General features: G+C 35.6%; 6 protein-coding genes and 1 long non-coding RNA gene across 14 annotated transcripts in view; 5 read left to right on the forward strand and 2 right to left on the reverse strand.

Annotated features, from left to right (window-relative positions):
- Positions 1-2,438: 2,438 nt before the first annotated feature.
- LOC124175837 (lipase member H-like) lies at positions 2,439-13,367 on the forward strand. Of its 5 annotated transcripts, none has more exons than XR_006869250.1 (7): positions 2,439-2,579; positions 7,783-7,928; positions 8,400-8,657; positions 8,750-8,980; positions 9,172-9,331; positions 11,303-11,566; positions 11,672-13,367. XR_006869250.1 is itself a non-coding variant. In XM_046556427.1 (6 exons), exons 1-6 carry the CDS (start codon positions 2,493-2,495, stop codon positions 11,385-11,387), a joined length of 963 nt encoding a protein of 320 aa, XP_046412383.1. In that variant the 5' UTR covers positions 2,443-2,492; the 3' UTR covers positions 11,388-11,625. The 5 variants fall into 5 exon arrangements, 3 of the variants coding, with proteins under 3 accessions (XP_046412383.1, XP_046412385.1, XP_046412384.1); XR_006869249.1 differs by having other exon boundaries at positions 2,443-2,575; XM_046556427.1 differs by lacking the exon at positions 11,672-13,367 and having other exon boundaries at positions 2,443-2,575; positions 11,303-11,625.
- An 830-nt stretch (positions 13,368-14,197) lies between these two features.
- On the reverse strand, positions 14,198-97,525 carry LOC124175818 (F-actin-uncapping protein LRRC16A). Of its 2 annotated transcripts, XM_046556384.1 has the most exons (25): positions 97,320-97,525; positions 96,581-96,678; positions 93,225-93,275; positions 83,574-83,767; positions 82,584-82,761; positions 73,133-73,371; positions 72,023-72,117; positions 71,584-71,625; positions 70,888-71,075; positions 65,179-65,256; positions 64,508-64,841; positions 58,986-59,254; positions 53,015-53,142; positions 52,544-52,862; positions 52,356-52,469; positions 49,609-49,814; positions 40,191-40,278; positions 38,637-38,840; positions 35,475-35,495; positions 33,968-34,109; positions 32,626-32,875; positions 28,875-29,776; positions 28,016-28,255; positions 21,871-21,935; positions 14,198-15,344 (listed from the first exon to the last, which is right to left on the reverse strand). In XM_046556384.1, the coding sequence occupies exons 1-25, from the start codon at positions 97,354-97,356 to the stop codon at positions 15,231-15,233; spliced, it is 4,596 nt and encodes a 1,531-aa protein (XP_046412340.1). In that variant the 5' UTR covers positions 97,357-97,525; the 3' UTR covers positions 14,198-15,230. The 2 variants fall into 2 exon arrangements, with proteins under 2 accessions (XP_046412340.1, XP_046412341.1); XM_046556385.1 differs by lacking the exon at positions 21,871-21,935.
- Positions 97,526-107,098: 9,573 nt separating this feature from the next.
- Positions 107,099-121,416, forward strand: LOC124175840 (ubiquinone biosynthesis protein COQ9, mitochondrial). The gene is made up of 5 exons (XM_046556431.1): positions 107,099-107,392; positions 115,316-115,510; positions 117,390-117,733; positions 118,548-118,763; positions 120,306-121,416. The coding sequence occupies exons 1-5, from the start codon at positions 107,332-107,334 to the stop codon at positions 120,339-120,341; spliced, it is 852 nt and encodes a 283-aa protein (XP_046412387.1). The 5' UTR covers positions 107,099-107,331; the 3' UTR covers positions 120,342-121,416.
- On the forward strand, positions 107,399-110,516 carry LOC124175827 (glomulin). The gene has a single exon (XM_046556406.1). It carries the CDS (start codon positions 107,784-107,786, stop codon positions 109,608-109,610), a length of 1,827 nt encoding a protein of 608 aa, XP_046412362.1. The 5' UTR covers positions 107,399-107,783; the 3' UTR covers positions 109,611-110,516.
- A 4,390-nt stretch (positions 121,417-125,806) lies between the features above and the next one.
- Positions 125,807-127,458, forward strand: LOC124175850. The gene is made up of 2 exons (XR_006869254.1): positions 125,807-126,489; positions 126,521-127,458. It is a non-coding gene; the product is annotated as an uncharacterized LOC124175850 (long non-coding RNA).
- Positions 127,459-128,697: 1,239 nt separating this feature from the next.
- On the reverse strand, positions 128,698-138,217 carry LOC124175835 (suppressor of cytokine signaling 4-like). 3 transcript variants are annotated; one of them, XM_046556422.1, is made up of 4 exons: positions 138,049-138,217; positions 137,657-137,914; positions 137,116-137,576; positions 128,698-129,653 (listed from the first exon to the last, which is right to left on the reverse strand). In XM_046556422.1, exons 1-4 carry the CDS (start codon positions 138,070-138,072, stop codon positions 129,290-129,292), a joined length of 1,107 nt encoding a protein of 368 aa, XP_046412378.1. In that variant the 5' UTR covers positions 138,073-138,217; the 3' UTR covers positions 128,698-129,289. The 3 variants fall into 3 exon arrangements, with proteins under 3 accessions (XP_046412378.1, XP_046412376.1, XP_046412379.1); XM_046556420.1 differs by having other exon boundaries at positions 137,657-138,217; XM_046556423.1 differs by lacking the exon at positions 128,698-129,653 and adding an exon at positions 133,498-134,117 and having other exon boundaries at positions 137,657-138,217.
- A 1,118-nt stretch (positions 138,218-139,335) lies between these two features.
- The window catches only part of LOC124175822 (G patch domain-containing protein 1 homolog), a 7,530-nt gene continuing 2,686 nt past the window's right edge, over positions 139,336-144,179 (forward strand). The window contains exons 1-4 of the mRNA XM_046556390.1: positions 139,336-139,559; positions 139,879-140,257; positions 142,321-142,554; positions 143,812-144,179. The exon at positions 143,812-144,179 is cut by the window's right edge and continues 2,686 nt beyond it. Coding sequence (XP_046412346.1) covers positions 139,496-139,559; positions 139,879-140,257; positions 142,321-142,554; positions 143,812-144,179 — 1,045 coding nt within the window. The 5' untranslated portion in view covers positions 139,336-139,495. The remainder of the gene's footprint in view (positions 139,560-139,878; positions 140,258-142,320; positions 142,555-143,811) is intronic.

Below are 144,179 nucleotides of genomic sequence, written 5' to 3' on the forward strand. Positions count from 1 at the left end.
CGTATATCCGTATATGGGTCATTCCATGTCAATTCAACGACGTTGCGATGGTGACCCTCTTAGATTTTTATGATTTTTTAATATATTTTTATACATATAGAAAGAAGTCCTCAGCTAAATTTTTAGCTCTTTATCTCTTCCCATTCCGGAGTTGCCGATTTTTGAAGAATTAACGAAAAAAATTCATGTTTCTAACAACAATTGAAATAACCTAATTAAATACAAAAATTTTTAAGTATTTTTTGATGCTCTTTCTGAAAAAAATACAAAAATTGAAAAAAAAAATTTCTTGATGCTTTTTTGACCATTTTTGGCCATTTTTAATCGAAAAATTGGATTTTCGTTCAACAGGACACTTTTGATTTTATGCAAAAAAATTTACCACATTCTACGTTATAAAACAAAATTTTTGAGCCATAATAGAAGATGGGCTTTCAATAACTTCTAGTGAAAATAATTTAAAAACAAATTTTTTTTCGGTAATTTTGATTTATTTTCCGAAAAAAAATTTGGTTAACCTAATTGAATACAAAAATTTGTGAAAAGTGAAAATAATTTAAAAACTAATTTTTTTCGGAAAATAAATCAAAATTACTGAAAAAAAAAATTGTTTTCAAATTATTTTCACTAGAAGTTATTGAAATCCCACCTTCTATTATGGCTCAAAAATTTTGTTTTTTAACGTAGAATTTGGTAAATTTTTTTGGATAAAATCAAAAGTGTTCCATAGAACGAAAATCCAATTTTTCGATTAAAAATAGCCAAAAATGGCCAAAAAAGCATCAAGAAATAATTTTTTTTCAACTTTCATATTTTTTTTTCCGAAAGAGCATCGAAAAATACTTGAAAATTTTTGTATTTAATTAGTTTATTTCCATTGTTGTTAGAAACATGAGTTTTTTTCATTAATTTCTTCAAAAATCGACAACTCCGGAATGGGAAGAGATAAAGAGCTAAAAATTTAGCTGAGAACTTCTTTCTATATGTATAAAAACATATTAAAGAATCATAACAATCTAAGAGGATTCAATCTCCGTCACAACGTTGTTGAATTGACATGGAATGACCCATATATACTATGTATATCAGTATATATACTATATATAGTAATATATACACTATATATATATACTATAATATATGCTATATATACACTCTGTATATATACTATATATGCTATGTATATCCGTGACATATGCGTGCATATTAATTATATTATATACAGAATGTAACTCGTTCGACTTTTAGAATCGCGATATCTCAGAAATGATAATTTTTAGGAAAAAAAGTAACAGATAATTTTTTTGGATAATTTTATGATCTACAATTTTGGTCTGAACTACTTTTTTGATAAAATTAACCGTTAACGAGAAAAATCGAAAAAACCGAAGATTTTTGACCTTTGACCTTGAATAACTTTTTTAGCACACATGGGATCGATGGGGACTTTTTTCTTTTTCTTTATAATGGTAAACACAAGATCTCTACCAAAATTCAGCTCTGTCGGAATTTTTGTAATTTGATCACTATTTTTATGACTAAATTGACCGGACTATAGACCAATTGCTCAACTTATCACTTGGACTGGAATGCGCTGACACTGTAAATGGAAAAACTCAAAACTTGACATTATAATCACGCACGCTTGTGCGTTGTGATGTACTTGTTGTAGTGGTTCGATTAAGACTTTGATTTTTATCAAGATCAGCTCGGAAGTTATAATTATTTTCAGTGAACTTATTAAATATGGATTGACTGTGATATGCATTGTATATTTTGCGGCAATTTTTTAACGGTTCGTTTTACAATGAGATGCAAAGTTGGAATTCTTTTTAAGCGGTCAAGCAGACCGTCGTGACGGTATCAAGTCGGAGTCTGTGGCAGCAGAACGAATTCGAAAGTAATTGTCATCTTCACTACACCACGCCAATAATTTTAGAATGTTCAACCTATTACTACTGAATTTTTTGAAAGAAAATGCCGCTTCAGTTCAGTCTACGCTTACTAGATCTTTCCTTGACCTAATATTGAGAAACCATGCAGCAACCGGTGCCGAGGTCACTTTTCTAAATGTGGTGGTTAATTATACGGTATGTAATCAGAATAGGAGCCACTACTAATACATCAAGAGCATTATTGGCTTGTAACCGAACGTTCTGACGCAATTGTAATTATTCCTAATTTGTGACCCAAATGTATTATGTCGATAATTAACCGATTTATTGCAACGAAGTTACGGGCCTCCAATTCAAGTCACGCTGCACGTGTATGCATTCGAGAACGTGCGCAACGCTGACATTAACGATATCTACCCAAGGCCAGACACAAACAGCATTATTGTATTAGTGTTTGGACGATAAGTTTAACATTGCAAATCTGTATTTAAAAACGTTCGTTGATAAATATGGGAAACCGGTCGAATGCAGAGACAGTCAATGCGCGGTTGTTTTAACAGGTAATTCGCGCTCCTAATTTTCTCTGAGCAGTAAATTATGCTTGGTGATTTATTGTGTTTACTGTTTGGTTGTTCAACTGTTTTGGGCACCAGTGTCTTGTTCTACCGGTGCTATGAAAAGTGAGTATACAGGGTAAGTTTATTTATAATATAATAAGTCAAAGTCAAACTACGAATGATCCACGTGTCCTGCAAACGATTGAGGGAACACGCCATTCAGAAATTGCCACTTCGATTACGGGGTTCACCGTGCAAGTTATTTTTTATAACCTTAAACGATTACACTCAATATATGAACAATCAAAAGAACGCCAGCAACTCCGCCAACTATAGGTAAAGAATTAGGTGCTGATATTTTGAATGAGTTGCCATTTTCATTTATTATCATATTGTAAAAGCCATAGAATTCTAGATCTCTAGACCTTACTTTTCACGGGTAACACGTTCATCGGGCTTGCTATTGGATACTTACCTCTATATTTGTACAACTTCTTAGCATCGGATCAGAGATATGAATCAATCTATAATTCTTTGTAAAAAAAATCTTATTCGAAAAGATTTGATTCTTAGTAAGAAATACCGAATGAATAGAAATTTAAATCATGCAGGAAGAATTATCAAATATTGCCGATTCCAAAATGAGTGTTTATCGAGAGAGTGGTCAAATAATCAATTTTAATTATCTCTATAAATATTGTCTACTTGAAAATAATAAATGTAGCACAAATTCAACTTTAACTGAATGAACTAAATTGAAATGTATCACCTGCATATTTATGCGTCACGTATACGTCTCGGTATATTCAAGGATGAATACAAAATCAACCCTCAAGAGACGAACTGTCGCGGCTTCCCGATTCAGGAGCATATGTGTATGTCATACCCGTGTGTCTTTAGTGATTTATATCTTGCAATCAAATGATTCGATTTAAACATTTTTTTTTGAATCGATAGTTCAGACGGTGTAGGAAAAGGGAAAAAGGTGTTTGCGGTATGATTATAAAAAATTCATTAACAATTGTCAAAATGTGATGATTTTCTTAAAAACATCACATTTTTGCGTGTTAGTTTTGGGTGGATCGGTTATGAACAAGGTAAAATGAGTGGATTAATGTTTGACACGATGCCGTTCATTTTTGGCGTGTATAGAGAACAGAACGGATACAGCGGAAAAGAAAACGTAATGAACCGATGGTACAATATAGCGTTATACTTCTCGTTGGCGCCAATGTGCTTAAATTTAAAATGACAATGTTTGCCATTCCAACATTGCGAAATTAATGGATCAAAAAATGTTCTTCGATTAAAAAGATACATTTATTTAGCAAGGTAAAGTTAAGAGATTTTGAACTAATAATTCTTGGTTAAGCATAAGAAGTCATTTATTTTTCGGTAATAAAAATACTCTTAAAAGTATAAATATTGTATAATATTAAGAGGATAATTGGATGGTACATTCCAAACAAATTTTAGCAGCATGTTCCTTGCACATTAAACGGAATTACGATGCTTAATATCCAAGAGTTATTTCAGCGTTCTGATAACATAAACACTTAAAAAATACATTAAAACACTTGCTTCGCACAAATCATTTCTTTAGTTGAACTATCAACGTAATGACGTTACAAGAGCACTGGGTAGCGTCTGCCCATAGACTGACTACACTAGGCTCTAATTCAGCTAGTTTTAACATCTCACGATGATTCTGGTGGAGTGTCTGTAGTTGAGATTGTAGACTTTTTTCCCCTACGCGACATTAATTTCCTCAACATTACCATTTATAAGGAACAAACACATAATAATTCATCCCTGGGTATTCCATACACAGTGCTCCACTTGAAGGTTAAAGCTGATGGGTAATGATCGAATGCAAGAGCGTAGGACACTGATCCAATCGACGTTAAGAAAACAAGGGCAAGACTGAGGACAAATAAACAAATATAGGAAAGCAGCAGCCTGATAGAGGTATTCTGAGCTGCGGTAGAGGGATTCAGACTGTGCGAGAGAGATGGAAACAGGTTGTTGACCGTCCGTGGTTTTGAAATCTGCTTCCGTCTCTCGCACACAGCCTGGATCCAAGGTCCCTAGATTACACAGGTCAAGACCCGCGTGTTCCAGTTTTTCCCACTATGACGTGGTAAAAATTTCTATGCGCGTTCGCCCAAAAAATATCAAACTTACATTACCGCACTGACCAGTTTCGACCAATCTTGCTCAATTTTTTGAGGTTAAGCATCAACGAGTTGCGCCCTTAGTGTCCTGACGTTCACGAAATAAATAGAAGCACGTATATATTTTGAGGTTAATCATTGTGACAAGTCAGGAATCAGAACCACACCGAGTGCTTTCCATTTAGAGCACAGTGTGACACAGTGTACAAATTTCTATTGTAAGCGGTCAATCCGGGCAAAGGAACAGACCAGAAATGTTTACACCGTGTCATATTGTGCTCTAAATGGAAAGCATCCATTGTCACACGAAACTTTTGGCGCATTCTCACTCATTTTTTTGCCCACGCGTGTCTTGACCGGTATAATCTAGGGACTTTGCCTGGACCTCTCGATAGCAGCGACACTCGTGGTCACTAGGCGAAACGGCCGGTGCTTCAATAAGAGGACACCCCCACCACTGAAATTTTAAGCGAGTTTCCAGACCTGTATGTAAGACCGTGGTGATCCCGTTACATCACGAACGAATACAGCTACGCCGACTTACCGACGAGTGATCACACGATGCCGGTACATCACGAGTTATTGACGAACGACCGCAGTAATGCCGGTCCACTGGGGCCAACCGTAGTAACGTGATGGCACTAACAGGTAGCAGGGCATTACCACCAATGCTCACCTCTACGGTAGCGCGTGGACCATTTAAGACGGCAGCAAAATGTCACTTTTCCAGCAAACCCGCGGTTGAGCGCCTGATTAGGTTGCAAATTTACTTTTTGGTCAAAGCAATTGCATCTGCAAAACGCATGGCTGGCGGTCAATTTACTCACCGGAGCGTAGCCGGTAAGTTGCGATAATTCATTTGTGTTTTCAAAATTAGAATTCTGTATCCTGAATTTAATTTTAACTTTGCTCATTGAATGCATTACGGTCTGAGGTCACATTGTTGTGACTTTTTGAGTCGAATGAAAAGCCTAACTTATAGGAAGCAGGTCTAAATAGGGTTGTGATAGCTTACTCTCTATAAAATGTAGCAAAGGTAGCAATACCGCGTCTGTGGCAGGGTACTAGATGGGTAGAAACGGCTATGCAGCCCCGCGTCTGCAAATTGGAGTAACGGTAGCGTTATCCGTGTCTGCCAATCAAGGACGACAAAATTAGGGAGTAATTACTTCCTTTCCTTATTCATCCGGAGCTCCAAATATTTCAAAATCACCTTTAATTAATAATCTACTGGACAAAGACACTTCACCGGTACTGGATTTGAAGTGCATTTAACACATCAAAAGCAGTAACCGTTACAATATCTTTGTAGAAAACAATAATATTGACAAATATCTGACGCGCTGCTCAAAACAAAATAGATTGGTTTTACATAATGCCGGAGGACCCAACGATGGTATAGCTAAATAAGTCCAACCATCGCATATGGCACTAGGCCAACTCACTTAAATAAATGGCTGTAGACCGATCTATAGCGGATCACTCCAGAGGGAATTAAAATAAGAAATTGTTAGTAATTATCCCTAAGCATTCTCCCGGAACATGCAATTCAAAAATGCCCACCATCTTGGGGTAATCCGTCAAATTGTTAAAAACCTTAAATAAGATAATGGTATCAAGGTAACTTCTGTATGAAGCAAGGGAACAGATATTTAGATTTCTCACAATACCGGCATAGTCGTGGTTCTTCAAAGTCGGAGGTCTACCCAATAGGTATGTGCAATGACTATGGTCAATTGGAAGTGAGCGGTTCTACGCTGTTAATAGCGACACCTATACTCTGGTCCCTGAATTTTCTTTTTTTTTCTGCAATGGTTTGTATATCGTTAGCACGGCCAAAATTTTGGTTCGCACAAGTACAAAATCCGAAATATTTGAAAAAAAAATTTTGTGAAACTTGGGGGGCCAACTTCACACAGGTATTCCGAAGCCCTTTCGATATCATAAAGTACTTCACAATAGTAGTCTGAGGTGTGCTGCAGACAACGCCATTCGTAGACGTTTCCGAGAAAAAATAAATTGAAAATTACAGTTGTATTAAGTGACGTCGAAGCGCTCGGCTACCACGCTGCCGGCTCGGGTTCGATCTCGGTGTCGGTACTCTTTTTTTCACAATGCAAGTTACTAATTTAAAGGGAAGGTGCTACGGAATAAGTATAATACAAGGCTATAATTCATTATACAACATAATTTATTTTTCGAAAGGTAACGTAAGTGTAAGGCTGTCAATTAGTCATCGCTATCGCTCGCATTTTCGGCGCAGCTGGTACATTTGTGCGGATGATATTTATCTTAAAAACAGGTGAAGGACAAATTTTTTTCGCACCAGGCGCATAATATAAAAGCAACGCTCATGCAATGCATGCGCAATTTTTTCTTAACATCTGTAACGGAAAGCAATAGCCTTGTAACTTGTTCCGTAGCACCTTTCCTTTAAATGCGTAACATGCATTGTAAAAAAAAAAGTACCGACCCCGTGATTGGACCCGGGTCGGTAGCGTGGTGTGGTGGAGTACTTCGACATCAGTTGTTACAATATTAGTGGTATATGAGTTCAGCGATAATTTTCAATAGTTTTTTTTCTCAGAAATGGCTGCGAATGACGTTCTCTGCAGCACACGTTACAATTAGACTACTATTGAGAAGTACTTTATGATATTAAAACGGCTTTGGAATCGGTGATCCAATATTCGCGCCCTCTCCTTGTCAGAGTGATCCAGAAAGTAAAATTTAAATAGCCTACAATTAGAAATATTCAGCTATTTACAACTTATAATTTTTCACAATTTCACTTGAATCGATTAGGAATAGCAACCTAAGAATTACGGTATAAATTTAATTATCAGTTTACTTTATATTTAAGTCATTTGTATTTTTCTTTTGTTATCGTATACATTTACAATGCAATTCAAGCACTTATATAATTTTCATTGGTATTGACTTTATCATATATTAAACATTTAAATCTAACCATTTGTTTGCTCATTTGACGAACTAATTTTGTTAATCAAAATTCACATCACAAAGACGTCTTGAGAATAGGGCGTATGTGCACCGCGTTCCATCTTTCATGAATTTTTGGCTATTTTCAATAATATTTATGAATGAATTATGAATGACATTTTGTGACATAATGATTAAACATTTACTTTTCAGAACAACTGACGAGTACAGTGACATAGAATCAGGGAATGCGACGGACCTGATAAATCTATTGAACAACGAGTCACTCTCCTTAACGTTTTACATTCACGGTTGGAAGGAGAGTTGTCTCAACAAGAGCTCATTGACGATCATGTCAGGTATTTCACCAAAATCCGCTACAACATTTGCAATATAATTACACTGGTTAACAAAATTTTGTAACAAGGAAGGTGCTTACTAATTTTTAAATACCTATCTACTCTCATTATAAAACCATATTTATTTTGATTCGATCAGGTCTAGTTTTTGTGTTACAGCTACTGCCGGTAAAATTGAATGCTTAACGTTTTGACTTACCTTTGTTGATTTAGGGTGTTTTGCTATTAAGTAAATGTACAAAACGATTATAGATGAGCGTTTATTGTATGTAACCTCATTTTTGTTCATAAGAACTGTATTTTTAGAAGAACTAAAAAAAACATTATACAATACAACTATTCGTACCTAAGATATTCTAATATCAATTTTATTATACTTAACCTTGTCCCTAACATAATCGGTTAAAAGTTTTCATGTTACACACAAAAAATGAAATTTCGTTGACCGGTGTTATCTCCGTGTTTCCACAGCTCTACTATCACTCGATACTGGTGGACATATCTGCTGCTTTGACTGGAGCGCAATTTCTAAGCTCGATTACGTGTCAGCTGCGGTCAAAGTGCCGGAAGTCGGAAACATCTTGGGCAGAGATATGGCAAGCATTTCGGATATGGGTTTTACGATAGACCAGCGTTGGTTTATCGGCTTCTCAATGGGAGCACATGTCGCTGGATGTGCGGGGCAACATCTAATTCAAACAAATCACTCACGACCCACACGAATTACTGGTAGCCGCAAAGTTGTTGGATTACTCAAGCGGATACAAAAGTCTGCAGCTTAATTGTAACGTCAGCCATGTGATGAAATCTCCTATTTATAGGCCTGGATCCGGCTCTTCCACTCTTCTATCCGCCATTCAACGTCCATAACTCCTGCCGTTTGAATTCTTCCCAGTCTAATTTGGTCGACGTCGTGCATACGGATGGCGGAGTTTATGGCGTGCCTGATCAAATTGGAACCTGTGATTTCTTCCCCAATTCGGGAGTTCGTTACCAAAAAAGGTGTCCCTGGTTACCAAACACATTTAATATCAATGAAATACTCCCAACATGTGAGTACGATGGTTAAATAAATCTAGATTTTAAGGAAATACATTTTTGTATACCAATATCGTGATAATAGCGGCTTAGAAAAATATTTAAATGTAAAATTGCCATAATTGTAGTTATCAAACACATCACTTTTTATAACATTAACATATTACGAGATTTGATTACTCATAGATGTAGTAAACGTTTCCAGATCGATGTAGCCATGACAGATCTTGGATGTATATGGGAGAGGCGATAAGAAACAAGAGCTCACATTTAGCGGTACAGTGCGACAATGCTGAAGATTTTTACAACAATTCTTGTAGTGGGAATTTGATAGTCGCGCTGGGCTTTTACCTCCACTTTAAATCGTAAGTCATTGCTAAATATTTTTATGGGAAAAACATTTCATTGAAAATAGCGAAAGACGTGGAAATGGAACCACATATCATATATTTTTCACCCCTACAGTACGTATTATTTCAAAAACATTGCAGCAACGTAAAGATTGTGAGATTTGTGATATTTTAGATATATTGCAGCGACCTAACTTTGCAAGCTTCAGAATAATTTAAGAACGTTGTAGCAACGTAATGGCACAAGGTTTGAAATGTTCCGGGAACGTAACTTTACGTAAGTTGAAATATATTCCCGAGTAGCACACTTTTGAAAATGACGACTAACATTTGATTTATTTGTTGCCTTAGGCTAACCTTTATTATCATTATGGAGCAATTGCTTGCATGTATCCTACAAACAAAATCCCAGTTACAACTGGGCATATCGAGTGAAGCCGGATTCAACATTCGATCGATATGGATTCGTCATCTTAGACGCGTAACTTAAGAATCTAGTAGCGAATGAACACTTCCTTTAAGATTATTAAAACTGTCATAATATCGACAGATAGAAAATTTGACTGAGAGTTTTTAGAAAGTTGGTAAAACGGTGACAATTTACTTGAACGATGTGGTAATGATCGCAGGTTGTAAGCCAAAAGCTGAAGTTGTGCAGTGTGGCGACCATATGTCAACGAATATCTTTAAAAACGTCAAGATCAAGATAGCGATTAAACAAAAATTAGACATCGTACAGAACTCGCCATGCCGAATGTAATGACATCAAAAAGATCTGTTGATATCGAAATTTTTACAGTTTTGTTTTACTATTTTTTAATGACGAATAAATTAATAGTTGACTTGTACACCATTGAATGTAAATTGACAGCCGAGCGGACATTTGTGAACGTATGGTTGACATGTAATCAATTATTGGCTTCCAATCGCTCTCTTCATCAGTCTCCGCTTAGTTGACTCCATTTTCCGCCGACACTAAAAAGGGAGTTATCCTAGGTTGATTTCTCCGATTTAATTTTTTTTGTAATATTTTATAGTAGACTAAAAACTAAGCGACACCAATTTTTTTATTTTTTTTCCATTTGCCACTCAACAGTTTGAGGGGTGAAATCACCCTCCAAATTAAGACATGTCAAGGGGCGATTTGACGGTTTCACCCATAAGAACTTTATATTTTTGTACCAATTCAACTGGAAAAGTTTTCTCATAACGAGAAATAAAAAATGAAAATTTTCTCAATTGTTTGGAGGGATAGCGCTAGATTTGGATTATTGATATGGGATCCGCGAATTAGTGAGAAATGGCAATAGTGAGAAAGCGGGATGATGACTGAAATAGATGATGATTAAATAACAATAAAGGATATTTTATTGTTAGTTGAGAAAGATACAAGGCGATACGATCTGCATCGCAAGAGAACAGAACGACAACCGAGGTTTACAAACGCGAGAGAATACACAGATGATACGCAGATATGATTTTGCGGCTGATTAGTTTCGAGGCGTGACACGGCCAAGCGGCTAGATTTGAGGTAGAGAAATAGGTAAGCATTGCACGCGAGTGTGAGTACATGTGTGAGGATGATTTTAAACAGCGAGTGAAATGAGACAATAATGCGCGCGATAGAATACTTTGATTCGAACTGTCGAGTTCGCTACTTTGCCGAAACCTCAATTTAAAAAAGAAACTGCCAAATTGCCCCCAGACATATCTTACCTTGGAAAGTGGATTCATCCCCTTAAATTGTTTAATGGTAGATAAAAAAAAAATAAATGTCGCTTAGTTGTTAGTCTACTATAACATGATACAAAAAAAAAACAAATCGGAGAGATTGACCTGAGATACCTTCCTTGTAAGTCGAATATATGTCGACCGTGTGTTACTTGGGTTGCAAAACTATATTTTACTGCGTGCAAATTTATCATACTATGGTTGTTTGGAAATGGACTGAATGAAGCATTCTGAAATAATCATTATTCTCGCCAGGTGCTCTGGAACGTATTACTATGAGACAAACGGAGAGCCTTTCTATGGCAGGGGTAAAAAGGGCACGTACCCCAACAGCTCTTAATTTTAGTTCATCGTAACGTGGGAAAGAGAATTAAGCAGAAAGTATGATTCAAACCTTGAATAGCATACGTAAGCCGAAGAGAAACGAAGATAGAGACGGTCAAACTATCTAATAAAAACCAAATACACTTGCAAGAACTGGATAAGATAAGTTGATCCTGATTGGATCACAAAACTCGTGTAAGCATATTTACCCCATACTTATTGAAAATATATCATTACTGAATCGTGTGCAATTATTCCTAATGGTGCATTTTCTGTTTTACCTCCGACATACCTGTTTAGAGATAGAGGAAGTTCGGTAATTTTAATCCTACAAGGTTGGCTGAAGGCGAAGGGTTTGAGAACACATGCGGATCGAAATAAAGAGTGAGATTCATTTTAATGATTCGCTTTATTCCGCGTTTAGATCAGTACTGAGGATGCAGCTGATGTGAGAGAATCACGAACAGTACTTAGAACTAAGACAATATTCAGGAAGGTATGGACTAGTGCCTCAGTTACCCAAGATGCAAAGGGCGACTTTGGTCAGCTGAGCTTAGTGAAGTGAAAATTTTTACGGTAAGATGACTTTGAAAGATGCCTTCCCCCTAGCCCCTCACGCTACTTCATAGCGCAATCGTCCAATCTGCCAGCCGTCAATTTCCAATTTCGCCGAATAGTTCATAGTTTTTGTACGCAAAGCTGACAGTTTGGTAGCTGAAACAACTGTGATAGGGAAGGGGACAGTTCGACAGAGTTTCAGCCGTCTGCTACAGATGGCACGGGCATCGCGCCACACACGGAATCTTTTGGGCACGGTCTTATATACAGGTCTGGAAACTCCATTGGAGGGGATATGTCGCTTATTGAAGCAATTTTTGTGTTCACTAGTCGCCACTAGGTTCGTTACGATCTTATTAACAGCGGCGGCGGGGCCGGGGGGGTCCAGACAAGACCGTGGTATTCGCATATAGGTATAGGTAAGAAATGTAGGTTCGAACTCTTCGCAGACGACGAAATGGTTATGTGTAAAGTGATAATATAGATTTCGTAGTACGAACTTTGAACGAAATCTTGAACTTACTGGCAAACTGGTTGAATAGAAACCCACTGAAATCGAGGTAATGGCCTATTTGCACACAGTACATTAGCCCACAGCAACTTAAACCGACGGCTCTTTTACGTGCCATTTGTTTGTGCACGGCCTGTTACCCTGTTAGCACATGACCCTGTTGCACACAAGAATTTTAAAAGATGGCACTATTGCACACAATATTTGTGTACACCAGTTTTGATGTCCGGTGTGCTGTAGTTATCAGCCAACTCCCATAACTCCTACAAAAAATTTGAGAAGGTGACTGTGACAGGGTTCGAAAGAGTTAGGCTTCCACTCTTCCATACATAGATACACTATCTACTGTACCTACGAAACATTCAATCTCCGTACCCCTTATAGTAAATTGCAAAAGGTGACTGTGACATGGTTAAAAAGAGTTAGGCTTTCGTGCACTGCGACTGAAAGATATATTTGACAGCCAAACCACTTATAAAAAAAGTAACACAGTTGACTATGATAGGGTTAGATATATTTTTTCATACAGGATCTTCCTCATATTTTTCACCTCAAAAATTTTCCCGCTTCACCATGGATAGAAGTGTTGTGTGCAAAAGTATCATATGCAATGGTGCCATATGCATAAGTGTCGTAACATCGAAATTTCGGTGTACAAATCCGTCGTGTGTTCACGTGTGTCGCAGTCGTGCACAAACGAATGGTGTGTGAAAATGCCACGAGCTAAAGTTCATGCGGGTTGATGCGCCGTTTGCTAAGTGTACCCTCTCAAAATCAATATAAAAATACAGTTTCAATGTGATGTGAATCTAGGAAAAACGATCTTTATAACAGCTTTGATATTTGCGTAGGAAATGATAAAATCTAAGAAGTTGAAGAAACTAAATATTTAAGCATAATGACGGAACGACACTTTACTTTCAAAAAGCATATTGGCACATCACAAAAAAGTAGAATCAAATTAAAAATTATATACACATAATGTTTCACATTAAAACAATACAAGGATGAAAAAAGACATCAGTTTTTAAACTATTGTCGAATTTATCCCTTCTGTCTGCTGATTTAACTGGAGTGATTTTATAATAGTTGTATTGCTGGAAGATAAATTTGAATAAATATAATCACAAAATCAGTTTACAAGATGTTTGTTAAATAATCATTAATCACATGTAGGTATAATATACATATTTGATTACATAAAACCCCCAATCGTAAAGTCTTACTTAAAACCAAAAGTTTAACAAAAAAGTTAATTTAAAAATGTGTTTATAATCGATTTCTATATGTATATATATACTATATGGCACAATAAATTTAAAAATGGAATGGACTTAGAGATAATTCAATATAAATAATAAACATCCAGATATATTGTATTTCGGATTGATTTTTTTTTCTTTGCTCAATCTGTAAATTTCCATGTTCGTTAAAAGGATTGAAAAAAAAATTTACATATTTACAAATATCTGTATTACGACTTCAAACTAAAATAATAGTCAAGAATTATAGGTAAATTCGATTTTCGTATTATATTATACAATACTATTTAATCGGTGAAATCGTTTAATAGTTTATAAAGATAATGCTGAATACGATTCGAAAAAGTGTATTTGTATAGAGTTAACGACGTTACGTTTCAGCAAATTTCATGAACTATTATGGTATTAAATTTGTCAAACAAGTGGTTCTCCACTACCAACAACGATCAATACTGCCGAGATAAGTGGACATGAATGCGAAAAAAATTATTTTTCTTCAAGAAGGTTGATTGGCCAAAAATCTTTACTATTCACTAATGTTATTACGAGATCGTCGTAGATTAAGTATCGACCAAATTATTATATTCGCAAACCACGAACATCTAAGTAAAAAACTAAAAAATAGGAAGTACTGGAATTATTAAAAAAAATCTTAGATATGTATGCGTCATTTCGAATAGCTTCCAAATGGTTCAAAATCTAGTAGCTTCGTTCAATTTCACTCTACAATGGCTCGTTTTATTCAGAAGACCATTTTCTACAGAAGCAATTTTCTTTTTTTCCAATAGTCGATTCAATATTGTCATTTGTTGAGTTGTGCGCTCAGATCGACTTTGTGTATACATCGGCAGCTTGTGTGCTACGAAGGTATGTTGCGCATGAACAGCAATCATGTACTGGGAATGGAATATCTTAACATTGATCATAATCAATACCTATGCAATATATAATAAAATTGATTATTTAATGATGCCAACATGATTAAAACAAACTGTTTCAATGATTTTATAGAAAATAGTCTTCTGCATAAAATGAACCATCGTAAAGTGAAATTGAAAGAATCTACTAGGATTTCAATGATTTTGAGGTGATTTACGGTGAAGCAGTTTTGATTTTTGTATTTTTCAAGAGATATTTGTAGCTCACAATATAATATTTTGATAAATACTTAATTTACGACCGTCTTGTAATAAAATGGATATTTTTTTTTAACCGATTTTCCGGCAACCAACCACCTTGAAGTATTTTTCTTTCTTTTTCAACTCAAGCTAGTATTAATATCATTTTGGGGTCGGTATTGCATGTGAGCAAATATGTGCGAAATCGGCACATGAGCAGTAATTGTCATGCATAGAAGAACTCTATGAAATAATTACTAGATTTTGTATTCAGCAATTTTCTCAATATCCTATTTAGTATCAAGATAGATAATAAATTACTAATTATGTTCGCGTGTGCTACATTATCTAAATAATACCACTATTCGATTTTCGTTTATTAATTATATTAACTTAAACTATAGTTGTTGCTAAACGTCAACGATGTCGTTGTCATAGTTGAAATCCGAGTCACGTAATAGCGAAATCCGACGCTGCTTGACGGCGGTGCTGTTCTCTTCAACCATTTTCCTCACTTCCCCGTCCTGTGATCAGAATAATTAAATTTAACGTTATTGTTTTTGACTCGCATAGTGAATTGAGAAATCTTTCCCTTTAGTTATCATCTCGGTTGAGTAAATACAATTGAAACTGGTTCATAAAAAATCAGTGAGAGTAAATCGGAATAACAAATCAGAATTTTTCTGAATTAATCCCTCGAAATACATTTGTGACTAATAATACACGCATACAAAAGAAAGTCTGTTGTCCGAGGGACCAGTCAACCATACCTACATGTTGAATCCAGTGTAAAAATTGCCTCATCACCCCCAGATCATGGGTTACATTGTGAATTTCTCTAAACATGGAACAACGTATCCTCGTACAATTATCTCAAAGCGATGTCAAAGGTCAAATTTTATTTACCTTGACGACGTCGAATATCATTTGTTTTGACAATGTTTGGGATAGCTGTGGTGGACTTGGCGGGATCACGGTTTTACATAGAGGTCTGGAAACTCGTAGGGTGGGGAGTGATACAAATAGTGTGACCACCGGTGACAAAGCGTAGTGCTCATTTCCGCCACTATGAGCAGTGCAACCTTGAGGTAAGCCAATCAAGTTAGAATGGGAAGAGCTCGCTTTGAAGGTTATCTGCAAACTAAACTAGTAGCCAAACGGAGAACTGATAGTTCGGGTCGCATTAATTATCACAATCCCCACCACTTAAAAATATAGCCGAGTTCCTGTATGTAAGACCACAGACCAGCTACGATACTCAACCTGGGAGTCGATTATGTAATTTTACCTTTCACATTTCCTAACAATCCAGCATTCTGATTGGTTGACTAAACTTTGCAAATCAATTAGAATACTTGAAAGGTGGGAAGTGTGGAAACTGAAATAACATGTCCCCCCCGAACATCAACCCCGATTGCTTGAATAAGGTACACGCATCGTTCCACATACGGAGAAACTTACAGTATATGGGGGTTTAGGGAAAAAAAAAAAAAAAACTTGTCCGGCAGACAACACACTTTTTCGTGTGGCTTGTAATCTTTCGTTCAAAAATTTGTAGCAAATTTTAACGATTTCTGTCTTATGTAATTCAAAAATTCATCGTTTGAATTCGTTATTGAAATGTAAAATATGTGGATAGTTAAAACTCGAAAGAAATTATATTTTTGTTACTGGTGCGAGTAATGATAGCGAAGTTTCTACGATTTACTCAGAAGGTGGATTTCCGTCAGTTTCTCAATTTGGCGAAAAAAAGTTCTAACAATGTTCAGTAAGTTCTAGAAAGTTTTTAGAAATATCTATGTTACGTGCCGCGTACCGCCACACGTCTTCCCTATCTATTGTGCCTACTTGCTAACTCTCTCAGATTTCTTATGGTAATGTTATTGTTTGTATCCAGCCTCACGCCACTCATTATCGGCCTTACTCAGCTAATTCCATTCGCGTGTGCTCTAGATTCTCGCGTCCATCCTGCACTCTTAAGGGAGCTTTCCAGTGTGAAATTTTCAAAAAATCGATTTTTTTTTTTTTGCTTTATCGAATAGTATACACTTTTCCGAATATTCCCTGAAATTTTCATGCCGAAATTCAGATTATTTCGGTTACTGTACAGCATTTTTTGGAAGAAGGCAAGGGAGCGCTACAGCTGCCGCGTCGGCCGTCTGCCCGTGCGACTGTTATTTCTATTGTCTCGTTCCTACCTGCACGTACATGAACTTGGCTCGCCAATTGTCGAAAATGTGAATTCGGACTATTGCATAATTTGCCGTTAAGTAGCCGTAAATTAGTCGCGCGACTTATTTTTTTGTCGCACTCAATTTTCAAAAAAAAAGCGGATGGCGTGCTAAATTCTTGAAAATCAATCAATCACTGTGTGTGGCAACTAGCCCCAAAGCACGTATTCTGCGGCAAGCAGATAGTAGAAATCGCTACGCAGTGTGCTGTGTGCACCTTCAATGAAGGTTACGACCCAATTTTAAAAATTTTGAAGACGATGGGATGCACGATAGGGCCGAGCGCCGCACATTTCGCCGCTAAGTACAAGAATGCGCGCATCATCCAAGCAAACCGCCAGGCGTCCCTAGATAGCAAAGAGGCGAGGACAGCTCGTCGGACTGAACAATCCATTGAGCACGATCTTTTCGAAGAAGCAGAAGGGATATTGTATGGACCTGGCATCGCTGATTGACCGTAAGTAAACGATTTACCTAAAATTTCCTCACTTGAAACTTTGAACGCGTTTTTCTCGAAACAGCATTTTTCAAAACGGTGTCCAACTTGGAGGGCAGAGTTTTAAAGCTATCGAGTTGAATTTTTTACACAATATTCTTAACGTCATTGTTTATCGTGCTATGGAAGCTTTTTTTTTTTTTTTGACATCTTCCTATTTTTTTGTAAAAAAAACTGCCAAAAAAAATGCTAAAATCGATACTTTTTGTTCAAACCGGCGCCATTTTTGCAAAAAAAAAAAAAAGAAAAAAGCCTCCATAGCACGAAAGCCAATTATATACCGATCAATAATCTTTTTGTGTTTTTTGTTTCAGATCAAAATTGTGACCCCCAACGTGGACACCACATCCAAGTGCATTTTCTGCAACAATTGTTTCATCATTTTTATAGATATTAATTAATAAATAAATCGATCTTTAAAAAATTGTTTTGTATTCTTCAATACCCAATTAATATACAAAAAAAAAAACCAGACCTATTAGATTATTTTTTCTTTAAAAAAAAAAATCGCGAAAAACAGCGATTTTTCGGGCTGTCACACTGGAAAGCTCCCTTAATTTACTCGTATTCCGACTTTCGTCGACTACTCTTCTTACTTTTAAACAAAACGCGACTCAAGACACGCCTGATCTTTTATTGATTTTTAATTACAAACAATAAACCATTCAATATCCTGAAACTAAAACTACATTCGTCGAACAGTATCATTCAATGAGTATCCTGCAAGAGCCCTCACCGAACCCAGAGCATACCAAATTATAACCATCCTTCGTGTGTATCGATACTTTAACCGGGAAAGAACCCAAATAAATTCAAACATTCGTAGCAGATGTAGCTTCTCAGTAAGTAAAAAATTAACTTCGGTAGATTTATGGTACACCAAGATTATTTCTTGGAATTATAGAAAAATTTTTAAAATTCTAGCTCTACTTAAAATATTTTTACGCAACTAAGCTCAGATTTTTTTTAGGTACATTTGACAAAAATCTATTTCAAGTCTTCTCTAAACTTAATTTTATATAACACGGTACCGTTATAAAAAGGGGTAGAAATACTTGAAAACGGATTTATTTAGATTCAATCGTGGAGCTGATGGCTCCGAGCTTAAAAAAAACGTAGAAAATCTGATCAAATTTATGCAGCTTCATCTCCGCGTATATGTTGAGAATCCTCAGTCAGCCAGCAAGATTCTGGGACACGTGGCTGTGGTCACCTAGTACAAAATAATAACGAATCGGAAGAGGTAACCGAAACGTGCTTATAAGGGAACACCAACATCGATGCCAGTCGTGAAGATTATATGGGTTGAGATTAACGGAAAATATGATTTTTACTCGTATGATGGACCGTAACCTTCCACATTTCTTAGAGACGTCATCATTCAAGATAATGAGGAATCAGGTAAATAATAATAATAATAATTTTTGAAAATTGACTTCAGATTCGTAATTAGAATCAGAGATCCCTAAACCCTAAAGAGCAAGTTTTTGTGCAGAATTATATAATGTCTATTTTTGTCCGCCATATTTGATTAATTCTTATGAGTTTCCTATACCTAAACTCATATTTGTAATTAGAAACCCCTAAAACCCCTGAGATAAAATTTGTGGGCAGGATCGTGTAATTTTGATTTTTCGTCCGCCATATTGAATTCGCCATTTTGTAGTCTTTCAAAACTGACGTCAGATTCGTAATCAGCGACCGCAAAAACTCTGGGATCATGGTTTTTGCGCCAAATAACGTTTTTCAATGATTTCATCCACCGTCTTGAATCCGCCATTTTTAATTTTCAAAATTTCCATAATTTTCGAAATTCAAACACTGAATCAAGGTTATATCCAAAGTTGAACCCAAGATACAACAATTAGCTCGAGAAATCAAGCAAGAAACCATTATTTGATTTTTACGTAAAATTTCACCCTTTTCGAGTCGCTATTTTGCAAACAATTGATAAAAAAAAAAAATTCTTAACCAATAGGTTTTTAAAGTACAGATAAAAATTCCACGATTTTTGCAGAAAAGAGTCTGATTTGAGTATTATAAAGGTTCTATATAAATAGTTTTTCAAAATAACTACACCGAAATTTCGCTGTTTTTATTTTTTTAATTGTAAATTTTCCATAAAAAATCTAATTTTCATGGCTTCTAACCTCGATATTCTGAAAGGGTACCCTTGAAATAGTCGGGTACCAATTTTTATTAAAATCCCATTGTCCTAGCGTTGTTGGCAATCGGTCAAACATGACTCTATGAAAAATGTCATTTCGGGCGTTAATGGGTTAAGCTGCGTGCATGTTTTCAGATTCGATCAATTTTTTTACGGCTCGGTGCCACTAACTCCTGGACTAATTTTCAATAGAGAACGAAGTTTCGGAAGAATATGAGTTCGCTCCAGAAGTTCTATAGAAATTTTCTAATTTCACAGACGTTATCTGATCGACCGTAGTAGCGTATCACGTAGCGTCCGCGACTGTGGATCGGGAGGACTCGAGTTAAAATCCCCAGTGTGCAGATGAGGATCTAAGCTCCAGCTCGCAAAAACTGTAAGATGAGTCACATCGTTCAAGCGCCAAATCGGCAAGCTGAGGTTGGAACTTGGACCGGCTACACCTGTGCTAAGAAGGCTACAGATCAGGAGACCAAACTCCTATCCAAGCCCGTAGTTTGAGGTGGGCTAATATATGGCAGCCGCTTGGCGGCGCTGCTAAGCGTAGTATACTTGCGCAATCCGATAGTGCGCATCTCTACATTCATCTGTTTTAAGGTAGGGAGAGAGAATCGAATTATTTTGATTTGATTGCGCAGTATTACATTGTGCCAGTATTCTCATCGACATAGGTATAGTATGGACTACGCTTAGGCCAATAGAATACGGCCAGCTGGTAGAAAGAAATAGCCACTGGTGGCGGTCAATTTCCGTCTCTTTCTAATCAGAAGCGTAGCCATATGATAGAGAGAGAAAGCAATTGACCTACACTTCGTTCCCTCTGTCTAAATCTAGCAGACACTTTTCGAAGGACTTCATGTTGGGATTGCATAGTCCATACTATATGTCCATGAGTATTCTACGGTTAGCAGCGCTGCCACGCGGATGCCATACACCACGGTCTTACATACAGGTCTTGCAGCGAACGTGGTGGGGTGTGGTCAGTTCACGTCCGAAAGAAAAGTACAACTTATGGCCACAAGAGCGGCGCTACGAGTTATTCATAAGCTTACTATTATTATTTGGCGAAACCCTAACCAAACTTTTTGATACTCATACACAGATAACCTTACGTGCAATGTCACTCATTTGTCTATGAATAACTGACAGCGCCACGTAGTGGCCAGTAGTGGAAAAAAAAATTTGGACAATAACGCGGCTACCCCCACCACTCAAATTTCAGTTCGTTGCAAGGCCTGTATGTAAGACCGTACCATACACACGCCTACCCCCACCACCCGAATTCAGTCTCCTGGTCTTTAGTCTTCTTGACCTGCACAAGGTTTTTTATAGATTTCTGTGTCTCTTGTGAGCAACCACATAATAGAAGTTATTAATCCATCCCCTTCCTTGCCCCGCACAATCCTAACGGCTCACAGGGACATAACTGCACTATCGGGCATGGTGGGTGTGGGTGATTATTGTTACTGTTATTACAATAATTCGCAGTTTTCTCGAAATAATACATCATTCTTTTAATCTTTTCAAAACAGTCTAAAACGTAATTCTTGAGAATTTTCGAAAAAAAAAGTTATCAAAAATATCAGCAATAAATGACCCCGATACTCATAGCGATTATACGAACAGGTTGAAAATTTAGACATGTTAAAACGTAAACTGTACACGTGAGGATAGTGATTCTGAAACGGTTAATTTTTTAGACAACTCGGTTACATTGGCAATGCAGATTCGGCCCCACTGATTATTCGGCTTGTGCTGATTAGAAGTCCCGAAAATCGACACAAGCGCTGCAATACTTGTTATGTGAGTGATAGCCTATCAGAAACTGATTTAATCACATGGTTCTGTCACTTTAACCAATGACATACACAGTGAACCACGTGATTCATTAGTTTCATTGAGGCTATTGAAGCGTTGGTGTCGATTTCATGTGCTTCTAATCGATTCAGGTCAAGGACGCTAGTCAGTCAACGAATTAGTATAGAGATCAGTGTTCAGCCCGTAGCGACTGATCGGCCAACGTAACCAACTTGTCCAAATTAGGTGTTTCAGAATTACTATCTCCATGTGTACACTAAATTAGTTTCAGCAAACATTCAGCTGTGTAATATACATGAAAATTAATGTTAATATAAATAAACTGAAACGAAAAATACCTGAACATCTTGTTGGTCAACTGAACGTCGAAGCACTGATCGCCATGCAGCAGGCACTAAATGTTCTAAAAGCATATTTACAAAAAAAAAACTAATGAATATGCGAAGTTTATCATGCAAATATGCGAAATTATATCATAAAAATTACAAAAAATATGGATGTATTCAATTTGTAATATTAGAGTAAAACGAACTATACATATATTCATATTCACGTTTAAAAAATCAATTGTAATAACCAGATTTTACTATCAATTGCGTAATTAAAAAGAATTTTTTCTTATCATTTTACAAACTGAAATGCTAGTCATTTCAATGTATTAGCAAGATGCGTGCAAGCATTTAAAATCTTGAACGATTTTTCAATCTATAGTAGGTATGTTGGAAGAATCTACTGTGTTGCATATCGGTGAGGAATATAAAGAAAATAAACATTGTGCGTAATTGAATAATAATTTTGAGGTACATGGGTTGACCCAACCATTGACTTTTTGCATATTCTTGGTAAATTTTTAGAATATTTCGTATGTTTCAATGTATGAGTTATTACAATTGTGAGTTATGATGTGAATACAATTGTAGACTTACACGGAAATCACGCGAGGTGTCCCCTTCGCATTTGAATAAAACTTTGCAGGATCCGTGGATTAAAATATTAGACACACAACGCATGTAGGTTTACTTTTCTTTTTTTTTTTTGCTGGTCCCATCTCTCAGGGGTAAAATTCAGTTTCAAAAAGATGCAGTAATTTGGTTTTTCGATTATAGCTCATAAATGGTGCAAGGTAAGAAGTTTCTATGGCAAAATCATTGCACATTTTGCGTACTTTACTTCTAATATGAGAACTATGCTTATTTTAAAAAATTGCTGATTATTTATTCAAAAAATTAGTATTTTAAAACATATCTGGGCGTGTTTTCATTCGTTTCGAGTGTTGACTTTGTAGGTATCTAGAGTATGGAGAAGCTGCCATGTTGTAGTTTTCGGTTTTACCGGTATGTGACAATTCAGGGCTGGAAGCTACGATCAAGTTTTTAGCTAGGGTTGCTGCATAAATGTGTAATGCATTTTATGATATTTGCCTAGATATTTCATATCCCTATGGAGAATCGCATTCCAGTTGAATATTTGTAAATAAAAATCCTAAGATGGGAAAGAGCTCTTTCAAAAAGGACAAGTATTTTATTGTTTGAGCATAATTTTTCGAGAGGGTGGGATGAAAATGAAGTGTTGACTGCAAAATTATTTGTTTTTTCGCGTATATGTATTATATATTTGCGATGAAGAAACTTGAAAACATACAGTAATTTAAACGTTACATATGTCCTTCAAAAGTAAATTTTAAAATGCATATCTACCAATGTTTCGGATCGATAAAAACTTCTGTTAGTAAAAAAATGTAAACTCTGAATAATGACAAAACTTTTCGATAATGTTGTGGTAACCTTGGTCAACATAGGGGGGTATCAGGGTGCCGATATTTTTTTATAGTACTAACCAAATACAGCAAAATTAAATACATACTAGGCCTCCGTTATTTTAGTTGTTTTGGAATTTTTTCGATTGCATCCAAAAAATATGTTTATATTACAGAAAATTAATCTCCTGCGATCATGAAATTTTTCGGTTAATACTAACACGTGCCAGGAGGCGATTGAAATTTTGAATGTAAAATACATTAAAATTTTCGAAGTTTTTGAATTATTTCTTTTCTATAAATTAATATGAATTGCAAAAATCAATTTGATACTTGAGAACAATGTTTGTATTTCCAACTAAATATAGGAACAGAATAATGTGGAATGAGCGCACGTATTCCGTAGATAACGACACTCAATGGAACTGTAAAAATTATGGTTTTGTGAAATGAAAGAGTTTTGAGATTCAACGTACTTTTTTTTCTTTTGTTTCTATTTTCAAGAAAAATAATTATTTATTTATTTACAAAATATATGTGGGGCATTCCACGCCAATTCGACCTGGGTTTTACCCTTGACCTCTCAGATTTGACGTGCGATTTTTTCTATGACTCTTCTCACTTTGAAAGGTACTCTGCTTTTTTTTTCTTTTCGACTCAATTTGAATTTTCTACAATTTTTAGAAACGATTTTATAGATCTGTTACGGAGTGGTTGAGGGTGGTCACGATGAGCGGCTATCGATGACCGCATCCACACCCAGCCGTGATGTTATTACGGCCTATTTCAGGTTCGTAACCCGTCGACTACACGCACGTACGAAGAATCAGGGGAAATGGGGGGAAGTTACATTGAGGAGATGAATGTTTGTGTGGACGATTGACTTATTCTTAAAGACATGGAGAGTGCAACGAAACGTAAGGGAGGAATAAGGAAGAGAGTTCTTTTTGGTGTTGTCAGAATGAATGAGGACTTGAGAGCGAGTCTATGGGGAGAAGGAGTGTGAAGTACTGGCTAGCTGCAGTGCTGGGGCAGGGGGAGGGGGAGCATTCTGCAGACGCGTTATGGGAACAGAGACAACGAAGTAATAAGAAGAGGAAACGGGGTATAAGGTAGCAGTAGGAATGTGGGAAAAGAATCTAAGGTCTGGAGGACGTAACAGATCGACCAAAATTAAAAATTTTTTAAGTTCTGAAAAATCCTGCGTCAAAAATCAAAATTTTTAAGCTAGGAGCTGGAGTGGGCCGACTTATTCTTCTTATTGTTTTCAAGCTTTTTTCGAAAAAAACGTTAAAAAAATTGGAAGCGAAAGGTATTTTACTATGGATGGTTGCTGAAACAATTTTATATGTCACCCGGAATTTATGAAAATTTTTTCAGATTTTTCGGAACAATTTTACCCCTTGCAATTTTTTTTTTATCGGCAAAATAAAGAAAATCTCTTACAAAAAATCTAGACTTGCAAGAAAAATATTTACTTCTATATATAAACATACTAGGGGGGGCTTCGTCCCTCTCCGCGCTTCGCGCACCAACCGCCATAGCGGTTCGGGCAAGTTCGGGTCAGTTCGGAATAGGTTTGGTTAAGTTCGGTATGTGTAGTGTGTAGGTTAGGTTCGGGTATTTCCGGATAGATTCGGGCAAGTTCGGGTAACTTCGACTTAGTTTGAGATTCTTGACACGGCAGCGGCGGCGGAGGCGGCGATATCTTTATATCACGGTCTTACATACAGGTCTTGCGACTCAGAGTTTCGACGTGGGCCTCTTAACGTGTCAAGCTGCTAGCGTCGCTGCGATCGAGGGATGCCCGGTGCGACAAAGATGACGATAGTCGCGCTCGCGCGTCACATGGGCGTGGAATCCTAACCCATAAATTTTATTTACATATTATCAAACATTGTAGGTTATGTTGATGCATCCCTCGATCGCAGCTCCATCTGGATTTTTCTTCAACAGAGGAGCCACTCTCTACCATTGGAATTCTATTGAGTCGCAAGACCTGTATGTAAGACCGTGCTTTATATAATATAGAACGATATATAAGTATAGTACGCGAACAATTTAATGATTTTACTGCATACTAAACCCTTTTGTCTAACGTGTACCGTTCATGAACTATAACTGAAAAATCAAAAGAAACAAATTTTTCAATAAATTTCACCCCATACAAATCAATTTCCGCGTAAAAAAAAAATCATATGTGGAATGTTTTGAACTACTTCAGAACTCTGAAATATTTAATCAAAATCGGAGGACACTTCGCACGGTGTCCTTGTAAGTGCTAAAAAGCGTTAGATCAAAAAGCAACATCGTCGGCAGCAAAAAAAAAATTAGAAATTTCTCTTTCACCATACGTTACATCTATTAATTGCGAAATTAATCAGTAAAGATGAATAAACGGAGTTATACAGTAAGTGTTGGAAACAACACAGGTAAAGCTTGAAAAAAAAAATAATGAGGTAAAATAAGCAAAAAACTACATGCATACTTTGACGAGTAAAACTCTATACGTGTAATTCTCGATCAAGTCAAAAGGGTACAAAATTTCGAACTTTAGACGTCACTCAAAGATGATTTTGAGGTCAATTTTTTCCAAGATAATTTCAAACATTTCAGAGCATTTCAGAGAGAGCCCCAGTCTAGGGAGAGATAAATTGTTCTTGATGTGTTTAAAATTTTTTTAATGCGGACCTTCTGAAATTACACAGACTAATGCATACCGAATTTCTAAATGTGTCGGTTATTTTGATTTTCGTCGGTTTTGACTATCACTTTCATTCATGGCGTTGCATTGGGTAAAAAAAAATAACAAATGAATAAATTTAATTAACATAACTTTGGAATTATTTTGGTTACTTTTCAATGTCCCTCAAATTTAGTGCCACCGATTACAATTATACCCGTTATAAAAAAAATAACTGGAAAATACGTGGAAATTCGGTAAGTCATAGTTAATTCTAATTCAGAAGGTCTTGAATAAGAAATTGATAATAAGTCGAAAAAATTTCGTTTCATTATGGATCAGGGTTTCAAATTTTCATCTAATCTATGAAAACGCGAAAAGTTTTCAAAATCGAAGATGGAATATTGTAGGAACCTCGAATTTTGCGTTAGGGGCCGTCCATTAACATTGTGATGATGTGTAGTAATCACTACATGGTCACTGAGTCGTCACTCAGTTAAGAATAAAAGTTTGCTAAATCATGTCAAATCATTACAATTACTTGTAAATTATATGTGATTTTCTGGACCTAAGAAAAGTTGCATTCTCTACATAACCTCAACATGCCGCGTTTGGCGGCTGAAGCTTGGGGTGGCCAGCCTGCAGAAGAAGGCGTCAAAGGTCGCACATGCGTAGCCAATAGATCAACTTGCTAACTGTCACTACTTCCTCTCGGTACACAGAGTAATTTTTTTCAATCGTCCCAAATCGATATCAAGGAACGGGTTGAGAAACGAAGAAAAGTTAAAGGCATGCTTTCTCCGAAATGGCAATAGTAAGTTTTCATAAAGAATGCAATTTCTTTGTTTCTGCGTCAAATGGAATTGGAGTGTTTTTGTTGAGAATTGAATACAAAATCGCGCTGTTAAGCCCTTTTTTAAGTAGTGCGATACGTGAACTTACATATTTGGATATATCACGTCAACGTCGAAATCAATGAAATCACCTCCCATACACATACAAAGTCTTTGGGATTCAAGGGGGTAAAGAATTTGGCCGTATTAAGTTTGTTGCAAGTAGTGCCGTCAACTACACATAAAAGGCAACTTAGTTTTTGTAAAATAGAATGGTATATTTTTTCCACTGAATCTGAAAGTGCATCAAAAAGTATCGGTGTATGTATGGCCTATACTTGGTGTGTTATAGTGAATTCCAGAAAAAAACGGTTACGATGTTTCAATAAATAGGAAATAAAATGAAGAAAATTCTATTTACCCTTTACCTGATCATTGCGATCTTATATAAAATAATCTGATTCTTTTCAGTACTTGAATCCAAGGGTATTCGAGTTTTTCTATCATACCGATGAGTTACTCTTACTTTGTGAGGAACCCTATTCACACCACTTTGTTCGGCTCATATCATCTCAGCCTATCGAGTTTATGTCACATGCATACCAGTACTTATTGAAGCACAATTTGATACACTTTCGGATTCTAGGAGAAAAAATATATCATTCCGTCTAAAGAAAACCAAGTCAACACTCAGCTGTTAACACCTTCACTTGCAACAAAAGTGACATGACCAAATTCTTTTTCTTTTTTGACCCTAAAGATTTGGTGTTCAACGTTTTAGTTGTATCTTGCCTTGTCTCTGGAACATCAGCCTGGTGATTCAAAGGTGGGTGTTTTTTTTTATATACATATGTGAATTATAAAAGTAATTATTAATTAACTCTTTTTGACCCAACCACCAATTACAAACGTACTGTGTGATTTTAGTTTTAGTACTTTTGTTACACGTTGTTTACACACGTTATTTACATACGTTATTTACAATTAATTTTTAAAAACCGACTCTTCACTATAATAATTTGGAAATAATAGTCAAGTGAATTTCAGAGGTCTAAAATATGGAATCTATTCAGTTTTAGTGAGAATCACTCATACAACAATTTTCTGAAAGTAAGAGCTTGACTAGCAGTGATTCGATTTCACTATAAAATTTCAGTAAATGTGATGCATAGTATTAATTCATACAACTGGCATAATTATCATGTACTTACCTTCTTCTTTTTTGTCTGTCTGTACTTTATTCAGACTAGCCGCAAGCTCTCTTACAGATCTTTTTTCTGTACTCGTGTTGCTCAACGAACTAGCTGTGCTGCTACCAGACAGAGTTGGTGGAAGAGATGCTGGCCCACTGAGACTGCTGTCAATTGATTCATCTAATGCATCTCCCGAATCCGGTGTGTTTCCAGCTGACGTATTAGGACTAGATCCGTCGCTTAGTAAGTTGAATTCCCCTGAAACATAGTTTCAAGATATGTTACATCATGCAACATTTATGTAACATGCTTCATTTGTAGTATACCAACAGGAAACGGTGAAATTTAGCAAGGTAAGTGACCAACTGCACATGTGCAAAATAATTCAACTCTATTAATCGATGAGATCATGGATCAGCAATGTCGAGATTTACCCAGATCTTTATGACTACGATGAATTTTTGAAATTAAGAAAGAAAAGAAAAAATGTACTCGAAGCAAGAAAATACGTACAATTCCCTTCCCTTCTTCTCTTGTTTCTCTGATAACAGAGGAAATATGAAAAAAGATCGAGTACGAGTAAAGTATAATAATGAAATCTTTCCAAAAGCGAATTGACTAGCAGTATAAGTAAACGTTAATCGACAGTAATATAGTACTAGTAAATAACGATAAGCAACAGCAACATGGCAGTAACGAAATGGAACATTAGTTTAATTAAAATGCATCAGAATATCAGAAGTACGTAAACAAATTATGAGGAACTTGATTTCACAATATACCATTGTTACAAGCGTGAAATTTATGAGACAAATCAATTAATTAACGATTTTTTACTCGATAGCTGCGACATATCCTATGTAAAACCATGTTTTACCTGATTTTCTGTCAGTTGCCATGCTCCATGGTCTCGGTTTTGGGGCTGTCGGTGGAGCTGGTTTCATTTTGATCTGATATCCACATTTTGCGAGATCGCCAGTAGATGAACCTTCACCTCTATTAATTGGCCTGAGAATAGGAGACTTTGATATTTCAGCATCTAAACTTTTTGGCCCACTGCCGTTTGTCGGACTCCGCAAGTCAAACCCAGTTGAACGCAACTTTACCGAAGATATACACGGACTGACTGGTTTAACATCAACTGTTATTCGCTTGTTGATATTTTTCTTTCCGTCGACTTCGATAACGTTCGATGTTGCAGATGCAGTTGTAACATTCTTTATTGCATCTTTTTGGGCTGATGTGCCAACGTTACTCAAAGGTAAATTTCGTTTCCCATTTTCAGACATGGGATCTTTTGAAACATGCAGAACATTGTTGATGCTTCTTTTAACATTGTCAATAAATCCTTCTTTAAAGCTACCAGTTGTTCCCGAGTGTATTATGCTGTTCGTTTCATCTTTTGTACAGCCCGAATTGGCTATTGGCAAAGTACTCCTTTTTGAAATGTCGACCAAGCCGTCTTTGATGCTCTCGCTACTAATGTCTTTTTTTATCCCATCTGTTTCGTGACTTTGTGCACTCTCTGTTGTGTTTCGCCGAGCAAGAGGAGACGAAGTCAGCGGCGAATCCCCTTGAGATCTTCGACCAATCAGTGGAGAAAATTTCTCCAAATTGTCGGTAGATCTTGATCTTGGCGTTGGTTCAAGCAAAGTCTTGAGCATTGGAGAACTTCGGCCTTGCTTCTTATCACCATCAACTTTGATATCAGATGCTACACCTTTGTGGCTTGTTAAAGAAAGGTTGGGACTTCCATCGGTTGGAAATGTGTGTAACGAACTGGAATCAGCATAAAATTATACATTATTAGCCTAATGCATCATGTTTCAGACAGAAAATGTCAGTTCTGGAATGTGATGAACCACACATGAAGAACGTCGCTGACCTTCAAGATAGTTATGGATGACCGGACTCCACCGTCTGAAACATATCTACCTGTTTTTTACACCAGAGATGGTGGACACGAGCCAAACATCCCTATTGTGTACCGAAAATGATTCTGAGCAAATTCGAACACAAGTTAACCTGTTAACTTTTAATCATTGTGGACGGTTAACCCCTGGCGGATTCCGTTCCACTGGAATTGTATTGATGTTACATTGAGATTTCACTTCAATTACACTTATAATAAAATAAAATAAAAATGGTGAGTCTTGAACTCGGGCCACCAGCGTGATAGTTACCAACCTTACCCACTACACCACGCTTGCTTGCTCGCTAGATCATGAATGTCAAAGGTATATGTAGTGCAAAAGGGAATCTCCCGAAAATGTTTTCTAGAGGCAAGGCCTTTTGAACAAAATACCGTTAGCCTAGTACTCGGAAAGGTCCCCCTTCAATATACCTCAGACTGCCAAACCGCCTTTTTAGTCAATTTCGTAAGTATGGGACCTATAATTTGGAGATAGCCAGTGGATAAAATTAGTGATATTTTAGTGATACCAGACTGGATTTTCCGACTGTAATTTATATAAAACCGCAGTGGAAAAATTTTACAACTACACCAAATAATTCAGTGGAATTTAAGTGATTTACTGGAATATCATTCTAATATCACTGATTTCAGAATCCACTAAAAAAAAAAAAAACACTCTAATAACACGGTGGGACCATTTCCACCAGGGACCCGTCCTGACTAGCGAACCGGCTAGGGTCTATTTAACCAGGTTAATCATCCTAATCAATAAAACCGGTTGAATTGTACAACCTTAATATCAACCACCAATATCGGATAGATAACAACAGAATTTAATTATTGTGAACATTCTGATTATAAACCCTGTCCTCAAATTTTGTATATACCAGCTTGTGTTATTTGAATTTTCTCAGCATCATTACTTATTTTTTAAGTTTTGCAAACTTTTCATCTAGCCGGTAGAGCCCGTTCATCTTTGACCCGGAAATGCCCAGTGTTGTAAAGTACCTAGGTACATTGTTTAGTACCCATACTTGTACCTAGGTACTTCTCTCAGCAAGTACCTGGTACTTCTACCTATATGTTATCGTTCTATATTGTATAGGAACTCGGGGGGCCTCGCCCTCCTGCGCGCTTCACACGCCAACCCCCATTTTAGGGTTTGGTTAGGAGCGAGGCGGAAAGGCTGTAAGAGGTCAGATTTTTGTAGGTATAGGGATGTATATCTATACATATGAAAAATTGCATACGGATCGAAATTTTTTTTCATGTTTTGTGCATATCTTTTCATTTTCAATTGTAAGTATTACTGTATGAACGAGAAAAGTTTAGTTCGTAACGTAATACAGTAGAGCGTCGATTATCCGAATGTCAGTTATCTGAAACGTCAATTATCCGATAAGTCATGTTAAATATGCTAAAAAATGAGTTTGACTGACAGTTTGTCTGGCACGTCGGAATTTTTGTTAACATTGGATCAAAGACTGCTGTCGTGGATAGATACATTAATAAATTTGAACAAACTTCATATCAAATTTCTTGACCTCTGATAAATAAAACTAACACATGCGTAGGTACATCACCCACTTCCCGTATTGGTCTGAATATCAGTCGAGGTTTTAGGTAACTGATTCCACTCTCAAAATCCGTACTAGACACTCAAGTGAAGTTAGCCTGCAACCTTAGAATTCTTTGGAAATTCTTGCGCCAAATAATTGCTCTTGATTACTCCCCAATTTTGATTATTGGCTCTCACTGTTTTTGAGAAAATCGGACAAAAGAAAAATGCATTTTCGGGAGCTGCTAGGCGTTCCGTAGATTTTGCTAAACCGCAGAATTTCCAAAGAATTTGCGTACAAAGTAATTGCTCCTAATAATTCTGTAAGTTTTGCTAAGTGCTCCCGCACGGTTTATGAGAGATTAATTGTGAGCAATTCAAAAGCAATTAAAAGCAAATATTATTTTTTAGAATATGTTAGAATAACCGTCAGTTTATTCCGAAATCTTGTTTGAATTTGGCGCCATTTTACTGGGGATCCAGTGCCTGACACGTTTTTTTAGATTTACTTGAAAACCGTGCGGAAGAAATTAACAAAATTTATAAAGCAATTAGAGTTAATTAAGGAGAAATTATTTAGTGCATGAATTTTTGAGAAATTCTGCAATTTTGCAAAATCCACAAAAGACCTAGCAGCTCCCGGAAATATATTTTAATTTTTGTTCCGATTTTTTTGAAACCGTGTGAGAGTAAATAATAAAAGTTGGGAAGCAATTAACAACAATTTCCTGGTACTCGAAATTTGAAGAAATCCGAAGGTCGCAGACTTATTTGTGAAGCCGATTCAAAATTTTTTAAGATATTTGCTTTAGCGACTAAAAAACTTGGTTATCAACCAGCTGTTATAAATTTTGACCAACAAAACCGGAAAGCTTGAAATCTCGAACTTTAATTATTAGACTGCTTTCAGTCTGAATTATAAATAAATTGTTCAAAAGTTCAATATTATATATAAATATGCTCAAATGAATAATAAATATGCTTGGTAACAAATGAATATACCTTGTCATAGTAGCTAATTTTTTGTATAAAATTTGGTGAATATTCGGTTGATTAAAGAAATCACTAAAATAAAGTAATAGAATTGGAGGTCAATTGATGTTTAGACTACTACGGTATATTCTCTAACTTCATTGCAGGCATACTTCTGTTTACCTGTCATCACTTGTTGGAGATACTAGAGGTGTTGTGGGTGTTGTTGGTCTGAAGAATGTATCGAGCCCTTCGCCAATAGCCAAGCCATCAGCGAGTTGATCAGGCCGTAACATTGGTCTTGTCGGAGCCCTAGTTTTAGTCCTTCTGGGTCTGGACTTGACTAAATGTTGCAACTGTTGTCCCACTGTATTTGGCAGCTCAGAAACGGAGTCCAATGACTCTGTTAAAGAGTGTTCGTTTTCCGATATCGCTAAAATAAATGCGAAGGTTAATGCTTTTCGATTATTGAGGTTTCATTATGACATTAGTTTACTGATTCAAGGTAAGATTCCATAATTAATAACGTTCTGCAGTTGAGCGATTCATAATATTTCAACTCTTGTCACTTTTGTTCAAATTTGAAGAAATAATTTATTGGAACAACTGAATTGTATACGCTGAGTATACAACAGCACTGCTCTGTTACTCGAGAGGCGACCTAGAAATGACCAAATTAACTTGACCAATGCTTTTAAACAGACGCAAATACATTTCTCTAAGGGCAATAGTGAGCAGCATTATGGCTGACTGTTTTAACAAGTTCTAATTATAAAACCTTTTCTCAAATTCTTGATACCTAATCATCTTAAGACGACTGCAGATGCATAATAATGGTTACTGATCCATTCCCTCCCTTGACAACGCACAACCCCAACGACTCATGGGGGCAAACCCTCGATAGTGTAACGGATGTTGGTGACGATTAATATTATTATTATTATTGTACATAATTTTCAGCGTGTCTTATTCGGATTTGTTCAAAATCATTTTTATTGTGTAACACAAATATTGTTTCACTCGTGTTTACAATCATTGAAACAAATACCGCTGCTGGAGACTTTTTAAAGGGTTTATTTTTCTCTTATTCAAGTTTTTTTTTCAGACTAAAAACTCGGTCCAAATTTTTTTGCAGAACTTATTGAAGCTTGAAGAATATGTTGCATTTTAGTTCACCATATAGGATCTGTCATTTTGTGTCATGTATTTCTGATGGCCGGTTTGTGTTTAGCTTTCACCTTTTTTTTAACGATCGCGTATCTTTATAAATAATTAGTTGGGAAAGCAGTCTTCAACTAAAAGGAAATTGTGATTTGTTAAATTGAAAATACGATGTATCTCAATTTGCTCTGGATGTTAGCGGTAAGTTGAAAATTTGGTGGCAACATTGAGGAGAACAACTTTGAATTGTTTTATTATGGATAAAAAAATCCGTGTACCAATATCATAATTACCTTTGTGTGATAATGTTTTTGTGGTAAGTTATTACTATGCAGGCTTGTGCATTTTTAAATAATTTAGTTACCTTCAGCCTGACTTTTTGGCAGTGATGGTAACAAATCTGGTATATCATCAGCCGACAAGCCTTCTATAGAATCCACGACTGACTTTGGCCTCAGTTTGCGCCCGTGCAAGCTTTTTCGTTTATTGGATAAGTGTGGAGTTGCCTATGGGAGAAGACAGTACACGTCAAAATGCTGTTATTACATATTTGCAATCCATGTTGCAACTACTACTACAAAAACATAATAATTATAGACCTCGTACACTGAGGGAACGACGCAGTTTTTCAGAAACTAATGCAGCTTATTGAAATTTGGCATACTTCTTTTAGATAGGATTGACTAGTGATCGAACAAAGGATTTTTTGTCCTTTGATCAAAACTTATTTTACAAGGCAATGCATGGTGTAGATTGTACTGGAAACTGTGCTTTTTTGCATACAACTCTGCCAAAACTTCAAAAATCTAAATTTTTTTAAAATCCATCTTTCAATCACTAGTCAATCCTATGTAGAAGAAGTGTGCGAATTTTCAATAAGATTGGTGCAACAGTTTCTGAAAGATCGGGTCCACCGCGAGGATACTGGATCTCCAAAAACCAGTTCTCAACGGCTGAATTTTCAAAATTTTAGGATGACAATTTGATAAAATATCGTTAAAATACTGTTTCTTCATATGCTTAAAGTTTGCATAAAATAATTCTTCTATTATATTGAAAAATAATTGGAGAAAATATGGTTTTTTAACCTTCGAAACCCACGTAATCCCTTAAATGGAACTGGTAAAATAATTTGCTAGCACGGTAGTTATATCGTGAGTATATTTTTTTGAAATGGCATCTTAGATTTATACGCAGACCCCGCCCTCCGATATCTCTAGCTGAATTGGCCAGCTGCAAGTCCCGTTTAGCAGCTAACATATTGTTAAACGAGTGTTTCATTAAGTGGCATATAACCAAACCGGATGAAATAAGGCCAAGCGTTGAGAAGTTCTCTGTATTAGTAGAGTATAGAAACGCATTCTGAACTCACAAGGAACATTAGTTTGATGTCCAATTAGGAAAAAAGGTTTAAAGAGGCGAAAACGACTCCCAAATATGAGCACCCAATGGGATGGATTCTCAGTTTTGGATAGAAGCGCTTTATGTGATTGGTTTCATTCAAATACATCAAGCGCATCAAGAAACCAAACCGTTGGGTCCTCATTTTTGGGGGACGATTTGACCCTTTTTACCGTTTTTTCACCAATAAAAAAAAAAACCTGCCTTTTATTTTTCAATGTTACATGACGTACATGAGTTGCAACGAACTTGCAAGGGGACACCAAACTGGTGTTCCTTATCAGATGTATCGGATATATACATAGACATAACTTCTAAGGTATTTTTTCAATACTTCGCATAATTTCGTTTCTAAGCACACGAACGTGACATGGAATTCCGATTGTCAGATTTTCTTTCAATAGATTTTGCTTTTGAAATTGATTCAGCTTTGTTTTTCAAAATAAAACATCTACATGCTATATACTTACCAGATTCAGGTATTCCAACTTCTGGCAAGTGATAGAAAAGCAAACGTTCAATATATTATTATGAATACATGAAGAAATGTTCAAATAATAAAGTAGACTATTTTTTTCAGAAACAATGTATCATTGATAGATATTAAGTCGAAATCAATTGATTGTTTTTATTCGCTACTTGGTGAAGAAAATTCTCCAGAATTTTTCATATATATATGGGCTATTCCGCGTCAACCGGATCAGTCATCTCTCAGATATTTTTTTAATTTGGCATGTGGATTGTGTGGGAGGAGTTAGATTTTTGTGCCAAAGCGCGAATCTCATAATGCAAAATTCGATTTTTTATTAACAATAACAAATTAAACTCCCATTTTTTTCAAAAATTCATAACTTTGGCAAAAAATTAGATACAATATATATTTTTTTTTCAAATTACGCGGAAAGCTCCATAGAATTTAAAAAAAAATTCGAAATGGTAAAAAAAAGTTGTTATCAATTGTTTATTTAACAATTAATTTTTCAAAGATTTTTAAAACAGTGACTGACACGATCAAAAAATTTTTTTAAAATTCTGACATGTTCCTTGAACTGTACTACAACCTGTGAATTAATTCCAGAGGGGTGTTTTTCTTCGTTTTTGAGTTAAAAATCATTAAAGGTATCGATGCGCATGAAATTGCGGCGCGCCGAGTCTCTACGTAATGGCGGGCCGCCGGTTGCCGTCCACCGCTACCCCGCGGCGGCGTCGCAGCGTTATTTTAGAGTCATTTTCACGATGTAGGACATGATTGAAGAATCTGAAAAAAATACTGTACCTTCACAAGGCCTGCTCAAAGCGATAAGTGAAGTTTCAAGAAAGTGTTTTTCACCGTTTTTTTTATTACAGAGATTCAAAATAACGGTTACACACCATGAGTGTGCACATAAATGATAATAATTACATAACTTGCTACTTATTTTAAAATGAAAACACATTCTTGAAACTTCACTTATCGCTTTGAGCAGGCCTTGTGAAGGTACAGTATTTTTTTCAGATTCTTCAATCATGTCCTACATCGTGAAAATGACTCTAAAATAACGCTGCGACGCCGCCGCGGGGTAGCGGTGGACGGCAACCGGCGGCCCGCCATTACGTAGAGACTCGGCGCGCCGCAATTTCATGCGCATCGACACCTTTAATGATTTTTAACTCAAAAACGAAGAAAAACACCCCTCTGGAATTAATTCACAGGTTGTAGTACAGTTCAAGGAACATGTCAGAATTTTAAAAAAATTTTTTGATCGTGTCAGTCACTGTTTTAAAAATCTTTGAAAAATTAATTGTTAAATAAACAATTGATAACAACTTTTTTTTACCATTTCGAATTTTTTTTTAAATTCTATGGAGCTTTCCGCGTAATTTGAAAAAAAAATATATATTGTATCTAATTTTTTGCCAAAGTTATGAATTTTTGAAAAAAATGGGAGTCTAATTTGTTATTGTTAATAAAAAATCGAATTTTGCATTATGAGATTCGCGCTTTGGCACAAAAATCTAACTCCTCCCACACAATCCACATGCCAAATTAAAAAAATATCTGAGAGATGACTGATCCGGTTGACGCGGAATAGCCCATATATTTTTATTTCCTCAGAAATATGCCATATTTTCGCACAGTTTAGAGGAAACCTTTGTATTATTTTTTTGGAAAAGTTTTAATTATACTGACAATGTCGCAGATATATAAAAAAATTCTTGAGAATTTCTAGAAAAAAGTCAATTTTTCGGAACTTCATTTTCGGTTGAAAATCTAAAAAAACTTCGAGAGTTTAGGTTTCTGAATATATCTAACTAATCGTAAGTAGAGTCCGAGGTGAAAGTGTAATGAATTGCTGGGAACAGCTCAAATTCGTTCCAAACTTGTATTCTACTGGAAAACTTCGAATTATCGTCTTTTTGACTGTTAGCGACAGAGTCGAGTTCAGGTGAAAATTGGACAAATTTCTCGAGGAGAATCATATTTTTGTTCAAAACTTCATTTTGCATTATCAATTTGAAAAGATGTGAGGTCTGACGTTTCTGTGTATTTTCTGACAGAACTGTGTTATGAAAACTAGGGTTGATTTCTGAGTGAAATTAGAAGATTTTTAGGAAACGGTTGGAATAAATTTTACTGGAATACAGCCGAAAAAATATCGAAATATTTGTATCAGAATATGTTAATAAACTCATAGCTATGAAAATTTTTCAAATATTCTCAAGAAATATCAAGGTTTTTCTGTAAGTCTGTCGAAAGTGTTTCCTGCACAGAAATTAAGAGGATTTATAAGGGAAGAGCAGTAGAAAATAATCATTTTATTGTTTCATTAAAATAAAACAAAATGCATTCGAGAGCTATCACTTTTCGCTTCAAAAACAAAAAAAAATTAATATTCCGTTATCTTAAAAATTAACTCTTGTACGTCCCGTCGCGTCGGCACAAGTCTAACTCTGCAGAAAACAGTTGGAAAAACGGTATCCGCGTTTATAAACCAACCAAATATCCGAATTGCAAAAACCAAGAGTTTTTAGAATATTCAGCATATCCTCTAAACACCTGTGGAAATTTGGTTTAGCTGCGTTTTTTTTCATCAGATTTTGTGTTTTTTTTTTTTTTTAGATTTTCGGAATTGTTTTTATAAATTTCTCAACAACAAAAGGTTAAATCAAAAATCCGGCTGATATACAAACGATTCTAAAATGTCTTGGTATTTGTATTTTGCGTATTTCGTTTGTTTACACGCGTGAGTACTGTTTTCGTCAATCGAAATTTTTTTTTTTTTTTTTTATTTGGTTTCAAAGTGTAAATTCGTAGCTTTCGAATGCAATTTGTTTCGTTCTATTCTGTCCATTAGTCTAGTCACGATGAAACAATAAAATGATCATTTTCTATTACTCTTACTTTAGAAATCCGCTTAAGATGTTTCTACAAAATTCCTAGAAATCATAAACATTTGACATAGATTTTTCAGAAAAAATGTCAAAAATTCACGTTTCAAGTAAATTTGTGGAATTGCCTTAGAGTTTCCGAAACTCATTTCTAAACATTTTAAACATTGATAAATCAAATTTTTTATCAAAAGCATATTATTTTCGTCTACACTGCATTCGTTATTCATATTCCAATTTCTTGCCATTCTAAAATATCATACCATTGGCGATTGGTCACTCGACTGTTGACTAATGGTGTCGGTGAACGAGAGACTAGCAGCACCGTCTTCTTCAGAGTCTAAGCTAGTTCTACCAGCAGGTTTTATCAAAACTCCTCCCATGCTACTGACCCCAGTGCTTACGGATCCGCTTGATCTTAGCACATCTGGTGTGCTGCTTCTGGTTCGGCAGCCGGCATCGCCAATCTGCAAGACAGAAATTCGTATCGAATTAAACTAGCATCATATGCAATAAAATGATTGAAAATAGAAATTCGAATAAATTTTTGATGATTGTTCAGAATGTATTACAATTTAGGAGATCTATCTATACACAACTTCAGGTAGTTTTATAATTGATCAGAGATGTTATATTTAATATAATTAAGTAAACTATTAATTCGTTATGAAAAATTGAATATAACTTCATTGAAAACAGATTGGAAGTTTTTCTGCTAAAATTCGATATTGCAGGATCATTTAGGAACCTGACTAAAGAGTTACAGAGTATTGGAAAGACTTCATTGGTTTGGATTCAGATTCGAATCAGGTTGTATGAAGATGAAGATAGTCTATGTATTTTATGGACGAGCACTCTGATTACATTACAAATTGGGAAGTCTATAATATTTTCCTGCGAACTGGGGTGACGAACGTAAGCATATTTCATTAAAGAATCATACTGTTTCAATAAAAGTTTTTAATTTTCCACTTCTCTGCGTTCAAAAAATCATAAGAGATGGGAAGTTATTGCAATGACACCGAAAATAAAAAGTGGAGTTTAAGTAATCTCCACGATTTAAAGTCTGTACAATGATCTTTGTCGATTTTCAGATGGGTGTGTATGTGATTAATTTATTTGTTTCACAATATCTCGATAATGAATGAACGGAATTTTATGATTTTGAACTCTGACGATTTTGAGAAATGTGCGTATGTGATTAATGTTTTTGTTTTATAATGTCTCGATAATGAATGAACGAAACTTTATGATCTTGAAATTAATTCAGAACGGATTAAATTTCGAATGCGATAGGTCCAGTAGATTTGAGTTGTTCAAATAACAAAACTCAATCTTTTTCAAAGTTAATCTCTCGTGAACGAATCAACAGATTTTGATGACTTTGGTCTCAATCAATTCGTCTTAACTTAAGGTTGATTTGATTTTGGACTGGATAGGTACACTAGTTTTGGATTTATTTGAATAACAAAAAAAAATCAGTTACGGAAAATCAATCATTCTACACCAGATGCTTAAACGGATATCGTACTCAATTGATGAAGAAAAACCAATTTAAAGTCTTGCTCAGATATGCCATAATAAGCGGCAGCTTTTGTCTATTTAATTTTTATCGATATTTGTTGATGGAATATTTAAATTTCTACAAGTTGAATTATGCTTGATAGTGATTGTGGAAATCTGTAATTGTACCCATTAGGCTTTTCATTTTTGCTGCGAAATTCTCGTCATGTATCAACATCTACATAAATTTTTGATACGCTGATAGATCACTTGAAAATAACTTATAAACTGTTATTTAGATTCAATTTACTTACCAGTGTCTTGTAACTTCGAGACAATGATTCAATCACTTCATCGGTGATTCTGTCTGATACGTGAGCTGCCACAGCCAAGTTTAGTTCACTGTTACAATAAAAGTTTTATTATAAGATTTGTGTAAGTTTTAATATAATTTTATTATATCGAACTGCCCTGCATTTTATACAAAGTGTTTCAATCTTGGCAAGATTACCAATTTCAACAATATTCAGAAATTTTACTCAGCTAAATGATTGCAAAAACTAATTCACAACAATAGGTTTCGATGTACATGACACAATAGCTATTCAACTAGGAAAAAAGAAAGTATAAATCTATTCCGAGAACAGTAAAAACGCTATCGAACATTGCGATTTCCATGCTCAAGCATCACTTAAATTTCAGCGATGTTACTTTGACTTTGTTCAAAAATAATTTCTGAATAAATTCAATTCGGTATAATCAATTAGAAGATTATCATTTCTATTGCAAAACTTGCTTACTTTGACTTTTATTAAAGACTACGCAATACAGCCAGCGTAATTTCACACGCAATGCTGGACTAAACTATATAAAAACTTCTTTACTCCATACAAAAATGATACCAAGAAACTTGTTCCTGCAATAAGTGGTGGTGAATACTAGTGAAATAAAAAACAGCATGTAGTTAGGCGACAAAATTATTTCTAATGCTTTTTTCAATAAGTAAGACGTGTAATCGATAAGAAATCGTTTGTAAGTACACTGAGAAAAAAAAGTTATTAAACCAAACAACTAATTTTTTTTGACTTCCAGTTTCTTTGGTTCGAACAATTTCTCACTCAGAAAAACCACTTTTTAGTCGAAAGAAAAGTATCGATGCATCGATTTGAATGCTATATGCTTATGAGTTTCATATATTTCAAACAAGTACATATTTGTTTCGTAAGATTAAACTGGAAATTTCGTAGCAAAAACTTCACTTGAATCAACAAACCTCATTTAATTCGCGAAAGAATAGTACTTTAATCGCTGAACACATCGGTTCGAAAGCACCGAGATATTGGAAATAATAATCCTACGCTTGCTGAAATATTAACGTTATTGCCAGATAGTATATTTGGCTCAATGTGATGTTTGTCCGACATAACATCGGCACACAAAAAAAAAAAGAAAGTTATTTGTACATCGGATGCCACCTACCTACCGGCATGTATTTCGACCCGCCGAATGCGAATTTTAACCCATTAACGCCCGAAATGACACTTTTCATATAGTCATGTTTGACTGATTGCCAACAACGCTAGGACAATGGGATTTTAATAAAAATTGGTATCCGACTATTTTCAAGGGTGCCCTTTCAGAATATCGAGGTTAGAAGCCATGAAAATTAGATTTTCTATGGAAAATTTACAATTAAAAAAATAAAAACAGCGAAATTTCGATGTAGTTATTTTGAAAAACTATTTATATGTATAGAACCTTTATAATACTCAAATCAGACTCTTTTCTGCAAAAATCGTGGAATTTTTATCTGTACTTTAAAAACCTATAGGTTAAGAATTTTTTTTTTTATCAATTGTTTGCAAAATAGCGGCTCGAAAAGGGTGAAATTTTACGTAAAAATCAAATAATCGTTTCTTGCTTGATTTCTCGAGCTAATTGTTATATCTTGGGTTCAACTTTGGATATAACCTTGATTCAGTGTTTGAATTTCGAAAATTATGGAAAATTAAAAATGGCGGATTCAAGATGGCGGATGAAATGATTGAAAAAACGTTATTTGACGCAAAAACTTTGTTCCTAGGGTTTTCGTGGTCGCTGATTACGAATCTGAGGTCAGTTTTGAAAAAAATACAAAATGGCAGATTCAATATGGCGGACAAAAATTAAAATTACACGATCGTGCGCAAAAGAAAAGGGGTCGAATTACATGTCCGTAGGTGGGTCCGGTCAAATGTACAAGCAACTTTTTTTTTTTTTGTGTGCATAATTTGAATTGAAGCTACTACACTTGTTTGGTGACAGTCAATTATGATAGCATATTGTATGGCAAAAAATTCAAAAAAACAAAAAAAAATATGTAACCCAGCGATATTTAAACTACATTTGTATATTCTTGAGCAGTACGTTACATGTTCGCAGAACTGGTATAATACTCAGATACTAAAGAATCATTGAATTATTTAAATACATTTTTTATTCAAATACGGGGTTTAGTCGTTGTGATTTCAGTTTTCTCTGCACAATGCCATATCTTCTTTGATCCGAAGAATTATTCCATTGGTACTTGTAAACATTATTTGAGTGAAGGGACAATTCGTTTGACATGAAGCATGCAGCGTTTGGATGAAACTATCATACCAGAAGAGCAACGCAATGAGTTATGCCACTCAATCTCTAGTAAATTCATTTAAATTATTTTTTATTGGTCCTAAATGCAGATTTTTATAATTGAAAACTACATCAGTTGTCGTTTTGAATAAATGAGCTCTCAGGACTATGCAAACGCCCAGATTATTTGGATCAATTATTATTAAAACCAACAACTTTTTTTTCTCAGTGCAGTACATATTAACGTAGAATGATAAAAAGAGTCCCAGCCACAGAAATTGATTATTGAAGTGTAGATATTGTAAATGTTGTATACTTTTAAAACTATAAGTATTGTAAAAATTGTGAACACTGTCAAAATGCTGTTGAAACTGCAAATAATGTTAACGCTGTGAAAATGATACTGAATGTAAATCAAGTTCACATTTGTCACATATTTTTATGAGTTTCATGTATTTTATATTACCCAATCGGGATATCACTACAAACAAACAAGAATCTAAACTATGAACCTGTCACACTAGTATTTTCATATTCAGTGTAAACACTACGATATAAGAAGACTGGTTGTGCATTTCTAATTTTTGTGCTTCATAAAAAGACATTTGATATATACGAGTGTTTCAAAGAAAGATGTAATGTGTTCATTTATTTTGAGATAGTAAGATTTTAGGCCGAGAATAGGTACAACTCCCAATACTATCTATATGCACTAAGCATGGAATTTTGAAAACCTATTGAATTCACAAAAAATCTTTATCATTCCAAAGTTTAAGTATTTTTTTTTTATTTGAAAATGCGAAAAAATCAGGATTTTGCACGGGATATAAAAAAATAAAATAAAATATTTAAAAAGAAGGAAAAAAAAGTGTGACACTATAGTTGCTTCTGTAACTGAAAGGGTGAAGACATGGATCATTGAACAAAGCTTGCTAAAGACAGTCAGCTAAATGGGGCTTTTTGCAGCAAGGAAAGGCACAAGGTGGGCAACTTTGGTACGGAAATTTCTTTCTGCCATCAATACCCAATTAACATTGAAGTCCCATAAGCGAATCACACAATGTAAGGCACTACTGTTACCGCCGCACCCTTTCGCTTGCTTCAAAAAAATACTTGCTATCTTTAACAATCTTCGGTTAATGATTATATGTAAGGAAAAATCTGTGGTGGAATTATTTTGTATTTGCGCTTCTTTGAACTGTGCCAAGTTATTCTTTATTTTTCTCTATCAATGTTGGACAATTTTCTATCCAACGCTATAAAATTCGAACTTATTCGAAAACTCTAAAAAAGTTTAGTGCCTCTGATTATTTCTCATTAGATCTGCGTTGATTCTGATCAGTTTTACTCGATTGGACCAGTTTGGAAATTTAATAAAGATTGTGTGGAACGTGTTCAGCTATTGGAGTTGCTTGCGCGAAAATTTCGTGAAAATATGAACTTTTTTTTATTAATCACAATTTTTTTCAAAATATCTGAAATATTTTCATTATTCGAACCAATACTTGTCACTTGGTTACTAAATTCATGTATACGAACTGTTGTTGTCGTATCTAAGATTTTACTGATTTCAGCTGTTATCGCACATTAAAAATCGAGACTGTATCAGCGCTTGCTCTAGCAAGATATAGCCACGAAGGAAGAAGAAGAATAAAAGACTGATCGTCTTTGAAACATCATTTAAATCAGGATTTACAGAAGAGTTACATCAAGAGAAAAAACAACTCAAAAAATTTCCAGCACTGTTATTTGCACCAAACTCCAGAGAAAAGCCTGACGCAGCCCACGCTTGCGTTTCTCGTGTTCCCTATTTTTTTTTAGCGCTTTTGGACACGAAATAGGTTTTTGGAACTAATTTTCGTGGTGCACGGTGGATAAACGCATGCCGGTAACCGATCAAACTCTGGCGTATTTAGTATCACGGAGGCAGTGGATGTTTGTAATTCATTCGGCTTCGATTACTGATCTCCGTAAGTGTTTCGTATCACTCGCTGCTTTCCTGATGTTAAAATTAGTTTCGAGAAATAAAAAAAAAATATGACCGACTTCAAAAAAATGATCCAATATAGGAGGTATATCTTTGCACTAAACATAATCAAACAATTTTTTTATTTCTGACTCAACCGAAATGTTCACCTTTTTAACTGGAAAAACAGAACCAAAATAGCATATGATTCCATCTAATATTTTTTTCTCATAAATTATTATCTGCGTTTTTCTGGGTTTCTTTTTTCTTTTTCAATTTTAAAGTATTCCTTTCTGTATTATTATACACTTTCGATAATATTATAGTTTTAGACTGATAAAATTATGACGTTCATACGTAAAAGAAATAATTATGATGATTTCCTATACAACAAATGCTGTTATCCGTTTGCATTTCTCACAATTTATTTTATCATTGGTAATCTCTGTTCTGAATTCTGTACAAAATATTGCCAAAAATATCGAGTCTCACTTTTCAAGTCAATAATGTCACCAGAGTTCAGTCGGAAATAAAATTCTACAACGACTTGGGAATAAAAGTCGATTATTCCCTCGGTACGTAATGTAATATTTTCCTTAAAATTTGATGAATAAATTCAACTTTTTGGATTCGGTGCCAAGGCATGTCTGTGATTCGGGATAAATGGATGCGGATTTGTTCAATTGCGCTAATGTCCGATAATAGGCGAACATCTTGCAGGTACGTGTTAGGAGTATTGGGATTATCACTTTTCAATGCATCATCTGGTGGAAAATAATCAAACTAATGCAACCAGGTTGACAGCTGATCATTGACCGTAGTTTTTCGTGTTTGGGTAGCAAAAAAGGTATATTATGTTTAATTAATTTATGTAACATAAGTAATTTGAAACCCTAAGAATTATGATTTGACTCTATTCGAATTAAAAACTTAGTTTACGTGGTGATAAAATCGCGCCGACAAAAAGGTTCCGACGTGATGAAGACATTTTCCAATAGGAGACGGCGCTCTCACGATTAAAATTGCAACGTCTAACGTATAAACATGAGTGGTAAACTTTTTAAGCTGCACAAGTCTTTTGCATGAAATCTTCCAATTTGCGGAACAGGGGTTTATAAAACATTATTGTAAAGTCATTATCCTGTGCATTAGATTGCCTGGAGTTTATTTATAAATCATAGGGGTTTTCAACAATTATAATTATTTAGTACAACTAGTGTTACATCATCGCGCGCCATAGCGGTCGTAACCGGGGTTCTTTTTTCATATGTTTAGCTACTAAAAGAAAATCTTTATCATTCGTAAATAAATAATTTTTTGATTCCTCATTAGCCGTGCATTGCTTTCCTCTACTAATAAGTTGTGAAAATCTTGTGTCAAAACGAATGCACGAATTACTTTTTTGTAACGTAAATTTTTTCGCACTTCTCTAACACGAGACATCCTGAGCAGTAATCTTCTAAGATTTCGTAACATTGACTATCGCTACCTGTTGAGGTTACCCTCGGAGCGCGCAGCGCTCAACGCCTTGATGGTCGATATTAATTTCTTAGTTTCCTTGTACATAAATCGTCAATGATATTAATTTCTTCGTTCACTTGTACAAACTTTCACACATTGACAGTCAATTCCAGAACAAAATAGCAATCCACCCGCCCGTTCAGTCAGCGCGCTAATAAAACATCAACAATGTTTCGAGATTTCGTGATTTCGACTTCGATTGGTCATAGCTCTTAAGATCGGATTATAATTATAATTATTTATTATAATTGAAATTTGTCGCCAACTCTAAAAAGTCGAATTTGATTTATCAAACCCTGAGGAAAAAATGGTTTCGTTCATCTTAGAGCAAAGGTATATTGAATAATTTTTTTGAAGCAGCTCATATCTTTCTCGATTTTCTTTTATTTAACAATACTTGATTCTTTGCCGTTTTATTTTCTCTGTTTTTCTTTACTTTGTTTTTTACTTCTCTACAATGGATGGTGGCATCATTGATGATTACCTGTTAGTACAAATCATGCAAATCGATAGATCATCGGAAACAGCGATAAAAAGCGACAAGATACACTGTTAGAAAATTCAACTAAATATAATGTCCCATCAGATCCACTTTATATTTGCGTTATTTGTTACATTTCTGTTAGTAAATATGGCACGAATTATTGTAATTTTAACACTTAAATTGTTATGCCAACATTTAATTTGCACTTTGTACATTTTTTCATTTATTGCTAGTGATCGATTAAAAAATGGTTTAACCTACCCAAAAATTTTAACGGGCTTGCTGGAACTTTTTTTTTCTACCCATCTATGATGGGATGAAAATTACGATTTTTCGTAACTGGCTATTAATGAACCAGTATCTTTTCGAAAATTTCATGGGACCACTAAAGGGGTACGAAATATTGCTTTCAGATTAAAAAAAAAAATGATTGATCTAAATCAGTGCATTCGTTAAGGAGTTGTGCGCGAACAGTCATAAAATAAAAACATACGCCACGAATTGATAAACTCCTCCTTTTGAAATTGGTACAAAAACATATTTCATGTCAGAAGGCGCTACGAATTCGGGGATACGTAAAACGCGAGCGTGGGCTTTTTCAGGCTTCACTCTGTTTGCACTAATGACTGCGAACACGAATGAAAAAACATTTGTAACATACAGTGGTAATGAATCTGTACAAGTTCCAATAACACAAGCTACAATATCAACAATTTAAGGTGAGGTTTTGTAATTATAAAGTTGAAAATGTTTAAATTAAACTGAGATGTTTTTCATACGGTTCAAATTTATTTAAGCTTATTTATTATTGAGATTTCCAGAGAACGTTTAGACGAGATTTTACAAATGGATCTCATTAGAAGTGCGGAAGGTGAGCGATTTCCGACGAGAGTGAAGTTTGCAACGTGAGTCAAACGCAATTGCTGCGTTCACAGAAAGACAAGTGTGAAGTTGGCGGCATAAGCAGATACCCGTGTGAACACAGCATGAAAGCAAGAGCGATCAGTGTAATCATACCAGTTAGATATCGCCCATCCGCATGTGTGTGACACGTGGTATTTTTTGCAACACCGATGAAGGAAAGTTTCATTTGAGAAGCACCGAATGTGCCACTGACAATGCGTAAAATCGGGGGAAGGTAATTTACGCTGACTGACACAGTTTGTAAAATTGAGTTATGCGTATGTCCCAAAGAAAACTGTAGTGTGGAAAATCGAGTATTTTGAAATGTTGCAGTTCACGTACGCTCCACAAACTTTGATAATAGAATTTTCCAAACAGGTGTTGCAAAAACATAGATATGTGTAGGTGCGGCAAGATAAATGTTGATCAATAATTTTTACATTTGCACGTTATAACTACAATTCAGATGTTTTCTCTGGATAACTCGCGGTGATCTGTTTGGTGAGCAAAAGAAGCTTAAAAACTTGGAAATGGGATAAAAATAGACCAGAGTTTGATTGTCTTGAATGTTCTAATTATAGAATATTTTTTGAAATTGTTGATATCTCAGCTTGTATTATTCGAATTTGCCAATATTCATTTCTATCACGTTGTGGGAATGTTGTTTCATTCGTGCCTACCATCATTGGCTCGATAGCATTGCTAAAGATTTTTGGAAGGTTTTTTCACTTTCTCAAACTTTTTATTCAGACGATACGGCTCATTCGTCCTAAACAGTTTAATCCTGATTACATTGACCACATTTGTCAAATATAAGGTTATCAAAGATACAATTTTGTTTTGAATGAAAAATCGAACAGTAACATTCTCCCGAAGTAAAGCAAACATAAATTATAGTCGAACGATTTTGAGTTTACACGATAATCCTTAACTGCAATTAAATAACCAAGACAATATTGTAGCATATAAAGTCATTTAATTGAATTGAAGAGGACTGAAAGAAACAATTTGATTCGTACCGAATTAAAAATTTTTTTTTTGAAGTCCACACGATCCCACGTATGAAGAGTTGGATAATTTAACAATTGTCCACTCCTCGTAGTATTTGACGTGTAAAACGCCGAGTGTTTTATGGTTAGATGAGATTCCATAAACGATCGATTATGAATTACCTATAATATGTGTGCATATTCCAGCAGGTATTGAAAAATTTTGTACACAATCTCACCGACCGTTGTATAAAACTGTGTGCAAAATCCTTTTATAATCACCAAAATTCTAGGAATGATTTGAATGTTAGTGTAGAACACTTTTATAAAATGAATAGGAAATATTGTGTAAATATACAACTGATATTGTCGACAGCAATGTACAAATCAGACAGTAAAGAAGTAGCTTCTGATAATGGTTATCGATTTCATATCTGAAAAAATAATTGACACAGACCGCAGCTTTGTTAGGTAGAATTCTGATGTGATAAGCAAAGAAAACAATTAATCTAATCTCGACAAAAGTCAACGTTTGGACAAGCTGCTATTCCGATGAACATAATATTCTCTCGGCAGACGTATCACCAACAAGTTATTTTCACACGAATTTCATTAATTTTAGTACAAGATTGGCCAACATTGAGTACTCATCAAATTATTTTATTTATTATTATGTTTGCAACCTATCACGACTTTCCCAAAAATGCAGGAGAAAAAATTTCCAAGTCATTGTTAAGAGTTTAGACCTTGATTTGCGATCTAATTTGCGTTGAAATTGGAACAAATTTTGTCAGGAATTGAATTTCACTTTTCAATAACTCATTTTATTCAACAAATAGCAATACTGAATTAATCACACAGGGTATAACAAAATTGGCAGATTTCGAAGGCAGTATTGAGTTCGGCTTGGAAGGCAGAACCCGAACAACGCAAAAAAAAAAAAAAACATAAACAAACTTCGAAGCTCCATTTCCCTACAAATGCATATTATTGGAACAATGAAGAGTTATCTTAAAATATTTTCGGGAAATTTGATGTCTATTTTAAACTAAAATGTTGGAGTATTAAGGTGGTGTAACTTTATCGTAACAAAGTAGCCCTCAAAATATATTGTCACGTAAAATAGTTGAAGGAGGGTAAACTTGAGCTACAAAATGTAATCAGTTTTTCCGTGGTAACAAAAAATAGCACAGCATTAACTAAATATTGGAAGAGACATCTAAATTTAGTTTGAATGTGAAAATAAACTGTGAACTTACTTGACTTTATTAATGATGTCAGTCCCAGCTTGTTCCAATATAGAAGTGTAAATGAAATCAGTGCTAATTTGATTTTTCTCTCTGCAGCTGCTTCTCAGATCATATTCAACAGAAATTGGTTCACTTTCATCGCCTCTGATGACTGTCTGGTTTAAAACCGTTGGACACTGTTCGATGGCACATTTCAGCATACTATCCAAGGAATCCTGTAAAATACATTGAGTACTGAAATATTGAATTACACAAAGAACAGAAAAGAGAAAAACAATGGTTAATACATCTCCAGCAGTTTGATTTGAGCTAATGATTGTGAACACGAATAAAATAGCATCCTTGCTATGTAAGAAAAATTATTCTAAGCAAATTTAAATAACACAAGCTAGAATATCGACAATTTCAGGAACTATTTTAGAATTGGAACTTTCAAGATTATTAAGCTCTGGTCTTTTTATCCCGAACTAATATCGTTGGTTCCATTTTACTCGCTGATCAGACCCCTCACAAATTGTCTGAAAGACACATCAGAAATCTCACATCATAATACAGTTATAAAGTCTGAATATCATTCTGGTGAGAATAACGAATTCAAAACAGTGATGCATCGCGATAAAGTTTTATGAAACTGAATCGTACCCACGATACATTTTTTCGCAAGTTTTGCCGTATATAAACAGATAGAGGAAGTTATACCTATAAGTTATAAAAGTCACGGTAAACTTAGGTAGAGCATTGCTCTTTCATTGTAGAATTCGGAAATCTCATTGATATCCAGCAGCTTTCAGAATTTTTTTAAAATTTTCACCATATGTTATCATTTTCGCGATACCCAGATTTTGGATCAATAAAGTGGGTGACCTAGAGACCTTCCATTGTTTCAATGAAAGATTTAGGCTAGTGAAAGGAAAATAGGATTTATAATGGTTTTGCAAATAATGAACACTCGGCTGGAAGTTTTCTCATTGTTACTTTGCGTGGCCGCCACAACACGAAATAGCGCTTGCAGTTGGGACATTTTATGCCTAGAGTGTAAAGTATCGATAGCGCCACTCACGGACTGTAAAAGAAATATATTTCTCAGAGTCTCAGTTCCTCTACTCTGACTACAATAGCTCGTTCTCAAAAATTAATTCTCGACTCTCTCAATAGTACCCCGCAAAAAGTGTAACTTTCGTAGATTTGTGTTCAAATTACGTACATACTACTCAATCACTGAAGCAAGTATGTACAGTGAGGCACAAAAGTATTCGTACAGTGGATAAATTTAAATAAAATGAGGAAGAATTTTATAAATTAATTTATTTATTCTGATTATAAAGCAATTTCCACCGTTTTTATGAGACTTTTTTGACGAGTATTTGAATTTCCCGCGAGATTTGACAAATTGACTATAAGCAACATGGTTGCCTGATGGCTTCAATTAATTACAAGAAAATAACACGGCACGCAGCATCCAGTTAATACAGCGATTAGTGTTACAAAATCGTGGGCATTACTAAGCATGCTAAGCAACCTACGTAACAGACGCTCGACTGATCACCGTTTCTACCCAATATTATTTTGAATCGTAATTTTCTTTTCTTGGACTGAATATTGTATGAAAAAAGCTTTGCGACGACTATTTCACTCCTCATTATTTAAAGAATGGTGGAAAGTCTTCCGGTGACGGACTTTATTACTCTGAAAATTCGGGAATAGCAATGTCCTGCCAAAATTTGAACACATCCCATTCATTAATTTATTAGTAATGACGAAAAATAAGAATCTGCTGATTCAGTTGATAAAAATAGACCATCAAATACGCTTAATTTCAATTCATGAGCCATACATGCGAACCATCCCTGATTGCAGCTGTTTGATTAATATACTCGATACAAATATATTCAATATAATCGTATATTCTGTTACAAGCATGTGAAATGGGTAATTTCCGATGAGTGTAAAGTTTGGAGCGTGAGCTCCAATCGCATGAATGCTAATGCGAAAGCAGTATGATCCAAGGCGAGCGCTGCCATCAGAAAATTGGATATTGCCCATCCGCACGTATGACACACACAATTTTTTCCAACACGTTTGAAGGAAAGTTTGATTTGAGAAGCAACGAAAGTGCCACTGACGGCGCTTAAAATCGGGGTTAGCCAACTTACATTCAACGACACAATGCGTAAAATTGAATTATTTGAAAGTGCGCATTGCCCAAAATTGTTTTACCGCGTTGCTCGGAAATGTAGCGCTTGACACACGCTCCACAGGCTTCGAAAATCGAACGTTTCAAGGAGGTGTGGAGAAAATATTTTTATCCATCCTAGAAATAATTATTTGGGCAAATTAAATATGTTTCATGGCGATCTCTAGACATCTCTGTGATGAACAAAAGAAGCCCAAAAAAACGTTAGAACCGCAGCAAAAACTCAAGAATTCATTCATTACTAACGTTCTAATTACAAAACTTTTGCTCAAATTGTTAACATCTTACCCTGTCTTATTCGAATTAGCTCTGAAGCATTTCTATTGCCTACACAGCAGGGTATAATTTTAATTCGTGTTCGATATCAGAGACACAAACAACAGTGCTGGAGGTTGGTCAAACGATTTACATATTGTCCTTACTTCTGATTCCTATTGAACTATATATAGCCCATTTTTCTTTAATACAATCGCAGAAAAATAATAATGCATTTCGACTCTAAACATCACAAGAAGAGGTTATTTATGGTGTCAAAGAATCACCCAAGCTCGAAATTCCATACCTGTAGATATCCAGTGACAACTCTGTGGATCTCGTCTGCTGTTTCTTTCAATTTGATTTCAATCGGACTACTATCGTCTCTCCTTGTAACAACCTCGTGTAACCTCGGCAAAAGCTGAAATGAGTATGAAATTTACAATTAGCGACGATCACGATTTTGATACGGACAGAGGAAAAGTTTTAGCGTACCTGTTTAGAATTATCAGCATCCTGTATCAAGCCAGTGGCGTAATTTATATCGTTATTGGCATCACAGCTCTCAGCGGCCAAAGTTTTTATCGTATCTTGCGTTTGCACGACGAGTCTATCTACCATTTGTTGCGTAGAACTCAATAAGAATCCCTGTTGAAGTCGGAACGCTTGTCCATGACTGTATTTGTTCGGCGATACATTTCTTTGCAACAAGTCTTGGATTTTTTTCATAAGCAGTTCAGTTTTTTCCGCCGACATTTTCATGCAAGGTTGCGCGTCAAAGATTGGAAACGGCATATGCCTGACGCTGTAGTTGCTATTGGACGAAGATTTGGTTGATTTTAGTTTTATCAACAAATTCTGAGAATAATTTAACGGTAAGAAACAATAAAGGGAATGTTTCATCATCGAACGAAAGTAAAGAGTCGTCGTGCCTCGAATAAAAACATATTAGAACATTCGACTTACTTTTCTAATGCATATGCAATATCACTGTATCCTTGAATCGTTATGTTGTTCCTATCATAAATGATATTCTTCAAATGATTGTTTATTTGCAATGCTTTTGCTAAAAGACGAGCACCGGCATCACCAATCTAAAAATACCAAATAATCGTTGATTGAAGAACAGCAAATTTGTCTGTGGCAGTCCATGCTAGTCTTCTGTTTTATTCTTGATTTTTGTTATGTCGGTATCATGCGAGGGATCGAATACTCTCAAATTAAATTACGCCGCACTCATTGTCAGAGCAATGTTTCGAAATTTCTGTAGATGATTGAGAATATTTTGATCCCAGCTGCTCTTAAAGAAACCATTTAAATTAGAACCTTACAGCAAACGATTTAAAATACACTGGCCATAGAAATTAACGGACCGCTTAATTTTCCGTCGAAAAACCTACAAATAATAGTGGCACAACTTTGCAAAAAATTCATGCATCAAAACTGTAAGGCATTTTGAAACTTGAAGCATCAGCATCAAAATGTTTTTTCAAATTTGGTGTTGATTATTTTTTTTTTTAAATTATGCCACTTCGAATCGACATTTCTGAAATTTGCAAAATGAATGTAGAGTTTAAGTGCTGCATGAAGTACAGCCATTTTTTTTATCGATCTCTGATATAGGCGTTTTGGAATGGAAAGTGTACTTTTTAAAAAAAATTTCACAGAGAATATCCGAGTGAGCATGCCAAAAGTGCCCTTTCTCGAAACAGATTCTGCGGGTGAATATCAGTTTTCTGTTGGTAAATGACTGACCTTTACCAAATTTTAGCCTTCTAACTCCATTTTGCTCCAAGCTATCGCAAAAAACGTGATTTTCAGTTTTCCTATATAACTCCGCTATTTGTACTCAGAAAATTCTGCAAAATCTCACAGATTTGGCAAACGTATATGGCCATATCAAGGATTTTTTAAAGATTTTTCGGTAGCAATCTTGACCTTACACAAGTTATTGAACATTTGGATCACTGGTTTCCGGTGGGTTTTAAAAAGTGACCACCTTCTTTTTTCTACAGTATGAACATCTGCTTTCAGGTGATTTTTTGTAATTTTTCCAGATTTTTACAAATGGTGCGTCATTCTCCAAAAACTCAAAAACTGACATTTTTCACTATTTTATGGGGACCTCAAGATAAGGACATACCGGATATGCCAGTCTAAAGTGCCCTTACACCAAAACACTTGCAGACTACATTTCGTTCCGAAGCAAGTGAAACACATATTTCCGCATGTATTTTGATCACCTACTTCTTTGAGAATTCTTATGAACCCATATCTCAATCGTTAATATGCGAAAAATATATGAAACATTTTTCTTCCGTTGACAAAAGTAATAAGGCCAGCAGAAATTCTATCGAAAATGTTCATCAGCGACAATGTAGTAGTTAGTATAAATGAATGTAGCGATGAAGATTAAAAAGTATAAGTTGGCACTTTCTGCAGATTGATTGTTTAAAGTAAGTAAGTAATATGTTATATTTCTATTGTAATTTGTGCTAAAATAAATGATAATCCAAATAAAAAAATTGAAAAATCAACGAAAGAAAAAAGTTTGTCACATTTTTCCCACATTAACGATTCTCTGACAATGGGAGTTTACTTAGAAACTTTTTGCATTTGGTCATTGTTATAAATGCTCAAGTCATTATAAAGTTTGAAGTATTAGTACTTTCATAAGGAATATTGTTACAGAACTGAGGGTGGCCGGCCATGCTCCGACCGAAGCATTTTACATAAATAATTATTTTGGTAAAACTGACTGTCACACCCAAGATTACCCGTTCTTACCTATAGGTTTAATATAAAGAACGTGGGAAATTTAACAGACAATTGATAATAATCGATAATGAGTGATCAGCAAGGCGGGGTAGATGTGTGGCTGACAGGCCAGATACATGTTTAAGCCCACATAAATGTCTGACTGATGTAAAAAAAGACGTTGCTCATCTAAAGTCAGTGTCATTCTTGAAGGCTTGATCATTTAAATTTTCGTTCAATCCTTGGTTGACATTCACTATAGGAATTCGTGTCCCTTAGTACAGCGTCACAAGATAAACTCCTGGCATGAGTATGAAAGACCCGATTCGAGAGATCCTCTTTTTATATTACGCTATGTCATTATCGAAGGTACAAATCAAATCTTATACCAAGAGGATTCCTAGAAGGCGAACGATGCGAACGACGACACGTCGGCAGATACGCAGCGAAGTTATATATAATCTTTGGAAGAATGCACTGACAATGAAATATACCCTAACTGGTACGCGCACAAGCCTACTCGAACGTGCAGCTCTGTCGTAACGTTGAGCTATCCCCACTCTCAATTTAGCTACCCACACACAAATTCTTGTCTCAAATTCATCGAATGAAAAGTACGTTAGACCGAAGTGGATCATAGCAATGCGTTACAGATAATATGGAATATAAGTATTAGACGAACTGGAACTGAATTATTTCTTCAGATATTATGGTGCATCTCGTATGTATATATCTGATAAATCGTTGAGTGTTTGACTTACTTCTTGACATTTCTGTATATTGTTTCACGCGCAGCTATCCTTCATGGTACAAGTCACTAGTCTAAGTAGAGTACATTTTTCGGTACGCTCTGATATTCGCTTCAACCGCTTTCAGCCAGCTTAACCCATTCCGATATTTGCTCAAAACGTTACACGTTCTGAGCGAGAGCGACGTGGGGACGTTAAAGCGATTGGAGTCGAGACGCGTCGGATACTTCATCTCCGGAGCTGAGGTGTCCGACGCGTCCCCACCATTCTATGATGACCCTATGGGGCTAAGTGCTTGAATGCGTTGCAATATGGATTTGAAGCGCTGTCAGCAATCAGTAATTGCGTTATTCGTAGGATTCAGCACAGTTTGGAATATTGGAATGTTTTTTGCGTATTCAACGGTCCCGGCGTTTGGAGCGAACTCACCCTCAGTGGTTGGATGTTGAAGATGGGACCGTGCGCAACTGACACGGACTCCGCTAACGTAGGTGAACGAGCGCTGTTAAAATTGAGTTTCGTGAGATGTGTTTTAAAATTATGCGACTTCGGAAAAGTCCTCAAAACTGTGATGTAAATGCAGCATTGAATCGGATAAATTTGAACATGATTATTCTACGGTAAGTAGCATTGCTAACGGCTTCATTAAAATGGTAAAGTTGACGGAGAACTCGATTTTTTTATGAATCCTGCATTATTTCTGTAGGTAATAGTGTGACGACCTGAACTATGTCAAAAACTGCTCTAAGAGACTCACCACTAGGATTCACAAGGTTACGGAGATGCCACACTCGATTACTGACATGTGTTAAAATGTTTGTAGCTTCGTTGGAATTGTCGAAGGCTTGATTTTTGCCCAAGTAATCGTAAGTCGAATGCAAGCATATCATACTGAAAGTAAATCACCGACACGTATGAGTTTTATTTCAATGGGTTCGAGTATGATCAGGCAAAGGATATGGTATTGTTCTAAGTTAGCGTAGGTTCCGATCGGTGGTTAACAATGTCTCGGCACCTACGTTAACAAATGCTAGGCTAGCTTACAGATATTGTAACCAAGCTGCTACATAAGACACAATATTTGAATTGAATATTTGAACATTTATACTGGACTCAAATCACTGCAAATCAGGGCATAGATTTATATTGGGTAACAACCTCTGACATGTAGAAAAAATTAGAGGAGTGTTAACAAAAACAGGTTCAAAAAGAGTTCAAGAAAAGTTGTCTGTGTTGCATTAAAACTGTATCAGTACTTGCTGAGTGAATAAAAATGTCTTCAGTGCGGTGTGTGAATTTTTATTTTACATCGCACGAAGTTGAAAAAATGCGCAAGAGTTCAGTTATTAGCGCATCGCACATTATTTCGCAGCGGTGCATTCAAAAAAACAAATTCCTCTAAAAATGACAAGCACGAAAACGGTGTTTGAATTTCGGCGAACCGAAAATATTGATGAACATTTAGTAAAAGTATCTCAAATAAATCCATCATTCTTTTCAAAGCTTCAAATGACTGGACACATTCGACCTAAGGCATCTTCTCTGCCTCATCATAATCGAACCCAGTGGAATAAGAAATTAACGCGTGCCACTAATCTACCTTTAGTATATCGGACTTGCAATCGACTTACGAGAGCTTGGGCAAAAATCAGGCATTCAATAATTCCAACGAACAAGATGCATTTTGACATTGGTTAGCGATTGATTGCGGCATCTTCATAATCTTGATAAAACCAACGGAGTCTCTTGAGGCAGCTTGCGATCTAGTTCAGGCCGTGATGCCGTTTGCTGTAAAAATAATGCAGGATCCACAAAGAATAGAGTTATCAGACTACTTCATCATTGTAATGAAGTCGTTTGCGATCCAACTTACTGTGAAAATATCATGTTCAAATTTATTAATTTGATGTAGCACTGCTATCAGAGTTTTGATCACTTCTTCCGAAATCATATAATTTTAGTGCGTATCTTACGAAACTTAATTTTTAACAGCACAAGCTAATCTCTGTTTTCGGATTCCGTGTCGACTGGACAACTACGCGCAGTCCCATGTTTACCATCCTACCAAAAATTAAATTTAACTTCGATGGTCTATCTGCCAGCGTATCGTCTTTCGCATCGTTTTCCTTCCTAGGAATTCTCTTGGTGGTACAAGGGAAATTCCAAGGCATCGCGACCTGGCCATAACTTCGCAATTTCCAATTCCAAGATTTCTAGTAATTCCATGGTTATTCATGATCGCTACCAATAATTAATGATTACGAAATTAATATAAAAAGGTCTTTGTCAGCGATTACTAGAAGACTGATTTTCTTCCAAATATCAAATTTTGGAAAGCTCTTTTGTTTATGATGCTCCATAACATAATAAAGGAATAAATTTAAAAATGGTGAGGGTCATGGCTAAGTTAGGATGAGATACCTGGGAATCTCTCATATACATAAAAATCATCATTAGCAGTTAAACGATGTAGTAACAAATGATATTAAGTATAAATAGGCCGAATCATCAAAATCACAATTTGAGAAAAGAGAAAAAAATCTATTTAAAAAATCTCCAGCAGTGTTACTGTGGGCGTTAAATAAATGACCATTCAGTATAAAGCCATGCGAGCGAGCGTCCCCCCACATGCACGGTCACACACACAAATGCGGCATCTCGCACCCAGCACGCCCATCATACACTGCGCTGCACTGTCACCCCCACCCGATATAAAAAAAAATTAAGAACGTTTTTATAAATAGAATATTCAAATTGCTAAACTCTAGTGTTTTTGATAATATTTTGATGTGTTTGTACTCGTTCTACTCGCTGACAATATATCCACAAATTGTTTGAAAAACCCTAGAAAAATCTTACATTATAATAGAGTTGTCATGCACAAACACAATTGTTGACAACCATTTGTGGTACCGTATTTAAAAAAATATATTCTTGTCTGTAAATTTATACTTTGTCTGGAGATTTCTATAGCGAATAAAATAAACTTAAAAGTATTGTAGATGATTTATCTCTGGTGGAGATTAGTACTACCGGAGACCTGTTAAATGGTTTTTTTTTTTCAAACTGTTGATTCATCCTTAAGCAGCAAGCGTAAAGCTAACACTAGCGTCGTCAACAAAATTTTCTTTGTCTACTTTATCATTGAAATTGATAGATAATATGAAACTATCATGAGTTTTTTTTTGTCTTTCCATCAACCACTATAATTGAAAAGTTACAGGCCTTTTTGTTTCATTGATACATTAATATTCGGTATTGTGAAGTTATTATTTTGTCGCTAATCTGAAAATGGAAATAACTCTCGTAATTTTCAAAATCCTCCAAGTAGAAGAACAGTTTACAGATAAACTCGGATACGATCTTCCAAAATTCGCAATGAAAAAAAGGCAAAAACAGACCCATTGAAAAGTTTCATACTTCGTACATACCTGATTACCACTGATATCCAGCGTGTGTAGGCATGTGTTACTCCCCAAGGCGTTAATCAAGTTGAATAAATCACTTTTTAATCTAGAATCCGGTAAATGCAACGCCTGCAATACGCAATCGTCTTCCTGAATCATGGTTACCAGTGCTTCCATCACAACAGCAATATGTTTAGTTTTCATGCCAGCTAGATTTCGACCCATGTATAGCTGCTTGATGGATTTATTTTTGCTCACTGCCGTTATCACTTGTGCTAAATCGACATCCATGTCTGAAACACATTGATGGCAAATGAAGCTGAAAAATTTTTATTTGCACGATCATCTGCGGTAAATGAATTGATTTTAGTTTTTCGAATGGATTAGTTCATGGCACATCGATCCTCAAATAGCATGACCACATCAGTCTTTATTATCGAACTATACATACAACGTAATGAAATAAATACGTAATGTATTTTAAATCCTGTTTTTCTTCGTTGTTCTATTTATAAGATTTGTTTCAACGCAATAAAAAGAGCACTGCAATATGAATATGCAATATCTTTATAATTGAACAATCAAACGAACTTACTTACTTGTAAATTCATTTGATTGTTCAATTATATTCCGTCGCCTCATCCTCTAGGTCAAAAGGTAGCTGTGCAGAGGTGTAATTGTTGCGAGTATCTATGTATATTTATTTTAAAATAATATACATATACAACTTTGTATATTTATTAGCTAATATTTTTTTAAAAATTTTTTGTAGTTAATAACTACACTAAACAAAACTACACTAACTACACAAAAAAATAACTTGAGAAACCCATTTTTTTTTTACTATTTAAGTTAGTAAAATACAGTAAAAATAAAAGTATGTAGATAAAGAAAGGTTTTAGCTGGATAATATCGTAACAAATATCGATTTTTTGAAAAAAATTTAGCAATCTGACGAAAAAAAAACTATTTTTAATATTTAAGTCTTAAATTTGTCAAACAAGTGAAAAGAATTATGTCAAACGCAAAATCAACGGTAAATTACTTTTGAATACAATTTCAATGTCGAATAACTTTTAAAGGAGTGAATTTCATGAAAAATGTTGAGAGACTTTTTTTGTAGAGCATCAAATTTCCCACAAAAATAATGGTTTGATCTATGAAAATATTGATTTTTCTGGTAATTACAAAAATCAAAAGTTCAAACAAAAATTTGAAAAAACAAATCAATGTTTAAGGCACGATTACAAGGAAACGGCTCGATCTACGTCAGTTTAGTAACAGAGCTTTTTGTAGAAAATTTAATTTCCTTCAAAAATATGGATTGATAAAATTTTTCAGATTGATAATTGACGGATTTTGGGTAAAAAAATGCGGTAACTGTTAAAAAATCAATAGCTGTAACGATACACCCCTTAATATTAATATTAAGGGCTCAAACTTTCAGGATAATGTTTATTTGTCGTCATGAACAATGTTTTACAGTACCATTAAAAAAAAAAATTCTTTGTTTTTTTTGGCCCAGTCTAATATTTATATATATTGGAATAACTTTAAAGCTCCGCGATGGGGTCAATTATGGAATTTGTAAAATTTGCTGTTTCTATTAACAAAAACTTCCGACTCTTTACTCCAACCCGTTGTTTTCCTAATCGGTTCGATATTGACTCCTTTGCTGCATGCGGTTAACGTTGATGCATGCCTTGTACTATGAGCTGTAAATAAGCTCGTGTCTACCCCGCCCTACTCTGGTGTGTCTTTGATCCATCGACTGATGGTTGCAATTTTTGCTGCACCGTGAGGTCTTTTAATAGTAAGAAATAATCTTTTTTCATCTTTAAGATGGCTGCATCTCGTTAGCGTCAAGTATTATTTTAGAGTTGTCACAGTACAGAGATCTGGTTTGTTCCTGAAGTAAGGTACTTTAAGCAGTGGTTGCCAACGGTTTGCTACAGAAGTTTTTATTCTCTCCATGATCATAATGTAAATTATATTTTCTGATTCTTCAATATTATTGAGGCTGATCTTGCGTACCGTCTGGACCTGTTCACCAGTCATCAGGGATAGCAAGGTAACTAGTATTCTTGTTAAGCCTTTGAGATCAATTTATTTCATAAGGCCAGAGAGAGGCTAAAATTTCAGATTTGGTATCGGCTTCCATATGTAATCATACTTGGGTTTTTGAGGCTTAAGAGCTGCGACTCCTTTAAAAAGTCTTGTAACTTGAGCGTCGCTACCTATCGCTTTTATAACTATAAGTGATAATGTGGACCTATAACTATTTAGAGTACTGTAGGATTTAATATGTTCAAATTCGTTTGCAACAAATTCGATAACGCTGATTACAGAGGCCCCGAATGGGCATATCTCTCTTGTCTTGGAGAAAACCAACCAACAATAAAGAAGCCAGTATCATCGGTGTTACTCTATCTGAAACTTCTCTTAGTGCGAATGACTTCCCGATAATCGCCCCACAACCAGGATAAGGTTCATCGGGTTATGCCCATTCTATTGATATATGGTATTGCTGTTGCGTTGTCGATACGTAGTAATATTTTACATGACACTAGTTTTTCAGCAAAGCATTTTAGACTATAAAAAGCAGTTTTCAGTTCCATAAAGTTAATGTGCTCGTCTTTTTCACAAAAAATACCCCAACCTGTCATTGAAGCGTCAAAGAAAATTTCAATTTTAAAGTTACTTTTCTTAACGAGGTTTGGCATAACAGGAACTTGCTGGTAGTTTCATTATTTCACCAAAGTCGTCGTTTGAGCTTGGTAATGCCAAATACAGTAGTCGCTAGATAAATGGCCATTCAGTACAAGGTCATGCGAGCGAATGCCCCTCCACACGCAAGGTCTCACACGCAAATGCGGGATCCCCCACCTCAGCGCGTCCATTTCCAACTGTGCTCCACTGTCACCCCCTACCGCGCACGGCTCTAGCTTTCGACGTACCAGCAGTGGGAGCGATTAACAACTAGCCATTTCGGAGAATTTTCCTCTCCTCGAGCGCCGTGGCAGGGCCACATATCTAGCGGCCAATGTACTTTTGCGTCTTTAGTCCCTTAGTGTAGAAGGGTCGGTAGTTTACGGCTGGGCAAGCTGCTACTAAAATTCCGAAGAATTGAGCTAGTTCCCTAATTTTACAATTTTCCTTGTATCTAATTTTTTGCGATAAACTTGAGATACTTTGTCTCTGCTTGTCCGTTAGTTCAGCTTTCATTTCTGGCGAGTTTCATATGACTCAAAGAAATTTAAAGTAGTTGATGGCTTTAATTGACATTTTTTAAGGTACAATACGAATCCTAGTGATTCTAATAGAGATCTAGTCTCTTGAAAGTTAATTAGGCATTCTTTTTCTGATCTACCAATTAATACGAGATTGTCTAGGTATATCACCGATACAACATTCTTCGATCTTAATTTATGCACGATTGATTTCTTTAGTTTCGTGAAGATGAATGGAGCGGTGCAGCGTGCGGATGGAAGACACGTAAATTCGTACCAAACATCGTTGAAGTAGAATCTGAGATATTTTCTATGAGTTTGTCTACACGAACTAAAAAATACGCGTCTTTTTAGTCCAAGCAAACCGTGAAACAATCTTCAAGTATGAGACTTGTAGCCGTTCTCCGATCCTCCATTTTGAAATGAGAAGGGATTATATGCTCATTGAATGTTTTCAAATTAGGTATAAATCTTTTTTCGCCGTTTGGTTTATCAACTAAAAAGTAGGGTGAAATGTATTGGACTTTTGTAGATTTACATTTTAAGACAGCTCCTTTATCTAATAATTTTTTTATTGCTATTCAATAAATTTTAAAATCCAGCTTAGACAACTTAGGTTCCTTTGGAATGCGAGAGTTCCTATTTGGCGCTAACGTTTGGTAGCTGTCTTCTCTCAACAAGATACCATTCACTGCTGATTTGATCTTTCGATTAACTTGTGGGGCCCTCAGCAGCTGACAGTTTTGGGTTATCGAGTATTTTTTTTTTAAATGTCGTGATTTATTTTCTTCGATGGGCCTTGTTTCAATATATTTGGCCATCGCTCGGTGGAGTTTCACCTTCGACTAGGATGTGATGAGCCTCGCGAGTGTTGCTTAACATCGTCTCTGTCAGGAGATTCTGAATCATGCCTTTTATTGTGTTTTCTCTTCTTAAGGCGGCGATCCTGAGGGGAAGCATGGCGTAGGCTCGATGAATGAGGCCGTTTCATTTTTCTCTTCAGAGCCTTTACTGCTCGACACAGCTTCGCACATTCTTCTTCTAGGTCCCTCGGTGACTAGTTTCTGCTTCAATATTCAGATTTATCCGAATCTGACCCCATTTATTACTCAAATTTCAGTTTTGTTTCGCGTTGTGGGGGACGTGTGATCTGGACCGCACAGAAAAATTTTATGAAATTCCGGATGCGCTCGCAGCGCCTCCAAGCGGGAAAAATTAGTACCGCAGGCTTTGAATACTGTGGATTAAACCGAATAGCTAACGTTATTACCTTTTGACCTAGAGGACGAGGCGACGTCATATAATTATACTACATAGTACAAAAGTTTGCAAAAGCATGCGTTCTTAGGCAAAGGAACACTTTCTAAAATAAACTTTGGGTGGAAAACTATCAAGCAGGTCAAGTTTTTCTGAATGTTTTCTTACAAATACTAATGTCTTTCGGAAATTTTGTAAAAATATTTTAATTTCTATGCAGAAAAATTATTTTGACAGATTAACAGAAAACATTGATAATTCTTAGGAATTTATAAAACGTTCTAGTTTCACTGAAAATATTATTCTTCAACACCTGTTGCTTTTTACGTCGTAAACTTCACATCCATGGAAAATCACTCGCTTTCCGCACTTGTAACGTAATATACTACTTCACAGGTATGTCTAGGTTTTGTCAAAGCTGCATTCCAAACAATGTATTTAAAATTTTTCTTCAAAATCTTTTAATTCTGTCGGACATCCATTCCAATTTTTCATAACGCGGACCCGTCAGAAATTAGGCAGAAACACCAGAACTCGGATTTTTTCAGACATATAAGATGAAATGTGATGTGTAAAGTTATAAAGAATTAGTGGAGAAAACTATTATAGATATGGGCACTAGAGTGTTTCAAAAAAACCGACAATTCTTTTTTTTTCGAAGAACATTGAAAAATCTTCCGAGTGTCCCTCAAAAATGAGCTCGGTAAAATATGAGCTCTTAATATTGATATTTAGAGGTGGCGATTCTCAATTTTCTATTTCCCATTTAAATAACATGGGAAAAATTTTTTTTTAAGTTTCACAATTCTGACGTTGGATTCGTTTTAAACGACCCCGAAAACCCCCAAGTATTTTAAGGAAAATGGATGAATTTTTATATTTTAAGTCCACTATATTGGATCCGCGAAAAATTGAATGTACATCTTGAATAACCGATTCAAAATATGTATATGAGACGCTGTGCCGCAAAGGGTTAAGGCAACGGATCATCGAGCGCTGTGCACGAAGCAATATAAACTTTGTAATAGATATTGAAATGGCTTTTAGGCAGACACTTACTGCTGTCCGAGATATCCAATGACGATATACATCGCACACCATGAATACACGATTCGAGAACATGGGCACCCATCGAACCTAAATTATTTCCACTCATATCCAGCTCCAATTCGACTGTGCTTTCATTGCAAGCCAAGCCAAGCAATAAATTCTTCAATCCTTCTAAAGGTAGTTTACAAAATGAAATATTCATGTATTTTAATGATAACGTTGCCGTGAAAAACTGCTTAAAGCTTGGCGGTATTTCCTTAGTCTTTTTGCTCGAAAACGAATTTCGTGCTACATTTAAATGCACGAGATTTGTTGCGCAACCTCGCAACAATGCGCCGAATAACTGAAAATTGATAAACAAATTCAATTTTTACACACAAAACACTTTTTAACATACAAAAATGTGTTCAAAAAACAAAAAAGAATGTGTTCATCAAAAAAATTATAGCAACAAATACGATGAATCTTCAAATTTCTTACCATATAAAATTATTTAGGAATGACACACAGCTGTTAAATTATTGCAATTTCGTGTACGAGTAAACTAGAAACGTATCTAAATATAATGAAACCATGTAAATGTGTCTAACGTTACAATTCTTGTAGAAGCTCTAGCTTAAATAATTAATATGCCTTAGTATAAAGATACAAAGAGTCTGTTGTGTGTGATTGCAACTTACACATTCTAACGTAGTATCCGTGCCGCTGAGGTCTAAATGGGTTAAGCTATTTGGTTGTGCCAAGAAGTTGCACAAATTCTGTAAAAGAAATTCTTACTATTACTTACTGTGAAAATGTGGTTACATAGAATTGTGCATACATAGTCACCTCTGACAATTGAAGCCAGGTCGAGCATTTTCAAAGCATACGAGTTTACGGCGACGTGCAATTCAAGGAGATTAATTGCTCGGGTCTAGATAGTTTCTACTAATTCTTTTACGAGATAATTTCTTGAACAATCTTAACCAGGTTGGAATGAAATCGAACCAATCTACTACATTTTTAACCATTTTGAAGCAATTTGAAACGAAGCATCAATATCTAAGCTTTTATTTATAATTCTAGTATTTCCCAGTTTTGCGTTTCAAAGAGACATTCGTAGCTTAGCAATATAGTGATTTGATAATACTCGATGTAGGTACGATTATCTCGCAATAAAAATTGAAAAGATTATCAATCTTTGGCCGAACCATACTCGTGAAGGAAAAACAAGCTGTAACATTTGTATCGGAAGTCAGAAAAAGAGAAAAAAATCATTTTTACAAAATCTTCAGCAATGTCGTTCGGGTCAATGATAAGTAAACAACAAAAATAGCATCTCAATGGTTTAATAGAAATGATTCTGAGTAGATTAGAATAACACCAGGCCACAATAACAAATACGCAGTTTGAGGAAATATTTTATGATTAGAACGTGACCTAATTGTCCAACTCTATTACTTTTTGCTCCCCCGATTTTAAGATTTTTGCCCAAAGACAAGAGAATCGGGTTAAAAATTCCATATTTCTAGGATTTTTAAAGGTGTAATTCTAAAACCTAATCCCAAATGCATGACATCTTACAAGGAGCCCATCTTGTCTGATAATAACGGATTATCTGTATTTTTTAGTGATCTGCTCTGCGTAAGTCAGCAATGGAATTTTTACCGACCGGAGCCATTGAAGTTTGAGGCGTTGTTTATACATGTATACACGAGACCAGCCCCCTGACACTTACCACTGCTCGTATACTAAAAAATTGTACGCGTTTTGTCCCCGTTTTTTAGTTTCTCTACGTGGCGCTAGTAGACTTCTGACACGCTCGCTCCCACGGTCTTACATACAGGTCTGAAAACTCCGTATGTAAGACCGTGGCTAGGAGTGACTCACAAATTGAATCAATTTGGCACTGCGCCGCTACTATCTAGTAGGTCCGGTTAGGCTGTAGCGCGCTTGCGCCAACAGAGAGAAATTTTTTCTATCTCTGTCGCTCACAGGTGACACGGGTGGGGGTGACCCTACAAGGTTACAGCGACCCTTGCGGCCAATCTAAGAATTATTGAAAGCGGACTCAAGAAGTGAGTCGCCCCCTACTACCAAAGTTTCCAGACCTGTATGTTAGACCGTGCTCGCTGCCCTCGCCGACCGCGCGCAAGCTCGTCAGACAACTACTAGCGCCACTAGTGATGGAGATTGGCGGCAGAATCGAAGGACATTATGCGAACCACGTTTAGCAGCTTGTGTCAGGGGGCTGCACGAGACACTGCTAGTAGTTTGCGTGAGTGAGTGCGGCGCTGCGGTTGGGGTCACCTACAATCAAGGTCCCTAGATTAGACAGGTCACAAGACACGCGTGTTCCAGTTTTTCTCACTATAACGTGGGCAAAAATGTTCTATGCGCGTTCGCCCAAAAAATATGAAACTCGCATTACCGCATTAACCAGTTTTGACCAATCTTGCTCAATTTTTTGAGGTTAAGCATTAACCAGTTGCGCCCTTAGTGTCCTGACGTTCACGAAATAAATAGAAGCACGTATATATTTTGAGGTTAATCATTGTGACAGGTCAGGAATCAGAACCACACCGGGTGCTTTCCATTTAGAGCACAGTGTGACACAGTGTTCAAATTTCTATGTAAGTCGCCAATCCGGGCAAAGGAATAGACCAGAAATGTCTACACCGTGTCATATTGTGCTCTAAATGGAAAGCGTCCATTGTCATACGAAATTTTTGGCACATTCTCACTAATTTTTTTGCCCACGCGTGTCTTGACCTGTCTAATCTAGGGACCTTGCCTAAAATCTCTAACACGGTCTTCTACACAGATCTGGACACTCCAATCTCGTTACCATTGAACGTCGCGTAACCATTTTGAAGCCTATCTTTCTTAATTTGTGCACCAAAGACCGGAGCGCTGCAATCTCGGAAGCCGATTACTACAAATGCATCCCTAATAAGTGCCCCTACCACTACAGATGCATTGGCCTCCCACTTACTAGCGCTAGCGGCAAAAGTTCACAACGTCGGTTTCACTTCCATTACGCTTTAGAGACGAAGTGCCTAGACTTGTGTAGAAAACCGTGATGTCTACAAAACAGAGCGCGGTCCATGGAGACTAGAGTACAGGAGTCCGATCTCTATTGAGGAGCATATGAAAAAATCGTCCTCGAAAATTTATCGTTTAGTAGTTTTAGATTTCATCAAAAGCAGCGTTGTCATCGTAAAGTTCCGAAGTGAACTTAGTAAGAATTGACTATATATATATGTATATAAACATCGATCATGACCGAAATCGAATTGCCCCTCACCTGAAAGGAAATATCGTCAAGCATGCGTGCCCGTGTTAATTATTGTGGAAAAAGTGTTAATTATAGTCATTATATTGAAGTAGGAAATTAAATTGATCGCGTATCACTTAGAAAAGATAGCAAAAATATAATGCTTTTTAATTGAGTATCTTTATTAAAAAAATAAGTAGAGGTTGAGGATCAACATAACCTCACAAACTTATTATAAATTTTTAGCGAAGACGGCTTCGTGAAAGAACATGACAGCCTCAATATTAATTTTTTCATTGAATAGAGTTGTTGGGAGAAAGATCACTTAAAAACTAAAAGTGTCTCATTCTTGCTCTCGTGTGTGTTTTTACCCGTCTCGATCTCGACTCCCCACCACTCGTCGGATCTTTGCGATATCAGCGCTGTTCAGCGTCAGCCAGCGCAACCCTTATTGTACGGATTTTTGATGCCGGAACAAATGTACGAAGATCGGACTCTTGTACTCTAGTCTCCATGGTGCGGTCAATTGCTTTTACTCTGACCGCCATTTTCTTGCGAACTGAAATTGTGGGAGGTTTGCAACACGTATAAGTAGATAGGTTATATGATAAACACATTACAATGTTAGGTTAGTTCGAATACGTTCATTAGTTAGCTACAAGATTTCTACCTACTTTTACATTTTCAAAACTTCCCATAATTTCGATTAGCAAGAAAATGGCTGCCAAGGTAAAAGCGATTGACCGGACTCTGTTTCGTAGGGACTCTAGGGTCACCGTCTCTTACGATACTGTTCAGATTTCGAACCATGGAATAAAGAGTAAGGAGATCAAACTAGCTGACGAAAAATTAAGTAAGGGTGGAAACTGCAAGTAGTGACAAGTTGAAAGGTCTGCCAGATAGAATGCCTGAGTAACTGCTCGCGCGTGCACAGATCACTCTTTGGCTTGTGTCTATCCGACCAGAAATACCGGCTCGTACTTAGTTAAATTTGCCTGAATGACTTTATTGAGGTTCGAATAACGAGTTGACTGCTTGTTATAATAAAGCTGAAGCTAAAGATTACAACGAGCAGTCAAACGCTCCAAGCTTATTTTAAACAGAAGAACGCAGTATCATTCATCACTGCGGATTTTATGTAAGAGTATCAGATTTTCATGTGCATAATTTTTCAACAATCTTAAGAATATGTAGTACTCGTAAATTTATCGATCACGTAAGCTCACCCTTATTTGTTATACATTCAATTAAAAAATTGATGGAAATGGTTCAAATTTGAAGGCACATCCTTCTTTTGTAGGGAAATTCAGAAAAGTTACCAATATCCCAAAAATCATCCAAAAAATACGTGATTGGTTGACACGTATTATTATTTTCGCGTCTTCCACATTTATGGGTCCATAAAGCACGCAGTTGAGATACTTTCTGTTATTTTGGAAAGAATGAGGAGTAAAATGAGCCTTCGTGAGACTATATTCATGCCATATTAAGATCAGCAGACGATAAATACGCCTTATAATAATTTCGTGAATAAAAGACACTCAGCTAATCGTTTCTTCAATCAAGAAACCTGTAGGCGGAGAGCTGGAGGCACTTTGACTTACGTCACTTTATGAACAAAATTTTCCATTTTATCGTACTCTCTTAACATCGCTGCTAATTCATTCGGAAGTCTGTTTAGCGTCCACCGCTGGAGATCGCAGCATGACGAGTGCAAAGGGTTCAAAAAAATCAATTGAAGAACGTCATTTCATAAAGGCTATTTTTTGGTGTTCCAGCAGGGAATGATATTCTGAGTCGTGTAGTAAAAATAGCAGACCATTTGGTTGCTGGAAAATGAGGGCAATAGACACGCGAAAATGTGTCCAACTTATCTAGCGGTAAACCGTGCAGATTTAGTCCAAAAAGCAGTGCAGAAAAAGTAGGTTCATAATGCAATCTTCTACAGAATTGATTTTCTTGTTGGAACATGTTCAGGGGTGACCCCTGAATGTAAATTCAAGTTAGGACGACGGGCGGAGAAGAGGATCAAAATTATTATAATTAGTAGTTCTCGTTCGCTGACCTTAATATTGCAAGAAAATAGTCTTACGATAGCTCATTTTACCCCGCATTCTTTCCAGAGTGTCAGAAAGTATCTTCTCCATGCACTTTATCGCCCTAGAAATGCAGAAACTGTGAAAATCGTAAAACATCTCAAGAAACCACACATTTTTTGATGATTGTCGAGATATTAGTAAGTTTCCTAAATCCCGCGACGAAAGAACGATACACCTTCGAAATTTGAGCCGTTTCCGGTCCGTTCATTTGTTGATTGTTGATTGAATACATAAAAAATAAGAGTGAGTTTGCTCTGATGGTAAAGATAGGAGTGCTACATGCCCTTAATGCGCATGCGCGAATAATTAACCAGGCATTCTCCCTAACGAATTTCTCCAACACGTCGCCACTTTCATATATCAATTTTATATTCCTACTCGTACTTTCTCGTTCGAACCCCGATGATCAGTTTTTATGGTATTTTCTAATCTCACAGAATATAAACATCACGGATTGTAAAAAGTGAATCAGAATATGGAATTCGGATTTACTATGCCCCAATTCTTCGACACGTCGTTAAATTTAATGACGGGGTAAAATTAATTGAGATGAATCATTTTTATAGACCATGCATATTTTTTATTTCACGTGCATTAATTACTGTTTCTACTTTGAGGTTCAGGGACTGTTCAAGAACAAGCTGTGCGTTAAACTTTAATGGTAATATTTTCCAAAACCAAGAGGTTTTAGTCGTAAAAACTGGCACCGACGTACACAGAGGAGATCACTATACAATATGGATAAGACCCACCGAAATCGGTGATTATTAGGCTTAATCGTCTCCTTGTTAGTTTGTGTGATTCCAATTTGCTCATATTCATTTCTAGTTCTTAATAGGAACATTGTTTCGTTCGAGTTTGGCATCATCGGTGCAATTAATACAGCTAAAAACTTTCTCATCAGTTTTTGCTCCATTTTCAACTTTGAATCCAAACGGTACATTTCATTCAAAGTTAATTTACAACAGATGTACAGCTGATTCGTTGGGAAAAAAATTGGTAAAAGTATATAATATGGGAAATGTCGTACTTACATTGACATCATCTTTCAAACTGTTTCCAGAAAGATTCAAGTATTGAAGACTGCTCGGCATGCTTCTGTTCAGACTCAAGGCATGTGCAATTTGATTGATGCCTTTGCCCGTCAAACCGCAGTGAGCAAGATTCAACTTCTGTAATCCTTTAGGCAATTTGCCCATGAGACCACTTAAGTGTGTAGCACCTTGAAAAAGTTATATTCAAAAAGACGGGTTCAGATAAAAGCAAATATTATCAACTTTATCAAGATGCGTAATTAGACTTACAAATAATTCAACAGTCAATATAGAATGGTACGTTTTGAAGAAAAGCATAAAATTGTTAAAATAAGAGGGAACACAGCTTCTGGCAATGTAAATTAGTTTATTTTCGCTGCAAGCATTCTCTCGGTCCGACCTTGGTGGAAATTTTTTTCTAAAATTTTTTCCGCCATTTTCTGAGAAACTAGAATTCTCAGAAGAATTCTGTAACGGTCCGTGAACCGGACAGTTCCAAACGAATTACAGAATTTAAATAAAAAATTTACACCAAGGTACGATAATCGTCTCTGAGAAAATTACTCTTGTTACATGCGTGAAAAAAAAAATGTCTTAGCTAAAAATAATAGATTAAAGAGTAAGAAGAGGGTAAAAAAACTTCGGAAAACTAATGTGATGTAAATAATAATTAGTTACGTTAAGTTTTGTGCACACCTTGCATCAATTTGGCAATTATCCCACACAAACTAGAGGCTCCTATAAAAGTATGAACACACCATTTATAAAAAGCGGTCTATAATTCAATAAAGTCTATAATATTCCATAAAAAAAATATATGTATATTATAACAAATTCCATGTTACATTTCAAGTATGGAATTTTTACTCAACGTATGCAATATTCACGCCATATAATATTAATGCAAATAAGCCTACAGTAGAAATTAAACGACTGGATTTGTATCAATTGTTTGATGAATTATGATTGCACGCGACAAATATAAAAAAACTGTGAGAACAAATAGTAAATAATTATTTGCAAAGCAATGAATGTTTGAATAGCTTAGCGTGAAAAAATGCGTAAATAACGAAAAATATATAAGACATATGTGATAGCGACATGTTTTTATTCAATATTCAAAGCTTAGACTCACCTTTATCTTCTATCATATTATTTGACAAGTCAATTGTATGTAACATAGTATTGGTGTTGGATATCAACGCTATTGATAATTTGTGAGCAAAGTCCCTGAAAATATTAAACGGATCTTAAGATGAATCCAAAATATTAGCATTTCCTATTTCAAGCAAATCGATAAATTTTTACTAACAGAACCAGCAAACATTTCATCACTAGCGAGTTGTGTTGGTGGGATTATTACGTAAAACAAATCATAGTGACGGCAGGTCGTCGGATTGATCTTCAACCGCGTGATAAAACTGACAAGGGAGGTTCAGAGGTTCGTCTCACCGATTTGATTCAATCTCACGGTACATAATGTTCGTCCCAAGGGCGATAATAGGCCAGCACAATAAGATGCGCATTTCAGTCGTTTTAGAGTTACTCGGTTTGGAAAAAGTGCTAGCGGCTACATGCGTAAAACTGTAACATTTTTTTATTTTGTCACGCATAAAAATTTACCTTATCCGTTAAAAAAATGGTCAATTTTCAATTTTCACGGCTTTATTCTGTATGTAAATAGTTTTCAAGATATCCAATGATAAAGTGAAGTACGAATTAAAAACGTGAAATATTACAAATACAAAAAATTGATGTTTTTAGTGTAACATAATTATAAAATACTGATTGATCAACTTTCGTTGTCCGACTTTTTTTGTTGCCTCGAAATCGTTTCACGGATATAACAGCGGTCACTTTTTCCAAACTGAGTAACTCTGAAACGACTGGATAGCGCGCTTTATTGCACTGACCTATTATCATCCTTGGCATGAACATTATGTACCGTGAGTTTCAGTCAAATCGGCGAGACGAATGTCTGAGCCCCTTCGTGTAAGAGGGGTTAGATGCGCTACCCTCACCTAGAAGACCTTCAACCGAATTACAAATTGAGACCCTAGTTGAGTTGGTATGGAATGTCACGTATATGAATTAGACTCGGTAAAAATTTCCTTTTTCACTATCATGCCGATAGAGCAGGTAAGTTTTTCCAAATTTTGATCGAATTTTAGCAGTTACAGAAATTTTATCTGTTAATGTGTGCTGTGAGATATATTTTATGATGATCTTTTATTATTATACCCACCACTTGAATCCTAGATTGTCTAAATAAATTTCTTGAATCGACAGAGATCTTCGCATGACATGCAATAGTCTTTCCAAGTGTTCATGACTTAGTTTTATATGGGAGGCTCTTAGCTTAGTGAACCACGTATTGTATTCTAATGCTGAAATAATTGGCACCAAATCTTTTTGCTCCAGGTGATCGAAGTCCCTCAGATTGAGCTCTCGTGTGTCGTGGGATAAATATATCGTATCAACGTCCTGCAAGAATATCATTACATTTAGAACAACAAACTCCAATACATCCAATACATTTAATCTTAGCAAGGAAAACTCTCAAACATGAATTGGTCGTACGTCTCAAACAAATGTGAAAAACAGGGATAAAACTGTTTAAAAAATATCTACCCATGTTATTTGCATCAACAATGGTGAATACAGATAAAAAACAACAATCCAACTATGTAATAGAACTGATGCTGAGCAGATTTCAATACGTAAGGTAACCCATTAAGGCATACATGGGTTCTCAAGGTCACTGATTTCAAAAATGGGGTCAGATCTGAGAAATTTTCAAAATTTAAAATCGCCGATCGAATATGGCGGACTGAAAATGTAAAAGTGATCGGAATGGCTCGAAGAACTTAGGGACGTTTTAGTTCACCAAATACGATTATCCGTTATCAGAATCATGGCATCAAAGATAATAAATCCAACATGGCGGACAGAGAATATGAAAATTTATCTGATTTGCTTGAAACTTGTTCCGCAGGGATTTTGGGAACACTGATAACGAATCTGAATTCAGAATGACAAAACCCGATATAGCGGATTCATTTTGGTGGTTAAAGAATAGAGAAATTGACCGGCCTTTCTAGAAATTTGCTACTTAAGGGTTTTTGAGGTTATTGATATAATGAATATAAGATCGTAATGGCAACTTCCTTCATCCCAATGCACCCTTCACCATGCGAGATTCATCCAAGCATTTTGTGAATTTTGGAAAATGACAAAATTTAATTGCAAAATCCACAAAATGCATTTCACATATTGAATTTTGTAATTTTGACATTGCATCCGTTTTCATCGACCTCGAAAATCACTGAGTGACAAATTTTAAGAAAATTAGATTAGTTTTCATGTTTTCAATGCGCTATTTTGGATTCGCTATTCTGAATGTGAAAATTCTGACGTGGGATTCGTTCTCAGCGACCCCGGCAACTCCATTGTGACAAATTTCAAGCAAATCAGATCTGTTTTCATATTTTCAGTCCATCATATCGGATCCACCATCTTGAATTTTGCCATTTTGACGTCGGATTCGTTTTGAGCGACCCCGAAAATTCACGATTACCGAGTTGCACTATTCTAGTCCCCGCAACTTTCCCCCAATTATATTGGCATCTCACAATGCCTTTGTTAGAAGTAAAATCATACAAAAAATAACAGTGATGTCTCAAAAATATTCTTGAATAACCGATTCAAAAATGGTGTCTCATGTAATATGAGACACTGTGCCGCAAAGGGTTAAGATTTCAGGAATTTGAGACAAAGTTTTAGGGAGCTAGAGCTTTGAAGTTGTCCAACACGACAGTCTGAGGTTCCGTGTAAAAACGGAACCACCTTTTCTTGGTTTTTGGAATGAGGATGAACTTTGTAACGCTACACACACACGTACGCACGCACGCACACACACACACACACACACAAAACGTCGTAGAGCTCAAAATTAGGTCTTTAATTAATAGGTTTCCAAAAGTTTTACAAATTTTCAAGACCAGATAGGAGAGGCTAACTTTACGGGTGTGACGTATATACATAGCCTGTGAGGCGATAGTTCTGAGTAACCTATAGTGTATACGGATGGATACAGTCGTATATGAGCATTAGTTGTAACGTGGCATTTTGCGGTGCCCTTTTCAAACAGCTCTCAAGCCCTAGAGAGAACTAGAAAATAAGCCATCCACGATATTACTGGCTGAATCCATTTTAAATCATGCAGACCAGTGGAGTCAGCGGAAAAAAATTACCTTCATTGGCCTGCATAATTTGAAATGTATTCAGCCTACTTGTAATTGAACTTAGAGCTCCATGATCAGTGTCACGCAACCGAAACTCTAAGAACGAACACTGTGGAGGCATGCAAATGAGTTATGGTTTGGAGTTTTTTTTTTTTTTTTCTTTTTGAAGTTTCTACGGCGCCAAGAGGGAAGTCCGCAACGATATCAACACGCAGATGTAAGAAGAGTAGATGGGAAAGCAACCTATGCTTGGCCATACGAGTAGCTGCGGTTCTCAGGTGAAGTTTCCGGAGAAATCCAAAAAATAACGTTGCGAGAGAGGTACTCGGAATGCTGCATATCTGAACGACCATAACAACCAGGCACACTCAACGCACTAAAAATATCGGATACTGATTGAATTTTGGTCATCATCTCATGACAGACAGATAGCTGATTGTGAGTGCAAAGAACGTTCAGGAGTCATGACACGTGATGTGTATACTTGATAAAATCGCGGTATACTTCAATAATACATCTACCCAAAACAATAACCTACTTGTAAGTGACCTTAACTGATTATTAACCAGGGGAATCTCACAAGCAGTGAGTAGTGTGCATGTTCCATTACAGCATTTACATTCGTAAAATCGACACAACTTGCGTACAACATAGCACTTGTTTATTGCAAACAGTAAAATATGTGTAAAGTGTATCATATTTGGCATATTACTTTTCAGGAATAAAACTTGTGTTGTCGACTGTATCGTGACCCGAGCCGTGGGACGTAACTATTACATCTACGAGTCAATTATGAATTCAGGCAACCCGGAAAATGAAAAGCATGTATCCCCTAGACGGCGGGGGTAATGCCCTGAAGGATGACTGAACCCCAAGGCACGGTACAAGGAGTGACCGTAATGTGCAACGGGCTGTTCTGAAAGACAGAACGCAAAGATGCCCGTGTCACTCAAATACTCGCATTCAAAGTTTGGGGTTGTCTCGATGGATGTGTCCGAAGAATAAACTACATGTACGTACACTATTGAAATGTGGTAAACGCGCGACAAATACATCCCGCGCGCAGAGAACGCCACCGGCAATCGAAGCGATCAAACTAAAAATCGGAGCGCTCAACGCGAGTGTTCATTCCAGAATTATCACCCAGCGCGACAGGTCGCTAAGCAGGACTCGGAGCAGCCGATATACCCAGTAACAACTTGATTACAGTTTATGTGTCCCATATTTTATGAAAATCTAAAACCACGTTTAGCACTATGCGGAATTTTTCGGCATCTTGAAAACTCGGAATTAGGATATTGGTTTTAGCCAGTGGCTTACTTCAACCTGCCTAGTCAGTCAAAACCTTGATTACAAGGCCATGGTTCACACAATATGCATTCATGTGTTTTTTCTTAAAACGTGTGTCCGTCCGGAGCTGTATCTGCCAAACTACATGAACGATGGAGGTCCATCAGTGATTTTCGGATAGCGAATTATTTACTTCAATCTGCCTAGTCATCAGAACCTTGGTTAGAAATTCATGGTTCACACTATATTGTAAGATGTGAGGTTCTTTCGAAGCCGGTAGGTTGATGAAAAACTCAACGCTTTCTTTTGAATATCTATCGATGTATGTAACACTTTTGATTTTTCCTAGCATGGTTGGGAAGTTGGGATTGGGACGGGATAGGGTGGGTCTCTTCATCGCAGCGACCTCCACGTGGTGAGACCTGGGTCATTGATGGTAATGTATTTATTAGGGATGCGCGATTCTAGATCGAACCACTCAAGAATCGAACTTTTGGATCGAGAAAATAGATCTTTTGTATTGATACTTTACAAATCGTTTTTTTCTAGAATCGATTCCAAGTCTGCAAGGATCGGATTAGGTTCTTAAATCTTCAATTAAAAAAAGTTTTGACAGTCTATTTTGGCATTCTGTATTTTATGGATAATATAGGTTTGAGAATACAAAAGAATCGACCAATTTCTAGCGCTGAATAAATCTAATATCACAACTAATAAAGAAAGCTTTCCACCTAGTCGGCTGGATTTGTGTAATATGTATATGAAAACTATTGCTGTGATAAACAAATATGACCCAAAGCAAACTATTGTTAAATATCAAAACTGTTGAATAAGTACTACATTTGTGTGACACGATTTTTAATCTCCAATATAGCTACAGGTTTTCAGTTAAACTAAAAAGTAAAAATAACGATCAATCTTCTGAAGATCAATCTTTTGTATCCGATTTTTTGGACGAATCGATTTTTCCAAAATCAATTCGAATCGATTCTGAGAATCGTTCGTTTGCTTGATATCGCCCATCCCTAGTATTTAGTCATGAATTACCTAACTGCTGTTTCGGGTAATTTCTCTTCTAATATTTTTCACTTTACTGCAACGAGTTATGCAAAAGATCTCTTGAAAACTCGAAGATTATTCAATGATTTCTGTAACTTATTATTATTCATCAACCACGCGAAACTCATACGGGCTTCCAATTATATTCCTCGAACGTCAGAACTTCAAAACGTTCAAGTGCAAGCGGTCTGGTCCCAACGGAGTGCAGAGTGGGGGGCCATAGCACGCGAGGGGCATAGACTTAAGTCCCGCCCACTCTTCGCCTTGGCCGCCTGGCTTGAGTCGCACGGGAAGCCAGAGTTCCCGCGCGAGCTCGGTAAGCAACGTCCAAAAAAAAAAAATAAGAAAGTGAGAACAGCAGGGCTCATAAGAGGTCTGCTTCGTTAGAAAAAGTGACAAAAATAACTACAAATATTCGAAAGGTGACTATTTAGTGACAAAAAAGTGATTAAAAAGTGACGTGGTTTGGACAATTTACAGATCTAATTTCGGAGTACATGTCTCACACCAATTATACTGACAATGAGTGCCTGTCCACTAGAGTGGACAATCAAATTGGAATATTCTGAAAGGAACAGATATTCATGTTATTCTTGTTCGTCGTGTATTCTTGAAAAACCTATCGAAAAACGCAAAGATATAGTGCTTAGAAATAAAATCTTCCTATTTTCACAGCCAGGCTTCGAACCGTCATAGGTAGAGTTGTCATACTTATCTTTTAAATTTTTTCTGTAATCTGTTCTATTTTTTATTAATGTCGGTGTTACGTCCAGCGAACCACCACCTCTCTCTATTTTTCCTGCTCGCTAACTCTCCCACAGTTCTTATGTTAATATCATGATCTCTGTCCTGTCCTCTTAACTCTACCTAGCCTTATGCTACTCACTATCGCCCTTACTCATCTTATTCTATTCCCTTCCTTCAGCATCTTCGCACCTTTTCTACATCCATACGTTTCGTCTCTGGAGATACTCGTATTCTAACTCTCAACAACGTCAGATCTAGACTTCTTATATAGCTTCGTAGAACACACTTCGTTCTTACCCCTATCTCAAATTCCTCTCAATAAATAAATATAATTGGTATCTCAAACAAACCCAACGTCATTCAACCCTCTACCTAATTTCCGGTTGTCCTAGCACGTAAAAGTGAAGCCAAACCAGTTTATTCCTACCGCTCGGGAGTAAATCCCATTCACGAACGCGATATTGGTGGCAGCGGTGGGATTCGAACCCATGTCTCCAAAGAGACTGGTGGTACGCCGGACATAACATCTGGTTAGTTCAATGTGATATTTATTCTACCCTAAATAAAAAGAGCCGTTTTTTAAACCACTGAGAAAGTACTTATGCGGATCAGAGTATTAGGAATTAATTTTCCGTTCCAGGCTTTTCCAAGCAACTGATGAATCTTAAATATACTCTTCTTCATCGATGGTGACAAATAGTTTACTACTTGAATTATTCAATAAAACAAACAAAAAAATCTAGATCATCGTGATATACTTCAAAATAGTTACTACTCACTGGATGGTGGGTAAAATAAAAATAATAAAATACTAGGGATGATGACTTGTTAGATTGGCACATATTCTAAGGTTAGATTCGACGTTCATGGGTTATGTTATGTTTACTGAGATTAAATTAGTTTCTCGCTCGGCCGAATACGGCGCTGTATGTTTCTCTGTGTTGCCAACATAACTGACTAGTGTAAAAAATTAGCTGTCTCAGATTCATTGTCCCCAAGTGTACATATTAATGTGGATTGATAAACAGCCACAAATATAGATTATTGAAGTGTAGATATCGTAAATATTGTATATGTTGTAGGCTAAAATATTTCATAAATTGTGAACCCTGTAGACACTGTGAAAAGTAAAAATCATGTAAACGCTGGGAATATGATAGTAATGTGAATACAGTTGATATTTGTATCATACTTTTATGATTTTTGTGTATTTTCCTAACAATTCAATTGCTACATTATCAAGTTTAGTGATATGATTTCCATACAAATGAACGTCAAACTTAATTTTTAACGCCGGTTGTCAGTCATATCATGTCTATCATATCCATGCCAGCATTTTTTTTTTTTCACCACAAACTTCAATTCAAATTGAGCGGTACGTTGGGTGGTATGGGGAACTAATATACCCTCCGACTCACTTGGGGCGCTAAAGAGCAAGCCACAAGCGATATACATTGGCGCCTTATGGCAGCTTCCACTTTGTCTCTATCATATCCTCTTTGGTTACACCGATCTGAAAAGCTTACAGAGACAGAAACGAGACTGCGTGTCGATCACGCTATATTTGATCGATAAGGTGGTAGTGCGGAACACAATTCAATTTCATAAAAAATTCGTCAACTTCGTCACATATGACGCGAATGAACGGATGGAAAGAAAATCACAGCGAGTTTTGAAAGGTTTTTAAATGTAAGAAATGATGATACATTGTTAAACATCACTGACATCAATTTTCATATACAATGCATGAATATTACGGCGCAAAAATTGCACCGAGTGATAAAAAAGCCTGTTTGACATTGGTTGATTCTATACGATCATTAGACGTATTATCGAATAACCGTATTCCTGCAATCAATCAAAATTTCGGTGATCGATATAATTTAACGCCAATGAGCGTAACTATAAATAAGGACGAAAATTATAGTATTTAATCAATTAAAACAAACAAGTCGAATAATTTTGAAATGGTTATTTAACCAGAGCCTAATAGTACATTGTGCAACAAGGAGGTAAACGGGTTATTTCTACCGAGGATCAAATGATTGTGCACAATTTCGACCTTCGGCACCCGAGATAAAGCCTAGTACAGAATCCTCATATTCAAGGCAGTGATTGCCTTACCCCCCCCCCCCCCCCCCTGTTACACACCGTGCTTTTTGCAATAAATGCATGTACAGGCCCTTTTTCGTACGCATAGGACAAAATAAAATAATTACGTTTCGTATTTGATTTCACTTATATAAATTAACTCTAGTCACTTAAACCTATGGAAACTTCCACATTACTTACATGGGGTCTCTGAGACCCCAACGTTTTTCAATCATTCTCCATTTTACTTACATAAACAATCCTGATTCAAGCACACTGACTTTAAAATTGCACCTTAAAGTAGGTTGTGCGGTCAACTGGACCCCATGTAAGTGACTAGGGTTAATCATAAGAATAGTGATTGATAAACAAAATCATTCAGTTATACTGTTTTGGTGACTCCTCCTGTCTAAGCAGGTAATCAAGTCTACGCTCGGAATGAACAATTTCCCACCCACTTTAGGGTGAGGCATTCGTCGGGGAAGGTCGATTTTGACAGGAGAAAAACCCTAACGGAATTCCTCACTCATATATGTTCTCACGTCACGAAAATCCACACGTACCACTTTATATACGACAAAAAGGGCCTATTTCGTGCACGTGTTGAAAAAAAAATTCATTAGAAGGTACTACTATAAGTTTAAATATAAATAACAATTTTAAGAGGTTAGGTGTGAGATAAATTATACATCTCGGCTCTCCATTCACTGATTGCATTGAAATGGAGCTTAATTAAAAACTCTTCAAACCCAAATCCTGCATAAAATTCTCGAATGTGACCAGTAAATTGTGAAAGGGGAGAAATGTGATAATATTCTCGGCGTACAGGTCGTAGACTTGCCATCGCGGTGAGGAGAATGAGTCGGCTCGCGCGGAAACTTAAAATTTGCTTTCAATGTACTTGGCGTGAAATTCGACTGATTGTGAGTCTTTTGACATAGGGGTGACTCAACGATACAGATTATTGTATCGACACAGAATTTACTTCTTTTAAATGACCTATATTATTAGTCAGTTTTCGGCATTCCTGTTATATACTAATATTAGTTAGACTGGAACCGTGGTTGTCAGTTTCTTGATGGATACTGAAAACATTGTGTAACCATGTTGGAATAGAGAGAATCGACCTAATGGAAGTTGGTGTGTCAGGAAAATTGAATGGTAAGCCATCGTCAATTATGTCACCATAAAACACTCTCTAATTGCTAATACTGCCGACTATCACTGCATCCACTTCATATCCCAGTTCTAACGGAAAAATGACCCAGGGCTGGGTCTCTTTGGTAGGATATGTTAAGATAAAGTAGAAAACTGTTTTTCATATCTAACTTTAACAGCCGTCGCAACAGACGCCGGAGCGGCGCGCGCAACGGATCCGAAGTTTGCTCGGAAATCCTCGGTGGCCCGACTAAATGTGTAGTGACCAAGAGGCAGTTGAAATAAATACCTCGTGTTATAATCATGTGCCACGCTGATTGTTGTTTCTTTTCATTTTGAATAAAATACTGACTGTGAGATGAAATGATAAGTTATTTTCAATCTCAAACCCTATTCACAACCGAAAAAAGTTTGCATCAACTGGATATAGTTACTCAATATCGGCACCTTCTCCATTTATCCACTATACATGGTGTCAATAAAGTAACGGGACGGCGGAAATATTCAGCCGTCCCGTTACTTTATTGACGTCCTGTATAACGGACTCGGAATAGTATAATCTTCACACGCTTGTCATACCGTGACATTACGTAAATGCGCACCACAAGGATCCTTAATTATAGGCAACTGGAGGTACGATTCCACTCTGAGCAGTTCCGAGTTTCGCCAAGGTGACATCAGCCGCGCGCTAGCGGCTTCAATCCAAAAATCTGAAACTCATCGCTCTGCTCAGAGTATGTGTACTCTGAATTGCCCATAATTAGGGGTCGTTACTCTGCGTATTCACGAAATTTCATGGTATATATTACAATCACGACGTTACGAGAAGGGTGCGCATTCAAACGATGTTTTAGCTTTTCAGAGATTTTCGTACTTTGGTGCACAAGATAACACATCATCCAAATATCAGCCAAATCAAAATTTCGGCACCTGATGGTTTTGCTCAACTATAATAAATGACCGAATCACTGAATCCCCCATTAATTCGATGAATTATACTCGATATGCGACTATATCGGAATCAAATTATTAACAAAGGGAATGGATTAGCAATTAACATAGTCTTAATTTAAATAATTCGATTAAGGATATCAAGATTTCCCTTACCCACGCCACTTCGTCTCTGTACGGAACCCCATGTAAATCGCACATACAGGCATACTGTGTAGAAAATCCGCCACAAGGTCCTGTATGCCTCGTAGCTTCCGTGCTTCTGGCTAACTCACTACCTCTTATACTTTGGAGTCTGCTAGTCGGTATGACATCTATTTTTCGTATGATGTAGCTGAAAAATTCCAAACCCATCGATTTATTCTACAGGCGTCAGCACAAAAATACTTCATGTTCATGTCTGTGACATGTTAATTAATACACCAGATCATTAGGCTATCATCACCGGTAACATCTAGGCTTTTTTAATTCCATTTTGTTATTCGAATAACTCGAACTCTCTAGCCGGTTGAGTTAAAAATCTATCTTGATCATTTCTGGGTAAAGGACCGCGTGAATTGAGATCAAAGTTCTCAAAACCCATTATTTTGATCTCAGAATATCGTTGGACGAAAAATTGATCGCACGTCCGATCGTTCATTTAAAAATGGTCGGAAGTGATTCTCTAGATCTCAAAATGTGAAAATCTAGTGTGAAAACTCGATTTTTTATTTTCAGGGTTATTATAATATCTCTCTTATTATTTTCTTCCTTTGAAAATAGAGGAGGCGGAGTTGAAAAACAGATAGATATGGATTCGAGGAAAAATCGAAATAAACGAGTTAGTATCATTCACGGTCTTACATACAGGTCTTGCGACTCAATAGAATTCCAATGGTAGAGAGTGGCTCCTCTGTTGAAAAAAAATCCAGATGGAGCTGCGATCGAGGGATGCATCAACATAACCTACAATGTTTGAATAAGCCTTTGACGACTGATTCCACGCCCATGTGACGCGCGAGCGCGACTATCGTCATCCTTGTCGCACCGGGCATCCCTCGATCGCAGCGACGCTAGCGGCTTGACACGTTAAGAGGCCCACGTCGAAACTCAGAGTCGCAAGACCTGTATGTAAGACCGTGGTATCATTAAATGAACATGACTTACTTCAGAGGTACCGTTGGAAAAATATTACGGATTGCAGTGTGCAATGCTTCTATCATAGCGTCTACTTCTGCTGTATCGATTCCGCCACCCATAGTTGTGAAGCTGTAAATTCTGTCTCCCACAGTTAAACTCAACTGGTTTCCTCTTTTGGACTCCACGGCCGTGATCTCTAAATAGTGAAAATGGCAGTCGATCTGTACAAAAAAATATAGTACTGTTAGTGAATATGGTCATAGTAATGACACAGTTTCAACTTTAGTATCAATCATAATCGAATCATTAGTAACGCAATTAATAAATTTGAATTTTCTCAATGGCAACCGGGCATTACAATTTCGTTCCTGAGTTGGCATTCTGGAAAACCACGTAGCGCGGCAAGACGATCCAACCTCGATGAGGTCACCGCGCTACGCGGCTTTCCAGAGTGCCAAATCACAAACGCAATTGTAACGCCTGGTTGCCTATCTGTAGGCGGCGAGGTGGCTTGTTTCCACGTTTAGGCCCGCACTGTGGGAAATTTTCACGAAAATGTAGCCATAAATCGAAAAACGAAGGTTGAAATTCAAGTATATTAGCCCAAGGAATCGGTTGAGAACAAGTTTCTGCTCAAGGTCCTGGCTGTCCCGATCTTTTATTCCTCACAGTCCCTCAGATATTTCAGTTCAAAGTTGACCGTCGTCGGTTACAGTTGCGTGCGTCAAAGTCGCTCTCTTATTGAAGCTAACTTTGAACACTTACAACGCAACAGTGTAAAGTGATAATCAATTTTAACAAAATGGATACTCTTCCTCAAGGTATGTAGAAAATTTTGCCTATTTTACAATTGAAAGATAATATTTGTTGTCTGTGTTTACGTAATCTAACGATAATCCGAAATAGTGCCTCCGTTTGGAAATAAATATTGACTTTGCGTAGACTTTTAATACGGAGCGCGGCGAAACCGGGCCGTTGTTCTTTTTTTAAGTTGTAGCTTAGAATGTCAGCTTTTGATTGGTGTATCGTTGAGAGTGCGCAGAGGTGCGACGCACGTTCCAGAGCATTTTTAGTAAGCGTATGCGTGTTCCGAGAAGCCCCGGCGCTGGCTCGCTGCATGCCAAGTCGACATTCTACTGAATTATAACCAAATGCACAAAGGGGTCACGTATGTCTAATCCTAATTCGGATCACTGTGCCACTCATAATTGATGCTGAATTCTATTCTTTCTTTTTAGGTTCTAGAACTTCCCTTATCACATTCAAACGGAGGGAGATCATTTTAATAATGCAAAAGCGCTGGGCCACGGATTTCCAGAAGCAGGTAGAACATTTGGAACACGAGTTATCCGAAAAAGTAAATGTGCTATTCTAATTCATCAAGGTACCAAGCGACATTTGTCGAGGTTATTCTCCGCCATACGCACAAAATGGCAAGAGTGAGGAAGAAAAATGACACATTTTTTTTGATAAGATCAGCAATGACTAGAGATGGATGTAGCTTTTCCTACTGATTCAAAACCAAAGAAGCCAGCACACGTGACCGTCCCTCACTGGACTTTGCTGCATCAAGTGAGTGACCGAGACGACGAAAAACGAAAGAACTTCGTGAAAGTTATACCGCAGATGAGTTGTACTACGTAGCACAAATGAATCTCAGCTCTTCCGGAGACTCAGATTCGTTGAAAATGATCAAAGACGTTATAACACCGGCACCTGCACCCACATTATCAAAGACAGAACATACTCCACTATCAATACATGAAGCTCTTTCCGTTACATCGAAGCGAAACTCACCAAACGTCGGTAGAATATTATATGAAATTCGATGAAGGATCATAACTGTCACTTACATTGAAGTTACGAAGCAATTAGAGAGGCCAAATATTCAACTGGGTTCAGATTGCCGTAATTTTTCTAATTTGCAGCAATAAAGACTTTGTTTACCATATTACGAGATTATAATAATTTTTCCCAAAATTTCTGAACCTATTTTCGATATTTTGAGTCCTGTTTTAACAAACTTTTGTTTATATAAATATTAATATCAGATTCGTAATCAGCGACCCCGAAAACATGGGAAAAGTATATTTTCAATCGAAATTCTTATTTTAATCAGCGACCCCGATAACGTGTAGAAAATAAATTTACACTCAAAGTTCTTTCGAAGTTCTTATTTTAACGTACCATATCGGAGCCGCCATTTTTTGATATTAGATTCGTAATCAGCGACCCAAAAATCGTTGGTATACCAAAATTGGAAAAATTATAGGAATATTCCGATTTATGGTCACGTTTTCGTTAAAATTCCCTACTGTGGCTCGGTACAAATACGAGTTCTGTAATCGCACGACTAGTAGTGTGAACGTAGCATGAGCCAACGTGAGTGATGTAATTGCATGAGTCAGAAATCGTTATCCACACGTGGACATATATGTAATTTATTTCCAAACTTGAGAAAAACATGTATTAATCTCCCATCTCACATTCACAACATCATTCACATAAAACTATTCTAACCTGCAATGTGTGCTAATATTCAATCAACAGGGTGTGACTTTTTGTGACGAATGCGGAAAGCTTTCATTCATCGGATGAAGATTGCTATAAATACCTGTTGCCTGTTACTCCACCATCTTTCTAATAAAAATGAATTTTCCGTGATATTTCTACGTTAAATATTTCCCTCCAACAACTTTTCTAAATATATCAGGATGTATGACTAACAATAGGGTCAATCAAGTTAAATTTAGTTAAAACATTACAATACCTTATGAGTAAGAAAAACCTGTTCAAGTCAACGAATTTCACCAAAAAAGCGATGTGTTATCAATATTTTCAGAACAACTACATTATTGTATCATTTTTCGAACGCTTATACGATTGCAGCATTGAAAAACAGAAATATTGTATATCAAACTGAACTTTCTCTTACGTATTTGAATTTCCAGGTGTGATTTGATTTTTAAAAAATTAGATTATGCACCACGGCTAGGCTACTAAGTAGATCGTTTGACGTCAAGTTTAGAATGAGTCGTAAGCGACCGCATGGATGACTAAATATGCGAGGTTATAAAGACTATACCTTCACGATGCACAACCTGTTAATAAATTTTTTTTCGTCGCGGAAGACAAAGAAAAACCGTACTTTTTAGTAATAGAACGTAAAAAACGTTCCATAAAACTTTGCGGATTGTAAAAAAGGTAAAACTGTTTGACGCGTGTCTTTTCATGTAACGTGGCATATTTAATGCACGTTACCAACGACTTCCTGAACTCTAGGCGGAACCTAAAAGTAGGGATTTCGCGATAATAATCGGCAATAACTTCGAAAAAAGCGCCAGGACAAGGGTTACGCATCCGAAACTCTGAGAGGGGACACATTACAAACTAGTAAATAGAGTATGTCAGGATTTCTGCATATGTTTGTTCTCAAGTACATGCGGCACCAAGCATGGAATCGATGGCGAATTCGACGGCGTCTTGTGACAACGGTAGCGGAGAATTGCACCGAAGGAACGACGAGAGAGAGGCTACACCGCGAGTGGAAGGCCTTACATGAGGCTACGAATGGACCGCCAACGAAGAGCTCTTCCGCAAGGGAAACCGAGGCGGTCAAGATTCCCGTTGTTGGCCAGCGAGCCGTAATCTCCCTGACCTCCATTAAGCTGGCACTGCCACAATGGAAAATCGAAAAACTAACTATACTACAATTTTAGGCTCAATTTAGCCTAATTAAATGCCACAATGCCGAATTTCATATTCTTCAAAGAATAGCAAAAAACGGTGGTGGTGCTAAGTTAACGTTAAGCCAGCACCACCATACCGAAAACTAATGAAGGGGAACCAATTTCGAAAAAACGATGATAGAGAAATTTGAAGCTCATTTGAGGCTTTTCATACGCACTAGTCTCAAAATTCAAGCTTTCGAAAATACCGAAGAAAATAGTATAGATGTTACAGTACCGTTAAGCCACCATGACCACACCGAAAACTAGGGAAGGGAAAAAAATTTCGAAAAAGCAATCACGCAACAATTTCAGGCTCATTTTAGGCTCAACATATACAGTAGTCCCAAATTTGTGGCTTTTGAAAAAACCGAGAAAATCTGTAGTAGTACTGGGGTAACGTTAACCTAGTACTACCACACCTAAAACTAGAAAAGAGGAAACGATCCCTAGAAAATGAGTACGCAGGAATGTCAGACTCATTTAAGGTTCGCGAAATGCTACCGTAAGGAAGTTTCATGCTTGAAAATACTTTTTGAAAAAACGGTACTAATACCGGCGTTGTGCCAGCTGATATTGAGTATCATAACTATACCAAAAACTAGGGGGAAAAGAAGAGTTTCGAAAAAGTGATTATGTGAGAATTTCAGGCTCATTTAGGGCTGATTATAAACCACAGTCGCGAATTTTACGCTCTCGAGAAAATTGCAACTCGGCACTGGATTAGCGTTAAGTCAACCCCACCACACTGAAAAAAAATCACAGAAAAGAATTTCAAAAGTGATTGGATGAGAATGTAAGGCTCATTTAGGGTATACGATATTGGGCTAGGAGGCTTCCTCACACTGAAGAGCAATCAGTATTCTTAACGAAAAGGTATGCTTGAGAAATTTGTTTGGACTGAAATAAATATTAGCTTCAAATGACCTAAATATTTGGGTAATACGGGGAATCCAATGGTCGACTCGACTGAATCATTTGGTTCTACCTGAGTCGCGGTGGCACGTGGGCAAAAGCCCAGCCTACCAAGCGGTGGAGCCAGTGTTCAAGCCCCTTTTGGTACCAGAAAAATTTTTCTAAGCAAAAATACTTGTGTACCTCATCCGCAACTCTGGTGGTTCGGGAGCCACCTTAAAACTATAGGGCCAGTTTGGATGCAAAACAGGGGAAGGAAAGAGAAAGGGAGAAGGGGGAAAGTGAGAAGGAATAGAAAAGGAGAAAAGGAAATTGGGAGAGAAAGAAGAGGACAAAGAAAGAGGAGACGAGAAACATATTCCAATTATAGGGTACAAAGGAAACGAAAAAAATCCCTTCAGGGGAAAAGCCCGGGAAAGACCAAACTAACCAACATACACTTGACTGTACCTTTTGGTCTGGTTTCGCGATAATTTTAAGCAGCCGAATATTCAATAGATTCAATGAAATCACCGTATCCAATCAACCAAAATATTTGTGGGAAGTATTTTCAAACTTGGATTTTCCTTGTTACATTAGCCATAGACCATTATTTTGCAGAAATCAGGAGCCAAGACATCGTTTGATGTTCAAAACCTAGTTTCGGCACACTTCTCCGTAGTTTAACTTCAACTCGTCGGGTGTCTCACGACAAGGCCTGTAGAATTTTATTAAAATTCATGATCAATCTTTCAAGTCTTCTAAGTACAGTGCCGTTCGAATTTCGACACCGCGTAGCGGAGCTCATCGCTCGAGTCCTGGCACCAGATAGGAACTATCGCAAAAGTTATCGTGCATTGGAGTCAAGTCGGTGTGTTGTTTTGCGAATTGTGAATTATTTTGCAGTTTCTCGTCACGAGGGAATGCCAATGTCTGAATACGGTGTGGGAGAGTTTTTGGTATGGCTTCGTCGCGGTAAGCGCTATTAATTACCTGCGAACCAATTTTGAGAACGATTTAGATCGGCGCACCGATTAGCGCTCATTTTGTAATTGTGTTACCAAGATACTCGAAATTCGTTGAGCGTTTTCCTTGTTTGTTGGCCGCAGCTTGAGTTTTCGCGATAACTCATTTCTATCGAAACTGAATATCTCCAGCTTTAACGGATCGCTTAGCTATATTATAAATCCATCGAACGTCAAAGTTTAATATTTTGTGTCGAGGACCTAAAACGGTAGTTAAACTGTTTAAAAATTGCTTTAAATTACATGAGTATGATTAGCCAAGTCTTTATGCTCATCGTTACTGATTATGATACAGCAGATAAAATTTTCAATTTCACAAGAATAACTTTTTCGAAACTGGTCAGATCCTAACTGCACGATTCGTATTCTTCGGTTTTGGAGTTACTGATTTCGTTTTCAAATTTAAAATTTCAGAATTAAATATTGTAGACTGAAAACAACGGACAAACTATTTTCAAATTAATTCGAACATAGACTAAGAAAGAAAAGTTATCAAACCAAACAGATAATATTTGTGTCTTTCATTTGATTAAATAAAACGATTTCTCGATTAAAGTAACCATACATCAGTTGGAAGAACAGTATTCATACATTGATTGAAAAGTTACACGTTTTTTAGTTATACTTGAAATACGTACCTACCCCCAACCACCTTACACAACAAATATTTGGTTTAGTCGCAGCCTACGTCACAGAACGGCAGGTCAGGGTTTAACAAAATTGCCAATTGTGAAACACAATATTGAGTTCGTCTCGACGAGCAAAACCGATAAAAAGCAACAAAAAAAAAAAGAACAGAAAAAAACTGTTAGGTCAGATGTCTCAAGAAAGCATACAATTGGTAACCACTTGGGAGTTAATTTCAAATATCGTCGTCGAACAAAAGGTCCACTTTCAGTATGTTACAGTATATATCCTCCCGGTCAAAACTTTTCATGGACAAAAGTCCCTAAAAGCAGTAGTTTCCGAAATACTGGCTTCCGAAGAAAGGTGTCCAGAAATTCGAAAATTGAGAATGGCGGATCCAATATGGCGGATAAACAAAAACAACAAGCAAAATTTTGGAAAAGTTCTGTAGTTATTTTGCGTATATTAAATTTTTATCAAAATAAGCATTCGGATTTTCGTAGTAGATTAGCTGAAAATGCTTCTTTTCGTGGAAAAGTACGAATTTTGACCATTTGTTTACATGTGCTATTTTTGCAATAAATAAATAAATTTTATATTTTTTTAGACTTAGAAACATTTCAGGGGCCATGTAGAATCAAAAAACTGGACAGTTCTTACCAAAAACGTAATTTGATAGATAAAAAGCTGCAAACAAAAAATTTGGGGGCTGGGCACAACGTACCAGCGTGAATTACAGGGTTAAGGGGAGAGGGCTCTATAAATTTTTCAAAAAATCAATTTTTTTTTTCTCAAACCGATAGCCCAACATTCTAAGAATATCATCCGAAACTTTTGAAGCGAAAATCGGAATTCCGTAGAAGCTGCCGCATGTGGACATTAAGTACTCCGCGTACACATCAGGTGCAACGGCGCCAATTATGGGAATCGATCCCCGCTCGTCCCTATCGAACCTAATTTGTGTAACAACAAGCAAATAGTTCCTCTTACACTAGTACTTATATGTCACTGTATATGTCTACATAATTTATTTTATGGTTCTAAAATAGCAGAATAGCCAAACGCAGCAGTAAAATACCTACAACTTCTGATAACTCTAAAGGTGTCATTGCCACTTGAGCACAACCCATTTTGGTGAAATCAATACCAATGCTAGGTTGACAAAAAGTTGGCATCGCAACAAGTAAAGAAAGAAAATAAAAATAACATAAAACTTGTATGTTTAGTTGCTATATAGTTGCTTCAATTGCATGACAGGAATTTTGGCAATAAATTAGGGCTATTCCGCGTCAACCGGATCAGTCATCTCTCAGATATTTTTTTAATTTGGCATGTGGATTGTGTAAGGGGAGTTAGATTTTTGTGCCAAAGCGCGAATCTCATAATGCAAAATTCGATTTTTTATTAACAATAACAAATTAGACTCCCATTTTTTTCAAAAATTCATAACTTCGGCAACAAATTAGATACAATTTTTTTTTTTTTTTCAAATTACGCGGAAAGCTCCATAGAATTTAAAAAAAAATACGAAATGGTAAAAAAAAGTTGTTATCAATTGTTTATTTAACAATTAATTTTTCAAAGATTTTTAAAACAGTGACCGACACGATCAAAAAATTTTTTTTAAATTCTGACATGTTCCTTGAACTGTACTACAACCTGTGAATTAATTCCAGAGGGGTGTTTTTCTTCGTTTTCGAGTAAAAAATCATTAAAGGTGTCGATGCGCATGAAATTGCGGCGCGTCGAGTCTCTACGTAATGGCGGGCGGCCGGTTGCCGTCCACCGCTACCCCGCGGCGGCGTCGCGGCGTTATTTTAGAGTCATTTTCACGATGTAGGACATGATTGAAAAATCTGAAAAAAATACTGTACCTTCACAAGGCCTGCTCAAAGCGATAAGTGAAGTTTCAAGAATGTGTTTTTCACCGTTTTTTTATTACAGAGATTCGAAATTTGGTGGTGCGTAACTGTTATTTTGAATCTCTGTAATAAAAAAACGGTGAAAAACACATTCTTGAAACTTCACTTATCGCTTTGAGCAGGCCTTGTGAAGGTACAGTATTTTTTTCAGATTTTTCAATCATGTCCTACATCGTGAAAATGACTCTAAAATAACGCCGCGACGCCGCCGCGGGGTAGCGGTGGACGGCAACCGGCCGCCCGCCATTACGTAGAGACTCGACGCGCCGCAATTTCATGCGCATCGACACCTTTAATGATTTTTTACTCGAAAACGAAGAAAAACACCCCTCTGGAATTAATTCACAGGTTGTAGTACAGTTCAAGGAACATGTCAGAATTTAAAAAAAATTTTTTGATCGTGTCGGTCACTGTTTTAAAAATCTTTGAAAAATTAATTGTTAAATAAACAATTGATAACAACTTTTTTTTACCATTTCGTATTTTTTTTTAAATTTTATGGAGCTTTCCGCGTAATTTGAAAAAAAAAAAAAAATTGTATCTAATTTGTTGCCGAAGTTATGAATTTTTGAAAAAAATGGGAGTCTAATTTGTTATTGTTAATAAAAAATCGAATTTTGCATTACGAGATTCGCGCTTTGGCACAAAAATCTAACTCCCCTTACACAATCCACATGCCAAATTGAAAAAATATCTGAGAGATGACTGATCCGGTTGACGCGGAATAGCCCATTAGCAACGAAAAAAAACACTAATCTCTATAAAGATTTTAATCGATTATGCTCAAGTGGCCATGACACCTGTAGAGATATTCTTAATTTTTCTTTACTTGAAACTCAACTCGTTTTTCTCAGAACTATATTCTCGATATGGCGGCAGCGATAAAAAAAAATACTATACAAACGATTTACTTCAACCAAGGTTTTTTAGATGCATAGTTCCAAACCCTCGTCGATAAATCAAAATGTCCAGTAACAAAATAAAAAGAACAATTTTTTTTTGAGGTTTAATGACAGGGTCATATCATATAAAATACGATTTTTCCTCCCAATTTTCTAACAGACAAAGAATTTAAGGACTACAACTACCGCAGTACCTCATGTCCGGAAAAAATCATGCAGCAACAATTCTCTCCAGGATATTTGAGAACAAATATTTTCAAATAAGCAAAATTTTTTCCACATCTTAAACGTTCAATAAAGTATCCTAGATATTATCATACAAATTTAACCTCATTTTCGATCATCTATATGGCCCGCCCTCTTTAAAGCATCGTTATCGATAAAAATGATATGTAGAGAGATTATCGATATTATATCAGAAAACCTATGCAAGCGATCAATGGATCGGCAATTTGGACGATCATAATGAATGACTGCAGTGTTATTTCTGGTGAAAGAAAATACTGACAAATCATGACACATAAAATAAATACACCTTATAGGCTTTCACGTAAAAAATCATTAGTTGCTAACAACTTACCCGCGTTGGCACTTTGGCTGTTAATAAAAATAGGCGGCATGGTGAAAATACCTGTTAAAAAAAACAGAGAAAGGCCATGATTAATAAATATGAATTTATCATTACGATAGCTGAAATGAGATCTTGTAAGACTTGCTAAGAGGTACATAATGTGAAGAATTGGAGTGCAGATAGGCTCAACTACAGCTATTTTTCCTTTTTCCTTTACTTTGATATTTAAAATACCCCCCCCCCCCCGCCGCCGCTCGGCCGTCAATACCTGCGCAAGATTGTTTTTTGGAAATAATTCCATAATACACAAAATATGGTGAATAATTCACTGCCTGTTTCTTCGGAATGAGGTTGCAATATTGGTTGATGAACGATAACAGTGATTGATATTAGAAACATAATGTAATATCGGCAGAAAACTACCGTTGTGAGTTTTCAATTACATTTTTTATTCAATTGCATAGTCAACGACTTTTAACTTTTGTAGTAAGTAATTAATAAAAATCAATTACTAATAACTGTTGTGATTTATATACCTAGGTACTTATATGAAGAGAATTTAATGAAACGTAAGTCCTGTTGTTACATTAAACAAAAATTACAAAAAAAAAAAAAATAGAATACATTGCAATGCTTTTGTTTATCTACACGTACACATGTGCACACAGATTGTGATGTGAATAATTTGGACAAGTCGATTACATTGGCACTAGGTTATGTTTAAATAATGCCATTTGAATTTTGTATTGTTGGGTTGGTACCACGAGACAAAACAACCCACCTCAGCTACCTACGACATAATAACTAGTCGCAAGAATATGGAAGGTCAAAATAACTTGATGCAAAATAAACAGTGACCAAATAACATCGACAAAATAACCTGCAACAAAAGAAACAGGGACCCTATAACATCGACAAAATAACAAGCATTAAAATTCAGAAGAATACTATTTATTTGAACGTTACTAGTGTGTACAATTTGAAAACATAACAGAACAAAGTAGTTTTAAATACACATAATTCATTTGGGTTAGGATAGGTTAGAACACCCCACTGATGTCACATGCATCAACAAACTGCATGCAACGCAGATGGGGACATTTCGTCCCGTGACGTTTTGTCGTGAGATGCTTTTGTATACAATTATTTTGTCTTATGAAGTTTTGTTGTGAGGTGGTTTTGTCTCATATTATTGTTATGGGTTATTATTGCAGGGGTTATTTTGACAAAATATTTTGCTGTGGATTTAAAAGGTTTGAGATATTATCACATGTAACCGTTGGGTTATGTTATATTTATAAAGATTAAGCCTGGTTCACGGCTGGCTGGCGGTGAAGCTGCAGGCTATAATGCTTTCTCTGATTCTCTATTATCAGTGTAACCGATTATTCTACAAGATTAGCCATCTCAGAATCACTGTGGCCATGTGTACAGTTATAAGGTGTAAATGCAATTCCTGACAATCGCTCTTGTATCGTATTTACTAAAATCTATTTTTATCCACCACGTAAATAACTATTGATAGAAATTTCATAGAAATAGAAAAGCACTTGCTACAATTCAGCAACATTTCCCAGTTTTCCAGATGAGTGACTAGTCTAAATGAAGGCTAAAAATTATATGGGTGGAATCTTCAGTAAAGACTATGAGTTCTATAATGCTGAGATGGTTGGTTCGTATAAAAAATTAAATTAGTCGGTTATTAAGTGAAATGCAAAGGGATTGATGAATAAAAACCACATTAAGCCCTGAACATCTAATGGGGGAAGGAATGTACCAACACTTATGTACCCCTACTATAAAGCCCTGTCGCAGCTACTTGAATGTATACGCAACAGCCGAGTAAGCATACCGGCCAGTTGAACTACAGGTTATGCTAATCCAGATAGATTGTATCGTTCAAAAAGGTGTCGTACTGCAAAGGTAAAATTTGGTAAATACAGTTTGTTCATTTATTCTTTACGCATGTATGATGTATTTGACTTCTATAAGGTGAAATAAGTTAATGTCATCATCATTCTACGAGAAATCTACTAATTTTATACTCGGTTATCACTCGGAAGCATTTAATTTCTTTCATTTTGGGCTCTCTATAGACGTGATTTTCTAATCATCACTTCAAATTTATTGAATAATTATTAAATTCACTTATAATATTTTATGTATTCAATGCCAAAGACGATTGCTTTCAATATTTTTGAAAAAAACAAAAGTTTTTGAATGTATAATGCATTTGGTGATAGTCAAATATCACCGAAATCCAGTTCATCGAATAACTATACTTTTTGAAATTATACTCTTTGAATTATGTCATATTTGTTTTCACAGTTTTGATCAAGACACTTTCATTGCTACGCGATAAAACGCCCATATTTTTTTTCAGTTAACTCATAGTTAGAAGAAAAAAAAGGTTTTTTGCAGATTTCAGAAACATTCTTGCTCTTCTTTTGGTCGATAACTTTTCTACCTAATTATTCGTTTTATTTTATGTATGGCGTATCGATTAAGAAGAAAGTTTGAAATTGTTCCATCACATTCCAAGATTGAAGCAAAAGAAAATTTTGGATAACGCTAACCCATATACAGTGAAATCAAACTTTTTGATCATGTGATGTTCAAAATCTTAAAAACTGATTATTGCAGCTCACAAAAACAGAAAAAAAACAATTGCTGTATAAAATGTATAAAATTCTTATCACAAAACTTAATATCGATCATAATATGATCTTTTCCAGGGATTGCCAATCAACAATTGATAAGGCTTTGATACCATTATATTGAATGTTATATACATAGGTAATGATGATTATTTTGAGGAATGGATAACAGGGTTCACTTTACGTATTTTTTATCCTTGACTCATAGCTGATGCGGGTATATTTTATTCAGAAAAGCCATCCAGAGTAAAATCCACTGCTCAGTTATGATAAATAATCATTTTGACAATAGTATAATTAAACTTATAATACATTGTGAATAATTATACAGATAAAGAAATAGAGCTTCACTATTTGTCCATAGATTTCTCACAATTATAAGCTCAAGTTTAAAGTAATATTGCGCTGTGTGAAAACAATTTCTCATTCGCTCCAATTAGTGTGTAAAAATCTTGCATTATGAACAAAACTCAAAGATCTATGGCCAATTAACGTGATAAAGTATGACATCAGTTGTTAAATTATTAAACGGTTTATAATAGTTTTTTATCTTAGTCAAAACCAGTGTGATTCATCACAGGAATATCATTATGTTATCATACAGGGAGTATTTTATAATTCAATTTCAGAAGTTACTTCAATTTTTTACTATAACATGAAAAATTACCATTCCCCAACAAATTATCTTAAAATATAATGTACACTCACCAGAACACGATTATCTTGTTTATCCTGTTTTGTTTCTAACCTCACAACATTCTTCAGTAATATTTTAACATGTTTGCCCAACAAGGACTTCACGGATTCTGTAAAATGGAAAAAAATCGTCCTATTCATTAAACTACGATTATGGATAAAAATAGAGGAAAAATAACTGAGAAGTAATCACGCAAAGAAAGTAAAAGATTTTTCTCAATCAATTGTTATCATCTTCTGATAAAAGAAAACCCTTGATAAAGAACTCGTATTAATTGGATTCTTGAACAGCAAAGTGTTTCCTAAGTTTCAAGCATTGAAACATACTAACGCAGATGGTTTAAATAATTCACAAAGCATTGTGCCACTCGTGACAATAATAAATGAAAGTTAATGATAAACATATATATTGAAAATAGCAAAATAAATAATAATTGAAAATGCATTACGTTAGATTTTCTCAGATACTGTAAACTATTCTTGTTTGAATTTTGCCGCACCGAAGAAACACTTGCCGTATAAAATTCGGTAAGTATTAGCAAATATTGACGCGGTGACGTGATGTCAGTAAAATTCTTTAACAGTGAAATAATACATGAGAACAACAGGATGATATTCCCGAATTATCTGTGCAAAGTGATTCCTGAAGAATGACAACATAAAGAAGACACACCTTTCTCCTGGAATTTAAATGCGACTGTCAACCACTTTGCGGAAATTTTAAAAGGTAAACACCTTATAAACAACGTACCGTTTAAATCCTTCGTCAGCTGCGAACGGGTAGACATTTTAAGAATATTTTCACTTACACGTTACACAGCACAATACAGCATTATTTCCACAATACGAATTGGTTAAAATTGACGAAAAAAAAGTGAGTGTATGAGAAAGAAGGAGGGACGTCACGAGAACATGACACACAACTACCGCCATGTTGTACTCCGACTGTCTACTGTTTTCCTTATAGAGTACAGAGAGAAGGGGGACAAACCCGACATGTGGATGACAGTAAAACCATTGTAAAACCGCAAGGATCAAACAGTACGTGTTTTTTTCGCTAGCTAGCGCGGCAAGCACTAGCCCCAGATTACAGTGTTAGTGACCCTCAGAGAGTTGGGATATCCAACGGACACTTCCGGACAAATCAGAAGTTAGACTTTAAATTAACGTCATGTAGTACTCGTATCCTTACCGACCGAGCAAACTCACCCTTTTTCTTCCTATATTTAATAAACAGAACATTAATCAAGGAACGCTCGGCCATGCACCCAGCTGATCGTGAGAGTATGTTTTATTTAAAAAATGATTATAATTCCTAGTTCTCGTCCACAGTCTTCTACATAGGTCTGGGCCCTTCGTCTCTAATAAGGCCCAGTTCTACAACTTGACATTGAACCGAGTTTACCGCATAAACTTTATTGAACAAAAGCTAACTGTTACTTTGCGTTCCACAATACCAAAATCTCCAGTGCAGCTTCACTGAAAGGAGTTTAAGCAGAGATGAGTAGGGAGATCTCCAACGCTCGGCTTTTCGTGATACCAGCTAAGTTGGAGCGTCGACGTGACACCTAGGCGGCCACGCACCGAAGGTGGCCCATTTCCGACCTGACATCAAGCGGCCATGCACCGAAGGTGGCCCACAATCGTGTATATATAGATACACTCGGCTGCTCGAGCAAGTGGTTGCCAATCGCATCCTTGTCCCCGCTCGTACAGATGTTTCCAGGAATGCAAGAATTGGGATTTTTTTTGTTTCAGTTATGAATGTCAGCGAATAAAAGTATCTCCAGATTTGATGAATCTTGGAATCAATTAGCGGACGCTGAACCAAATTAGTTAACTATTCCCAGTCCGAATACTTTTTTTTTTTTTTTTAATATATATTATTTTTTTATTGATATGAAAATATGTGACGCCTGGTAATCTCGAATATTTGTGCACGCAGTCTATGGAAAAATATACGAAGCCAGCTCGATAACATTTATGCAAAATGTGCAATGGGCAAGTGGTTGGGGGAAATTTTTTTTTTTCTCGAACTGAATCTTCCAGAGAAGCATCAGCGAATTCCAAGCAAGCTCCATAAACATACCGAGCAAACGCACGCTCACGGACGTAGCTGTGGTGTGGCTGAGTGGATACCACATGAGGATGAATTTTCAATCACAGGTTTTTGCGCGAAGTTTTCCTGTATTTAAGTTAATTACTGCTGCCTTTGCTATAATACTGTATTCAAGTCTTAAACAAAACACTAAAAAATAAGTTAACCACTTAATGTAAAACAAAATGTTAGATTGAGCTTAAAATTTAAGCCGGAGTTACATAAACTAAGATAATTACAAGTGCAACATTGTAAATATTGTACATTTATTGTTCATCTAAATAAATATGGTTTCCTTCTCAAAAAAAAAAAAAAAAAAAAATGAGGATGGAGTGATGCGGGACACGGGTTCGATCGCAGTTCACTCTTTTTTTTTTTTTTTAAATTCAATCCCGGCTTTTGTTTTTGTATTTTCGGAGAGAAAAAACAAATGAAAGAAAGAAAATTTCCAGAGCCGGTCGATTTTTTCCTTCTTTCCTTTTGCTTTTTGTTTTACTGAACCCACCCTTTTTGTAGTGGGGGTAATCCAGAAGAGAACAAATAATTGAAACAATAAAATTCCGAGTGTGAATCGATTTATTCCTCGTTTTTGGCGCCTCTTTTTTAATAAGGAAAAGTTTTGACAGTAATGAAAAATAGAGATTACTAAAAACAAATGTATTGTTTTTTAATAACACCGGTCCACAAAAATAAAAAAAAAGTGGTCTGTACTTTTGACCGGACCTACCCATCTTTATGTATTTTGACGCACTGAATCCGAATCTGAAGTCAGTTTTGCCCGTACACCCTCAAAATTTTGAGTAAATTGCAAAAAACCATAAAAATAGCCAAAAATTAGCAGTTTTGGTAAGAAAAAAATTTGTGGAACTATAGACCAAGTATGATTTTTATGCATTTTGGTCCGCTAAACCCAAATCTGAAGTTTATTCAACCATAAGCCTTTTAAAATTTAATTGGGCCGGTGTTATTAAAAAACAATACATTTGTTTTTAGTAATCTCTATTTTCCATTACTGTCAAAACTTTTCCTTATTAAAAAAAAAAAACGCCCATTTTATATCAGTCTTGACGAGCATTTCTTAAGAATTTTGAGAGATGCGAGATCGGAACGACAAAATTATTTCAGTAGCAACAATGTATGGACCCCTCTCCTTTTCTGATATTGGCAGCCAGTTAAGAGGCTTCACAGTGTTCAGTTTAATGCCAGCAGCTCTCGAGGTATCAAGATGGTAAGTGAATTACATAATTATTTTACATGCATGCAAAAACCGGCAGGTTTGACGCTCGTCTATTTACTTTATAGATTAAAAAGAGAAAAAAAGGGAAGGACCTGTAGTCGTATTTTATACTTTATTTAATTTTCCTTGAATTGTCAAACGTTTTTATTTTTGATTGTATAGGAAGAAGATGTGTGGGGAATTCCATTCTAGTGCCCAAGAATGTAGTACACATTTTCGATCGTTTTAACTTTTTTTTTTTTTGGGAAAACATGTTCCTCAATTTCCAAATTTCCTTAATTTTTTGGTATTCAAATCGATTCTTAACAATTTTGCGCACAGGTGGGATTTCTTTAATTATTTTTTCCCTAAACCTGAGGATATTTCCTATCTGAGATCACTGTCAATAGGCGAGATTCCGGAAATCATTAATTACCTTTTTTTCTAATTGAAAAGAAAATCACACAAGGCCACTAAGAGCTCGAAATGAAAATCTGAAAAAATTAGAGATGGTTTTTTGTATCGAAGCCATTAACGTAAAAAATCCGTTTAACGACCATCCTAATAGATATACATTGTATGTTGGGCATTCCACGTCAAATTTGCAACCCATGTACCTCACCCTCTTCGCTTTTGATAATTGTTTGGTATGATGTTGCAACCACGGTTTCAATCGACTTAAAACAGCGTCGGAATTTTTTGCAGATTTCTTCAGCCACCACTGAAATAGAAAAAAATTGAAAAACCAATTCCGAAAACGCTTCTTTTAAAATACTGAAAAAATTCACACTGATTTTATAATTAAAAATATGATTCTCAAGCACGACACGATAACGGGATCTCAACATTTACTACTTTTCTAGCAAGTTTTTTTTCTCATGCCGGAATTGGAGTTTCTATTTATTTGTTCGGTCATAAATTTCTCTATTATTAATGGATTTCAATTTTTCTGAAATCTAGAGGAATGCCAGAAGGCCTGAATATAGTTCATACCATTTCATTCTTTCTTTTAAGTTATTCAAAGGTCCAAGAAAATTAAAAACTTGCGAAAACAATACTAAATGTAGAGATCCCGTTATCGTCTCGTGCTTAAGAATCATATTTTTAATTATAAAATCAGTGTGAATTTTTTCAGTATTTTAAAAGAAGCGTTTTTGGAATTGGTTTTTCAATTTTTTTCTATTTCAGTGGTGGCTGAAGAAATCTGCAAAAAATTCCGACGCTGTTTTAAGTCGATTGAAACCGTGGTTGCAACATCATACCAAACAATTATCAAAAGCGAAGAGGGTGAGGTACATGGGTTGCAAATTTGACGTGGAATGCCCAACATACAATGTATATCTATTAGGATGGTCGTTAAACGGATTTTTTACGTTAATGGCTTCGATACAAAAAACCATCTCTAATTTTTTCAGATTTTCATTTCGAGCTCTTAGTGGCCTTGTGTGATTTTCTTTTCAATTAGAAAAAAAGGTAATTAATGATTTCCGGAATCTCGCCTATTGACAGTGATCTCAGATAGGAAATATCCTCAGGTTTAGGGAAAAAATAATTAAAGAAATCCCACCTGTGCGCAAAATTGTTAAGAATCGATTTGAATACCAAAAAATTAAGGAAATTTGGAAATTGAGGAACATGTTTTCCCAAAAAAAAAAAAAGTTAAAACGATCGAAAATGTGTACTACATTCTTGGGCACTAGAATGGAATTCCCCACACATCTTCTTCCTATACAATCAAAAATAAAAACGTTTGACAATTCAAGGAAAATTAAATAAAGTATAAAATACGACTACAGGTCCTTCCCTTTTTTTCTCTTTTTAATCTATAAAGTAAATAGACGAGCGTCAAACCTGCCGGTTTTTGCATGCATGTAAAATAATTATGTAATTCACTTACCATCTTGATACCTCGAGAGCTGCTGGCATTAAACTGAACACTGTGAAGCCTCTTAACTGGCTGCCAATATCAGAAAAGGAGAGGGGTCCATACATTGTTGCTACTGAAATAATTTTGTCGTTCCGATCTCGCATCTCTCAAAATTCTTAAGAAATGCTCGTCAAGACTGATATAAAATGGGCGTTTTTTTTTTTTAATAAGGAAAAGTTTTGACAGTAATGGAAAATAGAGATTACTAAAAACAAATGTATTGTTTTTTAATAACACCGGCCCAATTAAATTTTAAAAGGCTTATGGTTGAATAAACTTCAGATTTGGGTTTAGCGGACCAAAATGCATAAAAATCATACTTGGTCTATAGTTCCACAAATTTTTTTCTTACCAAAACTGCTAATTTTTGGCTATTTTTATGGTTTTTTGCAATTTACTCAAAATTTTGAGGGTGTACGGGCAAAACTGACTTCAGATTCGGATTCAGTGCGTCAAAATACATAAAGATGGGTAGGTCCGGTCAAAAGTACAGACCACTTTTTTTTTATTTTTGTGGACCGGTGTTATTAAAAAACAATACATTTGTTTTTAGTAATCTCTATTTTTCATTACTGTCAAAACTTTTCCTTATTAAAAAAGAGGCGCCAAAAACGAGGAATAAATCGATTCACACTCGGAATTTTATTGTTTCAATTATTTGTTCTCTTCTGGATTACCCCCACTACAAAAAGGGTGGGTTCAGTAAAACAAAAAGCAAAAGGAAAGAAGGAAAAAATCGACCGGCTCTGGAAATTTTCTTTCTTTCATTTGTTTTTTCTCTCCGAAAATACAAAAACAAAAGCCGGGATTGAATTTAAAAAAAAAAAAAAGAGTGAACTGCGATCGAACCCGTGTCCCGCATCACTCCATCCTCATTTTTTTTTTTTTTTTTTTTTGAGAAGGAAACCATATTTATTTAGATGAACAATAAATGTACAATATTTACAATGTTGCACTTGTAATTATCTTAGTTTATGTAACTCCGGCTTAAATTTTAAGCTCAATCTAACATTTTGTTTTACATTAAGTGGTTAACTTATTTTTTAGTGTTTTGTTTAAGACTTGAATACAGTATTATAGCAAAGGCAGCAGTAATTAACTTAAATACAGGAAAACTTCGCGCAAAAACCTGTGATTGAAAATTCATCCTCATGTGGTATCCACTCAGCCACACCACAGCTACGTCCGTGAGCGTGCGTTTGCTCGGTATGTTTATGGAGCTTGCTTGGAATTCGCTGATGCTTCTCTGGAAGATTCAGTTCGAGAAAAAAAAAAATTTCCCCCAACCACTTGCCCATTGCACATTTTGCATAAATGTTATCGAGCTGGCTTCGTATATTTTTCCATAGACTGCGTGCACAAATATTCGAGATTACCAGGCGTCACATATTTTCATATCAATAAAAAAATAATATATATTAAAAAAAAAAAAAAAAGTATTCGGACTGGGAATAGTTAACTAATTTGGTTCAGCGTCCGCTAATTGATTCCAAGATTCATCAAATCTGGAGATACTTTTATTCGCTGACATTCATAACTGAAACAAAAAAAATCCCAATTCTTGCATTCCTGGAAACATCTGTACGAGCGGGGACAAGGATGCGATTGGCAACCACTTGCTCGAGCAGCCGAGTGTATCTATATATACACGATTGTGGGCCACCTTCGGTGCATGGCCGCTTGATGTCAGGTCGGAAATGGGCCACCTTCGGTGCGTGGCCGCCTAGGTGTCACGTCGACGCTCCAACTTAGCTGGTATCACGAAAAGCCGAGCGTTGGAGATCTCCCTACTCATCTCTGGTTTAAGGCTGCCGTCCCATGGTCCGGAATTTGTGCCGTCTCCACGAACCCGAAATCCAGTAACTTTTCAAGCCTCAATCAGAGGCGTTCCGGCTCCACTGATTTACGGAAGATGCATATAAAAATAAAAACGCATCCCGTAAATCAGTGGAGCCGGAACGCCTCTGATTGGGGCTTGAAAAGTCCCTGGATTCCGGGTTCGTTGAGACGGAACAAATTCCGGACCATGGGACGGCAGCCTAAACTTAAACGCTGGATTTTGGGGGGTTACGTTCTTAAACGAGGTATTTATACTGCTACGCCACAACGCTGCAAGAGCAAACACCGTTGTCGTCTAAGTTGTGTCAAACTTGTTTGACGAGTGGCACGTGAAATATATATTAATTTTGAAATATACAAGCCGGGAAATAATGATGTGGAAAAGAAGCAGAAGAAGAATTCACAATTGGACAATTTTTTCCCAGCATTTCTCCTTCTGCCTTGACGTCCCAGCATCGGTTTTCATGTCTTCAATACTGATTTAATTTTTTTTTAGCTGTAATTTAGCTACCAGAATCAATTTTTTATTCGTAGTAAGATTACGTAGTCTTTTTTTCTTTACATTCATTGCCGAAACTGAGTTTTCACTTTCCTAATGCTGAAAACTTTTCGTGTTTACTTAAACGCAAGCTAACTTTACTTATACTGCTTATTCGTTTGCGCGACAAAAATGGCGCTGCAAACAAAAGTTGCGCGACTCTAATCGCCAATCTTAGCGCAAGTTCTTACAGAAGGCAGAGTTATCTGCAATCGGTTATAGGCTCACGTAAACACCGATTAAAACCGTACTTTGAAACGCACAGCTGAATTTGATCTCTTCTTAACTTCAACCTGAGTTTAAATAATCGTGATTTAATAAAAATTTGTGAAAATCGGCTTAACATGGTTTTATACAAAATATAAAAAGTTCGCAATATTATAATAGCTCAGAGCAAAAATCGCGGGTAAACATGTGCCGAGGAAATCGTACCCTAGATTTAATTCTCCAAGCAAGCGGGAAGGTACGCCGTAGTTTGACAGTAAACTAAACAGAGGGATCGATAGCTGCGCAATCGATCCCAATGAAAACGGCGATCGAGCATCGGATCGTCCTCTTGGTTTCTACCAGCCCCTAACACCCCTGTTTTTTCGAGTCCGTCTTAACGTCCCGCGGCCCTACGTAGCGCTAATGGTAACCTGCTCAAAATGCACGGGTCTACAAGCGACCCATTTGAGTCTTGTTTCTTTAAATTTAGTATATAGAAATTACACATGTATCATAGCAAGAAAATGAAGTAGGAATTGATATATATATATATATATATATATATATATATATATATATATATATATATATATACATATATATATTTTTTTTTCTTCGTCAATTAGCGTGTTTTTGTCGAGTGTTTTTCTCTCTCTCTCTCTCCAGAACTACCCCTCCCCTCTCCGCGGTACTGAGCTACCGAGCATTAGCCCGAGGGTTAGCGAAGAGAAAGATTTCGAACCATGTTAATCACGACAGGCGCCCAACAGAATCTTACGATATCTTTTGTAAGATCCAATTTTTATTAGCTTACATCACAGGCCACCAAATTATTGTGTATGCGGTAAGTTCTCAGTCATTTCTCGGAGTGACCGAGATACAGTACAAATCCACGTCACAATGTGTATACTCAAAGTTGACGTGAGCGCGGACAGTTGGCAGTAGTTTCAATTGTTGTTAAGATGGAAAATTACAGTCACAATTATTGACACAACATCGGGTAGATGCGTTTTCTGCAATCCAAAAAAAAAAAACAAAAGATTGTAAATGATCATTTCACAAATGAGTATACAATGCTAAAGCGTTCTGCAAATGACAACTTGTAGAGGTTATGTCAGAATACGAATTATTTACTAATAATATTTAACAAGTATTGTAGCCTGCGAATCATGTAAGTCAAAATTCCCAATATTTGAATTATAAACCGATCTTATTATAATTGAAATTGAGAACTCAGGTATTATTGACTCAGTGATTAAATTATGATTCGATATGATTTAATTCAAAACGTTTTTTTTACATATCTTAAGCTCCATTTTGAAAGTCAATGGATGGTGATTCCATAACGGTTGAATAAGCGTTATACAAATTTTTGAATAATCCGTATGGAACTCAGCCCACCATAGGATTATAAAGGATGATGGACGGTAACTTCTAAGAATTGAAGACTTCTTTTGAACATCAAAAAAAATCTCGCTTAAATGCAAGTTTTTCGTCATATTAGTAAATGACCTTTTACATTATATAATTGTAAATAATAATATACTTTCGGAAAAATGATATGTTATTCATTTAACGTATCAAACATTATTTTACACGTCGAAAACTTGTTTTTGTGTGTGATGTTGTTGGACCTAAATATCTTACATTAGGCAATTCAAATCTGGTGCAAGCCTTGTGACAACTTTCCTCGCAAGATGGTGGAAATTCAGCTGTTCAATTGGATGTACGAGCTTACACTACCGGCTGTGCGTCTAGCTATGCTTAAACGATTAAATCCAGGATCCAACTTATAGAATTATCGGGGAGTCTTGCAACGTCACACCCACAAAGTCGGGTTCACATAGGCGCGGTGGCACGGAGCTCGTTCGAGCGATCGATAATCAAAATGCCTAAAATACAGTATTCACTATATTTTATACATTTTAATTGGTTGTAGAGACCACTCAGCGCCTGTGTAAATCCACCCCAAGGATCACAATCAGAGGGGTAGAAGCATAGAGAAGTACGTGAGTCAGACCATGGAGACTAGAGGTAAGGAGGCCGAACGCAATGCTAGCCAAATGGTCGGTGAAAGTGATGAACAATCCGCGGATTGTAACCGCCTGGTAGCGCTACCACTGCGGGCTCCGTCAGCGCGGTGATTTTGAATCGTCGATCCTCACGTATACCTATATCCTATTCGTAAGCAGGCGCTTGTATCGCTTGCGGATACATCCCGAACCACAAGATCTTTCATCGCTTTCACGAACCACGCTTCGACGATTCCGCCATATGCGTTCGGCCTCCTTACCTCTGGTCTCCATGAGTCAGCCGATAAGACCAGCACGCAATAGCAAAAGAAAGGGCGACTAGTGAGTCTGGTTGTCTTTGTCTAATCACGCATGCGCAGCAGGCGAGTCTCGGCCGCACTCGATACGAAAATATGTATCAAGAAATAATGTAATCAGTAGTAAGACTATGAATAGTAGTATTAATATAATTTAAATAAACTAATGAATCTCAAATTTTTCAAGGATATTTAAAGGTGAAGATATAAAAAAACATTCAATATTTAACTTTATACACTTTTTGACCATGGTCCTATTTTTTGGGGAAGGCAACACGAAGCAGGTTATGTTTGTGTCAACAATCTTCGGCACGCCAGCGCATGCCTGATTAGACAAAGACAACCAGACTCACTAGTTGCTCTCTCTCTTTCTAACCCGTGCTGGTTTTCACTTACGTGCGCTCCTATGTCTCACGTACTCCATACCTATATCTCTAAGGGTAGAAGCGGTATAGAATAATGGTAAACAATAAGAAATACTAGTTTTCCGGTTGGATGTTACAGTAGGTTGCGTAATCGTGAAATATATGATTAAAACCAAAATACGAGCCACGAAATTAGCAAGTTTTACAAAACGAGACTATCTGGAGTGTGCAGTGAGGTGAAAACATGGCACCGTATTCTTCGTTAGTCAATATCTCTGGTCTCCGAAGGATTGTTTGCGTACAAAGTAAGCTTTATTGCAAACTCTAAGTATCTATCATAAATTGAAGCGTTGTTGTGAAAAACGTTGATATTTCCTTGTTTTGACGTCTGGCACTCGTCAAGTTCGCCAAAATTATTACGTCAACGCACGGATTAACAGTATCAGAACGCGACATCGATTTTTGAACTTTGTATTCAGCACTTGCTTCAATCTTTTATTCGACACACGTGATCATATTCGCAAATATCATTGAATGACATTAACGATCGAGTGTAGGACTTGGTGAGCATAATTCGATTGTTGGTTAATTTTTTCATCAAGTTATACATTGTTATCGTCGTACTGCGAAGGTTTTCAACGATTAATAACTGTCACAGTGACCTAAGTGGGCCGGAAAAGGCCATAACCTATAAAAATGTCCAGTGATACGGTAGCCAATCTACAAAATCTCAGAGATCGAAGTAATCGATTGATCGACAACTTCGCAAAGTCGTTGAGTGATGAAAATACAGAGGACGTCTTGAATTTGATCAAAGATGAGGAATTTTTCTTGTGTTTGGAAGATGTTTCGTCGAATTTGATACCAATCATTTCAGGCTATCTAACTGAAAACAATTTGAAAAACAAGCCGCAGTTATTTGAATGCTGCGAAAAGCTGTTGAACGTAATAGCGACACATTACAGGGCAGAGGATGCGCTTTTGGACTTTATTGAACAAGCCGAATGTCCTGAAAATGACACTAAATTTTGTGCCATTCTGAAACCGCTGGGAACAATATTACAAAAGATGACAGAACATAGAGACAGATCTTTAAAATGGTGTCTCAACATGATAAAATTGCACATCTCCGAACTGCCACTTCCCACAAATTACAATTTTGAAGGAGATGAAGTTATTCTTGTTGAAACAGACCTAGCTGTATTCAGAATTGTCAACGTTTATCAAGAAATTTTAACATTCCTCACGCCATTCATCGCCGAGGTATCTCTAAAGATAAGCGAAAACCGAAACGAAAATCAGAGGCAGCTACTATTGAGCTTGTTAATTAGCTTGCTTGGCAAGCCGTTTAGCCATTTGGAGGTTGAAGACAACAAAAGCAAGCGAAGAACACTCGCCAAAGAAATACTCAAAAGAATCTCAGATTTGACTGGCAACTTGTTTTACTATTTCAAATACATTGAGCAGAGAATGCTCAAAGGACCAGTTCAGAGCTCAGAAACACTCTTGGATGAATCAAAAAACTACTACTTATATGAAGATAGAGATTTATTCGCTGCGGAAGAAATGATTTCTGATCTAGCTTATGCCAATTACTATTATCTCATTATTGGTCTCGATTTGGAACTCGGATCGGTGCCTTGTGTCTACGATCCTCAATATGTTCTTCATAATTCCTTGTACTTGTCTTCCTGTATGCTAAGAAATTCAGAGTATGTATTAATTTGGAAGGGGCTTCAGCTGGCCGAAGCAGTACTCGTTAAAGTTGAGGAGTTTACCGTAGATAAAGACGTCTTGGAATTGAAGATTTACGAATCATTTGTTCAAGATCTGAGCCAAGTGATGATCTACTGCGATGCACGGGAAAAACGTGAGCGCGCTCTGAAGGTCTTCAATCTTTACCTAAATATATTTACTATGGAGGCAAAGTATTTGTTGATATTACACTTGTATGATCTGTTTAGTCATTCAGGGTTGCTCAGCTATCTTACGACTGTTGTAAAAGACTGTGTAGTAAAATGTCTGGATTCGGATCCAGTTGATCCAAGTTTTATGGGTAAACGGATTTTTGCTCTCTTGATGAAGGCCTGTAAAATGCCGTTCGCAACTTCGGTAGATTTGGTCGAAATTTCAGATGAGATAATCGCTGGTTTAAATTTAATCCGATTCCTGGTTATCCGCGATAAGACAAATGTAACTGGTATTTGGGATTACACGGCAAAACTGAAGACTGATTTTCTCAAACCCCTCCGAGGCGCGTTGGACATAACGAGATCTCATTATGAACTTAAAATTAAAGATCTTGCCGATCAGAGCAAGCTAGATAAATCACAGGGGAAAAATTGTGGCAGCAAATTAGACGATGAAGTTAACGTCACAGTAGGAGGTGAAACTTTGCCGACTGTACCTTCAAAGGAGAAAATTCAATTTTGTCTGCATGCAATAAATGCATTTGATGTTGTGGAAAGCATTTTGATAAGGGTCAATGAATGCATTGACAATCGAAAAATTGAATCACAATAAAAACAGAAAAACAGTTTTTTTTCATCTTTCAGTTATAGGTTCGTCACATTAATCTATTGCATTTTTTTGTTAAGGATGGATCAATCTGAATCAAAAGTAGAGAAAACAGAAAAAACCTTTTAGAAAATCTTCAGAAATGTTATTTGCGCCAATGATGGTGGACACTCATGAAACAACTTCCTTATGGTATAATAGAAATAAATTTAGGTAACTTCGAATAATACCGGCTGGGGTATCAACAGAAAAGGTTTTCTTCAAATTGTTTGAAATATTTAAATTTAAGTGTTTTCAAATCGGTTTGGATTGTAATATTCTTGGGCTCATTTCGATACCCGACGAGGTTCCCTAAAGTGGTCTGAAAAAATTTCAAAAATCTTACATTACAGTATACTCATAACGGGAAATTATAATTGTTGGTAAAAATCTATCATGCAGTACTTGAAAAAATATATTTTTATTCACTCTAGGGATAATATTTTTTTTTTAAATTCCGGTAATCTCTAGAGATGTTTGTGGCCAACAAAATAAGCCTAAAAATACTAGAAGCAGATAATAAACACTAATTTTGAACGGCATTCAATGATATAATTTAAAACCTTCAACTGTTATTGTCCTATTCTTAGCTTGTGTTGATCTACTCGAAATCATTTGTATTGCATATTAGGGATGGTGTTTCATACATGTTTACCATTTTTATCGTAAATGATATTAATAGAAATTTCTTTTTTTCATTTCCCAACTTATCATTCATAACATAAGACAGTATGCACCACTGTTTTGTTTTTAATGATAGCTATCTAGGATCACTAATGAAGTACCACCAATTTATTAATTTCGTATAAATGTAAGATAAGTAATGTAAACTTGATGTTAATAAATCACAATTGAGTCATTGCTTTACATAAATTTTTGAATATTCGTATTCCTTTCCTGGTGTCGGAAATTTGTGGGGTAGCAAGGCGCAATTATACAAGGTGGTCGGTTTCAATTTACCCAGGCAAATATGACAAAAAGGGAAAAAATTGCAATTAAAAAAAAAAAAACTCGTATGAAACTAATAAGATTTTAAGGGGAATGAATAATACTGGTACGTGTTGTCTTGTGAACTGTGTGATTAACGAAATTTCACGATTAACGACCGATTTTAGATCGGAAATATATTTTTGGTAGAAGCAGCTAATAATGAAATCAAAGACAAATTCAACTACGCGGAATAATCTAGACAACGACATCGTGTTTCTTTAAAAAGTTTATTTTTAAATTTTGTTTTAGAAGTTGTTTTCCTTCCACCGTAGCTTCCGTATATATTTATTATTATATAACATTGCTCACGATTTCACTTGCAGGTATAGAATTAGAGTTTAATTTACTTATGAGATTAGCCCTAGGACCGTACACATGAGTACCCATGACCTATGATAATTTAAGAGAAATGTTTAAAATAATTTTTTTTTACTTTTTTCAATCGATTTTATTCACGAGGGAAATTCATATTAGGTTTTTCTCGCATATACTATTCCATTCGTCTATCTTTCAGCGTTCGAAGGAAAAAAAAAAAACTTTCTGGGTCAATCAGTCCATTGGCAGTGTTGATTTGAAGTGCTGGGGTGCCCGTACCCCCTTTGTAGGTAATTTGTTTCGTATGGATAATGGGGGTCCTAGGGTTAGAATAGAAATTCGCGAGCTTTTAACATTAGAAACAAATAACTGTATTAGTAGTTCACCCGACATAGTTACACTTACAAGTTTAATCTCATGAGTCACATCGGACCTAAGCAAATCTTATATGCGAAAGTCAAAGTTGCGGCCATGTCAAATTCCCATATATAATATATATATAATCCATATATATATATAATCCATATATAATATAATTAAACCATCAATTGGTGAAAGATGTATTCGTAAAATAAAATACTGTAACTTTTGAGAAATGTGACTGCGAAAATCTAGACATGTCTGTAAAAAAATATTTTTTATGAAACTGGTATTATGAAAACTTTTCAGAAATTTTTAAAAAATATTGATATCTCCGTACGTCTGCCGAAATGGATTTTTTCCAGCAAAGGCATAAAAAGTATTTTCGGCATGACTCGCCTCTGACCGACGGCCTGTGTGTGCTGAAAACTACGGTCTTACCAAACAACTTCGCAAAAAACACTCATGATAAGATATGCGCCGTGTAAAATAATATTTTCGGGCAAATGATTTCCATAAAATTCAGAAGCTTGTCAGGGTTGCCACTCCACTTACAAAAGCTGAAATAATAGAAGAAATTTGTTTTTCCTGAAAAAATCGTGGAATAGTCCGAGAACTTCTGTCGAATTTTTGAGAAAATTGGGATTCAAAACTAAGATTTTCATATAGTTCCAAATATTGCAGTTTTAGATAGGTATGTATGCTCAATAGACCTCCTCGGCCACGCATTAGCGATGGTCACTAAGCTACAAATAAGCGATGCAACGTTGAATCGAGTTCAGAAAAATAATCGAACTTCACTCCATTAAATCGGTAAGAATTAATCGAATAATCGAATATTTCGTATTGTTTTGAAACGGTGCATTTGAAACCAAAAGTCGTAAATTTCAGTACGCGGTCTTAATGGCGGAAAAATGTTTTGATAATTTATAGTTTCATTAAAAATATTTTTCCATTTCGGGTAAAAATACTCATTTATCTGTCACTAATTATATCAAATAGGTACTTAGTAAGTAAAACAATGATAATAATTGATACTTTAACCATATGAATTGATATTGTATTGCGTCGTTCATGGGAGCCCTAGTAGCGTTTCTGAGGTGAGTCTGCCTATAATACAGGCTGCAACTGCAAACACGACGTGTCTATTTCCACATTTGACTGCGAGTCTGACATCAGAATCTGCTTTGTTCAACATCTTGCATAAGTATGTTGTCAGATGGCAAAAAGTCGCTGTCAGGTAAGATTCTGTATTAACTCTCTAGAAAGATTTCCCATAGAGTCTTCTCAAATTTTAGAAACTAGAGACAGCGCTACTAGGGAGTAAAAAACAAAAACCGTTTGTGAGCGGAAATAATCAAGTCGGTCGTTTAATCGAGTTTCAAAAACAATCGATTATACTCGATTAATGGGGAAAAAATAATCGATTTATTCGAAAATCGGCATCACAGACCGGAATACGTAGCGTGCGAAAAAGGCACAAGTGCGAAACATATAACTGTGGTTTCTTGTAAATACATTTAGGGGCCATTCATTAATTACGTAAGGGTCCCCAGGGGGGAGGGGGGTTAAAAAAATCTCTACATGCCCTTATATTGGGGGGGGGGGGGGGGGGTAAAACTTATTCTTACGTAATATTTTATACGTCGGAATTTATCATTAGAAATCTTCCATTTCGATGCCGAATGGCCTTTTTTCATTTTATAATATACAATTGGATTTACACGTTATTTTAAAAATTTGTATTGCTCATTAAGATTTTAAATTCTTAAATGTGTTCATTTTCATCCATTTTCAATGTTGAAAAATCTTTGATTTACGTCAAACTGTGAGTTTTCGTGTAATTGATCCTTTTTTAACAATACTTAATTATCCAGAAAAACTAGATAGAATCTTACGTAAGACGGGGAGAGAGAGTTTGAGAAATCTTATGTGCCTTTACATGGGGGTAGGGGAGGTCAAAAATTGCCAATATCGTCTTTACATAATTAATAAATGGCCCCCTATGACATTCATGACTTGTTCAAATTGTTAAAAATGCAAACTCCGACTTAGCCTCACTGACTTCCACTCGCCTTACAATGATGGGTAAGTGCAAGTTAGCGAGGCTAAGCTGAGTTTAGTACCATGAAAACCCGAATGTCAATTTTTAAACGAACCATACATACCAAACAATTTTATAGAATATCATCAAAATTTTTCTTGTTGTTTTTGTTTGTCTGCCATGTTGAATCTGCCATTTTGAATTTTAGAATTCCGGGTTCAGATTTGTAATTAATGACTCCACAAACCATGTAACATGAAGTTTATCAAAATCAAAATAATTTCAAATTTACGTCTGCCATATTGGATCCGCCATCTTGAATTTTTTAATTTCGAGTTCAGATTCGTAATCAGCAACTCCAAAAGCATGCATGACATGTATGAAAGAATTTCAAGTGAATCGCATGTGAAGAAAAATGTATGCATAAAAGGGTTAAGGGACCTCAACTCAATATAGAGGATAATAATATGGGGACCATTCTGTTAGGCCTGTAATACATGTTTCGCCGACCAGGAAATCATGACATCTAAGGTTTTTTTTCATAACTTTTTTGACGATCCACAACTGCATTACAAAATTTTTAAATGTCATAATTCAATTACTTACAAGTATAAGCAAGTAAATTGACATTAATATCTCGACTTTTTTCTTGCTTATTCATCATCATAAATATTGCTACTACAACGATGAAGCGAGAAACGTATAAAATGCTTTTTAATTAAAAAAAATAAAATAAAATAGACACAAACAATACAATTTTTCAATACATTTTTTTGGCTTTATTTGAATGGATCTCTCTCACTCTCCTAGAACGGTCACGTGACTTGCACATCACCTTATCAATACGCGCAATAATTCTAACGATATGTTCCGCACATAGAAAGAAAAAAAGTTTCATTTTCTTTAAATCATTCTGTCCATACAAGAGATTCAAAATTGAAAAAAATGTAAATGAGTATCAATATCACAGGTCTGCAATAAATATTTTTGTTTCAGCTGCATGGCGCGATTTTGGTAAATATTCTGTTTTGAGTATGCTGAATTCAAAAATGAATTGCATTTCCCTCCATCATGTACAGTATTCTTACAAAATACAAGATGTTTGCATAAAAATAGCATAACAATAATGAAAAAACCGCCATTTTATTACAGTGAACTTAACAATATTTCTTATAAAATTAAACAAACAATTTCTTTGGGAAATGTATTTAATATGACGCGTTCATTTTTTACGTCTATGAAACTTTTTCTTCTTCGCTTTGATACACCTCCTAACACGCTTCTACTTTCCATTTTCTGTTTCCTTGCTTGTATTTATTCTTGAGTCTCACTCTGATACATATTAAATGGGAGTAAGAAATCACTTTTGCACAGGATTTTTAGACTCAAGAATAGGATACCAGATTTCGAAATAAACGAGATTTCCACTCTAAATGAAACTACAACCAAGAGTTCAAGTAAAAACCTGACGTGATGAAACTTTTTGAGTATTTATCCGGGTTTCAGAAAGTGAAAATCTAAGGAACAATATAGAAAAACAGTGTGTGTGTCAGCTCCGACGTACGACTGTAGTTTACTCCTTACGAACGATAATTATGATGAATATCAAATAGAAAAAGAGGGTAAATAAACGCGTCTTCCAAAATGATAAGAGAAACAAACATATACCTGTAATTATTCGGATTATTTATATTACTTCAATAAAAGCGGAGTACATAAAACACGTATCAATGCATAGAAGTACAAGAAAACTTTAAAATCAAAACATTAAAAGTTGATGGTTTGATTGCTGTTTGTGTACGTTGTATCGATACAATAAATCAATCAAATCATCAAATTTTTTCAACTCCTTAGACACTCTGTAACAATATAGACATATAGATCATGAAAGACTTATAAAAAATTGTGGCCATAGAAATTCTCAAACTGAAAATTAAGATTTTTCATTCTTATATCGCATTAGGTTTCAGGGGCATCTGGACTTCATATGCAGCGCGAGCTGATCAAAAACATAACTTGGCTGTGCAAGAACCGCGATCCGAATCATCTTCCAACGAAAGCGATGCAGAATATGAAAACAGCATCAGATCAAAAATTCTGAATGCTGCGATTGACTTTGTACCTGATCTTGGTTGGAGCAAGCAGGCGATCAGTGCTGGTAAATTCAAATGATTTAGTATTTTTTTTTTATAGGAAACTTTTTTATCAGAGTGGGTTAACTTTACTCACGAGGAGTGGTTACAATGAAATTGTCGTTCAAATTCAGCCGCAATAAACAAGAAAACAATGTATCTGAAGTTTCTGTCAATCTAATTTAATCGAAAACCCAAGTTTTCACTCATTCCGAGTTTTGACGATAAACGAATGAAAATTAGTGAAGTACTTGACCTTAAATTACCTGTTTCGTACTTACGGATTTCTTACCAAGTTTCATTTACTTTTCAAGATTACATTATTTAAGTTTTCGATCACGTTTCATCTATCAAAACTTCAGGTACACACAACTGGCGTTACACAAATAAAGATTTACAAGATTTTTTGGATCAATAAAAGAATCAGTCTGCTTGTAATCGCTTGCACTGTAATAGAATGATAGCGACAGTCATTTTTCGTGATATTTTCTTAGTACGTTTTTTTAAATGCGTACACCCGGCTCGACATCTGCCCGGTAAAGTAAAACGAATTTAAAACGGACTGAAAGAATTTATTTTACAATTTTCTCATACAATACGGCTTTGTCTAGTAATCGGGCGGCTACTCACCTAAAACATCATTTCATTGAATATATGGACCGATCCACGAACTTTCGGCCAGTTTTTTACGGTGAAATCTTGGATTTGACTGAAATTTGGATATGTTCTAATCTACATTGGGTAATGAAAATCCTCCAATATTCAGTACTCCCACCCTTGCCACTTCCGAACAACATGTTAATGAGTTTTATCACTTTTTCGAATTGGACCTTTGTCTTCAAATTTTTAGCAGTTCCTGCCGTCAGAATTCAGATATAACTCAATTTGCTTTTACGTAAGAAAGACTGATCTTTCTAAATATGAAATCCATTTTCAGGTAAATCCTCACAAAACTATCTTTTTTGACTTTTTGAGTTATGTATATGGGGAATTCCATTATTTTCATTATTGATTTTGCTGAACATTTTCTCCACAATTGTCCCAACTCTCAAACAGTACCCTCAATTCTGTCAGATTTTTTATTCAACAGATTAATTCTTTATAAATATTAAGAGTGATTTGAAAAGGACTTTTTTAGAAATTCTAAAAAACGGTATTTTCTTTTCCAAACATCTCAAGACCTGACCCATGGTGGGCCAAATTTTTCTACAATTTTTTTTAGCATTTGTAATTTTTTGGATCAAATAAATCATTGTTTAAACGATCTGACAATTCCCAAAAAATTCTGAAAACTTCTATTTTTCACTTAGAACATTTTTAGACCAATTTCATTATGTAGTTGATAAAACACGTGGAATGTGCCAAGAAAATAGACGAAAATCACTTCTCAATGGAATTGATCTAGAAATCATATTTTTATTTTTGTTTGTTGCGATATTCAAAATCTAGCTCGAGCTAGCTTCATGCTTGTTATGAGTCACATATAATCTTATGGCTTATTGAAATGAAGACAATGAATTAAATTCTAAAATTGTGACAATAAGAAATTAGAAAAGTTCAAACATTGAAGAAATTTATCTTTGTATCCTGTAATGTGAAATTTTTATTCAATCCCGGTATCATACAAACTTATCTCGTAACGTTAAGATAACGAAACATTGAAATAAAATTATTATTTTGCTGCTTCGGAAGAATTTTGAACCAGTTGAATTTTAGGAATATGAATATGATAATGTTGTACTAAAATTGATTGAATTTCAGACAATCCTCAAGTTGCGAAATACCGGAATTTTATAAAAATGCAATGCTATAGTAACGTTACAAAATTTAACTTCATAAGTATGCAGCTTTAAAGTGCTCCTCAGAAGATGACCAGCTAATGTTGTTTACTTGTCATTTTGAAAGGTGCCGAATCGGTTGGTTACCCTGGAGTGATACATGGCATGTTTCCTAATGGCGGAGCAGATTTAGTTCAGCATTTTTATTCAAAGTGCAACAAAGATCTGGCCCACCATCTCAAGTCCGAAGCATTAGCCATCAAAGATGATTCCTCAAAGATGCGAAAGCCCTCGGAAGTCTATGTCAAAGACGCTCTAGAGACAAGGCTCCGGATGCTGATTCCATACAAAAAGACTTGGCCTCAAGCTATGGGGCTAATGGCACTTCCACCCAATGTTCCAACAGCGTTGGCAAATCTGCTGACGTTGGTTGACGACATTTGCTACTATGCTGGGGACAGGTCTGTTGACGTGAGTATCCAAAGTCAAATTTCGTTGGCAATAGGCTGACTCTGCTCTACTGTTTCTATTTTCATTCATGTATATCTAATAACACTATGAACCTTCGAAATTAAGAATAGAATTATTTAAGGGGTTTTGAACATCGCGTCCGTTTTACTGACCATGCAGAATTTTTTCGTCTCTCAACGACGATCAATATTTAGGAGGAAAACCATGTATCTGTGAAACCTTGGATCAATTTCCAGTCGCTACGTAAATAATCCTTTATAGAAACAATTCTCTACAGTGCTTTCATATGGTAAAAATAAACGTGTAACTTTTTAATTAATAGTGGATTTATTAGGTGTGAGGCACACAAACCCAAGAGATGAAAGAATTATTTCCCAGATCTTCCCTGCAAAGTACCTTCCGTACTGCACTGACATTGGTTGGTTAATTAAGAGTGACATTGAATTGACTGTTAAAAGAATGAAATTTGTCTCAATGAATTTGTAAAAAATAGTATGCTCACAAAATAAGCCATCATGGGGTGAAATCAAATGAACCTACTAGATTTTTAGCAACTTTAATCCGATTTGAAGTAAAATATAGATGTTGAAGCACTGAATCATAATTTTAGTACTTTCTTTTTTTTTGCACTCTTAGAAACATCACTGCAGCTCATGAATATATTAGTTTAATAAATACTGAATATGCGATAATACAGTAATCAAATGAACAAACTGTATTGATTTTCAACTCACTAACAGTAGTATGCTGTATGCTGTTTCAATTAGTACTTAATAAAATAACTAAATCCAAATCAATGATAATTTGTTTACAGTTTAATTGGTATGCTCGACGAATAGTTGTAGCTGGAATTTACAAAGCCACAGAACTGTACATGCTCCAAGATAACAGCACTGACCACTATCAAACTTGGAAGTTCCTGGAAAGACGAATCGAAGATGCAGCGCAACTTCACAGAGCTTTGTCAGCAGCGCCTGGTCCGCCAGATTTGCACCAAGCAGCAGAAGCTGTTAGTGCAGCATTCGTTACGGTAAGCTAACATCAGAAACTTAGTGTCAAGGATTTTTGGATTGTTAAAAACCTGAAAATTGGTGGAAAAGAAAAAAATCTTCATGTTATCGACCGTTGTAGTGTCATGCTAGTTAGAAACTACAGAATGGGAGGACTTGTGTTCAAATCTCCAGCGTGTCAAGGTGGACCTGAGCGGCAGCCTGCCAAAATTGTAAAACAGGTCACATTGTTCAAGTTCAAATCGACAAGCTGAGATTTGTACTCATTCAGGGTGGCCACTAAATCTCCATCACGAAACTCTGACTTTTCCAGGTGTTCCAGGCCAAAATTTTATAGGTTTCCTTGACCAATTTGAATAAATTGGTTTTAGCAAATTGATAAAAATATACGTATTGTCCATGTATATTTTTTTTTTTCGATGAAAATACAAACTGTCGCTTAGGTCACACTGTTCCATGTAGTCGATGCGCATAATCGTTTGCATCTTGCATGCATGATATTAATCGATGAATATTCAAAGCTTGAGGAGAACTTTCCAGCGATGAAAAAAAAATTGTATTTGATCTAATTTATTTAAGCGTTTTAAAAAATTGTGTGACGTACTTGTATGAAAAACAAAATATAGTAAACGATTCCCTGACTTTCCGCAAAAACCCCCGAAATTTCCAGGTTTTTCCAGGATTCCTTGACTACTGGCCACCCTATCGTTGTTATTCTAACTAGACCTGAACAAAGTTTTTTGGAGTTTTCCTTAAACCCTGTGCGAATACCCTATCGTTACTAACCCATCCCCGCCCACTCCGCGCACTTGGCTATCCACTTATACGGACATATTGAAAAGAGTACGGAAGGACTGGTTGTGATTAGTATATTATTATCGGATCAGAAAATTTATTTTCATCGAAAAAACCCTGTAACAAACGTTAATAGAGTTGCTCCACAAGGCATGACAATTTTATTTCATAATGTCAACTTCACTAACCCTTCTTTCATTCGCGATCAGCTTTTATTCAGCTTTTATTTACTCATGGTTTTATTGTAATGTATTATCACTAAATCTTGATTGAATTCATGAAAATATCAGACTTACTGTAACTACACATTAAGCCTGCTACAAAACATCATGACTAGTAAGCTGAATGGAAAAAATCTATGTTCATTAAATGAGAATGTTGCTTCTATGTTCACAGCAAATACTTCTGAAATATATCTATGTCAGCTTTCTAACGATTTTAAAATATTAGAAAGGATATTTGTCGAAGATTTGTTCCATATTTCGTGAAGATATTTTTGAAAAATTTCATAAACATCTTATATAAATTTTTTCTAAAATCCTTCTAAAAAAATATGCAATATTTATATTATACACAGATTCATATGAATTTCTGAACCATGGTCACTCGAACATTTTTAAGGCATGTAATTATTCGACGCTCATTTCAACAATTTAACAATTAATACTTACCTCAAGGTTTTTATTTCTTTATTTCATATAGCGCTCATTTTTATGGCGCAATAATGTGATTATCTACATAATGGTAGCATTTTCTGTATTCCTCAGGCACGGAATATACTGGGGCTGAATTGGAACAGGTAAGCCCTATTTGCACAAGTTTTAGCAAATAGGTAGCGTGTAATATATACTTGGCTAATTAACAACAACAATCAAAATAATTCTGATAAATAATTAGTGAAGATGGTGCAAATTTTGTGTATGTTCGTCATTCCGAATTATCATTTCATTATTTATCTTCCAGAGACCTTATTTTGGTATATTAAATGCATACTCAATAACAAATTATACTTCATACGAGTTATTCAAAACTCGATAGAGTCAAGTTAATCATAATGAAAATCTGCGATCGCGAGATGAGTAATTGGACATGTCGCTTTGATATTTTACCACCAGTACTCAGTAGTCATGATTTGTAAAAGTATTATGTAACAACGCTAAACGAAGTAAGAAAAATCCAACTTGTTACAGAAAAATAAGTCTGTAATATTCACAATAAATAATTTGAGCATAAACTTTTTAGATAACCTTTATTTTACACACAACAAATATATACTTACAAAGTATAATATTTCCGTACCATAAACTCTTCCGAAACACTAACATATGAGTTAACACAATTAATTTCGGTATTAGAAAGGCAGTGATGCAGTTAATAATCATAACTTTGGAAATATGGCCACCGCTGTATTTCTTCCTCGACAAAACTAGCTTACATAAGCTAATAAAACTTAATAAGCTATGTTTACATCTTTACAACTTGAGAAAAACTGGTATCATTTGTATATCAATTTTTGCACGTTTTCGTTTCAACTATAAATTCAACACTAATTTAAATGTCATTGAGATTTCAACATCAAATAATAAATTTAAAAGAATAATATATTAAATATCTGTTATGTATATATTAAACCCACTGAAATAAAAAAAAATAAAAATTTCCCATTGTGTGATATCGAAAAATTATCTGTACATTAGGAATTAAGAGATGCTGCATTTTGTTTTAATATTTCCTCCATTTGATTAATACAGGAACAATTGACTTTTCCTCGTGAAATATGATAACTTTGTCCCCAAACAATGAACTATGCTCCAAATTCATCAGCAGGTTAGGTATACTATATTTAATACCCTTGGGTATTGTTGTAAGCATTGTTGATTGTTTAGGAAAAAAATTAGCCATGTTTGATCAGTCTCTAGATAAGTACCCTATAAGTATTCTACGCGAAATGGGACAGATTTCGGCCGATGGTCAGCGAATTTGACGTCCGGTCAGCATCTCATTTGTTACTATCTTGTGAAGAGTCTTCCATAATTTTGGGACCTAGATAATTCTTAACTTCTCCGTAAATAGCGATTTATCGAATTTTCCGTACGGTCTACACGATTTACTTGAGTGATAGTTCAAGTTATAAAAAAAGCGTGCTATAATTTTCCACTGGCCTTTTTTTTAGTCGACCAACAATTAATTGGAAAAATTTTATTCAAAATTGAAAGTTTTTTTAAAAATAAACTATTGCTTGCGAACAAAAAAAACCATCCGGCTGAAAATTATACCACACTTTTTTTACAGCTTGAATTGTGTTCAGTGAAGTTTTCAAGTAAATCGAGCAGATACTAAGGAGCATTCCTCCAATCACGATTTTGTGAAAACACATGAAAACACAGGGCCATAATTCAAATTGTCAAATGCCTTAAGGAATGAAACAGTAAAAATATACGTTATTCGTTTAGTAGCATTGATTAAATCAATAGTAAAGATATAAATTATCAGTAACTTAACATACACAAGCGATAAATATAACAAAGATGAAAACATGGATAAAAATTGTACAAAGATATATGTGCATATATAAAAAGAGGACAAAAGGAAAATTATAAAAGCTAAGAAACTTGAACAGAAAACAAATTTATATAACACAGAAGGGCAGTAACATGTATAAATATAGCATGAGAGTACATTGATTTAACATATATTCTGTAAGAATGAATAACCTCCACTGTCTATAGCATACGTTGGGAAAAGAAAGTAAAAACTGTTAAAACATCTGTAGCAATATTGTTTGCACCAATCATGGTGAAAATGACTGAAAAAACGTCGCTACTATGCAATAGAAAAGATTCTGAGCAAATTGGAATAACACAAGCTAAGATGTAAACAATTTCGAAGTTTTCATAATTAGAACTTCAAAATGCTTAACCTCTGATATTTTTTATCCTATTCTACTGTTTTTGTGATTATTTTATTCATCATTGAGATCTTCAGGAATCAAATGATGAAGTTTTTATTGATAGTCATATTCAGAGTGGATTAAAATAGATTTGTTTAAGTATGATATAACAGTTCTGGTGGACAATTGAATTCGCGCATTTTAACTATACTATAATATAGAATCCGTTGAATGTTTCTTAAGCAATATGAAGGGATTTGTCCAGTGAGAAAAATTAGCCTAAAAGCATTAGAATCGAAAGGAAAACCCCAAAGTTTAATAAAGTTGAACGTTTAAATTATAAAATCTTTCTTAAAATTGCTGATATTTTACTTCGCGTTATTCAAATTTGTTCGTATTCATCCCTGGATCAAAGAGGATCAGGTAGAGTGGAAGGTTCGCGTACCCGCCGCCGTGAGCGTCATCTAGTGAGTTGGGGGGCCACACATACCTAGTTGTATTACTGATGTGTCGACAAGCCCATGTTACTCAGTACACGAATTATTATTAGTTCACCACCATTAGCACAAATAAAACCGCTGGAAATTTTTTCAATAATTCTTTCTCTTTTCTTAATTTCTTAATCTTTGATTTGTAATTAGACAGTGAGGTTTATTTATCCTTATAATGTAACACCGGTTAATACCATCACTGAAAATGTCATGTAGGTTATAAAGTCGCAACTGATACGTTTCAACCGTGATATTTACTTAAGGTATGTTCCGATATACACTGCGAGCACTGTAAGGTGTGTCGTCAATTTAGTATACTGCGAAGCCGTTCCTTTATAGTTAGCTATACTGGTTACTGCTTAAAACGGAACGCAGTACAGTATACTGTGATCGAAATTTTTGGCGTTACTTTCATTTCATACATAATATTTGTTTCACATTGCAATAAACACAATTTATTCAAATTTTCCACTTTTGTTTTCAACGGCCGGTATTTTTAAATGACAATATTCAATAATAATAATTATCAATAGTGGAAGCTGTTAAATTTCTGAACGCTGTTGATCACGTGATCAAAGCACTGAGAGCACCTTACCTCGAAAGCACCAGTGTTCACAGTAGAAAAATGACGACGATTTATGACGTCATATATTTCCCTAGGATACTGCGACTGTATACTGTCCGTCTATAACGGAACGAATTTCTCCCCAGTAAGAGCACTGAACAGTGCTCGCAGTGTATATCGGAACATACCCTTAATCATTCAAGAAAAGACAGGTTCAGTTAATCACAGTCCCAGCGTGGAATACAAACTGACTAAACTTCATAAGGTCTCAGTAATCGGCTTCACTGATGAATAATTCGTCCAATAACTGAAGTGAAGGTATTTAAAAGTCACACCACTCCTAAAGGAACTGGCAGGAGAAATTCTGACGATTGCGGGGGGTGGGGGGCAAGGTTTTTAGTTTCGGTTCTAGCGGGGCCACCAAAGTATCGATTCTGTCATTTCACATTTGACACTATCCAAGCATTTTAATCTGTTGACTACACTTTGCAAATCAATCAGAAGGTATGGATGGCGGGAAATGTGAAAAGTGAAATTACAGAATCGACCACTAGATGTCGTTGCGGTTCTATTACTATAATATACATAACCTCAATACTGATAGAAGAAGCATAGCAGACCTGTACTGTCATGGAGACTCGAAGCACAGGAGTCCGATCTGTATTGGGGGCGTACGAAAAAATCGTCCTCGAAAATTTTTCGTTTGGTAGTTTTAGATTTTATCCAAAGCACCGCTGTCATCGTAAAGTTCCGAAGTGAAGTTGGTAAGAATTGGCTGTAAACATCGATCGTAACCGAAATGAAATTGCCTCTCACCCGAAAGGGAATATTTTTGGGTCTAGTCTCCCCACCACTCGTCGGATCTTTGCGGTACGTTTAAGATTATTACGATGAGTTTTTTGATTCGCTCCAAAGAATATATTTTTTAAACGGTACGAAAGTTTGCCATTTTCGATTTAGCGTGATTGTTTACTGAAAAAATTTTGTGAGTTCAGCCATTTTTAGTAATGAATCAACTTGGCTTAAATCACGCGCAGAGGTTTACATTTCGCAGGCGTGAAGTTAAGAATCGGCAGAAAACTGTTTTGTGTGTTACGTCAAAAATCCCGCATACAGGAGACGACAATGATCAAAAGGCCTTCTCGTGTTTAAAAAATGAGGCATGTACAGAAAGTAATATTAGGAGGAGACATATCTCCCTACTATGTCGGATAGCAAAACCGGAACAGATTCATGTATATACGAAGTCGAAGTGCCGATAGCGCCACTCACGGCGCTGGTTTCGTTTATCGTGTCGGGAATATGCGCGCGCAGAAGTTTGACGGTTTATTAATGTTGCCAACCATGAGGCGCAGTGCACCAAACGATACCAGCGCTGTGAATAGCGCTATTGATGCTGCAAACTTTTGACCAGAATGTGGTCCACTTTTTTAACGCGGAGATTAGATACATCTTCTCCCTAATATAACTTCCTGCACATCTGACCTTCCTACTGTTCGCTGATCGCTGCTCAACTGTGTGTAAACGACGAATCCATACAAATATACACCGTCAATCGCAACCATGAATAAATTGATATTATTTATCAGAAGTTTTTTACTGAATAGAAAGGGCTTCGCTATCCCTAAACTCCTCTCGCGTGGGCTTCGCCTCCTGCGCCCCTGGAAGCGCTATGCCCTCTCCTACCAACCCTCCCTGCCTCCCTCCTTCACCTATATATTTTAATTTTTCATAGATATACGTCAACATGTATTTTTTACCATCTTATAATACACAGCTTGGTAATCGCGCTTTTGTGAAACTTAACGCACTTGGTATGAAAAGTACTATTTACTATTTTCAATCAGATTCAACTCAATATAAATTATATCAAATTAAGCATTACGCATACAGTGGTTGTAAAGAAAAATATGCAGGTCTTCAAATTCACCATAAACATAATTTTGCATAAACATTTCATATCCATACCATGGCGTTAAGATTATTTGATTAAGCCTTAACTTTGGTTAATTTGTTTTTGGTTAATTGATTAATCGAAATGACATTTATTGAAGGGCTTAATGCTTGAGCCATTGAAAAAAATATCTAATTGTATGGACTAATTAATCGGAAAAGTAGATCAAATTACGAAAACAATTTAATAATCCAGAACGGCAATTAATTAAATGAACGAACTGATTGATTAATGGAAAATACGATTAACTAAACGGGCCGAATAATCAATTAATCGCATAGACCTAATTCGTATACAATGCTTCAACGTAACCCCAAATATCCGTACAATAGATATTGCAATTGCATTGCGTGTGGCGGATGTTGTACATAAAATATTCTTGGTGAATCCTTAAACTACTTATCTATTTTTATTTGAGAAGTGACAATATTATTTCAAGAACTAGCGTGTTCTTTTATCCGTACATGATACAACTTAACGAGATGGATGAAAAAAAATAACAGGGAAGATAGTCTTTAACGCCGATTTTAATCAGTGTTAATTAATTAATACCATCACAGAGTTTATCGAATTTTCAATATGTTGAGATTCTCAGTAAAACATCATTTTCTTTACATAACTTCGATCAATTTGTAAAAATATATGCAAACTCTCTTTTCTATTCATCTAACTGAAGCACCAAATTCATACCTTCATTATTTGGGCTATTCTAACTACAAGTTAGATATGTACTTATTATTAGTAGGTATCATCTAAGGTAAAAAATCAATTTGCAATAGGATTGTGAATTTTTTGAATTCTCGTACCTATTACGGAAACTTTTTTTTGAATATTCAGTAACCCGTTGGGCATAGAAGCATATATTACAGCGATTGGACTATTATTAATTCATTAAGCAGCTTACGAAAAATATTTTCGACACATGCTATCACGACTAGTAAGGTTCAATTTATCATTTAATTGTTACATTTATTCACACTTCAGTCTTAGATTCCGAAAGAAAACTATGAAACATTTCCACTGAACAGTTATTTTTCAAATTATATATTCGGTCATCAACCATAATTCATTATCATTTTGAGGGATTTTATCCAGTGCTTATTTACAAATTATCTTTCATTTTTTTGCAATCCCATCTGAAGTTTGAAAAAATCTATAGATTATGTGTATTTAACAAAAAAATTAATCAACATTAAAATCCCTGCTTCGAATTCAGGGTAAACAACTCAATAATATGCAAAATAAAAACTTTGATAAGATTTCCTAACCACTTTGTTCACTATGTACAATTGCAATATTATCCGTTCAAGCGTGTCAACCTGCTTTTACGTATCACTTTAATTACTTAATTTTCACGGATGAATTATGCATTATGATTTATGTGTTATATGAGGAGTTGTCGAATTAAAATTATGCTATAATCAATTTATACCGACTACGTAAAATGTCACCTATTATTTTGGCTATTATCAGAGCTTACGCATTTTTGACAGAAAAAGTTACAGCTAGGCCAATAATTATATATGCCGAACACAAGTATCTAAAAAATTGTTTCTTTTACGAAGCAATAGTGTTTGTTTTTTTATCCTGATCCTCGCATGCATCAAAAAAGTTGTTTGGAATTGAATGTAGAATTACGCTATCTATGGAATTTTTACGTTGATAATGTGTAAACTCTAACTATTAATTCAAAATATGTGATCCCGTCTACAACTCTTATCGAGCCAATGAATAAAAAGTACGGGAAAGAGCATGAGTTACAAATTTCGTGATAGGGGTGGAGTCGTATACATCATGCATTGATCAAAGGTAGCGGTTATGTGAAGTCATTTTATGCACATGTGGGCTGTTTCTAATCGTATGTCAACAGAACACACGTACCGGGAAAATACGTGAAAATGTCTGAAGGGCAGTTAAAAATAGAGCAGATCCGTCTGCATTTAGGCAATTCAGAGCACATTTTACCGATCGACATTTATGTTTCACATCGAATTATCAGAGAAAGTGAGGAATTTGGCCATCGTAAAAAACAAAAAATGTCGATGGGTAAAATGTACCATAAATTACGTAAATGCAGGTGGATTTTCCCTGTGTTAAACTACCCATCAGACAGTTTTACGAAATTTCCCGGTATGTATAAAATGATATCACTTCGCCACCATCGTTGTGTATGACGTACACAGCTTCGCCTCCACGCGACTCATGTTGCTTTTTATATTTTAAATTCATTGCATGCAACTTTTCTGTTTTACCGATATATACAGTAGATCGTATTTTCCGCTTTTGCTCTCGTTATTGTTCGCACTGAAATATTTTCAAAATTTAGGAAATTATATAGTTTATAATCGCGTTTCTTGTGTCATTTTAAAAAAGTTTGGCGGAATAATGAAAATGCTTTAAATATATTCGCAGCTGATTTTCACTATTTTGATAATGAGGTATCTCTGTGAAGCAATCCTGAAGATATTGAACTTGATTAACAACATATAAAAAATGATTTTCTGACTGTTATAAGCATAATATTGATAATATAATATCAATTTTTTAAGAAGAAATCCTTACGAAAGGTTTTGGAAACAGACAAGCGATCTTTTAAGATGTGATCTAGAAGGTTAGCAAAAAATTATTCTCAACAACGACTTTTTCGATTTACTTTTTCTTTGTTTGATCCCCTGCCAAGTGCTTTTCACTTTCTAAAACTTGACATGTTTTTCAATATTTTGATTGAGAAAACAAAATTGATCATCCGCAATACAGCTGATGTGAAAAAATAACGTTTGTTTTTAAATTCATTTTATAACACTGCTAATATTTCGTGAATGATTTTGAAAAAAAATTGGTGATACGTGTCAAAAAATAGATATTATTTTAAAATTTCGTCCTCAAAACATGCATTTTTTCAAATCTGAAATGGTATGGTTTTAAATATACGACTGGTTTCAAGCAGGTAAAAATAATTATTTTCATTTTTTTCAAGGGAAACCTGTCCTGAACCACACTACATCAGAACATGAAATTCTGGTTTAGTTTTACGACTTACGATAGTTAGGCCAATTCACTTTTCTGACTAATTTAGTAATTGATACTGAATGTGTCTTGTTCAACCAAATCTACCCCGTGAATATACCAATTTATATGAATATATGTATGTATATGTACATATACTTAGTGATATACATATGTATAATATAATTAAATTAAACTTCAACAAGTGCTTTTTGCAGTACTATTCTTCATACAAAATTATTTCATGCTATTCTGATGTTCATAAAAGTTTATTACAAAAATAAGAAGGTGCAAAAATACGTATAACATACGTCTGGATTCATTCTGTATACAATATATGGAGCATTTCATACAAAAACGGCGACAAGGAGGCCACTTTGAACAGAATGAAACTTGATACGCTTTTGAGTATAAGCGTGTCTGAAATACACCGTACTAGTTAACATCTCTTGCAATTTCCGTTAGTTTGAAACGAAGACACAAAATTTGTCATTGTTATATATTTTAATCCTGCCAGGTTTAATTCAATCACATAGAAACCGAGTTCTGGTGATTACAATTTACTTCTGTAAGATGCGAATCAAACAAACTCAACGCAAAAGTTGACTGAAATTCAACTACGCCCCAACTATGTTTTAGAGTTTAGAATATTATAAATAGAAATGTACTTCATAATCTCGAATCAGATGTATCAACTGTACAATTGGGAAGTAAGTAAACTATTCCACACATCTTATAACCGAGACTTGAGACAGAAACATCTTAAAAAACATCAAGAACCAGGGGAAGAAATGAAATGCCTCACATGGATTCTTGACTCATTTTTGGCGATTATTATTTATAATTTAATAATGAGCCTCCTCGATATATCCTCTAATAGTCTCAGGCAACGGAAGCTTATCGATATTGTCGACCCTAGTGTTTTGCCTAATGACAAAACGGCAGAGGTATTGCAAGCTTCTGACTTGTGTAAATCGACTAACCGGTTTAGTTAATCTAACTGGAAAAGCTGGATGACCAGGATACCTCGGACGGGAGTAACAATACACAGCTGACTGGCTAAAACTCATCGAATGATTGATTAAAGCTACTACAGATGAGAACCGTTCGCACTCTGGATGGTAATACAACGAAAATAAGCCGCCACTGTGTTCAACTCGGGTATGAAGCAGTTTTCCAGATGACTTGAAGCTGAGTGTCAGTAAATACCTACAGAAATGAGGAAAATATTAGTCGTGCTCTTTCAGTATTATTTCACGAAAATTAAATGAAACAAAAAATCAGTATTAAAATCATTCTATGCTTGTGGTTTCAAAAAGATGGTACTGACATATGTAAATAAAGTTTCGATCGATCAAACTTAATGGGGTATATAGAAGCAAATGGCGAAAAAATTGGTGAATTTTGGCAGTTCGTATCTGAACAATCAATTATTTGATTCGATTGGGGTTTATTTTATTCAAAAGTCTATAAATCAAGCTTCATTTACATATTCTTTTTATGTTAGATTCAATTAATAGAAAGCGTTAATATTATCAATTACCTCAACAGTTCACTCGGTGACATGTTTTGCTATGCCTATAATATTTCAAAAACAGCTGAAACAATTTACTTCAATCCAGCAAAACATGTCGCCAAGCGAAATGATAAGATTATTATCAATGTTAATTCTTCATAATAGTTGATTCTTATAAAAAAAAAGATGACAATGTAGCTTGGAGCGATTAAAAAAAGGTTTTTTTCATTCTTACCCCCTCAAATGTAAGTGATTGATGGAAAAAAAAAAATGCTCAAGTGTAACAGGTCGCTTTTTCAATTTTTATTTTATGTATATTTAAAATGGAAATTTTCATTTTTCATTAAAAGTTAAAATACGTGTAAGCTATTAAATATTTCCTAAATTCATGCATAGATCCTTAAAGCTGATTCTCCAAGGTTTCCAAAACTATAATTATAGTTGTCATTAATAGAAAACACATTACAAATGTCTGAAAGCTACTGATTTGTTTTACCGAAAAAGAAAAGCTAGACAACTCATCTATGGGGAGATTTTTCTTCTATCAAACACTAACGTTTGGCAGTGTAAGAGCAAAAACAAAAAACTTTTTTTGAACCACCCTAATGATGCTTGATATACATACTCTTGATTAAGATTCATTTACTTGTCAAGACCTTATCATTGGAGATTTCAGTCAAACTGGATCAATGGAAATTTCAGGTATATCGATACCTAACATACCAAGAAAATTTTCCAAGTACCGGTGCGCATTATATTGCAAAAGTCTCGAAGGAAATTTTTCTTGAGAAAAAAAGTGACAAAATGCAACTGAGCGGTATGCGAATAATGATTGAATTAAATCTTTAAGTATTCGAAACCAATCTTATAGTAATTTGAATGATACCAATACTGTAATTTTCGTCAAATCTCAAATAATTTTGTTCTCTGTTTTGAAAGAACTCACTCGAATGAAAGATGAAACTCAAAAAAATTCTTTCCAAGACAGGAGATTAAATGTAATTTCCATAAAAATATATTGAAATGTATCAAAGTTATACGAATTAATACATAGTTACTAGTACATTTTGATCAAATGCATACTATTTCTGGTCAGATAATAGACAAATTCTCACAACCAAACGTAAAGAATCTGCTGGGAAAAAAGTACGTAAAAACGTGATGTTTACACTTGGAATTTAAAAGAAGATATCGAGCTGATTAAAAACATGAATTGAGGGATGAAATGTAAGATTCAACGCCACAGCACTTTGTTCCGCAACTCTGTTCATGAGGTAAAACTGCCAGCGGAAAGATATATACGAGGGGTTAATCATTCATAGATTAAATATACATCTGATTTCAAGATCATAAAGGTGTCAAAGGGTTTCGAAAGATAACAAAAAATTCTAGAAAATTTCAAGACATTTCAGACGATTTCAAAAGATTAAAAAAACTTCGGACGATTTCAAATACTCGCAAAATTTCAAGAATTTCAAATGATTTCAATGGATTTCAAAAGATTTTGACAGATTTAGAGAGATCACAAACGACTTCATGAGATTTCTAAGGGTCTCAAAGGATTGCAAGTGATTTCAAGAGATTTCTAATGATTTTAGGATATTTCAGAAGATTTCAATAATTACAAAAAATGTCCAGAATTTCAAAGGATTTTATAAAATTTCAAGAGACTCCAGAAGAGTTCTAAGGATTTCAAAGGACAGTAAATGATTTCAAGAAATTTTTAACGATTTCAAAGACTACAAAATATTTCATAGGATTTTAAAGATTTCAAGATACTTCACAGGATGCTCGGAAAGGTGTACACCAGATTTCAGGAGTGATTAAACCCTCGGATATATATATATAAATTCATTATATATATACATACATATATATATATATATATGTATGGGTACGTTCAATACTTCTCGACCGCAGCCTGCGGGCTTGGGTCAGCGATTCGGCTGCTGATTTTTTTCAAGAAAGTAGGTTATAAAAAAAGACGATTCTCCAAATTTCAGCTTAATATAAGAAAATCTGGTGGCTATAGAAATGTTTGAAGTTTTTAATAATTCAATTTTTTAGTTATTTTCACGATTTTTTCATGGGAGCTCTACGGGACTTGAAGACTCGAATCAAACGGCATTCCCCTTCTCTGACTTTATATTTTTAAGAGAAAAATAGTTTTTTACTCCGAAGCAAAATCTAGTTTAATTAGGACCCTTTTCATGAACTACTATTTTAGCAAAATTTCGCATAACTTTGAAACGCTGCCAAGTCAAGAATTTTCCAAGTAGACGGCTCAAATTTTTCGTCTAGGTATACTTTATCACTACCTACACGAATTATTATTAATTACCACGTTCCTTTTTATATACGGCCTCGCAAAACCAACTGATTTCTGAAAAATCGCTGTTTTCAGATAGCTGTAACTTTTTTCTATCAACTCGAAATTGCTTGAAATTTTCAAAATGTTCAAGTTTCCCACATAATATTTCGTATTTCATGGCATTATCAACTATATAACAAGTATTGAGTATGACTTCATGGGACACAAAGAAACAAATATTCAATTTGAAATCAATAATTACAATACAAATGATAAATAAAAATATTTTATACGACTATAAATATCCTATTCTCGCAGTCAATGAGTTTTTTTTTTTAAGGCGATACAAATTATAGGGATGTAAGCCATATTTTTATAACATTACTTCAGTATGTAGTTTTGCAAGCTATTAATTTTTTTTTTATTTAGGTTAATAATCGACAAGTGTAAATTTTCCACGCGCAATTCAAGAAGTCGTTGATAATGCCATGAAATACGAAATATTATGTGGGAAACTTGAACATTTTGAAAATTCACAGCTCGTTAACAACTTCGACTCCTAGCTGGAAATTTTCAGCGTTGTTTGGGGATAGAATGAAGTATATTCCCTGAAAATTTGAAGCGATTTCGAGTTAATAGAAGAAAGTTACAGCTATCTGAAAACAGCGATTTTTCAGAAATCAGTTGGTTTTGCGAGGCCGTATATAAAAAGGAACGTGGTAATTAATAATAGTTCGTGTAGGTAGTGATAAAGTATACCTAGACGAAAAATTTGAGCCGTCTACTTGGAAAATTCTTGACTTGGTAGCGTTTCAAAGTTATGCGAAATTTTGCTAAAATAGTAGTTCATGAAAAGGGTCCTAATTAAACTAGATTTTGTTTCGGAGTAAAAAAACTATTTTTTTCTTAAAAATACAAGGTCAGAGAAGGGGAATGCCGTTTGATTCGAGTCTTTAAGTCCCGTAGAGCTCCCATGAAAAAATCGTGAAAATAACTAAAAATTGAATTATTAAAAACTTCAAACATTTCTATAGTCACCAGATTTTCTTATATTAAGCTGAAATTTGGAGAATCGTCTTTTTTTATAACCTACTTTCTTGAAAAAAATCAGCAGCCGAATCGCTGACCCAAGCCCGCAGGCTGCGGTCGAATGGTATTGAACGTACCCACATACATATAGGTGATTTCGTAGGCCATGTAAATCTGGACATTTTTCGTGAAACAAAGTACGTAACGCATATCCATTCAAATTAACCCAACATTTGGGTAAATCAAATTACCATTCAGATAATCGACAATTTATATAATTTATGTTCTACTGTATACATTGATTTGAAGATATCATTTGTCTGTTGCCATATTTCAAACAAGATGTTTCCACCAGCACATGCAGTAATATCAAATGATTATAATTAATCACTATTATAATTCTGAATCATAATGATAAAATATTAAACAAAAATAATGACGTCTAATTTTGCAGTGTAGGTTGTTACTAAATAGTACTATTTAGTAGCTAATTAGTAATAGTTACTAATTTGTTGCTCATACCCGAATTTTATGACTAGCTTTACGCCAAAATAAGATAACAGATAAAGCACTAGATTTTGATCAGTTTGAAATTCGTAACAATAACATAAACAAGTAATTTTAGCAAACAGCTGATTTTTTCTTAAATGCCAAACTAAATTTCTTGTAATAAAGATAATGCAATACAGTTTCACACTCATAATTCTCAAATATTATGAGCTTTTCATGGATTTAATACAATCTTGATTACTGCGTTTGCTGCTTGCTTTCAATTGATGTTAGCATATCAGTCGCTACTTCTGGCTGCTAGATTCAGCTTTATAGTAGAATGGCAAAAATTGTGTGAAAAATTAAGACTAATACTTGGGATGACTCGGCCAGAATGTTTAAATTAAAGATTAGTCAAAGAGAAAAAACTGTTTGAAAAATCTTCAACGGTGTTAGTTGTTCTATTAATAGTCAACTTTAATGAAAGAACGTCTCTCGTATATACAGTAGCGCTCAGAAGTATTTTGACAAAGATAGTAATTGGATTTTTAGATACAAATATAAAATAAAAGATAAATGATATTTTTTATTGAAGGAAATTCGATGTTCTACATAATTGTTCAAGTTTAACTCTCCTTCGTTAAAAAATAATGTTAAAATAAAGAAAAATAAGAAGAAGCACGGGTCAAAATAATAATGAATTTCATATTATCAAAATACTTTCGAGCGCTACTGTATCTAATAAAAATGAATTCAAGAAAATTCGAATACAGTGAAACTTGTCTTAACGGACACTTTTTTATGATGCACAGTCTAAAAATCTCCAGCAAAATGATATGGGCTTGAACGAAAAATATATTTCTTGACAACGGACATATATTACTGAGGAAGTTTTTTTCAAAAAAAAAATAAAAACCTAGCAATGGCGGACACATTTTCAAAATCTCAATGTTTGAACAACTGTCACGCCAGCGCAAACATTATAGATTTTTTTAAGTCGTTATAGATACATATAACAAACAGAGATGTGTATAATATATATAATATGAAATCAATTTGTTTTTCAGTTTGTTTTAGATGGATTCAGAATAGATGATTAAAAAAATGTCAGTTGTCAGTTTGCCATATCAAATATATTCTGTGTATATGACCTCGTACATAACGTTCTGCCATTTTTCAAATGTATTAAGTACTCTAGCGGAATAATAATTATTTAGAATATAGGTATGTATGTATGCATGAGTTAATGAAATATAAAACTCGATACATTTGAGTAACAAAATAGAATATTTCTTTGATTAACAAACACTTATTAATAACGAACAATATTTGCATCTCCAAAAGGGCCCACCATTGGAATGATTCACTGTAATATCAGCTTGGATATTAATTGTCTGAATAAACGTTTTATACTTATAAGGGTAAAGTTAGTAATGTTATTGTGACCAGTTCAAGAAAAATCGTTATTTCACTACTTTAAGATTGTCCGAAATTTAACCAAATCACACTTAGAAATAGATCTGTGAAAGTACGCTACAGAAATTGTTTATCAGCGATTAGATATGCACACTATAATTACACCGTTATGTAAAATTTCTTGAACGTTTTTCAAACAATTTATGGGAATTTTATCATTGAACGAAATGAGCTCAAAAATATCTAAGGTCTAGTAACTAAACATAGTTGAAGTTAGTATTCTTGAAAGTGTCAGAACGTTGAGAAAATATATTTAAAATTGGCATAATTAAATTTTTTTTGAATTCATATTATGTCTCATGTTTGGAAAACTTGTTTCCAATTATTCTAAAATTGAAAAGCAATGATCTTTCCCAACGTTTCATTGCTTTGACGTACAATAATAATTTCGACCACGTTTATAACTTGAACTCTGATGTTTTTGAGTCCATTTCGCTCGCTGACAACAGCCCTACAAATCTTCTGAAAAACATTCAAGAAATTTGACATTTCTGTGTAGTTATAATGTAGAAGTCACTGATGAAAATTTTTTGCATCGTACGTTCGCAAATTTATTTTTATACATTTGGGACATAACTTTTTGTAAACATGTTTCCAAGCAATCTCTGGAGCTATGGTGGCCAAATGAGGTCAAGGCAAAAAGCTCAATCAGATAAAAAAAACACCAGAATTCAAGCATTCTGAACGTATTGACTAAAAAACAAATTTCTCAAATCGCCAATATCGTGGCAGAAATTGCTTTTGAAACGTTCCAAAACCATTTAATTTCTGTAAAGAAAATTAATTTCAGTAGCTTTGTGGGGAGAGTTTCATACTTCTTCAAAATTTCTGAAAAGTTTTTCCACTCGTAGTTTTATTGAAACATCTTTTACAGATATATTCTGATTTTTTCGGATACATGTCATAATTAATTTTCACGGTTTCTTCAACATTTCTAACTTTTAACAGATTTACATGCTTTTTAATGTACAGGGTGTCTATAAGGAAATGGTCATATTTTTTGCATCTGATAGTAAATAAAATTCTGAGACGAAAAGTCCTCTGCCATTTTTGCATCTGACCCATAGATGATTAGTTATTAATGAAAATAAGTAGCCAATCAGATGCATGCTATAGCGGTAAGAAGACGGAAGGGCAGAGGACTTTTTGTCTCAGAATTTTATTTCCCATCAAATGCAAAAAATCCGACCATTTCTTTACAGATACCCTGTAGAAAGAATTTAACTGGAGAACTATGAGTTTCTTTTGGAAATTGGACCAATTTTTACTACAACTTTGTCAGAAATAGCCAGAACGACAAAAACATTTTTTAGATATTCAGTAAAAAAAAGGCAGTTTGGAAAGAATTTGAGTTGTTTTCGGAAATTCATTCAGTTTTTACTTCGAACTCAACTCAGTCAAAAAATATTAAAAATTCAAAAACTCGGAGTTTTTTCAGACTCGCAACTGAAGAAGCAGATCCACAAGAATATAAGTTTTTTGCCTAGGCTCTTTAGAATTTTTTGAAACCTCGCAGATAGTATTCTCATAAGAATCCATACTTTTTCAGAAATAATACTAAATTTTTCTCAAAACTGTCCAAAAACATGGTAAACTTCTGAAAATTTATAGATGAAAGTATGAGAAATTTCTGAGAAATTAGCTTGTATCATTTAATCAGCTCAGAATCATTTCTAGTACATAGTAGGAATGTTGCTTTATGTTTCAGTATTGGCACAAATAACATACCCTGAAGATTTTTGAAATAATCTTTTCTCTTTGCTGAATTTTGACTTTGACGATCTGGCAAATTCATTCCCAAAGTACTTGAATCTCGATATAATGTGTCAAAATTTTTTGCCTACACTTACTTGTCTGCAGATGAATCCCGAACCAAAAATGCCCCATCTGGCTCATTGGTCAGCTTGGAATCTGCTTCGTCCCTTGAAATTGGTCCCCAGTACCATCCATACTTACTGAGCCTTAGCAACTCTTCGGTCAAATTAAACTTTTTCTCATTTTTGCCTTCGATGTCTAAGCTCACATCTCCAGAGTTTGCAGAGCAGCTGGCTTGAGGTTCCGCCGTATTGCCGATTGCAGAAGAAATGTACTCGGGTTCTTCTTGAAGTCTGTCTTCTCCATCAATCGAATCACTCTGCGACTGGTTTGGCGTACCATTTAAGTAACCATTCGCTTCATTTGTCAAATTGTGCACGACATTTGAAAGTGAGTTCTTCTTTTCATTAAAGAATATAATTGGCAGCTGACTTTGAGTGACATTTAAAGTGCTGTTCAAACCATAGGATGGACTGGATGGCTCGATAGCTTTGATCTGAGATGAGAAAAGGTGAATGTAAGCAAAGGTGTAAATACAGCACAGTGTAATCTACAAGTTTGGTTATCACTTCGTACCTTCTGCTTGGATTTACAAAATGTCAAATCTCTAATGTGGAGCCGTTTTTTTAACCTTCTAAACAGTCCGGACGTGTTGTCGTTAATAATTTCTTTGTACTCCATGTCCTGATAAGATTGAATAGGCCTAGAGTGAGCGGAGAACTTTACTCTTTCCGCACGTAAATCGTCATTCGGAATGTTGCGACATTCAATCCGTTCCAAGTTCTTTTCATTCTCAAGTGACGCAATTTCAACGCAGCCCGAGTGCTCCGATTTCTTTTGAAAAGCATTCCTCAGGTAAGTCAAACTCATCATTCGTATTTTCTTTTTTTCATCACAGACAGTGCTCCCGCTGGCAGCCATCGTGGGAACTTAAACCAACGGCTAATCCGAGCTTAGAGATTACTCACGATTGCAATTATTTCATTTGTCATTGACTGAGCATCGTTTGATGCTATTTCTTCGTTCTGACCATCATTGCGACACCTACTCTCATTTTTGTTTGGGAGTCGCACTTAAAAGTGAGAACAGATGAGCCGCAGATTGTCCTTTGAACAACTCGGAAGTTTCAGCGTACTACTCGTGGTCACGGTAGAAAACAAAAAAACATTGGAAACTTGGAGATGCGTTCCCAAATTAGTTAACATCGCTACAAACTCCCTAGGACGAAGGTAGAGCTGTCCACGAACTCAACAGCACATAAGAGGTAAAAGATTGTTGACAGCACTGCGAGCTATTATGGGAACCATCGGAACGTACGTACACCACGTACACTAATGGTGCTGTCTCATGCACGGTCTTAAGACGTATTGACACGGTGCTAGAAATCGGACCGATTTCTCGGCCCGAGAAAAAGTTACCAGAACTCGTATCGTGTATACAGCAAACTCGGACGTAAATCGTGTACCGTTTATATTTGGCTACTTGTGCGCATCCTTTTGCCAACTTGCTGTACTATTTATCTGGTAACATTGGCTGTGCAGTCTATCTCTATGACTCTATGAGCCCTGGTCCACAGTTCTACATATCGTGTATGCAGGCGTGATGTACCATAAGCCGTAGTCACTGACTTAACCGTAGTATTACTTTATGGTGCTCTGGTCACTGCTTCCAGGAAGACTAGAGTAAAGGAGTGGACACAGCGTGCTTCAGAAATGAACACGAAATCCCGGCCTAAAACGGCGGCGCTGCCGATCAAATAGATCGTAGTCATATATATATATACTTAGATCAGGCACATTGTGACTACTTATTTCCTAACCTCAATGTGGCAAATGTCGTGCAGTGTTTATGTTTATATATGTAAAACTTTTTGTTATTAATGTGTAGTGTTAATTAATTTATTATGTTTATTAAAATGGGTGTATCAAATTTCGTTAAAAAACAATAAGCTGAAAGATTAGGAATCTGTAAGCTATCATTTTCGCGTAATGAATCGAGAGAAGCTCAGGACAATTTTGTCCCCTCATTTTATGAAAAAAAAGTTTTGACGATTCTTGAAATAGTCTCCTTAACCTCCAATATACTATCATTTAGGTGCGTCACTTTTCATTCTACTGCGCAAGCGCGGGTCGGTTACTTTCATCGTGCGACTAATTTTATTACTATATTTACGATGTCTTCGACCCATGCGATGCTAGTGGCAGAGCGGAGAACTAATTGAAGGACGGGTTTTTGAGGACGCCGTTACTACTTATTCTCTTATGCTGTGTCCACTCCTTTAGTCTCTCTCCCTGACTGCTTCGCTTGAGAATAATATAACCTGCAATTCAGCAAACGCAGTATAGTAATGGTGCTTGATAAAACGTAGTATTATCGAACTTAAACTTAGCTTTGGTTCATTAAATATTCAGCGCAATGCTCGATTCAGATGATGAGAATTATGTTATATTCGGAACGCCTCTAGATCCTTTGGATGAAGGTGCGTTACTACTCTATTCCGATATTTTAGTTGGGAGTTGCGGGGCATTGCTATTGATTGAATTGATCACTCGGCAATTTCAAACAATAATTTTTTCTACTGCGGTAAACGAACAATTGTTTCGTATTTTTATTAATTATCGTTAACCTTATTCTAGAACATGAAATTATCAAAAAATCCTGTTTTGTTTATTCACACATTTAGAGAGAGACTGAGTTATTAAAATCATCATTCAAATGTTGTTTTCATTCAATGTTTAAAATATAGACAAACTCGTGAAAGCTGTTGAACTTTCACATGATGAAATCTCTTTCCACAGATAATTTCCCAAGAAAAAAACCTATGACAATAGAGGATCAATATGCATGCGATGAACAAGGAAGAAGGAGGTTTCATGGGGCATTTACTGGTGGATTCTCTGCTGGATATTTTAATACCGTGGGAACACGTGACGGCTGGAGACCACAACAATTTAAATCATCTCGAAGCAGCAAAGCTGAGAGCAAAGCTCAAAGACCCCAAGATTTTATGGATGACGAAGACATGGGGCAATTCGGAATTGCGCCAACTGCTATCCGGACAACTGACGACTACGCTGATCATGAGAATAAAGGAACCAAAAGAGAAAGAACTAAATTCTCTGGGGATGGACCAATTCCCGGAACTCCAGTGTTACAGGAGATCCTGAAACCTGTTAAGTAAGCATGGAAGTGTTCACAAAAAATCTTGGATTGTAATGATCTGTGGATGTTCATTTGCTTTACCAAGTTTTGCAGTTCGTGATTCTGGAAGTACTACTGATAGTCCAGATTGCTATTCGTCAATCTTTCTCAGTATTACATTTTATACTCTGTTTAACGAGAGAATAGACTTGTTGCGCGCATTAGCAAGTGAGTTGGGGAAAGAGTGAAGAGAGAGTGGGTAGTGCGTAGTGTGCTGCCCAGTATTGTATACGCTCCTGGTGAGCTAGCCAGAACCGCTTCCGGCATGGAGGGGGCTGCATGGCCTTCCCTGGATGGAGAACTAACTGAAACCGACGAGTTTTTTTGCGATCCTAAGTCTATTCTCACGTTGGATGGAATATATCTATAAAAAAACCTCGAGAAGTAATTTGATGGGCAATGATTTTAAGTGACGATGGACGTCGGTTTGCCAAAAATCGATCATTAATAAGTGACTTAAGCAATATTCGTTCATTAAGTATTTATGAAAATATGACTATCGTGAGCAACAAAGATTTATTTGGAGAAGAACAAAATCAGAAAATACTGAAATTGTAGGTAACATTTTCAATATCAATGCTTCATTTCCTGAAAAAACAAAATGATACTTTATTTTATCACACCATTTGAGAAAATGATCAAAATTTCGTCAACTTCAAGGGCCGAAAATCGTATGAATGCACGGAAAAAATTACTTTATGTGGTTATAATCGTATTCCTTGACCTCAAAAATACTTGAACCCACGCTTTCAAAACTACATATTCACCTGAGACACAAAAAACATTGAATTACTTTATGACGCCATTTCGCGAATGTTGGCACTTATGCCATGGGCGCGCTTGACGCTACTATGATGCCTTGGCACTTAAGTAATTATAAAAGAATTGTGTCTCATCTCCATCGAATAGTTCATTTCACTTCCAAAGTTCATTTTAATAGATTCAGTCGTTTGTTCGAAATTCAGGGTAATAAGTATTTATTTGTTTAATCTATTACTATTGAATAGTATAAAGGACTTACAGTATCATTAATTACAATTTCTTTTGGGGTTGAAGTATACATACAATCAGTCAAATAGCCTTGCTTAAGTAACTAGTTACCGGGTTCTCCAAGAAACAATGAGAATCAAACTTATGTTTCTTGGTTTTCTCATTAGACAGGACATTTGATAATCATATGTAAAAGATCGTTGTAATCTAATTTGGGCAATGATCATTATACATTTAACATGGACATTTTAAGTTTAAATGTTATTGACTTTCTGCAATCGGTGATAATTCTGGATATATGATGACTGTTATTGCCTATATTTTGGGACATCCAGATCATGAAAATATTTTTTCAACTTAGTGTGCGAAAAGCGATTCATGGATTGGACGTGCAGTATAAGAAGTAATTTATTTCGCTCACTGCGTGTGCAAAATAACTCTTTCCCGCACCGAGGGTGCGAAGTAATTACTTCACGCACTGAATGTACGAAATGATTTACCTCGTACACTGTTGATAGCAAATTTGGTACACTAATTGAAAAAAAATAGTATACGATATGTATGCATGTATGTGTATCGTTATGTATTATTTTGAACATATCGTATAGCAGTAGTTTATTTTCCTTCATAGTTCTGGACGTTAGCTCATCTCAAATTGTAGATCTACCTACAGTCTCAAAGAAGATTTCTTTATTAGTTGAATCTAATTGTATTTTATAGTTATATTGGCAACTTATAGAGCTTTGATTGAGTAGGCATATTTTGGGATATCACATACTTGTCTTGATTTTTCATCCAACTTTCATTCAAATTTATGCTGCCGTATTCCTGGAATTCGGTGCGCAATAATTTGAGTGGACATGCGCACAAGCGCACACACAAATACATGATACATGTTGGAAAATGTTGGAAAACGGTTGTGTGAGTGAAAAAGCGTGTTTCCAAGTCAAGGAGAATTGTTTTTGAAGTGACATTTTTCACAATGAAGTATACAATGCGCGCTTCGTTTTAGAAACGTGATAAAAAAATGCGTATCTTTCTACTTTTAGAGACACAGTTGGCGTTAAATTGCTGAAGCAAATGGGTTGGAAACCCGGCCAGGGTGTTGGTCCTCGTTTGTCAGAGAAAGAGAAAACCAAGATCAAACAGCGCAATGACAAAACTAGGCTACACGGGTGCTCATTACCTCCTACACAAGAACAGGCAATGGAAACTGATTCTGGTGGGTCGGATGACGAAGATAGTAACATCACTTTTGCCCCTGATGACTATGAGCCATTCAGGTAAAATATTAAACTAAGAAAATATAATAAATAAAGATCAGGGTTACAATTCGAACTTTTTCGAGTCGTATTGTTGTACCAAGTAGGTTATCGGTTTTTATGACTATATTTAAATATAATTTTATAAACTTGGGTTTATTACAATGAATTACATATGACATCAAACATAATTGAAGGTAAGGTCTAGCAATCGGAAGCTAAGATATTGATGGAATTTAATAATTTTAATTGGATCAACAGGGTTCGTACGCACAGGGAAAACCTGAAAAACCGGGAAAACTCAGGGAATTTCGAAAATAAGACTGGAATTTTAAGTTTCTTGAAGAAATAAACTCGTTCTTATACGTACATTACTTGATATCAAACCTCGTTTCGTTTTTTTCTTACTGAAAACGCTGGCTGTTGTTTGTAAATTAGTAGTCGGACAGTAAATTAATTACTAGGTAATATTGAAGGTATTAGTATTAATATGCAAAAAAATTATCATTAATCAGCGGCATATTTCTTGGAAGGTTACTAAAAAGAATTCTATTTTCAGGCCGGAACCCCTGGAAAAGTCGGGGAATTTCGGGTTCCAAAAAGCGTACGAACCCTGATCAATAATGTCGTTAGTAATTTTGTTACTGAAATACCTGCACTGAAATTGTGTAGATTGCAAAGAGTCTTAAACTTAACTTTTATATCATGTATCTATCTTATATTAGATTTGCATTCCAATTTTATCTGATTCTATGCAGTTATTTTGTTGTTTTGAATTTTGGCCATGGGAAATTCTGAAAAATGATAGAAAACTTGAGGAATTTTTGAAGTAATAATTAAAACATGCTCAAAAAATCTTGAACCAAAATTACATAATAATTGAAACACAGTTGTATTGTTACGATTAATTTTGTTTTTATGTTCAGATGTTTGTCATTTTGTAATCGGAGATGTGATTTCAAAAGTTGCACTGCATATTGCTTGTGAAGACTCAATTTTCCCACTGGATTTTATCTGATTGAGCGAAGTTTTTTTCAAATTTAGAAACTTGAAACAAATGCTTTTTTGTTCAGGTGACACCCTTTGCTAGTTTCAAATTATTTCTTTCCTGTCATCTTCTAATCATTATTATAATGGAATGTCGGTCACCAAATATATGCTAACTATTCGAAAATTTCATCACAAATATCCTGGAATTTGAAAAAAGAAGCATAATTCAATGCTCTGAGGACTGTGATCACCTTATCTAAGTGTTTAACAAAAAAAATTTTTAAACAGATGTAACCCGAAGGACAATTTCTTTGGTATTGGCTACACCGGACTTGAGAAACGATCGATACTGTCACAGCATATCAGTCTATTTGAACCATCTTCTTTTCAACTGCAAGAAAAAAATAAGAAATTGTCTATACGTGGTCAAGCTTTTGGAGTTGGTGCATTTGAAGTAGAAGATGAGGACATATATTCTAAAGAAGACATGTCTCAGTACGATTTCAGCTTGGAGCCAAAGAACCGGCAGAAATCGAGGTGGACGCACGAAACGCCTACGACGTCTCAAACTAAATGTATTGAGGGATTTGTACCTGCAAAAAGTCGTTTTGAAGCTAGAAAAACGTTCAAGGTACCAGAGCCACCAAAAGACTTCA

This window comes from Neodiprion fabricii, chromosome 2 (assembly GCF_021155785.1).
Source record: "Neodiprion fabricii isolate iyNeoFabr1 chromosome 2, iyNeoFabr1.1, whole genome shotgun sequence".
NCBI lineage: Eukaryota > Metazoa > Arthropoda > Insecta > Hymenoptera > Diprionidae > Neodiprion > Neodiprion fabricii.

Excerpts from the sequence above, each read along its gene's own strand:
- LOC124175837 (XM_046556427.1), top strand. The coding sequence starts at position 2,493 with ATGCTTGGTGATTTATTGTGTTTACTGTTTGGTTGTTCAACTGTTTTG. Across the intron at positions 8,658-8,749 it reads ACGACCCACACGAATTACTG|GCCTGGATCCGGCTCTTCCA; the intron begins GTAGCCGCAAAG and ends TCCTATTTATAG. Across the intron at positions 9,332-11,302 it reads TTTTACCTCCACTTTAAATC|GTGCTCTGGAACGTATTACT; the intron begins GTAAGTCATTGC and ends TATTCTCGCCAG.
- LOC124175835 (XM_046556420.1), bottom strand. The coding sequence starts at position 138,001 with ATGGCTGCCAGCGGGAGCACTGTCTGTGATGAAAAAAAGAAAATACGA. Across the intron at positions 137,577-137,656 it reads TTTGTAAATCCAAGCAGAAG|ATCAAAGCTATCGAGCCATC; the intron begins GTACGAAGTGAT and ends TTCTCATCTCAG. Across the intron at positions 129,654-137,115 it reads CGGGATTCATCTGCAGACAA|GTATTTACTGACACTCAGCT; the intron begins GTAAGTGTAGGC and ends TCATTTCTGTAG.
- LOC124175840 (XM_046556431.1), top strand. The coding sequence starts at position 107,332 with ATGGCACCGTATTCTTCGTTAGTCAATATCTCTGGTCTCCGAAGGATT. Across the intron at positions 107,393-115,315 it reads AAGGATTGTTTGCGTACAAA|GTTTCAGGGGCATCTGGACT; the intron begins GTAAGCTTTATT and ends ATATCGCATTAG. Across the intron at positions 117,734-118,547 it reads CTGGGGACAGGTCTGTTGAC|TTTAATTGGTATGCTCGACG; the intron begins GTGAGTATCCAA and ends ATTTGTTTACAG.
- LOC124175818 (XM_046556384.1), bottom strand. The coding sequence starts at position 97,356 with ATGTCTACCCGTTCGCAGCTGACGAAGGATTTAAACG. Across the intron at positions 34,110-35,474 it reads AGTTGGAATACCTGAATCTG|GCAACTCCACACTTATCCAA; the intron begins GTAAGTATATAG and ends CTTCTCCCATAG. Across the intron at positions 29,777-32,625 it reads TCTCCAACAAGTGATGACAG|TTCGTTACACACATTTCCAA; the intron begins GTAAACAGAAGT and ends TGCTGATTCCAG.
- LOC124175827 (XM_046556406.1), top strand. The coding sequence starts at position 107,784 with ATGTCCAGTGATACGGTAGCCAATCTACAAAATCTCAGAGATCGAAGT.